The following is a 128690-nucleotide window of genomic DNA, read 5'->3' as shown; positions in this document are numbered from 1 at the left end:
TATAATTATATAAATCATATTTCAATAAACGTACTGTATGTATTCTCAATAAGGTGTACCTTTATAGAATCCAAACCATCGGCGGCAGGTTTTAGCCAGTCGATCACTGCTCCGCTGACGCGTATATTAACAAGTAAAACTCATAGTTAAAAACATAAAAACAGGATCAGATGTTTGTTTAAATGGAAAATATATTTTGCCAAGTGGCATCATCAGTTCCTTAATTCGAATGAATCTTCATTCTTTTTACTCATATTTTTAACTATTAGTTTTACTTGTTAATATGTATTCTCGTGTGATTTGCGATAATATTTATTTCGGCGTTTACCCTCGGCTTTCTGCGTTCTTTTTTTGTTAAGTGAGTGGCCCAGACTTGTTGGAGTTACACAATGTAACTGGAATGCAAAATGTCGCTTTAACAACGAATTCAAAACAGGAATGCGTTAACTTGGGAGAAATGCACTGCAAATTGCCGGGTAGTATTTTTGTTCAGTGAAAAGAAAGAGGTAATACGCAATAGGTTGTTGCGAAATCCAAAAGAAAAGTGGGTACGTATAATAGATGAAATAAAATACGGCGCGTAAATTTTACTGCAAACAAAATGGCTAAATATTTAACTGACTATTTGAAAGCGCTGTTCTGTGATTCTTTAAAAGATGTATTACGTCAACGAATGACGTCAGCTTGTTTTTTGCTTTGGGTAAACGACAAGTAAATATTCCAAAAACGTTAAAAACGTTTTTTGATTAAGTACTTTGGAACAAAAGTTTTAATTTTTTTAAGAATTTGTTTTATTATTCCAACCACATTTTGTCGTTCCTCATGCAGTGATCTCTATTCCAGAGAAATACTTTTTCCTAATCGACACACCTTTCTCGCTTTCCCACCTTTTTCATTAATTATTATCGAAGTCAAGCGAATCTGTGAAATTAGCTGCGGTTGCTTTTATAGCAGTCAACGTTGTTTGCGTGATACACACGCGTAAGCCACTTTTGACTTGGCGGTTGACACCATGTTTTAAACAACGAGCAACACTCGTCTTTTTTGCAGGACTTTTCCGCGAAGCAATTCCTGCAGAAATTTCGCGGAAAAACGCCGGCTTATAGGTTGCGCATCCGAAGATCGCAGGCCGGGAAGTTTAGATAGCGGTAAAAAGATCGCTGGTCGGAGGTTTTAGATAAGGAAAAAAAGGCACCTAACTACTATTCGCGCGTGTATACCCGTCCCCGAAAACATTAATCGTCGAAAATGGCCAAGTGCTTACGAATCGATCCATCAAGCGACTAACTTTTCCAGTCAAGCAGGATTTTTTCTTGACTCTTTTTCCAGTTAATCAATATATTTTCGTTAAGCAAGCTAACTTGGACGCTGCCTCCAAAGCGACTGCGCGCTTAAATTTTAAAGCGGAGTCATAAGCAATATAGGGTTTTTGGGAGTCCATCAATTGTTTTTCAAGCATAACGACGTATTAATGGTGAAAATAACGGCCCAAATAGACATAAAAAGCGACATGCTTTATTGTTCAAACGTTTCGGCAAATGCTCATGCCATCATCAGTGATATGAAGGCCACATCAGTTACACCCGTTTATATACACTTCAGTCGCACGAAGGAATGGTAAAAAGGTGCGAAACAAGCGTCTTGGACGCTGCCTCAAAAGCGACTGCGCGCTTAAATTTTAAAGCGGAGACATAAGTAATATAGGGTTTTTGGTAGTCTATCAATTGTTTTTCAAGCATAAAACGTATTGTTTTAATAGTATGCATTTCACAGCGTTGGTTGAAAAGGGGAGCGGTTTTAACAAGTTAATTCTAAAAGGTGTAAACCAGCGGTTCTTATACCCTGTAATAATTGTCCCCAAAGAAAGTAATACATGGGTAATTGACACAATGATGTGATATACTCTCTTTGACAAAAAATATAGTATATTTGTCTCGTTTAAAAAACGTTAATCTATCTTGGCTCTTTTTCCAGTCCAGCAGGATTCTCGATATATTTTCGCTAAGCAATCCAACTTGGACGCTCCCTCAAAAGCGCGCTTAAATGTTAAACCGCGCGCTTAAAAGTTAAAAGTTTTTTTTCATAAATTGGCGCTGAAGGGTCAGCTTGTCGTTTGACGTGGACAGTTAAACTTCCACCATGATTCATAACAAATCCAATGGCGCGCGTATATGTCTGTTTGTACGCGGATCAAAGAAAGCGTCCTCTGCTCCCGTGTTGATCGAACAAACGCCGGCATCAAAGCCCGTTCAAACAATTCCAGATAAGAGCGAGCGAGTAATACGCGTAAGCCTTCGCAAGTTGTCGCATCCACAGATAGCGAGCAGTATAGGCTTTCGTTTTATGTGTAACATGTTAACGGCCCCGGCGCCTGGCTTTTCGCCCACGCAAACTGACACGTTGATTAGCCGCGCAATCGAACTGCGTTTAATCACTGAGCGTCGTTGGGAATCTCAAAGAGAGACTCCTTCGCGTCTTTCCATGCTGGCGGGCGCTTTAAGGCAAGGTGAACCACCGAAAAGGTGTTTTTGCTGCTGTTTAAAAGTTTGCAAAAGCCACAGTTCTGCAATTCGCTGTGTTGCATTTCACATTTCTTGGAATAAATTAGTCTCAAACCAAAAAGGTAAACGAATTAATAGTGTATTTCTAAAAGGTCTAAACCAATGGTTATTATAGCTTGTAAGTAATTTCCCCAAAGATTGATATATGGGTGATTAACACAATGATTTATGAAATGTTCTCTTGGACTGCTGAAATGCATAAAATGGAAACTCGTCCAATTGTTTAAATTTGTTAAGTTTATTTTGATAGAAATTATTAGGTTATTAGGTAGGTATACAGTTCTGCAATTCGCTGTGTTGCATTTCACATTTCTCGGAATAAAATGGTTTCAAACTGAAAAGGAAAACGGTTTTAATGAAATTATTTATTTCTAAAAAAAGTAAACCAGCGATTTTTAGCTTGTAAGTAATTGCCCCTCAAAGGAGTAATATAAGGGTAATAAACACAATGATATAAGACGCTCTTTAAGACCGCTAAAAAGCAAAAAAATAGTATATTCGTCCAATTGGTTTAATTTGTAATGTTTATTTAAATTAAAATTATTACGCTGTTTAGTGTAGTTTATTCATACTCGCATTGTATGCCACAATTTAATAATTAAAAAAAAGGGTTATAAAAATCAATCAAATTCTTCTCAGGGGTCACGACACTAAAAGGGTTAGGAAGCACTGTTGTCAACCAAATACATCAAACGACAACTGGGCGTTTAAAAAACGTTGATCTATAAATAACCTATACCTGTATAAAGTTGAACTCGGTAAAATGTGCCGTAAGCAATGCAGTGCCGGTAGTTTGGCCAGACCGCACAACGGAATCGCCGGCTTGTTTACAAAACAGAGTTCTGCATTTCACGCGATGCAAACCTTCTTCCGCGGTAAAGACTTGAACGCCCCCTTCTACTCTAGCTACTGCCCGAATGTGATAAAAAAATGTCGGGGTGAATGTTGAAATTAAAAAAAGCTGCTTCTGCGGGTTTAAGTTTAGCCTGAACAGCGCTCGGAGATTATATCACCTTCTTGTTAATCGTTTGTGAAAACATGGCCCATCGTCAAACATGGCGCAACGAATCGCACGGCAAATCCATTAAAACCACCAACAAAGCAAAATGTTTACAAAATATTTGGTCCTAATTAAACTACTGATTCCTGCCGACTACTTTTTTAACTGTAAATATCTTTTTTTTTTTTTTTGTTACAAGGCAAAGCACAAGTTCCTATACAAATAGCAGTGTATTCAGTTTCGTAATATACTACATTTTTCCTCAAAACTACGCTTGGCGCTATCTGCACCTGGAAATCAAGGGGTGCCGAGGGATATTTTAAACTCTTTAGGATTATAATTTTTGCCTTATCGGTCTTGATACATTTTGTGTTTGTATGATAAAAGGCCCCCCAAAATCATTTTTTAACCTTGTTGCACAGTTATATGCTGGTTCACTCTCTTTTATTGTAACGTTACGGTTAACCATCACTCAGCACAAATACGAGCAAGGGTGCCACCAACAATTTATAATATCTGTAGGGTACCGCAAACCAAAAAAGGTCGCGAAACCCTGGTAATTAATGGATACATCGTAAGGCCTCAAGAGTAGCCTACGTGTCAATTAGAATATAGGCCTGACTACTACTGACTCGATCAGTTTGACCACCTTTTCCTTTATAGGTTAGTGGGAATATACCAAGCAACAACCTTTTACTTCCCATTGGTAAAAGTCGCAATTGGTGGCCAACAAAAATAATTAAGGAAAGTCCCTAAATTCACTACACGCAATATTTAGTAAAATTTTAATATGGAACCACTAACGAATCTTCAGGAAGAGTGGTATTGTCCTATCTTAAATATAGACGTCTGTGCATTTTTGCAACATCGCAAACTGCATGGTCATGTGTTGCAAGCCAAGCGGCAAGTGTTCGATGTTGCAATTCCGGATTAACGCCAAAAGAAGCGACCGGAGAAAAGGCATCTGCCGTCCACGCGACCGTGGCAACAAAAACAACAATAGCGGGCAAGTTCGAGCGTCGCCAACCCGCCGTTTAGACAGCTTTGTTGCATTTAGCGCAATTTAGAAGGGCCCGGGCGCGAAGTGGTTGAACGGAAAAACGGCTACACTTGCGGCTTAATCACCGGCGGCGTTGCGCCCCTGGCAGGCACGCCCCGGCCCAAAGACAATCGCCAGACTCGCGTGCCTTATTGTGTTGCAAGTGGGACGCGTGCGGCGCGGGACTCGAACCGGCGATCTGGCGACTGGCGCGTGCCCGCTCCGCCAGTTTAGATCGCGCCTATTAATTGCCAGACAATGGCCGTCGATCTGGCGTTAATGAGATTGCTGCCTTATCGAATTTCGCGCGATTCCGGGCCGTACCGCTGCTGCTGTATTGTTGTAGTACAGCGACGCCCAAAACGCGTTAATTCGCTGCGCTGCACAATGCCGCTTGGCAAACTGTTGGCTTTGCGCACGCAATTAAGAATTTCCATTCGGCGCAAAAACCTGGAACCGCCTATAAATCGCTTTAATCGGCTTAGAATATCGGAATTGTGACGGTGTGTATTCTGCGCACGTGGCGCAACGAATTCGAACAAATCTAGCAAAATGTTTACAAAATACTTGTCCTAATTAAACTACTGATTCCTGCTGAATAATGGTACACTTTATAGTAGACTATTTTTCATTTCAAGGTAAAGCTTTAACGCTTATACTAAATAGCTGTGTATTCAGTTTCGGGATATGTTCCATTTTATCATTGACAATTTAATTTTTACGAAAATCGAGTTGAACGTTAGCAATAATATTTGTCTTTTTTCCAATGATAAACAGCATTCCGAGAAGAAATTTAGTTTGCGCTTGCTGTCATTAAAGCTGATATAAAAACAACTAAACAGGGACGCTATTATCTGTTGTCACTGGTAATTCTCACGTTTGTGTTTTTAAACTGAGAGGCACAAACAGGGGTCACTGACCGAGGGTCACAGAACGTTATGTTTACCCAACTGACCGAATATTTCTCGCGGTGCGGTAAAGTCACGTTTTCACCACACGTCCATCTGCGTGTCGAAGATAGACCCCAAAAAATGCGCTGTCCGTAATGGGTCCGGAGTGCTTTCCTAACCCTTCGGCTGTCCTGTTTTCGCCGCAGATAAGCGGCGCTTATTTTCCGGGCCGAATTATGCGATAAGTCGTCCATTAAGGCCGCACGTCACGAATTGCTATTTGGCCTTGCCCAGTGCCTATATCCACTTTGTCCAGCGCCGAAAGCAAAGGGAAAACGCGCGTACTGTATATACGCTTCCAGGGGTCTTACTTGCCAATCCAAACAGACGTGCCCGCGCTAAAGTTCGGGTTGCGTTTGCGTAACCCCGTAGCCGGCCCCCGGGCCGCAAGGGGTTGCAGGGGCGTGCGATCGTGCAGGGTGTTGTTTGCGGTTCCGCCAGACCCCACACCCACGCGTTTGGGGGCCGCGGCCACCCGCCGGCAGCGCTCAGGGTGACGTTGAACCGTGAACCGGAGATTGCACAAGCGAGTAGAAGTCTAAATGCCAACCCTCGAGCCTGGCCTTTAGCACTCAACTGGTTTAAAACGATTTTCGCGTCGCCGAGGCATTCCTGGTTTGGTCTGCGTTGAAATACGACCGGGAAATGTGGGGAAAAACGGATTTAGGGCCGCGAAAATTTAGCTACCTGTCAACGTGAAGGCTTACACTGAGAAATAGCAAGACCAAAGCTTGATTTCATTTTGCCAAAGACACTTCTGTTACGTCTGACGTCGATTTGCTTGTCACTCCTAACAACTGTTGTAAAATCACGCCTCAGGTATAACATTTAATGTGTTTTTATGCTAACTTTAATAACGTAATTTGCACATTTCCAGTGCAGCAAATTAAGCTTTGTTACGAGAACAGAAAGCCTTATTTTTCGTAATCCTCTGTTTTAGTTTGAACGGGAAATTGGAGATGATCATATTTGCGAGAATAGAGCAGGCAATGTGCTGCACGTTTAGGTTGTATTGACGAAAACACCCACAAACTACTAATTTGCATCGACTGTTCCTTTCAAATTTGAATCCAGGACAGCTGGCTGACCTGATCAGTAAACAGCAATTCTCACCGGTACAGCAAAGTCGCGAAAACATAACCACGAGCTATTTCCAATCTGGCAATTTTCACACTTTCGGCTGCTATAGTCGCGGTCTTCGAGTTGCGCATATCTCATCAAAGCGATTTGGTGATTTGGCCAATCGCCGCTCAGCGAAATTGCCCTAATTTCTTTATATGTGGTTGGGCCGCTCGCATGACTCCATTAAAGCCGCACCAAAGATCGTGTGTGGAATCCATTTTTGTCACCTGTGCCAAATTAGCGTCGCGTGTACTTTGATGATCAAAATAGCCAGACGTAAGTTGAAGAAATTCGGCCGAGATCACGCACACATGTACGCGAAACGAATTTGTCCAACCTCGCAATTCTAAACCATCACTAAACGGCGGCGCGCTGTAACAGTTGAGCTGTCTCGTTAACGGGGCCTTCAAAAGGTCGAGTTATGCCAATTGGCCAATGATATTAACCATCGACCGAGAGTTGGGTTACGACGTTATGCCGCGCATATCGTGTTACAATAACCACGACAAAGCACTTAGTCGGAAAAGATGTCCAAACTTCGAAATCGGTGGCTATGCGCCGCGTCCGGCACCGCTCGGTCGCTGTCTTTTACATTGCGCATATCGCGCGGCAATCATACTCGCCGCGTCACGTAATTGCGGTTCGTGGGGGGGGGGAAGAGGGGGTGACGCGACGCCGGCAGCATGAAAGCGGTGCCGCCACAACGCGTGTAAACAGCGCCGCGGCCAGCGAGATTAAAAATGCGGCACCTGCGCGCGCAACCTAAAAAGATATGGCAGCCACAATAAGCGTCCGAATAGGCCGCGGGTGGAATTTTTTAGGTTTGTCCTATCGTCGTTTCTGTTTTAATCTTATTCGTTTCCTTTTTAATGCCAGTAAACAACATTACCTGTTAAGGTGTGTTGGACCAGATGTTAAATCTTACAAAATTAGAAAAAATAAAACTTATAACATATAACCCCTTCCCCTGGTGCAAACCTAAACCTAAATTTACCTCAATTCAACATCAAGTTAACGAAAGTTTATAAACACGGGTGAAATAAAAAACAACAAGCGTATTTCTAATCGCTTTCTAATCGCCATATTAATGGCAAAAAGTATCACTATCCGGCACCGAATAACGTCATAACTATGGTCAAATGAGCAAATTTAATCAAATTAATAAGTACAGTGGTAATGAGTTTCAGAATATGAAGCAAATTTTGCCTTTAAGTTAGCTCTCGCCTGTTTGTCTTCCATTTTTAGTGTAATGTTTTTTTAGGAATTTATTTTTTAAAGATAAAAACTCTACATTGGATCGTAATACTGGGTTGAACCGTACAAAATAGTTTATTGTCCAATCCGCACCGACACCGCGCGAGTTTCGAAAAAGTAAATGGTTATGGCATCGGATATCGGCTACGGTCCGATATTATTGGACATACCAATAGTTTATATAAGCTATTGCTGCCAGGCATAATATCAGGTTTGTAGAGCTCTTCTGGCAAATGTAATTTTTATTCCGACGTTTCGACGTCCTATACAGGTCGTCTTCATCAGGGTAAATAACACTGAATGCGACTAGTACAGTGCACGATAAACAAAGGAAAACAAATCGTGCACTGTATTAGTCGCATTCAGTGTTATTTACCCTGATGAAGACGACCTGTATAGGGCGTCGAAATGTCGGAATAAAAATTACATTTGCCAGAAGAGCTCTACAAACCTGATACCAATAGTTTGTACTTCATAAAAAAACACTTTGAGCAAAAAAATCAGTCCATGCCTAGCAAGAAATTTATCTCTACCTCTTGAAAATCGAGCACGAGGGCACACGCCAAACAGCGTTTTCCCGGTCGCTAAAAAACGGCGAAAAAGTGAGACCGTCGTCGCTCTCGCGCTTGTTTATTTGTGTCGCGTTGTTTATGTGCAGTGTGTCGATTTTCCCGGCGGCTCGAAGCGACGCGCGACGCACTGTTTGGGTTCGATTTTATTATCCCCCGTGTCGCTGGCGCGCGCGCTCACCGGCGAAAGACAAGGGCCGCGCGGAGTGACAAATGCACGGAACGGCGCTAAGTGAGAGGCAAACGCATTCCTCGCACTTCAACGTAAAATATAAATTGAAAGTGTTTTCGCGAAACAGGAGTTTGTATATTGCGCTCACTCTATACATCAGTGATTGTCAATAGGTGTTTCTGAAGTGCTTTGGGTATTGCAAGATAAAAGTTTTGTTGCCTGTTTGTTTCAATAAGCCCTAAATAGAATCATTGGTTAAAGCGAAGCATCCTTTTCAGTGAACTTCGGCATTTAGTTGTTTTTCTGTGCGCTTTGTGTGCCTTTAAAAAGCTACATATTAAAAGGCATTGGTGCGTCATCATATTTATTTTAAAATGTATAAGAATTACTTCTCTCTCTACATATTACAAAAATGTGTCTCGAAATTTTATTAAGTTTTCACTGACAAGTTGCACAAAAGTTTAGTTAACTGATATCGTATCGACCTTTACAAAAGGATCCTTTTCAGTGAACTTCGGCATTTAGTTGTTTTTCTGTGCGCTTTGTGTGCCTTTAAAAAGCTACATATTAAAAGGGATTGGTGCGTCATCATATTTATTTTAAAATGTATAAGAATTACTTCTCTCTCTACATATTACAAAAATGTGTCTCGAAATTTTATTAAGTTTTCACTGACAAGTTGCACAAAAGTTTAGTTAACTGATATCGTATCGACCTTTACAAACAAAGTGTCGAAAATTAAAGCGCTATAAACAAGTTCCGTTCATGCCAGATAATGATAAACCGATGAATGAACAAGCACAAGCTTCGATTTACAAATACGCCATTTGAACAAACTATATAAGACAAGATCGCGTAACAAACAAGAATGTAGAAACAATTGGTTTCGGAATCTGCCCTAAAAAACAGAGGCGGTCGTTTCTAACTCGAAGCTTGGTGTGTTTACACATCGCAGCTTATGGAAGGCATTTGCCTCTCTTAGCAAAGCGAAGCGTTATTTGTCGAAGCGTTATGTAGATTTCCATAACCCCGGTGTACACCCAACGTTGATGTCTAAGCGACGAAAGGAAATAACGAGGTCAAGGTTTCTCGTTTGACTTGCATCGGTCGCATTGAATACCTGCTTGTGTAAGTTGGGATTCGTTACGCGCACTTCGTCTGGCCTAGAGGGTGGCGGGCATCCCGAAACTTCCTATTTGCCCAAGCTTTTACGGCGCTGGCCTCTGAAAGGGGAATCAAAATTTGCCGAACTGCCAGCAGACTCGGGTTTGAAGCTTAGCCGGCATTGAGTCGGGTTTTATGTGCACACAAACTTATACGAGGCAACAATTCGCCGAGACACGAACAAAATCCAGTTCTTGAGATCTCGCAAAAGGCGAGAGCCTAATCGGACTGGAATATAATTCAAAGAACTTAAAGCGGCGATCCACGATTTAGGCCTTTCCAAACTAGCTTTTCGGCCAATGTGTTTGTTAAGTAGGGGGGTTTTCATCGGAAAACAATTGAATTAGGCCTTTCTAAGCCAGCTTTTTAGCCAATGTGTTCTGACTGACGGGATTTTTCAACGGAAAACAATTGCACAACTGACGGGATTTTTCAACGGAAAACAATTGCATGGCAAAATTATTTTAAAACGCACAAGTTTTTGATCTATATACAGAAGCATCAACTGTTTGGGCGATTGCACGGCCACGTGGTGAATACCACAAACATTTCCTTAAAAAAAATGGCGCGCGATCACACTTCGTTTCATCTCCGATTGCCTGTGAACCTCTGTCAACGCGGCAAGGCCCAGATCGTGGTCAATCGCCGTTTACAAATCGCCACGCATATCCTGAGGTCGCCGGAAAGGTCGTTTAGTGGAGTGCAAAAAATCTCCTGAACAGAAAAAGCGAAAACGCACGCATTGCCTGTATTTTGATATATTGGGCTTAGGGCGTATATTTAAAACTTGCATATAGGGGCATTAACACTCGACAGGCACAATAGCGAGCCATCAGCGTCACTGGCGCAAAACTAATGTGGCATAAATCAACAAGGCATGGGGCTATGCAAATGCCACGGGAGCATCATAAAACAATAATAATAAGCCGTGTCGGCAAGAATCGCGCGTCAACGACAAGAAAGCGCCTTTTTCAAAAAAACGGCTTCAAAACTATACGGTCTTGTGTGGCGAATCCCGTTGGCGCAATCATTTTTCCGTCGGTTAAACGGGCCCCGTCGGAATGGACGCAATCTCGCTGGCTTGCTTGCGAAGAGAAACGAAAAGAAAGGATCATGAAATGGTTTACGGCGATGGCATCGCATAGTGGCCAAGCGAGTCAATATTGGTCGGTGGCAAACAGCGAGCAAATCCCTCTGAAGCGGGCCTTCCTATCTGCCCCGACGGCCGAAGATGGAATGCCTCGTTTAGGGTCTCGTGAAAATCCTGGGTCACACTGGCAAAAAGGGACGGCAAACGAGCCAAGGGCCGGGAAAGGCCAAATGTGTCCCAAGCTGTAATTGCCTTTCGTGTGTCGGTACCGGTGTTTTCTGAGAAAAAAGACGGCCGGCCGATTAAAGGGGCCGCGTGGCCGGGTCGGCAGATATGTTTGCGCGCGATTTATCATCAGCGTCGCTGCTGCGTACATATACGACCCCCTCCCCCCCATCCCTCCTCTTGTTCGACTTAAAAGCGCTCGCTGAATCCCAGCGCACGTGCGCCTTTTTACTTTCGAGGGCCCCACATATCGATGCCGGATTGCGAGATGGCCAACTTGAACAAACAAGTCGGTCGCTGGCGGAAAGGTCGACTTTTTGCAGTGCTGTGACTGCTCTATACCCTCCATTAACGGGTCGCAACAAATTTATCTGCGGCAAACTGTGACCCGACTCACCGGTCAATGCTTACGGGCGTATTATAAAACGGTGGTAGCTGAAACACAAATAATATGCTGTCTAAAATATTTAAAAATCTATTGAATGGCATCGGTCTTGTCATAAATCTAAAATTTATTCCATTTTTGTCATCTTAGCTTCGACTAAACCTTGACAGTGTTACATATAGATAGAAAGTCGTGTACTAACGGTAATTTTGAATCCATAAATTCGCAAAGTTATACCGATGTAAAATCTATTGAATGGCATCGGTCCGTCATAAATCTAAAATTTATGCCATTTGTTGTTCATCTTAACTTCGACTAAACATAGACAAAGCATTTTACACATAGATACAAAGTCGTGTACTATAGGTAATTTTTAGCCCGTAAATCCGCTATACCGATATTAATCAGTTGTGTTTAAACCCGACATACAGCGTTTCTCACAAGTCTCGCAGCGGTTTGCCGTCCTGTCCTCGTAAAATCTGCCGTTTACACACTGCACACATCAGACCGTTTCGCGTTCAAACAAGCCTTAACTTAGGACTTAGGCGACAGTTGAGTTTTGGTTAAGGAAGGCACCAGTTGGCCGAATTAGTTAGAGAGGAGCTTCAGTCAAGGTTTAACTTTTTCGAAATCTTTTGTAAATGAGCTTTTCGGCCAAGCAGATAAAGATGCTTTTCTTGTATTGACAAAGTTGAAGCGAGCGGTTAGTTTCTATTTAGGCCGTCACGGAGTGATGCTTTGTGGAGATTCGGAGATTCGGCAGACAGGATTCCTAAACTAATTGAAGTTCATTTACTGCCGCGCTGTGAAGAAAAGCGTAATTTTATGTTGTCGAGTCTTGAAAGCGCCGCCTACGCACGACCTTTGCCTGTGGGGCGACGTAATAACTTTGGGTAAAGTTTACGCCGGGCAATAAACGGTAGACGGGCGCGTCACTTGGTTCCAAAAGCTGTGCCCGGCGATTCTAAACCTCAGCCGCTCACGTTCATAACGCTCGGGCACGGCAAACAGAGCGCCGTCGGCTGGCGCACACAGAAATAGCGCGTTAATTGAATGCAACAACGGAAAAGTTTCTCCCCAGGGTGGGTGATGAGGGGGGTCATAAACGAACGTCGCTCTGACGCACGTCGCCGGACAAAAGGAATCAGAGAGAGAGAGCGGGGAAAAGGAGAAAAAAAGAGAACGCGCAAAAAAGGCGAAGCAACTTCTTTACAGGTGTGGACTTTGGCAGCGGGCGCGCAACTTGCACTAATCTGCCGTCGACAGGTAGCAGACAATGGCGCGTAATAGCCGCCTCCTCGGTCAGCGAGAGGACCGGCAGGAAAAAATGCGCGCCGGTAATGGACCGGTCTTAACGCGCGTCGCCAGCAATGCAACTGTTTAGATCGGGTTTCGACCTGCACGCGTCAGGTAGCGACCGGTGCGATACCCGACGGCCCGGTCGGTAGAGTAGGGGTAAGGGGAGACCAGTCTTTCCGATTGCAGCGGTGCGATGGTGGTTATCTGACACCGCGCGCGATATAGATGTTGCGATATGAAATTGCGGGCGTTTTGCCGGCCACCGCACGCTGCTATTAGTCGCCGATCAACGCGCAAAAGGAAATAGTTCGCAATGCAGAAAGCAAGAATATATTTATTTAGTTTGACGTAGAAAATAAGCAAGCGATGAGTTAAACAAGATTGTGTAACAGAGAATTATTACTCGAATTAAAATCTATTAATAGTCACGATTGTGATGTTGAGATGTCGCACGTTTGCGCGTTTAAAGTTATCAGTGCTCTCAGCCACGCCAGGCCCTAACTCACTTCACTTTTCATTGCAGAGCAAATATTGCCAGGACTTGGTAGATTAAAAGCCCTTTTACGACACGCCGAGCGAGATACACCCTATAGTGGCACTTGAAACCTTGCGAACCAAGCCGCCAGATGATCAAGGTTGACAAGACAGGCTCTGAGGACTTCTCGTCGCCCTTTCCGCAAATGAGCATCCCGGATTCGACCGGCACCGCCCAGGTGGGCAGTGATGTGCTGGCTGACCTGGAGAACCTTTGGGACGAGAGCCCGGACTGCTTCGACTCGATTCTGAACACGTCGACGAGCGACTGCGACAGCGACACGGCCGCCGGCTTTGCGGGCGACAATCTCGGCGCGGCCACCAAACTCGCGCCGATCGGCGTCACCTTCGGCCGCTTTCAGAGCGCTGGAGGATGCAGCAAGGCGCAGGAGCGCGATCACGGCGTGTTCACCGACGCGGTTTGCTGCCCGCCGCCGCCGCCGCCGCCGCCGCAAAGCTGTGGCAACGCGTCGCCCAGCTCGCAGCACGAATATGGCGGCAGCGGCACAAACCTCTTTGCCGGCTTTTTGGACAAGGACGCCGTAGAAGAGGCGACTGCCGATTCGCTGCCCAGCTTCTACACTGGTCTGCCTTCGAACCCGGGCTCGTTGCCTTCCGAATCGCCCACACACATTGACAGCTACCCGGTGTACAATTTCGGGCGCCAGGACAGTCTGGACGGGCAGAGGAGCGCCGCCTTTGAAAGCGAGGCGCCCAGCCTTTGCGTGGACTCGGCCAAAACGAATTTGCACTGGCAGGACGGCGTCCAGTTCCAGTCCCTGCACTGCAACCAGGTCCAGCTGCCACGCGGCCTCGTAACTCCGCCAGTCAGCCCAGAGGACGACGCTCACGTACGTAAGAGTCCCTTTCACGTGCTTCAATGCAGCCAAGCAAAGTCGCCGCCTATGCAGGAGCTGAGAGACACCGACCCCTTTAAGCCCTACAACTCCCGGTGCTACGGCAACGGACTCGCCCAACCTCAACCCACTCCTGAGTTCTACAATTCGCCGCCGAGTTACGATTTCCAGATGAAACAAAACTCTCGGCAGCAGCATACCGACGTAGAGGCCTTCCCGGGTGCAGCTCCGACAATCTATTACCAGAACTTCAAGCAGGAGAACCTGCAGCAGCACCCCGCTCCGGAGCACCAGCAGGCCTGGCACCCGGGACACCAAGTGTTGTTCGATCCGCGCTGCGCCAACGTCTTCGTTCACCACAAGGTGGGTTTTTCGGGTCTGCCGCGTTTGTTTGTCGACCGGGTCGCTTGTGTCAATCTAAAGCCACATTTTTTACAGTGGGTAGCGATTTCTTTCAAGTTTATATGCACTTAAAATCGGCATTAAACTGTTAAAACATGCTTAAAATTTTCTCTCGTAAAACTACTACCGTCAGCCTAAACCTAAAGCGTTGAATCAATTATAGAAATGTGCATTTTGTCCCTTAAAGTCGTTCGGACCAACGGTGCCGGCGGTACACCTGTCATTACATTCTTACTAAAGGCCTAATGACTTCGGTAAAATCTTTCAGAAAGCTCCTGGTGTACAATTGCCTATAACTGTTTCAATTTCGCAGGTCAAAACAGGGGAGGAAATACCAGCGGGAGGAATGCTTCCCGGTTACGTCCACCAGCCCAAGATGGGGTTGGGCAAGTCGGCCGGCGGCGTCGGCGGCGCCCCGGAGAAGACGAAACGCGGTCGGCGCTACTGGACTCGCAGGAAGGCCACGCTGCACACTTGCGAGTACATGGCGTGCGGCAAGACCTACACCAAGAGCTCGCACCTCAAGGCGCACATGAGAACGCATACCGGTAAGGACAGTTTTTTTTCTCGACCCTTGTGCAAGCAATGCTCCCGTCGTAATTTTTAACGCAAAGTAAAATTGTCGGAATATCAACAGCCAAACCCAAAACACCCAATTTTCCTAATGTTCAATATAGCAGAACATCATATGGCCATCAGATTTCAACAGACTTATCCTAGTAATATAACAATGGGTGTCCTGAAATTCGCGGTGTTTTAAACCGTGTGTTTGTTGTTTGCAGGCGAAAAGCCCTACCACTGCACCTGGCAAGGCTGCGGCTGGAGATTCGCGAGGTCCGATGAGCTGACGCGGCACTACAGAAAGCACACCGGGCACCGGCCCTTCAAATGCAGCATGTGCGAACGCGCATTTAGCCGGTCAGACCACTTGGCGCTGCACATGAAGAGGCACATGTAGGCGCGCGGACAAAAAATGGCGTTCGAAAGTCGCCCCCATGCAAACCAACGACGAAGTTCATGAAACTGTGAACGGCGGTGGAGAGTTGAGAGGTCGCGCTCAACCAACCTCTCCCCAAAGCGATTGTCATCGTGACGTCATGCGCCCCGCGAGGAGCAGTGACGTCATGTTTTACCTAATGCACGACGCGAATGGTTCGACCAGGATCGCGCGAACAGTTGCTTGCTGGTTTTGGCTCGGTGAGCGTAAAAACCTAGCCAGGTTATGAGGCTGTACGAACAAAAGAGGTTGATCAAGTCACGGCAGTTTTGATATTCGCACACATTCCGCCCTACTCGTTGCATTTTCATTTCACTTTGCACTCGCAACCTGTTGTTCATCCGTTTACGGGCAGTCAGCCTTTTTTACAGTACTTGTTCGTGTTGTGTTTTTGTACGCGCGTGTCTTTTGTTCGTTTTCTTGCATTCCTTTTTTACAACGTGACAAAGACAAGTTTCAATTTGACGACATTTCATAAGACGTTATTTTTCATAGGCGACGAATGTATTGTGGGACAATGCACGATAAAAATGGTTACTTAAAAAGTCGAGAAAAAACACAAAAAATATCACACCATGATTAAACATGTTTTAGGTTTTTTTTTTTAGGTGTTTAAAATAAAGTTCATGTTGCTTTAAAATCCTGATATAAATCTGGTTTTATTAGTTTTTTTTATGTCTATGATAAAATGCCTACATAGCTAGCTATATTTTCATCTTTGTGGGAGAAACAGACGATAAAGAAAAAAAGTCGGGTTTGTGAAAAAACTCGCTCCGCAAGTAATGCACGGTAGATCAGAATAAAACAATTTTAAGTTGGATTTCAAAATTCCTACAGCTTATTTTATTTCGTGCAATGATAGACGTTTGTCGAAGTTTTTGTCGTGCATTGATCCGTCTATAAAGCCCTTCACTGCCCCAAGTGGTCGTTTCAGTTGATTTTTACTGTGTTTGTTTTTATATCGGGACGCGGCCTATATTTGAAATAAAATAAGACTTCGGTTCTCATGGAATTGTTCCCGTCATCCATTATATTGAAGGTTGATGTGCATTAAAAAAGTTGAGAAATCTAACTGACTGTATAAGATATAGGTGTATGTATTCCTCTACAATAGATATTCTGTACACATTTTACCTATTTTAGCTTTCAAAGGATTTACTATTGCACATTGTACTAAGTTGTTTTTTCTTTGTGCTCAAAGAATATAGATGTGCAGCATATAGTAGCGTCGCGATGGATGGATTTGTGTTGATTACCAAAACCAGTTTCTCGACCCAAAAAACAAGCGCAATTTCGTTATTCGAACAAAGGCGCTCTAGTTAATTTCCTTAAGCCTTACAAAACCAAACGTACTACTATAGGAAACTAATCATAGGCTTACACCATGAGGTTTGTCCCAAAGCCGTTGCCATCGTCCGAGATAAAAAAAATCTTATTACCAAAGACCTTAATTTTTTCATTTTTGTTGCTGTAGTGTTTACTTCTAGCGTTGGAGGAAACTGTCCACGCCTGCAGAAAAAGCCAATCACTGTGCCGCGTAGCCGCAAAAGAAAGAACTTCTTGGAACTTGAACCTAATAGCTTACCTGGAACGACGCAGTTTCAGCATCATTTTGAACCGACGTAGAACCGGGCGAGAATATACCTGTTTTGACGATTTGCTGCCTAAATATTAACTTGTAAATCAACGATACAAAATCTATTGGAAAAACAGAACTGAATAGGGCTACAGTGAGACAGATAAATTGCACCGTAAATTACCGAAATTAGTTTTGGCGCTATTTGCACTGTGTCATGTATTGTCTATTGTCTAGTCGCTCCCGGCTCGACTCAACTACAAAACGTGGATGTCTGTTTTGTTTGATTAGGAAGACATCGCATACGCTGCAAACGGCCAACTTTACGGAACGTGGTTTCTTGAGACATGTTTCAACAAAAAAGCTCAAAACCTGTTACGCGAACATTAGTGGCCAACACAAGGTGCGGATCTAGGATTTCTGTTTGAAAGGAGATGTTTTTAGAGATGACGTCACACGTTACACCTAAACGTGACGTCAAAAAAAATAAACATAGGAAAACCATACAGCTCGTTAACTTTGTTAAAGTTTTAGACTTGAAAGGCGTTACTTTTAATACAAAAGCTATATTGAAAAGATGTTATCGATTCGCGCGAGGCGGAAAAAACGCCTTTATATTGTTTAAGTGCAAAAAACTTACATTTTCGAGGGTGCTTTGAGACGCACGGCGCCTTTCGGCAACGATTAAATGAGACCAAAAACATCGACCGGAAAAATTTCGAGTGCTTGTATCGGAACTGCAGTATTTATTAGCATGTTATTATAGCAACAAAATGAACTTTAGCAAGACCAACCTGATATCTGACAGTTGCAGCCGTTCGTTTAACTCACAAGACATCACCAGTTTTCGGCAAGTGAAGTGCAAGTAAATCTTTGCCGATTTTGAGAGTTATTGTTCGGTTTTAAAGCAAATGGCAGTTCACTCGATTGAAAGCAAGGCAGTGCATTGGTCACGCCACTATATAGGCTATCTGCCATGTTTTAGGGCAATAATACTTTTCAACAATAAACGTGTCATGATTTTTCGCGCGCGCATGGAAGACACGCAAAGTCCCCCGCTCAGGTATGTCGTCACGCAAAATCCAACCTTTGACGTACTAATGGGGGGCGGACGCTTGTCGCTTACCGTTCACCACTGATTATTAATTGCGGTGCGAACGACGGGAACGTAATGGTTGGATAAGAAAAATACACGATTATTCAACGGCGCCGATTTGTAGTCCCGAGCAAAAAAAATGCATTTTGATTGCGTTTTGGTCGGCGTCGCGAAACACAGAAAAACTTCAAAGGTGATAGATACGAAAAGGCCAGCACACGTAAGATCCTAATTAAAACACAGGGATCTGCAGTCAGGTGATTGTACATATCGTCTCGCGTCGGCAAACTGTCGGTTAATCGAAGACGGTCAAAAGACGACGTTCTCCAAGCTTCGGCTCCAATGAGCGACTCGCCAGCGCCTCGCGCGGGCATATTTACAGCGGGGAGGCGCGCACAGGGTGTCGACAGAGAGCAAGTTTCTAAAATTAGTTCAGCTTGGCGGAAAGGGGCGAAAAGAGCACCGGGGTTAGTAGTAGAGGTTCGACCCGCCGTTGTGGCTGACAGCAATTTGTTGCTGCGGCTGCTGAGCTGAGTTCATCGACGTCTTTGCGTTTCCAACGGTTCCGGGATAGGGAATGCCCCCGCTTACTGCGGATAAGAAAAGGTAATTATGAGTTTTTGGGTACATTATCTGTAATGCATAGCCTGGTAATGAATTGCATAGCAAAAAATCGAGTAGATCGATATCATGTTGATTTAGAACAAAGGTTCTTAACGTTTTTTGTATGTTTTGGCCTTTTAATAAAGGTGAATAGCAGATTTAACCCCAATGTATAAAATGGTGCTCATTGGTTAAAAACACGAAAGTATCAAATTACATTAGTTATATTCAATGTGACGGCTGCCCTTGTTTTAACGAGTTGTTTAATGTCTGGTAAAGTAGTACAATGCACAACGAATATCAGATTCACCATGAGGTCGATTTCGTGCTTTAGATTTGATAACTAGTATGCAATGCAGAGAAGCCGCATTCGTATAGGTAAGTTGAAGAAAACGAAGCCAAAATGTTCAGAGCTAGAACACCTATCCTTGGATTTACCCTTAAGACGAAAAATGTACACCTTGGGGTAAATTCACCCCACGTTAAGAAAAGCTTAGAATTATAACAATTGCGTCCCACCTTTTTTATAAGAAATTACAATGGACTAATCAGTCGGGTATAAAAGATTTATTTTTAATCTAAAAGTGGTGGAATACTTACGGAGTGGGACGGTGTTGCAGTGTGCTTTGTTTGGACCGTTCTGGCTTCGGGCGCCCTCGTGATTCTTTACAAAATAAAGCGGCATTAGCGGATAGATTTGGCATGCGCTACGAAATACTTACGGCCAATTAAGACCTTTGAAAAGTCTCTTGCCTTCTATGTCAGGCAACTATTCGTGCTTGTTTTCACTCTTCGTTGCATATTTTTAAAACAGTAAAGTGTCGGTAAATTACCTCATACGGCATTACCAAGCGAAAAGAGCGCTCAGCTGCTTTAAGGTTTGTTCTAACCTCAATTTAGTAGGTCAAGGCAGAATAATCTTGAAACAACTAGCATGTCATTCAAAGGCAAAATACCCAACAAGGCTGCGATTGAAGAGTTAAATTTACGAATATTGGTCAAACTACTGTTTTTACATATATGCTCAATTCGAATAATGAATAACACTGTAGGGGACAGTGGTGTGCGATACTTAACATTTGATTTGGATACTGATAGCAGATACCTTGGACAAAAAGTATCGCGTTCCGATACGATACTAAATGACGTCTTTACTAAGCTCAAACCAGCAAAATAGAAGAACGTTCAGGATTATTAGGCTATAGTTTGCCATAGCGTTTAGAAGTTTAGTTACCACCAGTTGTTATCCTAATGTTTTTTGGTAAATTTACTTTTTTAGATACAAATCACTAGGTTGGGTCGCAAATCATGGCTAAAATTCCTTAGTTAATTTGTCGGCTGATACCCAATCGGCTGATACCCTCGTATTGGACAAGTAGCGATACTAGCATACTACCACTTTCCGTTATTTGTGGACATCCCTAAATTATACGTATATTATTCTGAGCGATTTAATCAATGGTCGTCAACAGTAAACACACCTGATACACTTGCTGTTGCTGTTGTTGTGGCTGTTGTTGTTGATTTTGTTGCTGCTGCTGGTTTTGGTTACCCCGGTTTTGCTGGGGCTGGGGTGGGTGATGATCGTGCTGCTGTTGTTGCTGTTGGGGTGGGTGATGGGGGGCTACCGAACTGGGGTACATGTTTTGGCCTGACGTCATCATTTCCGGGCCGCCCGGAACGCCGGCGCAGTAAGCGTCGGACGGGGAGGTGGTGTTGGCGCCTGTGAATATACGACGTATGGCGTTTCAAATCGGTATTTACTTTAATTAGTGTTTTATTCCGACACCAATATTATCAAGTAAATCTACGACCGGTCAACCCACACCAATCGATTTAATTACTAAGGCGAAAAAGCTCAAATTTTAAAATGTAAACCAAAGGTATCTGCAAGTATGTCTACATTTTTATAAACCTATCTTTCAATGTAGCAAAACTATGCATTTGGGTGCAAATTATGCTTGAAATGCTCAAACTAATTTGGTATCAGCTCTGCGACCATACCACCCTAGTATCGGACGAGATCCGATTTTGTCACTTATTATATGGTTTAGGATCCAATAATATCAAACATCCCTAGTTTTCAATACGTTGAATTAAATGTAAGCGATGATCTTCATTTTAACTCGATTTTAAATACTTCGGTATAAAGAGCACAATGGTGGGATTGTTTCAAGACTGTGGGATTGAATGCAAAATTAAAGACAAGTGTTTAACTAGCCAATGAGCCACAAATATACTCTGTTTGGTAAAAATGTGGTAATAAAAATGATGGAACGATGAAAAAAATTTTCATCAAGCGTAGGAGCGCAAAAAAACATTTAAAAACAGAAAAAAACTGTCTAGCGCGAGTTAATTCTGTTTTCTGATGCACAATTGACGAGCAAAATTGATGACCCTTCTAGTAAATTACATTCAACCAATCTTACCAGCAGGTGGCGCAGGAGGCTGTCCATTATAATGGAAAAAGGGATTCTTAAGATCTAAAGTGTTCTCTGACTTGCAACCAGTTGCTTCGACCATGGCTTCAATGTCGACGTCGTAACTTTGCCTGTTAGTAGCAAACAATAAAAATCGATAATTTTTGTGAAGGGGTGATGGTACCAACGGAAACGTATAACTTATACGGTACAAGTATTTTACATCTTGTCAATGGTAATGAATTTTATTTTAATAAAAAATTAATTGTTTTGATTTATGTTAATTGTTAAGCAAAATACACAAAAACAAATTATTGTTATAGGGAGTGGAATGGCGTTGCCAAAATAATAGGTGTTTATATGGTTTAAATTTTCGTTGTGCACCGTTGGCTATTTCATAGCGCGCACATAAACAGTTCAGCGAGTTATATATAGTAAACACATGCCATGAGGTATACATCGTATCTGGCCAACACTAAACCCCAAAGTTAGCCAAGTTGAACTTAGCACGTTGGAAAGCAATATAAAGCTCGCACATAATTGTAATAGAAAATTTAACAAACCATTTAAAAGTCGATTGACGGTTGTGTTTTACCTTTTGTTGGATCTGAGGACAACTTTTCCGAGCAGCACCTCGCCAGCTTTTACGAACAAAGGAGATCGGAGCAGACAGCGAACTTGGTACCAGTGAGTGAGGGCTTCGGTGGGGGCAGTCGACAACCACACAGTGGTTCTGCAGAGAAAAATTCAATACAAAACCCACATTTTTGACAAGTTATACGGTGTGTACAATGGCCGAAAATAGTACACCTGATGACTTCAGAAAGGCTTGCCGAAATTAGTTCGCCTAAACAGGATTTTAGTGCAAGCAAGGCCAGACTAGAAAAACAGCTAGCCTCCAGTAAGGTTTCAAATTCATGACTCCAGCTATACCGGGACTGTTGCTCTACCAACTAACTACACAGGCTCGGAGGGGAGCGATTTGAAAAGCGAACATAGCACCATTGCCGGCTTCACTGTGTTCCAACATACAACCTCAATAGAAGGGAATTAACTGCCCTTATTCAGCAACTAAAATGTTCATGTGTACAATGTGCACAAGAGCGTTTTATTCGCAAACAGCACAATAATGCTAAACGTATGTATACTTCAATATTTGATTGGCAACTTAGACACAAAAATTTGTCGAAAGCCGCGTTTGTCTAATTCTAAATCTGGACTAACCGTGGCAGCGGCATTTGTTAACGACAAACTGCATTGCATTACAAGTACAATCCTTTTATTTTATAACTATTTTGACTTGAAGCACGGTTGTGTGAAAGCTTGTCAAGATTGCAATACAATTTGCCGTTAGACAGTGCCACCTGATTTCCGAGTTTAAAAGTTATATACGAAAAAAATACAAATATTTTCCAAATCTACACAATTTATTAATTTATTCAACTTACATTGTGCCAATGAAGGCAATGTCAAACCAGAAGGCGAAACCGTGCACAGTTCCAGAAGTGTGGGCAGTGAAGTGAAGCGGGATTTCTATTCTGTGCAAGTCTTCTTCTTGGGCAGTGAGAAAGTTGACAGTGTGCTTGACGCTCTTCGCCACCAAGATGCGCATGTCAAATGTGTCCACAATTGGCTGCTTGAAATACTCTTCAACCTGGACAGTAAATTGCAAAATGAAACGCCTGTTTGGTGAGAGACATTATTGAACCCTTTCTTCAATTAAAATAGTTACCTTATGACCTATTTTGGTTCAGGCATAAATCTAATAAACAGTAAAGCTTTGGCATAACTTTAATGCAAAAGGTTTAATTACAGTGTATCAGGGGTACTCCACTAGTGCTAGTCAGATACAAAGGATTTGGTGGCCCGACTAAACTTTCAAGTATTGCAAGGGCAATGTCTTAAAAACACAGTCCATTGCTGTTCTGCTAGTTAGGTTCTTAGATAATTTTTCTTTATCTTGGTTAAACAATGGATTATAATCACTTTTCATTATTTAGACATGTGATATGCATTCCAACACTACAAAGACCAAAATGCAGACCGCTGTCTGCCAGTTGAGTAGTCCTATAGATGCTTTGCAAATATCAAAAAAGTGTACTTAGTAGCTTGTGGTCATGGCTGAACTTACAGCATCGTCTCGTAGCGGACTGAGGTCAACTCCATGAAAAGATTGTTGATACCAAAAGTTTGCTTTGGTAAACTGCTCCATGTAAAGCAACTCGTCAGAGAAGGGGGCAACATGGAGATCACCAAGTGTGGGAAACATCAAACCTGAGCAAAATTCAAACAAGTTGGCAAAAACTATACAAAACAGTCAAGTGTTGTTACTAAATTGATTATTGATGTTAAATCAGAATAAAAGCTTTAAAAGAAAAAATTAAACATATTATCAGGAGCATAATGGTTGGAGTTTGTTTTAAGCCATAGTAAGAATATCAAAACCTATACAGAAAGAGGGAACATTTTGAAGGTTCTGAATATCTCTTTATTCATTTTCAACACAGTGAGAGTAGCTACTTCTGTATGGGCTCTAAAGTTTAAACTCTGTCAAACATAATTTAGGCACTTATTTTTCCACATTCCAACACCTCAAGGCCCGTTTACACTACAGCTGCACTGAGCTGCACTGGGCGTGAAATTGTTTTCACTTCAGCTGCAGTGAGCTGCGCTGGGCGTAAAAATCGCTCCAAACGTAATGTGTTTCTATAGCTGCACTGGGCTTGAGTTCAGCAAAGCGTGAAAATCGCTCCAAAGCGTATTTTTAAGCTAGCTGCAGCTGCTGCACGGGGCTTGAGTTTAGCAAAGCTTGAAACTCTCGTCACAATAGAATTTAAATGCAAATTACGCTTTGCTCAGCTCAGTGCAGCTGTAGTGTAAACGGGCCTTAAAAAGAAAAATAAGATATATTTTAATCATTAAGAAAAGCACTTAGTGTGAAAGTTGAATTTGGTTTGTACGAAAAGTCGAAAGTCAAACAAAGGTTTTATGCAAATTTAACTTTGCAAACAGGAAAAAAATCTGCATCAATCAACTTGCCATTCTGCTGTTTAAGAAACTTCTTTGAATGCAGGAAGGTCTCCAGCATCCGTTCATTGAACAGCATGTAGCCCATGGGCTCGGAAACAATGACATCAACCTTCTCTGGCAAGGTGATCTCCTCAATTTTGCCCGGAATAACAATGATACGACCTGTGCATGAAAACATACTGTGAACAATCAACAAAGAGATGAAACGACCAGGGTTGCATATTACTCAAGTAAAAATTGAAGCTGACAAAATATGCTGAGCTGGAACCTAGGCATGTGAAGGCTTTTAAAAACACATAATAAGAAATATTTAAATCTGACTTTTTATGTTCATAGATTACACCTATGCAATACAAGCAACGCCTATGTACAACTTTCATCTGACCAAGATCTAAAGTCATATCGGCCATTAATATCCACATGTATACCAATGAAACAAGAGTGTTTTTATGCACGGTCACCGAAGTCAGTTTGGGTTGCAGTAAATGCTCAAAAGTATGACTTTAAGGCCTAGATCACGATTGTACAGATGTAAAAGCTATGGTTAATCTAACGATGTTTCATGAGTAGCATTGGTATGATTGGTTTCTTACTCGTTTTGCAGCTGAGTTAACATAAGTCATTATTATAACAGAGGACATGTGAAGATACAAAGAGCTTTTTTAGCTGTCTCTTGGCTGACAAAAACTCCCCTAAAATGTACTTATATAGATCAGCAAACCCCCTTAGAGACACCCAGTCTACTCATATTTTGGATTTATTGAAATATGCCACTCTCGTTATGCTAAGTCTGCGTATGACAACCGTTTTGTTGGGTTGACATCGGCACTGGTATGAAAAAAGTATTTGAATAACTCAGTAAAGACTCTAAAAATCCTGCTAATTGGATTGATTTTAATAGTGTACAATGTACATCCACAAAATGTAAGAACAAATCAGTATTTATGTCAGTTGTATTATGGTCTTACCAGCATACTGGCTGCAGGATACCAATTTCTTTGTGTGGTCAGCCATCGTACTTGCCTCAACAGCATATACTTTCCTTGCCCCAGCTTGCATTGCAAAAAAAGATAAAATTCCTGAACCAGCGCCAACATCCAGAACAACCTGATAAAAGGAAAATATTTTTAAAATTAATATAATAAATAAGTTCAAAATTTTAAAGTTTCTTTAAATTTGAAAAAGATGTATTAACCGACTATTTATATATAAATCATTATTCAACTGTACTTATAAATGAGAACCTTGTCACGAAAGTTTATGTAGTTCTGAAGCATTGCTTTTTGGTAGGTTCCAGTACGGATGTAATCCTAAAAACATGAATAAAAAAACAGTTGTTAAAAAAGCTTGTTTGTAACACAAAGTTTTACAGATATTGTGTTACCAAGATGTGATAAACCTAACAATAGTTTTGTATACTAACCTGCATCATATTTTGCTGTTGAGACAAATATCCATAAAACTGCGAAATAAAACAAATTATTAGATGCATCAATACAATCAGGATAGCCATGTTTTTTATAAAATAAAATTAAAGACATTAAAAGACTCTTCAAAGAATATTTAGAGGTTTTCAAAGACCTAAAATTTAATAACTTAATGTTTTTGGTTAATTTTATTCAAAAATAAAACAGTACAAATAGAAACGGTAACAAGCACAGTAACAATGGCATGTTCTAAACACATGAAAATAATTTATAATCTTTTTTAAGACTTTTGCAAAATTATAGGGTTTTTCAAATACATACTTTTAATAAGTAAATCAATTCAAATGTTATCAAAGACATTTAAAGATTCAAAGATTTTATGTCAACCCTAATTGCATACAAGGTTTGCACATATCAACTAGTTAAGTAAAAACTAACTTAGTCAATAAACAAAGCAAACCTGAAAATATTGAACAGCAGAGGACTCCTCAGTTCTGCTATCAAACACTGACTTTACTTTAACGCGAAAATCAACTGAAGACTGGAATCTCTTCAGCTCTGATTTAAAAGAATTGACACAGTGGTAAAACATCATTTAAAAATTTGACAAATAGAAATGCTATATTTATTTCAATCAAAAGTAAGTTGCAGCATTAATTCAAAAATGAAACCTAATTACATCAAAAAGCACAAGTTGAAACACTATCTTTTAAGTTTCAACCAAAATTAGTTACAGCATTTCTTATAAATTCAAATTTATGAATAGATGTTTTCAGATTCACATTTGTAATCAAGATAAATCTTTAATTAAGTGTTGAATATTAATTTGTTACTTAGTGTAAGACAAACAAGTATAAATTTAAAATAATGCCAAATTCATGTAAATAAGACCAAACTAAAAACACTAACTGAAACAAAGACTGGATTGAGCATGTATATTTTGGGGTTGCACAGGCATTTTTGTGAGACTTGCTTATGCCTAATTGTTAAAAAATATTTACTAGAAATGCTGTATTTTTAGTATTTGGTCATTTGACTGCATCAAAATTTTGTATTTTAAAGTGAAAACAAATTGCATGTTAAAACAGTTCATTACCTTCAGTTGATGAAAACGTTAACAAAATACTGTTTCCAGCATGAACATTTATGAGGTAGACATTTGTGCTTGCTCGACAACATTCACTTTCTGAGTTGAGGGTGCACTTAAGGAAGACAGCTAAAATGAAAAAAATAAGAATGTAAAAATATAAGTTGAAATTTTTGTGGCCACAATAAAATAGGCTGTCTTTTTCCAGATTGAAAAGAGCGCAGATATGCACTCAAACATGGTCAAAGTTGTGTGTTTCATGTAAAATCACAATGTATTATAGACACAATTAAATTTTTGTGCACATTTTATGTAAAATCAACCATAAATAATGCCTACGGTTTCCTATGAAGAACTTTATTTACTGTCAAGTAAGTTTAAGATATAACGTTATTACAGCAGTGTAACTTTAGAAATACAGTATCAGAGCCATGCAAATTTTTGAAACAACTTTATTACAGTTGCACACACACTTTTACGCTGCATAAACATCTATACTGAAAAACAGCAAAATCTAAAACATTTTATCAAAAAATTCTTTGTTATAAGTTAACCAATACCATCTGAAAGGCCAAATAATTCTCAACTTAAATTGACAAAACTAAGATACATTTGGTATGGCCACTTTCCAGTTCACAAATTACAACCAAAATTTTGGCGCTGGTCTAGAATCCTACCACAGTTCTAAAATCAACGCACAAAATTTGAGTTAGGTTGCGGGTTAGCGTTTGGGTGTGGGTGGGTCAAGTATTATTATATTCTTGATTTAATAATAATACTTGACCCACCTTAACCCAAACGCTAACCCGCACCCTAACCCAAATGGTGTTTCGTTGTGGTAGGATTCTAGACCAGCGCCAAAATTTTTTTCCTAAAATGTTACAAAAACATTTCTTACATTTTTCTTTATAAATTATGACGTTAGCTTCATCTGCAACACGTTTGACCTCGATGGTGTACAAATCAGTGGCATCATTTTCATTCTTCTTGTAAAGATGTGACAATTTAACTTGCTCAAACGTTATTACGCTACTCGCCATTGCGTGGTTTTAAAGATAAACGGACCAGAAGCGGTGGAATCCACTATTTTAAGGTATTATGTCACTAGTAAATCAAGTAAATTTACAAACAACATGCAAAGACCTGAAAAAATGGCAAAACACTATTAATCCAAGTTTATCTAAATGAACACGAAAAAGTTTCAAAAACCTTTCAGATTTGGCACAAAGCATGTTTCGCGCAAACAATACTCAGCGTGTGTGGAGATATTTCAGTGTTTCTAATTTAAAATTTATCAAAAAATGAAATATTTTTACTATTAAACGATGTATATTACCTTAAAGTTACAATAAAATTGAAACCATAAAATTACTTGTTTTAGCGCTGGAATAATAAATTCAGCCCTTTACTCCTGTAAACTAAACTACACTATTTACAAACTATTTCACGAAAATTTTAGGCAAAATTGTGGTAAGCAGAATATAGTTTTTACCCAAAAACAAAATACTGTTTTCTCACATAAGTTTTTGACAAGGGCAATGATACGTGGTCAATTTCGTAGAAACTCCACACGTTAAATCGTGCGATTTTATTTTTACGTTATTTTTATTTCACAACTTAATTAAGCAGACTTGTCACAAACATTTTTGGTAAATTGAATTTCGATTTTTTTTACATGATTTTTCCACATGACTGATTTTAGCAGCACACGCGCCATCTTTCACATTTTATTCTTCAGATAAGAAAAGCGCCCAAATTATAAATTTTACGCCACAGTTTGGGAATGTATATGTAAAACGTTGCTAACCGATAATCAACTGGCCTAAGTCTCATATTTTGAAAATAAACAAGTAAGTACATCGATTAGTTTTTTGTTTTTTTTATTGTGAAAAAGCCCCTCAAACATTCAATTTTCAAATTCTAGAAAAGTCCACAAACATTAAGATCCTCCATAGGAATTCATCATGGTTAAGCTCACTCCAGAATTAATTGAGCAAGCCATCCAGTACATTAATCCTGTACGAGAAAGGGAACTTCTTTTAAGAGGTTAGTATTATAAAATAAATATGGTATTCTATTAACTATGTAAAATAAAAACATTTAAAAAAGTACTTTATTTCTTTCAGGTTACAAAATTCCTGTGATTGAAAATATGGGAGCAACTCTCGACCAATTTGACACAATCGACTTTTCTGACAATGATATCAGAAAGCTTGATGGATTTCCACTGTTACCCAGAATAAAGTCCTTGCATTTTAATAATAACAGAATTTGGTAAATTTTACCTAGTTATTTCTTTTCTTTTTGCTCATTATATGTATTTATGCTGCTTGACCTGATTATATACCCTAGTTTTTTTTTATATAAACTTGTTTTGTTTTTAAATCCAGCTAATATTTGTTTAGAAATTTTTTAACTTGTTCAAGCCTGGAAATATAGCGGCGTTCGTCTAGAATCCTACCACAACGAACATTATTTGGGTTAGGGTGCCGGTTAGCGTTTGGGTGTGGATGAGTCAAATAATAGTATTAAATAATAATACTTGACCCACCCTCACCCAAACACTAACCGACACCCTAACCCACATATTGAGCATTGCTTAAGAATTATTTCAACAATGTGGTAGGATTCTAGACCAGCGCCAATATAGCTTATATATACATATTCTAATTTGGTCTGTTATATAAAGAAACATGGGTGCACTTTCCAAAGTGACACCTTTGTATCATTGTCGAATTATATTTAGACAGCCAATAAGGTGGTTGCATATAAGCCTGACTGCATTCTATAATTTGTGGCCGCCAAAGATTTACGCCAAAATGTCTTTCTGTTAAAATCCTATGCCAAAATAGGATAATATATACGCCAAACACGACAATTAGTTTTGGTAAATTCACTAGTTATTCCACGCCAAAATGTTTATTCCTAATAAATAATGTCACTGGCGTGGTTTTTAGCTAGCATTCCACACCAAAGATCTTGGGCGGGAAGGCAGTGGAATGCAATCAGGCATATATATAAGAAGAGTAAAAAATACCTTTTTTTGGAAAAATTCAATTTGATATGTTTATTTTACCGAAAAATGCTTTAAACTACCAAAATTATAACACCATTTTCTTAACCTTCACAACAACTAGCAATGACAAAGCAAAAATACAGTTAACAAAGAAAAATAAGGTATTTCACATTTTTCTGGGTTGCTTTTTTCTCAAAATTTTCTCACACTGGGACTTTCTCTAATCTCGCTTTTTTAGGTGTGAATTTCATTTAAAAACGATAAAGTTGTGAATTTCATTTAAAATCAATAAATCTGCAATGATATAAATATTAAGTTTATTGATTTGCAGTCGGATAGCTGAAGATTGTCACCTGTCGATTCCAAACCTCCAGGAGCTTTACCTTACCAACTGCGAAATTCGCGAGTTAGCCGACTTGGATCACTTAGCAAGCTTTAATAAACTGGAATATCTTAGTCTGATGCGAAACCCTGTGGTGCACAGACAGCACTATCGCCTGTATGTCGTGCACAAACTGCCAAAAATCAGGGTTCTCGACTTTCGAAGAGTTAAGCTAAAGGTACGTGTTTGTAAATAGTGACTTGAAATAAGTTTAAACATAAATAAAAAAATAAGAATTGACCTAGATTTTCTAAAATAATACTTTTTTTCTCTTGTTGATTATGGCCCAAAACTTAAATGAACTAATATTCACTTATATAAACATTCTCCCTATGTTATGATTTTTTCATTTTACTTGCCAGTTACACCCCTGTGTTTTATTTCTAGAGCAACTTTCTATGTAAACAGACCACTAGTTTTTTGTTTGCTATTTAGCCATTTTCTTATAAAATTTGTTCACTTATTCATTAATATTTGTTTTACTAATATAAAATGACAAATTGCCACTACAAACTACCAGAAACACCTAAATATGCTTTTTTTTTTGCATATATACAGAAATGTCGCATAAATACAGAAAATATTTACAAAGGAAATATGTTTTCTTAAAAAATTAAAATATTTTTGTATTTTTTTTTAAATTAAATTTTTTACCTTTAAACTTTTTTCTTCTGTACTTTGTTACTTTTAAACAAAAACCTGCTTTGCTATTGGGGTAGCTTTGCCGAAGTCATGTTTTGTGACTTTAAAAAGTAAAATTAGTTTAAATCTGAGTTTCATTAAATAAGGGGAAATTTGGCAGCTCGGTTTTCTATGCAATCGAAATGATAATAGGAAAAGATTCGGCTCATAGCCACTTAATGGCACCTGAACACTTTTAATTGCGCTTTTTGTGGACTACCCTAGGAGAAACAAGAGGCTAAGAAGCTTTTTGGTTCCAAGCAGGGAAAGCAACTCATGAATGATATTGGCAAAAAACAGAAAACGTAAGCAAGTCCAAATTTTATTTTTCCTACTTGAATAAGAAGTGGGTAAGTTCGTTGTTTTAAATGAGTTGTGTTTCTTTGTGTGTTGAATTGTCAAGAACAGACGCTACACTTATTTGTGAATTGTGATATGCATGATATGACCTTTACTTGAATATAAAACGTTAAAGAAAATTATTATTTTTTTTTTTTTTCAAATAATTTATGTGAATTTTATCTTGCATTCAGTGTTTGTACTATTTTTTGTGAAACACTATTTACTTCAATTATAGCTTTGAACCTGGAGCGCCTATCAAGAGCAACGGAGTTAGTCAAAATGCTGGACCATCCAAAGCTGATCGAGATGCTATTAAGGTGCAGAAAAAGTTAATATTTTAGAATAATATTCCATATGGTTATTACCACAGTTTAAAGTATTGCATGTTCAGGGTATTTTAGTTATACTGTTTTTAAAAGTTGACTTTAACCACATCACCCCATAGGACGCGATTCTGAAAGCCACCTCTCTGGAAGAAGTAGAGAAACTGAAACAGATGCTTCAGGCCGGACAAATACCGAACAAAGTGCCACCAGCAACAGGTAGGATGCTGATTTATTTTCATGAAATTATGTAAATAGCACATTAAAACTAGAAATAGACAGATAAATTCTGGTTTACCGATAATATCAGCCAATATTTCGCCAATATATCAGTATCGGTAAATTTGAGCCGATAATTTAGCCGATATTTTGTTATAAAGATATGACATAGCTTTCCTTAAAAAACAGACATCCTATTTTTTCAACAAAAAAATCTTTTAGCATCATGCAATGTTAATATACAAAATAAGGAATATCTAAATATAGGAAAAAAAGGGGGGTATCGGTCTGAAAAAGTGATATTGGTCGATCTCTAATTAAAACCGTAATTCTTTCACAATAATTAATCAACGTTGTTTGTACCCTATGGGACAATTAAATTTGTAAAACTTATAGTTTGTTCTTAGTGTGATGTGTTATGTGAGAGTCATTCAAGTAACGTCTTAAATACTTTCTATATACACATTTTAAAAATTCATCCTGGTTAATTCCCCTGGTTTGTTTAGTTTAGTGCTGTCGGTGAAGTGAGAAGCGATTGCTTTAACACGAGGGAAGAAGGTTTGTAACTTGGCTTGACTTTGGTAATTATCAAAGATGTTTAACTAGTACAGGATGGTCCAAACCTAGCCCTCCGGGGTAGAACCGGAGGTTGTGAGTTCGAACCTCACCGCAAGCTAGTTGTTTTTCTAGCCTGGCCTCGGCTTGCACTACAATCCTGATCTGCCTGAATGATTTCCGTAAGCCCGAAGGCATCTTGTGTAACATGAGTTTAAAACTCCTTTTTTAGCCTTCATGTATGTGGCCCGCGAATGACACGCCAACAATACTACGGCTACGAATGCCGGTAATCTTGGACCATCCTGAACTAATAGGTCGTCTGTTTAATTACCTTTCTAACTGAAAAATAATTCGTTTCCAGTCAAAAACGGGCAGCAGACTCAAGTGGTGGAAATGGACGAGGACTGATTGGTTTTGCTGAATGTTTGGATCTTCGGAAACGTGAAGAATCCTTTTGTACGCTCCTAGTTTAATGATTGGGCGGCAGCCCTCTTCATCATGTCTACTGTAAAGTGTCGCTGCAGAGATCCGCTTAAGTTCGAAGACATTCTTCTTTGCTGCTGCCAATTTTGTTACTTTTACATGATATTTTGTTCACAATAAAAATCATCGTATTGGCGATATTGTTGCATTTCCGCAAACAGACGTTGTGCGTCAAGCAGGGTAATTTTTGTTTTGTTATTCATTTTTTAATTTAGTTATCACACTTTACGTGTATTTTTATAATTTAACTTGTTTTGATTTTGGTGCTAAATTTCAGCTAAACACCAATAAAAAATATATAGATTGATATGAAACATACACAGCGCTTCAATATGAGTTGCTTGTACTAACAGAATGTGGCAAGCATTGGTGTATGATTGTTTCTCGACTCGCTCCTCTCTGAGCCTGAAGCTCAGTTGGTAGAGCGCCGAACCCGGTATGACCACGTCGTGAGTTCGAACCTCACTGCAGGCTAGTTATTTTTCAAGCCTGCCTTGCTTGTACATTGTTGATTGACAGATTCGTTGAGTCTGTAATGGATTTCGGTGTAATAGAGATATATTACATTTGTTTATGCCCATGTTATTTTTAATCCTTTGCGGCATGCGCTCGGATTTTATTCGTTTAGTTTATATATGCTCATACTATTGCAACAAACCATGCATGGTACATTTTGGGGATTGTTAAGTTCAATTTGTTTCGAGTTGGTATTTATAACTTTTAGTTAGATCAGCAACAACAAGCCAATATTGCAATACAGTATGCGGGAAATTGTTTAAAAAGTTAAACCGAATCCTTTATTGACATAATCTTCATTGTGGCCGTTGCTTAGCTGTGAAAGACCCAAGTGTTATATCCGCAAGTTCTCGTTGAGGAGTATCTGGCTTTTAAGTTGGAGTTAAAGCAAAACGCGTGCCACCAGACACCTCTGTATTCCAACGCACAGTATATTTTGTCCCAAATCGTTGTCCCGATCGTAGGCTGAGAATGCCCTGTGGTTATGAAAACCCAGTCAATCACCTGGAAACACATCACAGTTCAACAAAAGAACAAGCCCAACATAGGTAGCGAGGCAAGCTTCGGTAAAATATTGTGCACGTCTGTTGTGTCGCACACCACACAAGCCAGGGCTGCGGAGTCGGCTAAAAAAAAACAAGATTCCAACCCCTTCAAATTTGCACAGTCCCGGGTCCGGCTCCATTTCATCTTGAAAACACCTGTTGACACTAGTGGCTCTTGCGCAAATATGCAGCTAAATTTGAGCCTCATCGCAGCTCGAAAAAACACGGGTATTTAATTGTTTATAATGGGTAAAATATTAAATAAAAGGATAAGTAACGCACGAAAAACAATTGTATTTTCATGGTTAACCTTGACTAAAACCTAAAAGTTTATTTTAGGCAGGGCTGAGTCGGTTAAAAACAACCCGTCCGACTCCGGCCAAATGTAAGATTTTGTCGAGTCCAGCTCCGACTCTACAGCCTGTGTTTTACCCATTTACGCAACTAAATAAAGGTGGATTTTCTGCAATCCACTCATATTGGTGTCATAATTGATCCACCCGCATTACATGGTTTAAAAATATTTCACATTTGCTATTACACTTTTACAAATTACATTTTAACAGTTAAAAAATTTGATACTGCGCATGCGCACGTCGGACTCGGGACTCGGGTAGTTTTACGCGGTCTTACTCGAGTCCGATTCCGGAAAAACAAACCGACTCTGTCGAGTCCCGACCCCGCAGCCCTGATTTTAGGGAGGCCATTTCATGACGGTGATGCAACAATGAGTCAAGAAAAAATCTTAGCCGCATCAACTTTTAAAGTACAGTACAATAATTGTTTGGCTGTCACGCGGCTCGCAACAATACGAGAAAACAAATAGCACGCGACACGCTAAATATGGCCAAAATGCCCATAATTGGGCCGCGGTCCATAGTTTACCGACCACTGGCTTAGGCCTTTCTGAATTAAAATATAACTTGCGTCTAACTCTAAGAAATAGATGCTGCCCGGATGCTATAATGACTCCGCTAGACTGGTCGTTAGCTTAGGCGTCTACAAATCTTCGTGACTGTGCCAACTTTACTTTTACTGTTGAAACCGCAAACTATACTTCTGAGCAAGGATGGATAATCAGTTTAAACCAATCCCAGTTCGACTCCGGCCAAGAAAATGAACCGTAGTCCGACTCCTGCAAAATGTCCGTGTTCGTCGAATTCCGATTCCGGTTTTAACTCTATATAGCCTGCTGTATTTAACCCATTAAGTAACTAAAACAGGGTAGATATAGATAGCAATCCACCTATAGAGATTTCATATTATTTATCACCCCAAATACGTTGTACATTCTACCACATGCTAATTCCATAAGCTCAAAACGTACTACGGTACTGCGCATGCGCACGTCGTTGCGTAACTCGGGGTAGTTTTACACAGTCTTACGCGAATTCCGAGTCCCGAGTCAGACTCCAGCAAAACAAAACAACTCCTTTGAATACCGATTCCCGACTCCGGAACTGGTACTACAAGGGGGTTGAAAATCTTGGACCACCACTGCCTACTAAAAAACACATCATTTTATGAAGCATTCTCTCTAATTTGTCGATGCTCACTATAAGTTACCACACAACTGGAGAAATATTTACCGAATCATGCCTGGCGATGTAAAAGCCCCGAAGAAGCGACTCGGGTGCTTGGAACGCCGTTCGACACGAAACTCTTTTTGTGAACGCAGTGAGAATAAATCAGACTGATCAGACACGGGCTACCTTCGACACGGTTCATGTAGAGGAGATTTAAAAGAAGAGTAGGGTATCTGTAAATGGTCGCTTCTCATACTTTCCCAACATAACCCCAGCAAGCCAGGTAAATTATAGTTTTATTGTTAGGCTCATTATCGAAAGGGTGTATAACCTATAAATTATATTTGCGTCTCATCTTTGCTCATCACATATGGAAAAAGGATTGGGAATCACAGAATTATATCGCGTAATACCGGTATTACAAAACTACGAATTTTATTTTTCTATTTTACTAAAATAATAATAGCTTCCACTTAAAAGAATCACAAGGACATTTAAGTTCTAAAGTAAAAAATCTGCCTCACCCCAGGACCGTAGACTATAAAAAAATAAACTATAGGCTTCACCGAGACACTCGGGTCTCCGAAGTTGAGCTGAATACGAAGGTTATTTTTTACTATACATCAAAGCAGTGTTTTCTTAATTTTGTCTATTAAAGTCTTATTCCGATTAATTTACTTATTTCGATAAGTTTTTTACTATCGCTTGCGGCGCACCTAGCAACCTCTCATGGCGCACCAGTGCGCCGCGGCGCACCGGTTGAGAAACGCTGCATCAAAGAATTAAAAAGACAACTTGTTGAACAAAATATTCTTGCCTGATAGACAAACCAAAAACAACACTAGTCGATAGTTGAAATAAGTCAACTGAACGAAATGATTTTATAATCGTTAATTTACATTCGATTTAACTGCACAAATACAGCAAATCATCAAATTAAAACAAATCTATTACTATTTTGTAAGAGCGTAGGGATTCAATCCGTGTTGCGTCTCAATTGCCATCGAGAAAATTTCGCAATACTTAACAAATACCTCAAATACTTCCCTAAGCGAAATGGAATCCAGTTAGTTCAAGTATTTTCACTCCGATTCAAAACCGACGTATCAAAGACAGCAACACATTACCGAAAATTTATAGCAGTGTATCAATACGCGTGAACTTAAGTATGGGTTTTGTTCATTCACAAAGTTAATCGGTGAATCATGTACATTAGGAAGTGGCGTTGTTCGTCTGAATACTGAACAAACAATTCGTTTACTACAGCTTATTGCCAGAAAATAAATGCACGTCCTGCTTATTGTTAATGACCAGACTCCTTTTATTGGTATTTTTTTCAAGACTAGTTAGAATTTGGCGTATTGTGTCAGTTGAACTCTAGAACATTTTGAACAATTATGGCAAACTGTATACGCTACTGAAATGCGCTATTCTTAATAATGAAGGTACAGGAAAAAACTAAAACCCTATACAGACAACAACCAATCTTAGATAATTAACTGGGGTATTTAAAACAAAAACCTTAAAATTGATATAATACAGCATGCTATATTGTTAAATAAAGGGCGCTGGTCTACAATCCTACCACTTTTTGTCCAGGGATTGATGATGCTTAAATTATTTTCGTTAGGTGCAATTTTGGGTTCGGTTTGGTCCAGTATTATTATTGTACTTATTCTCCCATATTTATTTTTTCCTTGCCGTTTCAATTTTGACAAAATGTTTTTGTCACTGTAAAACAATGGCAGGATTCTAGACCAGTGTTGTTTTCTCCAATGAAATGGTCAGTTGTTAATCACTGAAATGCAACTATATAAGTAAAGGGAAGAGCCACTGCCTAATTACTTTATAGTCGCATTTCTTCCATTGTGTAGTTTCAAATTTTAAAAAATCTAAAAGTTGATTATTTTTTTATCGAAAACATACTACATAATTTTGTTTTATTAACGGTTATAATGACAATAACCATGAGTTTAAAAACAAAGATTTCACCGTTTGTTTGTAGATGCTCTAACTGTAGTCTGAATTAGAACTTTTGCTTACCCTTTAAAAACTTGAATAATAAATGATAAGCATGAGTCGAATTGGAAAATTTTTCAAGCGCACAAAAGGCAGCAAGGCAGATAGCCACGGTACAACCTCAGCCAACGAGGAAATTGAATTTCAACCAGGCCGCAGCCAGGACCAGGATTCCCATTGGTCCGGAACGGGCAGCAGTGGTTCGAATCCAAGCAGAGATTTTGACGAATTTGAGGGACAGCTACGGAGAAATAGTGGCTCGAAGACTGGTGGCCTATCAGGAACAATGCTCAATCAGTCCAACCACTCATCGGACTTTAACAATGAACAAAAGAAGCCACGCCCTGGGCACCAGGAGAATGGAGACATGCGGCAGCGAAAAGACTCTCTTTCGAATCAACTGAAAACTTTGATGAACCCATCGGATGGATTAGTGCAACAATCTAGCAAAAACCTCCCTCCACGAAGCAGAAAGCTGTCATCTATTGATTCCGAATTAGACTCTGGTTATGCCAATGATCACCTTGTTCCGCAAGCGACCATCACTCGGACATCGCCGAAAGCTCCAAAAAAGCTAATTAAACCGGGAGAGACCAACGTTGTTCAACCTGCCTTTCTAAACACCACTGGGGCTAGCAACCTGGTTTGTAAAATGTTTCAACTATGTAATGTTTTCCTATAAATTAACAAACAACGAAGAAAAATTCTTTAGACAAAGTTATTTTAGTGTTATTTAACAATATGGCTTCAATCAGAGACAACAATTTCTGAAAGATGAGTTACGCCTAGTTTATTGTGAATCATCAAAATAGCTTGTTCTTAAGATCCCAAAATATGGTTTAATAAAAGCTTGTATATATACAGGGAAATTGTCTGCAGTTTTCATTATCTTTTGAAGTATAATAAAAAAAGCAAATTGTGTTTGTTTACATTGATAAACATTGCAATAATGGCAAAAATACCTGCCCTAAGGTTTAAAATGTAAAGATGTGAAATTTAATCTGGTTTTGTTGAGAGAAACACATCGTTTATGTTAATTTTTGGAGTTTATTTGTAGATACAATCACACAATACCCTTTCTTTAAACGTGATTTTTTTTGTAATAGAGTCATTTAGTCCATGGTTAACATTTCTTAAATTCAAACAATAGTCATTTATATTTTAGATGCGAGTTACTGACGAATATACTGACCCCTTTGATGCATTAAATGCGCAAAGACAAGATCAAGTTGACGGCTACATTGAGCCTTACAAAGCTCAACAAATGTACAATGGTAGGTTTACATTTGTATTCCATGGTGATTATAAACTTTTAAGTCTATTATCTTCAAAATCACTCAGAAACCCACATTAGTCTTTTGTTGAATAATGGACAACTGGGTATCTAATATTATTGTGAAAGGGGATTATTTTTTAGCTTGAACATTTTATGAGTGCAAGGTGATGTTAGCCTGATATATATATATATAAATTATATGTATATTCATAAGTGCGCTGTATTCAGTCACACAAGTGTCTAAAAAGAGAAGACTTTTCACAAAAAATTGGTACAGCGAGTTCTGATTCAATTGTTATCAGATTTGTTTGGTATCTGTGTCCAGGGGGGGGGGGGGGTTGATCCCTAGCTATTTAAGTTATACCATTTCTTCGAAGTAGTTTGATATGTCGCGCTAATCAAAAAACGATCTACGTTTAGTATTGCAGGTGGCGACAGACGTGCTTGTAAGTTAGCCTAGTCCCGTACATGGATATACCAAAATCAATCACACATATTTCACGGTCTTGTTTTAGCCTGAAGTTAACGATTGCACTCTAAGCGGTTTCGCATTTGGCGCCTGGCAGGATTGTCGACAACGCACATGTTCGCTTTGCGTCTAAATGTTCGCTTTTGCTGGACGTTAATTGGCTGTTTCGGATGATTTTTTTCTTGTTTAGGACGTCATTACCATCGCTATTTTATGACGTCATATTTGTCACTATTTTATGACGTCATTAACGTCAGACAAAAAACAACGGGGAATTCCCTAATTTGAAAATTCGTAACCCCCCCTTTTTGAATTTCTGGATACGCCCCTGTCTGTGTCATAAATGTATGTTTTAGTTCTCACCATGAAAATAATAGAATTCTATTGTTCTGGATAGGAATACCAGTGCACAGCTATCCAGGACAAACTTTTTGTTGTGCAAAATGTATATTGATGTGCATTGTGCAGTACTAATCCAGCAATGTTAGTCATCAAGGTACAGAATTTTATGTAGATCCGTGGTTCCCTACCCTGGAGGTTACGACTGGCAAAAGGTTGTTCGCGAAATTTTTGTTTTGTTATTTTATAATTGTAATATGGTTTTTGTGTAATACACAAAAATTGGAGGGTCGAAAACTGAAAAGGTGGTCGCTACAACAAAAAGGTTAGGAACCACTAATGTAGTTGTTAAAAAAAAATTATTATTTCGCCAGCAAAGGCATCACCAGTGTATCTAAAAAACAACAAAAACAATATTAACTTTAATAGCATTCTTGAATTACTGCTGTAACTTATCAGTAGTTGAGTTTGATATTTGTTAGCAAAGATCAAGACGATTTCAAACATATTGCATTCAGTGCCACATTTATTATGTAGTTTGACTATATGCGCTGTGCAGCTTACATGCCTCATACACAGCAGAAGTATTTCTCAATGCACTCCTTTTTTAACAGAATAGGCAAAGAATAACATAGGTACAAAATATCTAAACAGTGAAATAGAACACCTCAATGACATGACAGCACAAAACCTTTTTTGTTTGACTTTCATGGGGTTGTACAAAACCATATATGTAAAGTAAAGTGATATAAGTTTCAAGTGATTTTTAGGCGTAATTTTATTCAATACCGCAACTTTCCTATATTTAACTAAGTTGTGTAGGCATTTACTGTAATAAAGCACTACTGCCTGACTTGGTTTAAAATTTAACAGCCCATGCACATTTAAGTACAGAATAAAAGGAACCTTTTTATAAGCATTGAACACCTTGTGTGAAGGCACTCAGAAAGAGTTTTGCTCTAAACTTAACACTACCTAAGTATCAGCCCAAAACTGCTTCAACAATATTACTAATACTGACAAAGCATGCTGTTGACATAATTTAATCTGAATTTAGACCGCAACCGAAATTATCCACTCCAATCATGTCAGTTTGTTTTTTTAGTGTTAATGAATGTTTAAAAGACAAGTTCTGAGTCAACTGTAGGACTGATTTTGGCTAAGGAATTATTAAAAGGAGTTACAAAAAATATACTTCTGTTAAGCCTCATAAGCATGGTAGATGTTTTTATTTAAGCATATGGTACTATTGCAAACTTATGAGTAATTTGAAAAATTATAATACAAATTTAGGAATTTTATATATTTGCATATCAATTTGTGTTTCTACCTCAATAAAATGCCGTAGTTATTTAAACTACGATTTTGCCCAGCTAGTTTGAACTATTACATTACTGACTAGCTAGCCCATTTTTTCAAAATATGACAGACCAAACCGAATACACATAACCTAGAAGTTTTGAACAGTGAGATCTGTGGACCCTAGGAGTGTGTAAAGAGTTTCCTTCAGTCTCTAAATATAACAATTTTATTTGTCCTCAAAACTAAGCAAAATAAACAAGTTGCCAAAGTTTGTTACATTATTTTGTTTTATTTTATTATTTTTATTTTAACAGACTTTTGACTACGTTAATATTCTTTACTTTTAAAATTTATTCATATAATATGTACAATGCAAATCACTAAAAAAACTGGAAAAATAAAAGTAATAACTCCTGGAAAAGTATGTAAATAGTTTGGAAACCACCGGTGTAGCTTTATACCCAAGTCCTCTAACTTAAAAGGGGTTCTCTAATTTTGTAGCTATGTAAAACGAAAATAGGGCACAGACGCAAACATCCATCCAAAAGACCTCAACTAGAGCAAGTCTAACGAAGCCATATTTTGTTGATACTTTTCAAAGAAAAGTAACTACCGACGACCGATGTTTAATTGAAAATAATCAACTGAAACAAATTCCAATATTTTCCTGGAAAACAGTCTCGTTATTGAAAACAAACTCATATAGTAGTTATTTGACTGTCTGTGAACCCCGGCCAGTGAGTTGTTTTTCATGTTAATAAAATGTAGTTTGTGGTTAAATATGTATAAAAAATTAAATTCTTTGAAAAAAATACTCACTTTTTATGTTCTACTGCAGTGTTTTCCAACGCATGAGTGCCAACCCAAAGTTGGGTCACCTGATATTTTTTCTGGGTCACCTATTAAGATACAAAATTATAGACAAAATAGAAAACAAATTATTATATTGTACAAATTATATATCCTATATCGATACCTGATATTTAAGAGAAAAAAATATCGCTATTCTATTTGACTCCAAGTAAGTCATTTGTATTGTCAAATAAGCAAATGATAAAAATTAGGATGTTGTTGCGGATTAGACTTTAAAGATGTTCAAAGATGTTTTATGGCAAAATTTGCTTTAGCATCAAGAAGCTTAGTTACCTCGTTTGTTAACCTACTATTTTTTGATAAATTTATCTTTCAAAGTAGAAATCGCTGTGATTGTCACAAATCATGGCTGAAATGCCAAATGCCTATATTAACTTAGTATCAGACAAGTGTCGATACCACCACTTAGAATTGGGTTCCAACCGGATATTATCGGACATCACTAATAGTGATTCTTCTATAACTCAGTTTAACTGTGTTCAGTAGTGTGTGGGTACAAACACCCCATCCGTCAGATATCAGTGCAGTTCTAAGCAAAAAGGTCTACGACAATCAGTGCATTCAAAGGATCAAAAAGTCTGACTTTTAGACTTTGAGGTCTTGGACAATGCACTAATTTGCATTAACAAATGTGCATAAGAAGATTAAGTTCAACAATACTTGACCCAACCAAACCCAAACGCTAACCAGCGCCCTAACCCACATAATGTGCGATAATTTAATAATTATAACGCTTCAGGCCCCAATACCTCAATTTTTGACGTAAAAATCTTAAATACAATGGACGAGAAACCATCCGAGTTTGGGCTTTTTTCCCCAGCATTTAAAGAATTATTGAAATAACGCACATTATTTGGGTTAGGATTCGGGTTAGCGTTAGGGTTTAGTTGGGTCAAGTGTTATTAATCCTATCTCATATTTTTTGTTATCTTTTCTGAACTTTTAATGAATATTTTTAAAAGGTCCAAATCAGTGCATTGCCAGGACCTCAAGTTCTAAAAGTCTAGACTTTTCTGCCATTGGATGCCCTGATTGTCGTAGACCTTTTTGCTTAGAAATGCACTAATTTCTAACGGATCGGGTGGTACAAAACATATATTAACATTGGAGTTAGTTTACAAAACATTTTACTATACATGGATTGTACTATACCAAAAGCAGGATGTATCGAAGGTGGGCATGGGGTCATGGCCCACCAAAGTATACTTTAGGCCTGCTTTAACTAAGTAATTGCAAACTTTTTTTGTTTGTATGACTATAATTAAATGTTTACTTGAATTGCCATAAACCTTCAATGAATAGACCTGCCCTAACACTCTTTAATTACCACCTCTTCAACTTAAAAGGTAAACAAGATCAACACCTTATATGTTTTTTGTCATTGGCGCAAATTTCTACAATTTTTTTGTGAAACCATGCTCAAAGTTAATGGCTTACTACTGGTAGTTGGCAAAAAAATCTTGGTAAATCATCAATACACCATGTGTGTTCTAAATAAAACATCTGGCGATTTAATCCTATCAATCACAAAAATCTTTGTCAACATCCTGTCTGCTTGAATAAATTCATTTGCACATTTCCATGCCTCTTCTGGTGAAGAGCAGATCTGACATTTTTGATTGACGGTTTTAAAGTGTGTAGAGATGCTGTCACAAATCATCTCATTAAACATGAAACCTTACAAAAATTTACACCCTGTTAGGGTTTTCAAAGTTTGGGTCGCCTTGAAAAAATGTTGTGAAACATTGTTTTACTGTATACAAGTTTTATTAAGATAAAAAACGTTGTGTTTGTGTTAAAAGTACCAATAGTACAATATTCATAAACTAATTTATTTAAATATATTTTGTTGAACCTGTTATTAATAAAACATTTTTCTTTAATGTAGTTCTTGACATAATGCATTTATTTAGCTAATGATCAATTTTCCAGGGCATACATGAATACTTACAGAAAAAATATTTTCTAATTGCCCTGTAATACTGGTTTGTTGCATACTCGTATCTTTTGCAATGTGGTTTACTGTAACTTCACAATAAATGAGATTGAAACAGCATATATCAACTGTACACAAGGTTGAAACAACATCTTGATATGTTTAACTCTAAATAAATGAATCCATAAGAATTTGAAATATATTTCGCCCCTCTTGAGCATTAGAAATTAAACACTGGTTGGGAACCACTGGCTTAGTTTATAATTGATATATTTGATCTGGACAAGAACTAGCAAACAACTAAAAAAGTAAATAATAAGAGAAGTCATTAAATGCTTTATGGGCATCATTTCATTTTTGAGATCAATGGGAATTCAATTATATATTTTGAGTTATGTGTGGAATGATATGAACTATCAAGTTGATTATTGTAATTGTCAGTGTCGTTGGCAATATGTACACAAAGTTAAATTGTTGGTAAAATAATCACATAATCAAATAATTCTTGGTTGTTTTAGTTTCTCCTATATATTGGGACAAGTACTTTTGTGACAGGTCAACTATGTGTATAAACTATAAAGTGACAAGAGCAAAAATGTATGTAGCATAACGCCAACAGCAGAACATCTTTTAGCACCCTCATATTACTTTGTAGGGTCAACAAACATGTCACACTGGAATTTATTAAAACAAGATGGCACGCTTAAGTAAAGCTTGATATAGGGTGCTCCGGGTTATAAAATTCTTAATCTAAAAAACACAGTTGATTGGATATATTATATCGTGAAGTGAGGTTGACAATATACGAAACAAATGTAAAAATTGTTTTGCAGATATGTTGCAAGGAAACACAGGCTTGGGAGAAATGAAATCTTCAGTTTCGGATTCCTCAAATTTGCATAGAAGAAAAGAGTATGATGAACCATGGGACAAATCTGGACAGCATGGTAACATTTTGATCATGTTTAATGATTAATTTCATGTTTAATAGTCGTTTTTTGGGAGGCGTTTAAGCTTAAATATTTTTCTTGCTAAGTTTTGAAAAAGTGTATGTGTAATTTTTTTATGTGAGCCAAGATGGTTGCATCTCCTAAATGTTCAATTTTGTTAAGCAATAATTTAAAGCTTAAACCATTGTTAGGGTAATTTGAGTTATTTAACTTGGGATAATGTCTGGGGCCTCTATTATTATTTGCAAAATGTTTTTCATAGTTGGTTTCCTAACAAAAATGTTTTTACATTTTTTTTAGTAAATAATTCACATGTAGCTCAAGTCCCAGTTTGATCCATTCTATTAAACTAATACCATAAAGGCTAAAGCAACAAGTTAAAAAAACTATGAAAAACATGTAAGACCAAACGTTTATTTATGAAAAAGATGCAAATTAAAACATTTTTTGCCATGCCATTACAATATTTTTATAAATGCACAATAATAAGTTACTTGCATAAAACTGCTTGATATTTTTGTTTGTCTTTTTAACATGCTTCTTAACATAATAATGGTGTATGTTTTTTTTATATCGGTGGCGCAGTTGACTTGTTCTTATAAATTCCATTATTTGGTTAAAATAGGATAAAATTATTAAAAAAAAAACACACCAGGATCCTTACTTACCTTTGGGATTGACAGTGTTTTTTACAGCAATGGTCATACTGATTTTTGTTGGACTTGGCTACAAAAGCGACTGCCCCTGCTTTATAGACCGTAACATTAAACGTTTACATTACTTAAAGGCGACAAGTCCGACTACGAAGAGCCTTGGGACAACAGCACAGCCACCCTGCCTTACGCCGCCAAGCAGAGCTCCTACGCCGGTCAACCACACACTCACGCCGGCTTGGTGCTTGAGTACCCGAACATGATCGCTGGACAGGAATCTGGCGACTCGTCTGCTTCTTCGTCTTCGGCCAGCTTGGCTCGTCAGCGGATGGTCCGCGTGGCCGACAGCCCTCGCCACTCGCCCAAGACTTCGCCGCGTAACTCGCCCATGATGGACAGGCGCCTAATCCGTCCGCGCGACTCGTCAACCAACTCGCTCTACTCGGCGCCCGGCGGCGGCAAGTACCGTCCTGTCGACCAGCGCCTGATCAAGGCTGAGCCTTCGCTGGAAGAGCTGCGCCGCCATTCACCAAGCGGAACTGGTTCGCGTGCCAGCAGCGCCACCAACAGCCCGATGAGCAGCAGCCAAGGCTCGCCGCTTAGTACTCTGACGCGCGCAGAAGCCGACCACCACCTGTGCGGCGTTGACGACGTGCGCCGCGCCTCGTCGCCCGTCAACGCGTCGCGCTATATACTGAACAAAACCAAGAGCAGGTCACTGGACATCCGCAACCGCGCTTTCGTACCACACGGCATGCGCGGCACCAAAGCCTCTATACCGAAGAGCGCGTCGGACGATCAGCTGATGCAAGCGCTGCACAGCAAAGTACAACAGTACAGGCCTGGTGCCAATCCTTTGCGCGGAGTAACGGAGTACGAAGAGCCTTGGGACGGCTCGGCAGAGGCGAGCGGCCGACCTTCCATGGTGCACATCTCGCATTCGCGCTCGCGCTCATACGAGCTGAACACGTCCTACAGCTACTCGGCGCTGCAGCCCAAGCACGTCAAGTCCTACTCGTTCGACAAGCCCGAAGCCATGCGCTCCGGCGCCGCTGCAAACGCTGCTGGGAAGGCGGTGAACTACGAGCGACCCTGGGACAATCACGACATCGTTCCCCAGGGACACCGTGAGTTTGATTGATTTTTTATTACACATTTTTGCCAAGCAGGTGATCCCGACATTGCTGCGTAGAGCTTAACGCAGGTCCATGATAGTAGAATCATAGCCTGTGCGAAACATAATATATTCAACTCTCGCGACAAGTGGAATGGGCGTATTTTTAACAACAAAACGCAGGCACCTGATAGTACAATCATAGCCTTCTAGATTTTGTGTGCGAAACATTATGTATTAGACTATCGCGACAACTAGAATGGGACGATTTTTTTTAACAATTTTACCCTGGACGATTTTTTTTAACAATTTTTAGTTGAAATATTTTTAATGACAAAACTGTACTGAACTTGCGAAATGCTTGTAGTGGCTAAGCATCAACATCATAAATAAGTTTTTTACGCGTGTACGTTACCGTTGCAGTAGAGTCATGGCAGAGGTTTCAACATCACCAGCTCGAACTGCATCCGTCGGAGGCAATCAACGACCGAGATTGTGACCCACTACTTCCGCTAGAAAAGCAAAGGTTTGTAGAAATATAAAAATATTTTGTTTTAGCAGTATGCCCGGTGCATAAACTCTCAATTCATTCGATTTTAAATTTAATTGGTCATAAAAAAAAATATTGGTGTTAAAATAATCTATTTTATTAAAAGGACCAGATTAAAGATAATTGTGTGAGTTATTTTATTGTGTGGTTTGACTTTCGCATTATAGAACTGCATTAAGTCTTTTGGGGGGCTAATTATAATAACGCAATGGAAAGAAATACAAATTATATAAGCCAGTGATCGCCAAATTTTTTTTGCCGCTGCCCAAAATACCCTTTCCAGAGCTATTAAAGGCCCACTACGTAATACCACTACGACAACAGGGGAGAATCCAGGATTTTTGTTAGGGTTTGGGGCATGGAAATTTTTAGAATGACGTCACAACGTTACGCCACGTACACTAACTTAAAATTTAGTACAATAAATGTACGCTAAAAATAGCTCGCGGCCCACTAGAAATGGCTCTGCGGCACACAGTTTGCCGAACACTGATATAAACGAATACGATTTTATTGTAGTTGTTCGTACAAGGACTCTGTCAGTACGTTAGAAGATTTAGAAATAAATCAAATAATGTAAGAACGTTTTATTTTACAGCTGGTACCATGGGCCAATTACGAGAGATGAAGCGATACGAAGATTGGAGAATCAAATTGAGGGGAGTTACCTCGTGAGAAACAGCGAAAGCATTCCAAACAACTTCAGTCTTTCACTTCGGTAGGTCGTGTTTTTGTTAGTGTCAAGATTACAGAAATTAATAATTTAAAGAAAGAAATTTGTTAATTTAAAGAAGCTGGTTTTCATATTTTTAATGCAAAACCGTTCCGAACGACAAAGCTTACTCGCGACTTATTTTTAAACGAACAACAAAGCAAGTAAAAACAAACCAGAAAAGGGCAACTAACTGCTTTTAAAGTGACTGTGTTACCTGATAATAATAATTTAATTGCTGAATGGCACGAAAACAGAATAAAAAATCGAACCCGTTTTTTTTGTTGAACGTAAACCAAACTCTTCTTACATGCTGTTGCTACCAGGCATAGCATGCTAAAACTAAGTACACAAGGTGTGTCATTCCCTGATGAAGGCTTTCTGAATAGTTAGCCGAAGCGTTGGACAAACAAATATATACCAGAATAACTTATTTTTAGCAACCTCTTGTTGTTCCAGCACCCGATCCGAGACCATCCACATGGTTGTAAGTCGGACCCGCGACGGCTTTTGGATCCTGGGGGAGTTCAGCGCCCCGTTCCACAGCGTACCGGAGATGATCGCCCACTACGCCACTCACCGGCTGAAAATCAACGATTCCCACCACATTTCCTTGAGCCATCCAGTGCCCGAAGAGTACCTGTAGTCCCGCGTTTCGCTCGCTCGCCTAATTATTGTTTGTTTTGTTCGCCCATAGCCTTTTACTCTATTTTATTCGGTTCGTTATTATTTATTCATGTTTTTTTTTCTTTCTCGATTTTTTTCGTTCGTTGTTGTTGTTTCGAGAAACGCTCAGTAGCAAACGTGGGTCAGTGCGCGTGCGATCTGTATAGTACATTTTTCTTTCCTATTTTTTATCATATACCAGTCGGAAATTATTCTGTAAACATTGTGTTTTTTGCGTTTTTGTCCACATCAATGCCGAGATAAATTCGTTTTCGTCAGGTTTCGGCAATGCCCTTGCTCGAGATTTTTAACGCGGTTCGTCTATTTTTCGATGCATATCGCGTTTTTCTCACGACCCGGCTTTACTTCTGGCTTGGCAACGACGCAATGAGATTCCGTTGCTTTACGCAGTCGATTCGCCTTCATTTTTCACTGCAGCCGTGTTACTTAACCGTTCCATTCAAGTTTTTTTTGCGTGCACGTTTTTTACTTTTTGTACAACGTAAAGCGGTACTTTTCTATGTCAAATGCTTTCAATGGAAACTGAAAAACGGGTTGTTCTTATAGAGATCTGTTTTAATGTAAGACACCCTTATCGTTTTCGGGGTAGCAAACTATTACAATAGAAAAATCAAGTGCTCACCAAGTTATCATTTTCACTGCGCTGCGTCTAGATACTGATAGGCGAAAATCATGTGTTTTCATATTTTTACTTTAGAAACTGCACAGAAATTATAATGTATTTTCGAAACCAATATCGATGCATATTTTTATACTCCAAACCCGACCGCACTCATAACTGATTTTATTTCGCCGCGCTTGCGCGCAAACTGTTCTTTTAATTGGTTTAGATAAAACCTTAGCAGTCACTCTCTCTTTATTATTTTGCTCATCACTTTAACCGACAAAATGCATGGTGCGTTACCCGATTTTATGTAGCCGTCAAGTAGATTGCCATCACTGTATGATTACGATACGTTACGCGTTCGCTATATTTCGTTGTGTACAAAGTACATACTTATTAGGTTTAGCTGTAAGTTCATTTCTTTTGCTGTCAGCGCACATTGGATATAACATGGTGCTGTGATCGGACAGTACAAGGTGCTTGTAATGCGCTAGTCGTTGTGTGTTTCCATTTACTAGAAGTAAAAATATCTCGGTAGAGCGCGAAAAAGGTCCCGAAGATTGAAGAAAGTTATTGAACTGATGTTGTGGCATCATCAGGTCACTTACATAAATTACTGAATGAAAAAAGTATTCCCAAACTGTGGCCGCGAGGACTTCTAGGGTTCGGTGCCACATATGTTGAATGTATTACTAATAATTTATACAATACAATGACTATATTACACTCGTACAAAGCGCGAAAAATGCTGGAACGAAGTGTTCTGAGAGAGTTTTAAGCCTACGTAGCAAGCCTTATTTGATCGCAGTAATGAAAATACTTTCGGTGACGAGCTATATTGTAGCGTTTATAGTCTTAGTTGGCAAAAATTGTAATGTAAATTCGGCTTTAAACCATAGATATGATGCTCGTATAGCAGACGCAAAATAAAAAAAACGTCAGTAAAAAAATTAGCTTTGTGGGAGCCATGGCCTAGTAGTGAACGTCTCCTTTTTTTTCAAGGACATCTTTAAAACGAAACCTTATAGAATACTTATTTACCCATTTTATATTACACAAAATACCAAGGCTGCTTCAAAGAAAGAAGTCGGAAGTTTATACGTTAAAAAATTTATTATGAATACAAAAAAAAACAATTGCGAATAGAAAGTTGGCAGCAATAAGAAAAACGTTTTACGAATTGATTTAAAGGCGACAGAAGAAAAACGCCGAAATGTAAGTGACAAGATTAACTACTCGGTAAGGATGTCCGAAACGTTACGTTGGATCGTCAACTATGGGTGAAACACAGAAATTATTTAGGTTTTTAGATCTGTACAAACCTAGTATCGGGCGTAGCGACATTACCAACTGTTGTCGGTTAAGTTTCCGGACATTCCTAACACTCAGTAGTACAAACAAATATTGGAAATTTTCCTATCAATATTTTTCAACAACTCGTACTTCTCGTTAAACTAGAAATAACTTCGCAAAGCAATCCGGATTTCGGGCGAAACGCAAGCTTAGCCAAACGCTTTTCCAAAAGAAGTATATTTTTCTAGGATTCCTTGTTGGTCGCCGCTTCCAATTCATCATCACCATCTTCGTCCTGTTTCGGCCGCTTGGTGGGGCTACCCACATCCATCGGGGTGATTTCGTCACTGCTCAGTTTCCGCTTGGGTGACCTGGCGGCCACGACGTCATCCTGCGCATGCGCGAACACCGGATCGCTAGGGGGCGCCACTTTAATTTCCGGTAGAGGCTGAACGACGTCCGTTGTGTTCTGCAAAGTAGAAAAACATACGGAAAAGTTAACACGATTATATAAATAAAATTTTCTCCGCCAGGGATCATATCAATAGACAGAAATCGCTCTTCTGGTGTAAAGGAAGTTATAAACCGACGTTTAGACAGCAGATACCAGCTAACCTTAAAAGAGTTGATAACTATTATATCTGCTACTAAAACGTCGATTTATAACTTCGTTTACAACATAAGGAGAATAACTTCTATTACCACGATTGTGTTTGGAAGCTAAGCGACTGCCTGGCAAATCGAATGAAAACTGCACAGTCTCGGACTACCTACTTGGTCTAGTTTAGTTTCTTCATCAGTTGTAGATGCCCGGGAAGCATTGTGCTTTTCAACAAGAGTGCCGACGCCTGCAACATATATATCCAGAATGGTAAACGTAGCAAAACAAAGAAAGGCTCGATGAAGCCAATTTTGACTAACGACACTAATAAGCCTTTTTGACATTATATGTAAGGTTTTACGTTTAGGTTAAACATAGCCCAAAAAGGCGTCTTTTTACTTGGTAGAGGGTCAATCTTCTCCTCAGGCAGGCTTTCGGGTGTTACGATAACTTCAGGTATTTTTACAGTTTCACCGCTTTCGGCTGTTTCAGTTGGCGCGGAGGACTGTAGTTCACAAGCCGACGTCGCCGATTCGCTTGTAGCTGTCGCTTGATCAGTAACCACTTCCTCACTGCCTTTTTCTGGTGATGCATCGGTTTCCATTCTGTCTTCGGCGGGAAGCGCGTCATCTTTCTTGGCACTTTCGTCCACGACCGAAACGCTCTCGTCTTCCGCTGTTTTGGAATCGCCAGCTTGGCTTTCTGCGCTCGCTTCGGCGTCGGCTTCTGGCTTGCTTATGCTGCTGATTTCGGGAAGCGTCGGCGCAGATGTGGTGATGGGCGAAGGAGGCAAGTTCGACCAGGGCCTTAACATAACTAAATGTTAAGCACTGTAAGTCGAACAGCTGAACAGACACCTTGGTGACACAATCACCAAAAGGATTGGATTGCCATTTCTTTGGGGCAGGCCAGCGAAACTTAAAATGGTTATTTAAAGGGAAACAATATTTTTTTGTGGAACACATATTAACGTTTACTATTGTTCATTATACTATATACCAGGGGTCTGGATCCTTTTTACATATATACTACCAATATCTTATTGTTGATATCATGCAATACATAAACAAGTCCGAACGTCATTAAAATTTTGACTGCTTGATTTGCATACCTTTCTGTTGTAGTAAAAGCTGGCCTCATGTTAAATCCTCCATTTACTTGTTCAGTGTTATCATTTGATCTTCTAAAAATACATAAGAAAAACACTTTTCAATGTAGGAATAAAACATCCCGAATTAAGTTCCTAAAAACGCACAAAATTGTAAAACAATCTAAAATACCTTTAATAAAAACACTCCATTTCTGCTAAAAGTTACATCGTTAGTTCTGGTAACAAGTTTATTCAAATAGGTAACATACCTTGATGCATATGACCATGGACTGACAACCATGAGATTCTTCTCCATTGCTCTAATGAACTTCTCACACTTTGTGTAATTTTTCTTTGGGTTTGTCACCAGTTCACAAAGACGTTGAAAAGTGAATGGGGGACTGATAATAAAAATATTATATGGTAGTAGAATATATATATATGTGGTAAATATATATTTCAAATGTGATTTGTATAAGCATTTTTTTAATGAGGTTTAAATGCAAATTTAAGACTCCTGTCAAATTTGCTTTCAATACAACCTAAATATATATATATATTGATTTTTTTAAAGCAGTAAGATACCTTTCAAACTCGGCGGCAAGTTGACAAACTCTTTCCCTCATGTCTTCAAACTTATCATTTTCACAGTTTGGATTTACTTTTCCTTCTTTGTATGGGTTTGTGTTAAAGAAGTCGTCCAGGACCAGTTTCATCTTGTGGATGAATACATTTTGAACTTTTTCCCATGGTCCTCTGCAGAAATTTCAAAACATCTATAAATATGCCAATCTGGAAAGTAAGCCAGATCTTGACGAGATCTCGCGGGTACAGGCCAAAAAAATCCAGGTAAACGGGTGCAACAAAGGTCAAAAGTGTGAACCTTGGTGCACTTGGAAATTTCTGGGTACACTTTATGATTTTCCTATGCACTCTGTATTGCATTTACTGCACTGTAAAGGTATGCTGCAAAAGCGTTTTACATATTTGGGGTGCAGTTCAGATTTTTTTCAGGGGGTTCACTTTTAAAAGATTGAAAAAACTGCACTTGTCATACTTTCCACAGTTTTAAATTATGGACCTCAGATGGCACAGTATGTAAATCTTAAGTTCTCATCTGCAATATTGAGGTGCTTGAATATGAGACATTTCCATCGATTGAAGTATTTTTTATAAAGTTGCAATGGTAAAAATATGTATTCAAAGTTACAACATAAAAATACTCACAAAATATCTCCCGTTTTGGCCACATGCTTTAAAAAGTTTTCCAGGTCCTCTGATAACGGATCAGTGGTGTTACATTCAAAAGCTTTTAAAACAAAACATGTATTCTCTGTTTATAATGTATATTTATATGTTAATAAGTATCTAGTAAGGATTAAAAGTGCAGAATAGATCAAGAACAACCATTTTATTAACCATTATCTTACCCCAAATTGATATATATTCATATATATATTAAACTGAATACATGTTTTAGCAAATATTATACAGTAAATACAATTATCAGTAAAATACCTTCAACAGCATGAACCAAACTGTCAGTTGCATTCATATTAGTATCCTCAATGTCAATGTTGGGTAAATCTGGCTTTGATTTCATTTTACATACACTTATTTAAAAAAAAGTTCCTTAAAAAAAGTTAAGACAACGTAATTAAGCACTCATTGGTGCTGGTCTAGAATCCTACCATATTTATGAAATCAATGCACAAAATTTGAGTTAGGGTGCGAGTTAGCGTTTGGGTGTGGGTGGGTCAAGTATTATTATATTCTTTGTTTTATATTAATACTTGACCCACCCTAACCCAAACCCGCCCCCTAACCCAAATAATGTTTGTTGTGGTAAGATCTAGACCAGCGCCCACTCATTTTCTGTTGTCGGTTACCAGCTTTAGTGAGCAATTAACTCCCAGCAAGCACAGTAACTAAAACATTTTATTTAAAAATAATTGTAAAAACATTATTTTAAACCGAGCACTTCTACAAAACTCTGCGTCTTCATTAAAAACGCAAATATGTATTCTTTATACCATGATTTGTTTTTCTAACGTAGAGTTAACGACCATTACGATGTATGCTGTTTTCCCAACACTTTTTAATGACTTTAGGGATGTAGGCTGGAGAACATAACAAACGTGATTTGCGTAACTTTACAACAATTTTTCTTGAAATAATTACTAGTCGACAACAAGGATTTTTGAATCCATTTTGTGTCTAATGTTTAACTTTGTTTATGTTTAAATTTAATTCTATTACTTTTAACTTAGTAATTATGCATTAAAATTTTTATAGACATATTTCACATATAACTGATGTAAAAAATGTACTGTATGACAGAAATGTGTATTTTTTAGTAAACAAAATGGCGACGGTAAACAAAGTTAACAGTAGTAAAGCCGGTTTTCTTACGGGTTATTTATTTATTCGTCCGACGGCGAAACTTCTTGTCTATTAAAACTTTCGAACCTAAACCTGCAGATTATTCTATGATGTTACTGTTTAAAAAAATTATGTAGTTCAATTAAAAACTAAACACAAGTCTATTTCTTTTCATATATAAAATTTCGGCGATGGTCTGTAATCCTACCATAGCGTTCAAACAATTTGCAACGTGCAATATTTGTGTCAGTCGGTAAGTGTTGGACGAGTGAGGACGGGTCAAATATTGTTATTCAATAATATTACTTAACCTGTCCAAACGCTAACTCAAATAATGCTTGTTGTGTTAGGATTTTAGACCAGCGCCAAAATTTCTATAAAAATGGCAATCTTACAATTAGATCATTAACATGCATTTAATCTGCTATTCCAATTCGCAGAGCACAAAGCATACTTTTTAATTTAATAATTATCTGATTATTTTGCAGGAACAGTATAAGTTAATGCCTGTATAATGTATGTAGTTGTACAGTATGTACTTTTTCTGTAAACGCTACAGTATTGTGTAATGATAGAAAAGTTGCCAAAAAATAAAGCAGTAAAACTCTTACCGTACTTTTAATTGCTCCTAAAAACAACATGCCTTACTCCAAAGCAAAACTTGCAGGTTCATTTTTCATTGGTGCTGTTGTTGGTAAGTTGAATTACCAAAATATGTTACCACGCAGTATACATTTATAAAAATTACCAAATATATTCAAGTGTGTTGGCATTGCTTTGTTTACAAAAATACTTTAATTTAAATTGGTCTAACTATATAAAATCTATGTGTTATCAGATTGTAAAGGTTTGAATAAATCTACCACACCCCACACAGATGCGGCCACTATTGGCATTTTATAAAAAAAATCCATGTGAAATGCATTTAGCTATAGAAAGTTTGTCAAATGTGCAAGACTTTAGTTGTGCATATGGTTTTTGTGTAAATTTGACCAAAATTACTGTATTAAATCAGCACCAAATTGAGCAGTTGCATTCTTACAGCCTAGTCTGCACTACTTTAATGACACTGTTGCCGAAATCTCATATGGGGTTGTGCAACCAAAGTTTTATGCACATTGGAGGTTAGAAATTTTTTCCTACAAAAAAATCAGGTTTGCACTCATTGTCCTTAAAATTCTCAGTTGTGCACCTGCCACTGAATGCTGACTGGCGTACGGTGGTGCAAGTTTAAGCTGCATATACTTCCCTTATACACCAATATTCAAAGCTCCCAATCGGGATGTGCTATAAACCCAGGTTAACATATGAGTTCAAGTGATAATCTAATTAACTTTTTTATAATTAAAACTACATCACAAGCGCAACACTGGATTTTGAGAAATTTGCTTTATCAAACTTATAAACAACCAGTTTTGTCCAAACGTAAGAACTTAAAAAAATACTTTTTATCACTGATTTGTTTTTCCAAAGTTTTAAAATTGTTTTTTTGAATATGTTGCTTTAATTTAAGGTGTCCCTGCTGCTTATCTGTTGTACACAAAATTGTTTGGAAATAACAATACAGATGAGGCCGATGAAGGAATAGGAGATGTTGACTCTATAGTTTCTGAAGGAGAGGTGAGTAAATTCTTCATTCTAATTATGTTGGTCGAAGGAATATTAGTTAAATTCATGTCTCAACTCTGTTTAATGATGTTGAGGTATGATTTTACACCTGTAATTACAATGTTGCATCTTGACACGTCTTTGAAAAATTTCTGTAAGCTTTGCTGTTTTTTTTTCAAACTTGCATGTTTTACTGCTTTCGAAGGTTTTGGCGCATGAACGTCTGTTATCAGCATCTTCTGAAACTGCCAGCGAAAAGAAAAGCACAGTTTCAATACCAACTAAATGGAAAAACTCAGATCACGAATATATAGATGCATTGGAATCTGTTGAAGATGAAGAGGTCACACAACAAGCAGATGAATCTAGTGTAGTAGAAGAACTTTGGCCAGATGAGCAAAATTTGTCTTGCGAAAAGGACAGCTTCTCAAATGAAGGTGACAATAAAATGTCAAAACCCCGAAAAGTGTTAGTCTTGGGACTGGACGGAAGTGGAAAATCGAGTTTGTTAAGTTTACTGGCAAAACGACCAGCAACAAAAAAATACGGTCCTACCCAGGGATTTAATGCAGTTCAAATTGAAAGGGATGAAGTGGCACTTAGCATTATGGAAGGTAAACTTGAAAGAAACTGTTCTTAATTAGCATATTTTATAGTGTTGCTAGAAAACATATCTAATTTTTGGTTGTTAAGACTTTTTTGCTAGGGATGTTCAAAGTAGAATCCCAAGGTATTCTAGAATAATAGGTTTCGAATCTAGAATAACAAATCCAGAATAGCGAATCGTAGTATATTTTTATTAAATTATCTAACCATGGTTTTGTTTGGGGAAGGGATTAACCTTAATCTACCCCACAGGGCCTACAATCACAGCAATAAATCGCCCAAACAATTTGCTAACATGTGTACATTACAATAAAAAAATCTCCCATATGTTTAACATTCTTAACAACTGTCATTTGAAGCAGTTTTGTAAACTGTCCAGGTTGTTGCCAAAACTTATATTTTTGCCTGTTTTAGTGCTTCTTTTTTGACTAATATGATCTGTTATGCAGTCAAATAATGTATTGCAAAGAATACAAAGTTACTATTGACATCACGAATTCTTGACAATTACGCTCTGCATAACTGCATAACCTCGCTGAATATTGGCCTAAAGTTGACCTTAAGTATCCCTATAGCGCATTTTGTAGATGGGCAGCACGTTTTACAACGTTATATTACTTTTGCAACTTAACGCATTTAGGCAATTGCGAACTCCACACCAGACATTACACGTTAGTCGCTCGCACAATAACGCTTGATTGACACTTAATTATTAGACGAACGTTATCGCGAGATGCGGTAATTGGTCGCCAGAAAAAACGCTGACACTGCACTACCAGGTTACATTTAAAGCAAGCACTATAAATTGGTCGCCGCAGCGACAGGCCAACTTACCACACGCGTTTGTACAATTAGGCGCAACAATTAGCGGTAAAACATTAAATTATATCGGTTTCAATTACCCGAAATAAACGGCAGAATTGGATTCGAATCCCATCTGGATTGGAATCCAAGGCTTCGATATTTTACTTTGAACATTCCCACTTTTTGCTCATTTCAGATGGTTTGGTTTAATAATGTGATCAATATATATATATATTATATATATATATTATACAGTGTGGTTAGTCTCTATCCAGGTGCATGTTTCTTATCCTGTTAATGCATTAACATATCATTACACAAGCCAATTTTGAGTACTAATAATATTTATTAACATACACATATGTTTTCCTTGGTAACTCTTTATATTGATTGTGAAATCTGCAAGTTTTAAATCTTATGTTTTTTTTATCCACTCTAAAAAATAACAAAACAATTTGTGAAAAACATAAAATTGAAGTTGAAAATTCATAAGCATTAAAGGCAAAATTAGTCCTGGTAATTCTGTTTAAGTGCAAAATATGATATTAAATGAATATATTCATCAACCATCACTGTTATGTTTTGTTGTTTTTTTATTTGACATTTGTTCATTTAAAAGATATATATAAAGTTATTCCATTTTTGGGTGTAGTTGGAGGAAACTTGTCAACAAGAAAGTACTGGAAAAACTTCACCAGTGATACAAGTCTTCTTATTTATGTGATCGATGGTGCAGATCATGCTAAAATCGAAGAAGCCAAAGAGGAACTGAAACAACTCTTAATTGCTGCCGCTATTAAGGATATTCCATGTCTTCTGATTTCCAATAAACAGGTTTATTTTTTTGTGAAATAGTTTAACTTTAACGGCAAAGTATACTTTCAACACATTATTAAAATTTACAAGTTTTGTGCTTTTCCTAAAAGATTCCGTTTTAATGCCTTTCTAGGATTTGCCAGAATGTCGAAAGTCTAGCGAAGTGTTCAACAAGAAAGATATAAAAGACATTGGTAAAACTGGAAACTGTAATATCACCCTACTTGATACATCTTTTTTGTCTAACAATCATAACAATTCGACATTGGGTGAAACAGTTCTCACCGTAATCACAAGTCTTCTTCAGGGATAATTAAAAGTATCATAAAAGCATTTATCTTAAATGCTTTTCAACAGACAACTACTACAATAAATGTTGAAAGCTTGATGAATTTATTTATAAAAAAACTGTCAAACTGTTTTCATTAACTGTAATTTTGCATAATATTGTATATGTTAAATTTAACTTTAAATGGACTGTATTTAAGTTCGAATCACACTGCATGTAATTACCTGCTTGTCTAATTTTTTACAGATGCAATTTTTACTTTTATGTTTGCCGCAGTTGACATAGATTTTTTAGTTTATTTTTTAAGTCAAAGGTTCCTTGTATACCAGGTGTTTTGTTGTGGATTTTTGACATGTTTATTTTACTATTATTGTTGTTCATTGCGTTGTTAAAGATTCCAAGAGCTTATTACTGATAATTTCACCCTATTACCACTAACAAATATTATATGGCCATATTATTAACTGTGCCATGCTGTGCTTGTGCTATATTCATAGTTGTATAAATTTAACCAAACATCGGTAACTTGCTGTTGTTCATTTTAACCCAATTGCACATTGCTGTCTTTACTAAATATAAAACAGTTTTAGCGCAATCGCAGGACGCAATACCATAACCAAGAGTTTTAACATGTTCCATCTAACATTGTTTGATCAAACACTGTTTATCGCACAGCAGTTTAATGTGTCTGTTTTTAAGCATTTTTTTCGTGTAATTCAATATTGAAAACACTGGCAATTATTGTTTAAAAAAATACAGCTCACGACGCTCTGATTGCTTTTTTATTAAGTAGACCTCAAGATGCTTTAGTTTAGAATCAACCCAACATTTTTAGTTGGCAATTATTTTTTGAGGATAATTTTCCTACTGAGCAATATTGTTCTTTTCAAGCAAGGAAATACATGTTGTAATTTTATTTCAATTTCAGGAGTCCATTAGCAGCCACGTTACATATTCACGTTAACATTGAAGAGGCAATTTAATCCAACACGATTTAAATGTTGATAAGAACACGATATTTCAGACATTTTTTCGGAAATTTTAACAACAGCGCTAATGGGCGTTCTAGTAGCGAATCATGACTTCTCCGATTCGAATTTAGTTGCGGCAAATACTTCCAGTTTTTAAAGTGTCACAACAGATTTCCATTAGTGTTTCGGGCAAATCATGACCGGAATTTTGGAGTGGTGAAGAACGTAGTCGCTCACAGAACCGAGGATGGTCCGTCGAATAGCACCCAACCCACGTGATCCCATCACGATTGAGTCGCAATTTTCCACCTCGGCGGTGTGCACAATATTTTCCCCAGGCTCTCCGTCATACATGGTGAACACCAACTTGTATTTCACCTGCAATAACAATATACAGTTCTTTGGTTAATTTCTGTCACAGGTAAACGTGTCGCTCATAAATTAAATATTGTAAAACAGTGAAAACTGTTTACATGGCTTTGATTCGCAGACCCTGCTACTTAAGTTTTTGTTGATCTGATTTTACTTGAAATTTAACGTAACTGGTTTTCAAACAGTATTAAATTAAATAAGCCAATTCTTGTAGGCCTATTTAATTTTGCGAAGTGTGTACAGAACAGATTCATGGGGGAATAACAGTTTAACACGGTTAAAAGCATGGTTAAAAGTAGCACCGACTGAATTATTGTAAAACGCTGTTGGACTGAATAAAATTCCGGCTAAATAGCAGTGTTGTAAACAAGTCGTTTTGAAATGACAATATTTTGCTATAATTCGTTTGGTTGGACAACGTGAAGTAATTAATACTAATTATCAATATTGCATATAGGCCTAGGGCCTAGGCTATTACCAATGATTTACTCCGTAATATAACATAAAATTAAATTTCAAATTTAAAATATTATTGACTGAGACCTTTAAAATGTTGCAGAATTTAGAGAGTTTCAAACTATACAGCTTAATTGTCACACAATATTTAATAAACATAGGCTTTCGATTTAGGCCTTACATATATTTTTGAATTTAGGTGTTGCATAAGCCTTTAACAATTAAAGCTTGATACAAAAAAGTCTTGCGGTCGCAAATATTGCTACTGGCTACATTTCGTGGGATGATTGTAAAACTCGTGGGTTAATTACGATTAAATATTTATGAGTTAAGGTTCGGCTATTTCAGTTCCGTCATGGTGATAATGGAATTTATAAAGGCAACAGTACGGTCTGATTATCGTGTACAATTCTGTAGGCCATAATTGCTGAATAGTGCCCAAGAACATATTTGCCATTTGCCAGTGTTTTTACGATTTGCCTAAATTTAACACGTAAACATAATAAAGACGTTTTAATTCTTTGTAAGTTAAACACGATTATTCAGGAAATTTAATAAATCATCCACATATAATAAACCCTTAAATTACAAGCTCTAGTGAAATGGAGTTATAATTATAACTCACTTCTCTAACAACGTAAAAAGTTAGCAATATTCGCCCACACTGCAAAAGGCCGAGAAATTGCAATGTGTATAGCATGAGCCCATGCATATGTGAAAAATCCTGCCGTTATCATTGGGTGCGTAATTTTGATTCTAAAGTCCAAGACCTGTACTAAGCCTACCCAAATGTGGTACGTGAACCGTACCGGAATGCTTGAACTCGACCGCAGGGAGTCAATATCCCAATCAAAGGCAATCAAAACTGGAATTTCTTTGTTGGGCCTTTCTTAGAAAACTAAACTTACAAATATGAATTCACGTCCCTCTACAAATTTTGTTGTGCTAATTTACAGCAATAAAAAACAGGCGCCCTTATTGTATTTGTAAAAGGCATTCAGGCTATCATTTGAAACGAAATAAAAAAGAGGCTATTAATGATTTCTAACGGAAGCTAATGTGGTACCCATGTGTAACTAAATTAGAATTGTATTATCAAAGATCAATGTTGGTTTGTTTGTAAGCAAACCCTTTTTGTTCTAGTAAACCTTTTTCTCGTCGCAAATGACGGCGAACTTGTTCTTTACTTTGTCCATCTTCTTGTTGTTTTCTGTCATCACGCGTTGGATTTCGTCGGCTGGAAAAGAAGCTCCTTCCGCTGTTAAACAAGAAAAAACGTAAGACGAAATGCCACATTATCATTCTGTTTTGTTAAACAAGGTATGCTGGTTATTGATCAGGAAAAAAATAACCGTTCAACTGCATTCCACAAAAATGTATGCGTCAGTAAGTCCAGCGATACATGCCTACTTAAGCCTAAATCGATAGTTGAAACGCAAGGCTGGTCCGATAAACTTGTATACGACCTAATTGTTTACTCAGATAACAATCGATGCTTTTGGTGCTTTAAGTTGGTCCATTAAACTGTCACAATTTAGAGCAAATTTACCAAATAAACTTGTATTGTTGTTTCAGTTTAATTAAGTGTGTCCGAAACCTACAGCTGAAAACAGTTCAGGATGAAAATTGTAAAATCAATGTCGAATGTTGCAGAACTTTCAACATACATTTGATTCTGACATGCTGAAAAGAATCGAACCCATGAAAAGCAATTCTCAAAAGTTACAAAAAAATATATTTTATTGTGCTCATTGTTTTTCCTGCGTAGGCTAACCTATAGTCGCTCGCGCATGTCAAAAATGTGTTAAGCCGGTTTTAGGAAACGGGAGTCACAGCCCTATCGCAATTTACCAACATCAAACTGGAAAACATCGGTATTCAGCTGGACTTTGACTCGACTTCTTTTTAACCAAAGCGAATCGTTTTGTGCAACGTATAACTTGATATCAATCACGTAACGTTGGGTATAGATAGATAGACCAGTCATACTTAAACTAGTTTTCGCGCATATCCCTCAGGTCAGTAAACAAATTTTAAGGGGTCTGGTCCACAACTTCTAGACTTATATGCTGTAAAACGTTTTTAGCCTGAGCACATCCGTCTCAATAATTTGAACATTAGAGTAATATTGTAACAGTATTTTTATAGTCCGAAATGGTTTAAAAAAGTGTAATAAGCATGCACTGTATTCGGTTACGGTACGATAAAAAAGCAAGTCAAAAATTGTATGTCGTAAAATAGTAGAAGATTTTAAATCAACTGTGTATTTTGACTTCCCGCACTTTATTAACGAGATGTCATTGAATAAGTTCCCTTTTTGGCGTGCGCAGTTCCATATATTATTACCTTTGTCACTTCCTGAGGCCTGGTTAAGTGAAGCACTTATAATACAAACAACCAGACTTATTTCGTAAACGAGCCATTCTATGAGCAACGTGCGTTTTTGTGGTGTAAACAATTAACAACGTTCTTCATTAAAAGGAAATTTGTTCCATTCCAAAAGTACGTAATGATTTATAGTTGTGACCGCAGTGGACATATAGCTATAGCAATTTTCTGTTTCGCCGTGCAATATAATATTATTGTATTATCCCGTAAATCGTTTTAACATTAAAGGCTGTATATACATATTGGTAGTTCGCTGGCTGCACTGTACCATTGTTTCCCCTGTATCAGCAAAAAGATGGATTTTTAATGTATTTAGATTCGATTTCAGTTGAACATGGCGCACAAGTTCAACCGAGCAGGAGAGGTTTCTGGAGTTACTTGTTTTATTACGTCACTATTTGAACAAACTTTATGATGCCATCTTTGACCACCCTTCTCCCGAAATAAAAAAATAGTGTTCTGACATTTAACATGTATCTAGTACACGGGTTCATAACACTTAAACAGAAATCCTAAAAGATGGATAAAATAATGAGTTTAATTAAAATGTATTTAGGCTTCATTTCAGTTACACATTCGTTGAACCGAAAACAGCAGGTTTCTTAGGTCTATACATTTTATGTCGCCATCTCTAACAAGCCCAGGCGAACCCCAAAAAATATTTAGTAAGTACACGATAAAAAAAGTTTAGGAACCTCTGATGTATAGAAATATATTAACCAGCGCAAATGGCACATTCTTGCTTACCAAACAGCTTTACAGTTGGGAGGGTAGGAGGTGCACCAGAGTGGGCGATAATAACTTCATTTCCTTCTTGATGTATATTTGTGAAATACCCTAAAAACAAAGCGGTACTTTGACATTTTCAAGTGCATAAAAGTGAAACAGTTAGGATAATAACAAACCATTGGCGTACGACAGTACTACATGACGCGGAATGTAGGCTTAAGAGTCAGTCATGCGGTTACCCGTTGATAAGAAAGACACTACACAAACATTGTAAACAGCAAATGTATATATACGGAATGATTCGCCTTTCGTAAGCAGCACGATACATAGTAATTTTGCGTTTAAAACCACACATGGTAAATTGCGTTTAACACATTTAAATGAATAAAAATAGCTTATCGAACAAGCGCATTCAGTATACATAACACATTCAGCACAGCTTTTGATAACCGGAAAAGATTGCGCACGGCGATTTTGGCCAACTGGTAATGGCGCAAACAAATTTGCCCATAGCTGGGTAACTTACATTCGAAGGCTTGCTCCGCGATTTTGCTTCCATCGACTGCAACTAATACTTTCATGTTTCTAGGCAATAGTACACTTCACCAGTACAAAATCACCAAACGCTGCAGAAATGAGCCTGATCAGTGATGAGTAACGTTGTGCGCGACCCAAGACCGATAGCTAAAAGCATGGATAGATTCACGAAGCTCCTTTTTCTCGCGCGCTTAGCTGAACAAAGTTGTAAATGATTACCAAAAGGCCTCCAAACGGTTGGCTATTCAAGTATGGGAAACCCGTTCTTTTGGTAAATGTGGCAAAGAAAGATTTTCCTTTTATTGACTTTTAACAAACATGGTAGCTTATAGTTGTAGCGTATTGATTGATTTGCAGTTTTTGCACGACAAAATCCATTTTAAAAAGGGCCATTTTCTATAGCATTTGCGACATCAAATAATTTAATTATAATTAACCTGGCTGAAGTAAACAACGACTTGTGCCTTAGGGGCTATTAAGTGTTTATATTTAGTAATTGGCGTGGTTAACTCTATCACTAGAAATTTTCTATACGGTACGGTACCCACAATATACTAGTTCAACATGTAGGTAGATTATCTAATTCTAAACCCTGAAAAGGTTTTAAAATGCCATACGGCTGATCACAATAATGATAATGATAGGTAAAAGTCAAATTTTAAGACGGTATATACATATGCCGTTAATAAAAAAAGGATTTTAAATTAATAAACTTGATTCTCATAAAAAGGTATCTGCAATTTAGCCCAGTCATGGTCTTTGCCGGTTAATAGCCAGAGGGCAAGTTGTCCTTGGTTTGTAAGGCACGGTTGGTAAATCTGTCAATAGCATCGTATTTCTTACAGGGGTTTAATAACTGTTATTAGCCAAGTTACAAACAATAAACATAGCACTAGTGTGCTGTCACACAGGTTTTACCAACATTCGTGTTAGACCTTTATTTCAGAAACTCAAAATATAGATCGAACTAAAAAGTTTACGTTGCTGCGGCTCATGCTATATAGAGGTGTATATTTATAATTCAAACGAGATTTGGAAATAAAGCTGACCAAAGCGTAACATCAGCGCCGCAAAAAATAAAAATAAAACACAGATCGGAAATATAAGATTACAATATTACTACTACCTAACAGGCGCGGATCTAGGAATTTTGAAGGGGGAGGGATATGACAATTTTTTCAGAGGTGATGTCACAGAGTTGCCCCATAATGTGACGTCACAAGGATACGTCAAAATGCGACGTCGCAGAGTTATAGCTAAACGTGACGTTATAAAAAGTAATCTCATGAACACCACACAGTTCAGTTATTAGGTTAAAGCTTTCGATTGCATGGCTACGTGGCAACCTTGGGTCCGCCCCTGATACCTAATACTTAAAAGTCGAATAAAGTTCAAATTCCTAACTCCCTAAACCCGTTGCCAATAACCCCTAAAAGGCCTGAATATTATTTAAACAAACCCTTGCCCAACCACAACAACCACCCATATGTTCATCACTATTTCCCTAAAAAATTCCACCCTTATTTTATAACCCCACCCGTTACCCAAATCTAACCCTAAACAAGACCAAACAGCCGCTTTAAAGTTCAATTAAGTTATCCGTTGAATTGTATATTGGAATTAGTGAGGTAATGCATGTTTTTTTCGCTTTAGGAATCTTACCAACATCACTCATGCCATGAGTAACGAACTTTTCTAGGCATCGAGGAAAATAACCTACTGTAAACCACGTTGTGTAATTGATTTTGAAACACTGATCAGGCCAAATTAAAATGTAAAGCAATGACTTATGCGGATAGGTGTGCACCCCTTTTTGCCATTCATTTGATAAACAAACACATTTTTACTTTGCCGCCCTCAAAGTTACAAGTTTGGAATTTGGTGTTACATCGTCCATTCATATCAGCCGAAATTTGTTGTTTACCAGTTTAGGTTAACAATTAACAATAACCAAACGTAACAATGGTTTTACAATTAGCTTTGTTCTGGATTGCTAAGCTTGATGTTTATTTGTTAAAAATACGGTTGTGGACTGTGGTGTAAGCTGTGCTAGTGTGCTGTGCTAAAAAGCTAATTGACGGAATTTGTGTTGAATGAAGCTCAAACAAAATAAACTTGGAAAAATTAGTACAGGCAAACTAGCTAAAAGTTGGATAGGCCTTCGTCGCACTAGTCATGGGTGAGTATATTTAACTTTGTGAATTCGTTGCTGTTTGTTGTCCATCTGCTTAATTAATTGTTTCAAAAACTTGTTTAGCTTAAAGCCTTGTCAGCGTGCTCTGATCATACTACGCTGAAAGCATTTCCTTGTTTATTTTTGACAACTGTTCCATTTTGATACTAGTTAGGCCTACTGGGCTACTGGTCATGTCTGAGCAACACTGAACGTCTTTAGGATGGACGTTTAAATATCCATTTGGTTAGTTCTGTGTGTTTAAAACAACGACGCTTTGCCTCATAAGTTAGGCGATTTATTGTTTACTTCGCAAAAATGATGAAAATCGTTTTATGCAATTTATTGGTATTGTAAAGGTTGGCATTTTTAAAATGGCTGTTTCTCTTTTTGATATGCCAGAGATGTCAACTAAAGGCCCGTTTACACTACAGCTGCACTGAGCTGAGCAAAGCGTAATTTGCATTTAAATTCTATTGTGGCGAGCGTTTCAAGCTTTGCTAAACTCAAGCCCCGTGCAGCAGCTGCAGCTAGCTTAAAAATACGCTTTGGAGCGATTTTCACGCTTTGCTAAACTCAAGCCCAGTGCCGCTATACAAACACATTACGTTTGGAGCGATTTTTACGCCCAGCGCAGCTCACTGCAGCTGAAGTGAAAACAATTTCACGCCCAGTGCAGCTCAGTGCAGCTGTAGTGTAAACGGGCCTTTAGTCTTATAAGACTTTTGTATATTATACAGTACACACAAAAACGCAACCGATTTTTTTTTAATGTTTTTACAATAAGGAATATTTGTGTAAAATTCGTTGGTCTTAAAGTGCATCTAATGCAACAAATAACTATATTAAAGATAAAATAAACGTTTTGATATTATTTGTGGCTTTTTGTGTATGCCCTTGTGTGTTTTTCGTATAAAATGGAACCTTTTATATTTCAGAAACCGCTGACGGCTTTGATAATTGAAGAACGCAAAGCCATAAACCATTTTCAACTGGTGGTGCATTGTGCTTGCATTTAATTTTGGATGTTAAAAACGTGAAAGAGCGCGTGTGGAATCGGCAAACATAAAGTTGCTTTTTTAGCACTTGCGCTCACACGGTGTGCCAAGGGAGAACCTTCAGGTTACCGTTTATCACAGAGACATAGACTATGACAAAATGCACGTTGGATGGAAACAGGAAAGTGTCGCAAGACTTATTTGCTGCTTGGCAAATCGACAGTTCTTAACATAATTTCCAACATAAAAGTGGCAAAGGGCAATCTTCAGGATTCAAAGAACCTGTCAAGTGAAGTGGATTCTCGAATGACATGGTAAAATTTCTAATGCAATGTAGTAACGTATAGAATATTGAACATTTCTATCTGCAACCCAAAACAAATATTTTTGTTTTGTTCGATTTTTAACTTCTGAATCATGTTTATTTCTAAACAACTAGTTTTCATTTTGAACGGGCTCATGATGCTTTAATTCCCTAATGTGACCGTGGTTCTGAATGTTATCCACCAAACGAACTACACTAATGTTTCCCTGAAGTTATGGCGGACCATTAAATTAAATATAATGCATTATTTTTTCCCAAATTAGTATTAAAAAAAAATTATGGAGGTACGCATACATATTTTTCGGGACTGTTACGTCGCCCGGTACTAAATGGCGTGGCTTGGGGCCGCTTAGGCGAGTAGCATCTCATTAAAAAACACAAACGAGTGAAATACGTGCCGTACGCATTTTCCTTACACATATTCAGCATAATTTTGTTCGAATCACGTTAGTATTCTTACACGGAGATTGTAATTACTTTACTTAGCTAAAGTAGGCCACAGTTTCTAAGCATAAATTTACAAATAAAGCATTACACATGTTTTTACCGGCAATGTCAAGCTAAGCAGTTTAACGTTGTCGTTCGTTTTTTACCCTAAACATTTAGCCTATGTAAAGTAGTTTTGAACTTTTACGTTAACCAAAGGCAAAAAAACTTTTTGTTCCAAACACTGTCCTAGAAACGAGACGCTTATAAAACAGTAAACGGAATAATGACAATACATAAGCAAGGCAATTGTAACGTTTTGGGGCAACCTTCCCGAAACCCGTACAAAAAATTGGTGGGTAAACAGGAGGCGAGAAAAGTAATAAGGGAACTAAACGATTTACGACAACAATCTACTGTATAGTGCCTGGGACTGTACTGTGTGTATTTCTTCACTATTGCTTCGATTCAAATTACTTCTAAAGCAAAACTAACCTTTTTTATCCCGTTATTAAATCACTTTGTTGTTTATTAAATAGGTATATCTAAAAATAAAAAAGTGGAGAAACCCGCTCAATGCAAGAATTGAACGTACTATTAACTTAACAAACGTCAATACGTTATGTTATTCTAAAATCAGTGTATTAGCAACGAAAGAGTAAGCAAGGGCAAAACGAAAAAATTGCAAAGGAAACAAATTCAATAGTGTTTGATATAAAGTAAGATCAGGCGGAGACATTGCAACTAAAACGAGAGCAAAACTTATGTGTGATTGTTTTCAATATTGAGCAATTACTCGTCTGTGCCGCAGCCGTTCCACCCTCTTTTCCTCGTAAATCCGTTTACAGGCCAAGCCAATGTCGTCGCTTTTCCTTTGTGACCATCCCCATAATCATTGGTATAGTTATTTAGCTGCTCCATGTGGTGATGAATGAGCTCGAGTCTATACGTAGACAAGATTGATTCCCGCCTAAACAATATTTAAAATCATTAATATAAACGTATAAATTTCCGCCATGTTTCTTTATCGTAGAACATTGCGCCTAGCGGCTCTCTTTACTGTTAGAAAGTGTGTGCGGTCCTTCTACTGCGAAATTTCCAATTTCGCCACTATTTCTTTTACAACTTAAATTGTTTTAAGAAACCTTTTTAGGTTAGGAAACAGTTTCCTCAAAATGATAATGTTCAATAAAACTGGAAATGTCCTATAGTTTTAGAAAAGCTTTTTCCTTTACTTTTTAACATAATCACTGTTTCTATTAATTATAGACGACAGTTGCTAATACGTTTGTGGGCCATTTCATGTAATGGAAAGTGTTTTGGTAATGAGTGAAGTGGTATTAAGTTGGTTGTAGTAGTATACCTTGTGCTGCTTCGCCGTGGCTACACACATGGGGTATCTGGTTCTTCTAATGATGTTCAGTCAGGTTCTCCGAAAGGGTGTGTCTTGCACTTTTATTGCCGTCATCATAACAGTTTTTTAAAATGGTTAAAATCCTGTTAGTTGAAGGATTTGGTAATGAGTGGATGGGTGGGTGGGTTATAGTAGAATACATCGGGGCTATTTTGACGTGGCTTCATATAGCGTGGCCTTCTCGACGATTTGAGCGACGGTCGCCTCTTCGAAGAGGCTGGTTGGCATTTTCTGCCCTCGGTAATGTCATAGGCCGATGAAAGTTCAATGTCAACTGAGTAAAAAATCACTTCTTAGCGGAAGGGTTTTGTAATTTGTTGAGGGATAGGTGGGTTATACTAGTACCCGTTCCAATTGACCGACGGCCGCATCTTCGAAGAGGCTGGTTGGCATTTTTCTTGCCTTGGCTAATACAGCCCCAACGATGAAGGCGGCCAATTTGTCACATGCCGATGAAAGTTCCACGTCAATGAGTACTAAGGGTTTTGTAATGTGTGGAGGGTGAGGTGGGTTATACTAGTACCCTTTCCAATTGAGCTACGGCCGCATCTTCGAAGAGGCTGGATGGCATATTTGTTGCCTCGGTTATTACAACCCCAACAATGAAGGCGGCCAATTTGTCACAGGCCGATGAAAGTTCCTCGTCAATGAGTAAAAATCTCTTTGTTAGCGGAAGGGTTTTGTAATTTGTGGAGCCAAGTTTTCTGGCGTTAGTTACCGCTTCCTCTTCTGTCCCGGAGTCTCCCCCTGGCGGTATGACACAACATACCTACAAATAATGGTTTGTTGGGATAGACCGCAGACTAGGAATAATTTTTTTAGGGACAGTCATCCAAGGAGAAGACGTCAAAGAGTTTTTTCTCTTTAAAAAAATATTTATATTTTTTTAAATATACATGAAGATATCATTTTTGGCCTTCATGGAACCCTAAAACTAGTCCACGTACCCCAGTTTAAGAACCCATGGTGTAGATGTAAAGGGTGTAGTCCTGGTTTAAGGGATGTATGGATAGATAAGCGTATATATTAATAGGTAAATATAAGCTTCGAGATTCCTAATAGTTACTTACACCTTCCAGCTTTGTTTGGAAAACTTCTTCTGGTGTTTCTGTCCTCGACGAGACTTTGTGCTAGAAGGAAAGGTTGGTGGGTTATAGTAGGAAACCTTGGCTAGACATAGCGCAGCCTTATCGACGATATGATCTGTGGCTGCCCTTGCAAGAGGCTGCTTGCCTTTCCTTGCCTCGTTTAATACAGCCTCAACGATAAAGGCGGCCAATTCGTCGAAGGCCGACGAACCCGTAGATACCTAAAAACATTATTTTGGTCCTGGCTCTTTGCGGTGAATTCATAGTTAAGCGTTTGTATTAATAGGTAAATATAAGGTTGTAGATTACTAAAAGTTTCTTACCGCCTCCTCTTCTGTTTAAGAGCCTTTTGGCGTTTCTGTCCCTGGCGAGACTGTTTCCTAAAAGGTATAACGCAACATAGGCAGGAACGAATGGACATTTTTAGCATCTATTTCTGTAATGAGTTCAGTTATACCGTTAGAACAATCTGTTTTGTATTTATATCAGAGGTGAAATTGGATTGTTGGTTTAGCCAGTATACGCCACAGTGACATTTCACTATCCTTTTTCGAATTGTGCCGTTTTTCGGTCTTATCAAAAATATTTTTTAACAAATTCATTTCAACAAACCTTTACCTTTTTGAGTTTGGAAATAGTTTCTGAAAGGGATAATATACAATAAAACTCTACTCCCTTCTAATAAACGTTTCTTCGTTACTTTTAACAATACTTCATTGCGGTCTTTATATTAGTCTTTAACAGCACTTACAACGGCTATATCTCACGATTATACAGACATTCCTATATAGACGAATATCGCTCATGAATTTGCGGCCGATTTTATATTAACGGAAGTTTTGCGTAATGCGTGAAATTGTTTTATAGTATAATATACCTTGTGTTGCTCTAATCGGCGGGACGAGCGGCCTCTTGAGCCTTTCACTTGTAATATCCACCTCTTAATGTTATCAATAACCCCGAACTAAGCCCCAAATAAGCCTGATTGTCAAATTCAAATAACACATAATTAGCGAAGTGTGCGGTAGGGTGGTTGGCTAAGCAGTTGGAATACTCTATGCAGCATTGTCGAGATGATACTTTAAAATACTTGTTGCGGTTTTTACCATTTAAGATCTTTTGCGTGGCCAGCATCAGCCGAAGCAGCACACCATCTTTGAAATAAAAGAAACAGTTCTTCGGATTAGACCTTTTGTAAAAAAAATAATTTATAGAAATACACGATACCTAACAGCATTGTTAACAAATCTTATAAAAAACAATATTGCTTATGAATTTTTGGCCGAATTTATGTTAGTGGAAGTGTTCGGCAATAATTAACATAGTAAACAACTCGAGTTTCCTAATCAGCTGGAATACACTTTACAGCATTGTTTGAGATGATACTTTAAAGTACTTGTTGCGGTTTTTACCATTTAAGATCTTTTGCGTGGCCAGCATCAGCCGAAGCAGCACACCATCTTTGAAATAAAAGAAACAGTTCTTCGGATTGGACCTTTTGTAAAAAAAATAATTTATAGAAATACACGATACCTAACAGCATTGTTAACAAATCTTATAAAAAACAATATTGCTTATGAATTTTTGGCCGAATTTATGTTAGTGGAAGTGTTCGGCAATAATTAACATAGTAAACAACTCGAGTTTCCTAATCAGCTGGAATACACTTTACAGCATTGTTTGAGATGATACTTTAAAGTACTTGTTGCAGTTTTTACCATTTAAGATAGGTTGCGTGGCCAGCAGCAGCCGAAGCAGCACACCATCTTTCGAAAAAAGGAAAGGGTTCTTCGGATTGGACCTTTTTGTAAAAAAAAATAATTAACAGAATGACGACACAACAATTTGTAAACAACTCGAGTTTCAGGCAAATCATTTTCAAACTAAACGTTGCTCATGAACTTCCGGCCGAATTTATGTTAGCGGCAATGAGTGGATGGTTAACTGAGTTTAAGTATATAGTAAACCTTTTGTAGTATAGTATACCTTGTGGTGCTTCGCTGTGACTTAAACTGTAGCCGAATCCACGGGCGCCTATAGTTGAGCTGGTTGGACATCCAACCGGGTTGTTTGTTCTCTCTTTAGTTTTCTAGGCAGCTGGAATACACTTTACAGCATTTGTTGAGATGATACTTTAAAGTACTTGTTGTAGTTTTTACTACTAGTACTTGTTGTAGTTAATTTTTATTTAAGATCTTTTGCGTGGCATGCAGTAGCCGAAGCAGCACACAATCTTTCGAATAAAAGAAAATGTTCGTCTTACACAGGGGTGGGCAATTATTTTTAGCCGCGGGCCGCATGAGAAACCTAAAATATTGTGGCGGACCGGGTAAAATATAGGATCTAAAATACATACAATATGACGTCATACTTTGACGGTGTAAAACAAATAATCAACCAATTATTTATTACGTTTAAAGTTGTGCGAAAATGTGCAATTTAAGTCGGATTTAAAGAAGGTCACGAAACGTCGCGCGAAAAATTTGCGACTATGTTTGTTTGAAAATGCAAACTTTAATTTAGATGGTACGTGAAGCATTGAGCACCGACTAAAAATGTATATTGCTTGATATATTAGTATGTTGCCCAGGTCTGGTCTTACAAGTCCTTTCTATAAAAAAAAATAATAGAAATACACGATACATACCTATTGTGAACAAGTTACTTTAAAACAACCCGAGTTTCAGGCAAATAATTTTCAACCAAATATTGCTCATGAATTTGCGTTCGATTTTATGTTAGCGGTAAGTGTTTGGCAATCAGTGGATGGTAAAGTGGATTATACAGTTTTTAGTAAACCGTTTGTAGTATTCTGGACATTAAAACCGGGTCGTTTCGTTCTCTTTCAATTTCTTAACCAGCTGGAATACACTTTACAGCATTGTCGTGATGATACTTTAAAATACTTGTTGCAGTTTTTACCATTTAAGAAGTTTTGCGGGGCATAGAGCAGCCGAGGTCGTACACCAGTTTTCCAACAAAAGAAAATTTTCGTCTTATAGCAGCTCATTTATTCAAAAATTCAATAGAGTACACGATAGTCTAACAGTATTGTAAACAAATCATTTAAAACAAAAAATATTGCTCATGAATTTGCGCTCGAATTTATGTTAGGGGATGCGTTTGGCAATCAGTAGATGGTAAAGTGGGTTATAGTATAGTTTATAGTAAACCATTTGTAGTATAGTATACCTTTTGCTTCTTCGCTGTGGCTTGAACGGCGGCCGTATCGATGACGGGAATGGTAGCCGCATTTACTGTATGGACATCAAAACCGGGTCGTTGTTCTCTTTCAATGTCTTAACCAGCTGAAATACACTTTACAGCATTGTCGAGATGATACTTTAAAATACTTGTTGCAATTTTTAACATTTAAGATATTTTGCGTGGCCAGCATCAGCCGAAGCAGCACACCATCTTTCGAATAAAATAAACGGTTCTTCAGGTTGGACCTTTTTGCAAAAAAGAATAAAAAATAGAAATACACTATTTCTAACAATTTGTAAATAACTCGAGTTTCAGGCAAATAATTTTCAAACGAAATATTGCTCATGAACTTGCGGCCGAATTTATGTTAGCGGATGGTCAAGTGGGTAAACGGGGCCGCATCCACGGGCGCGTCGTTGAGCTATAGTTGGACTACCAAGCCGAGATGTTTGTTGTTATTTTAGTTTCCTAATCAGCTGGAATATACTGTGCAGAGTACAGTTTTTACCATTAAAGAAGTTTTACGTGGCATACAGCAGCCGAAGCAGCACACCAGTTTTCCAATAAAGGAAGAAGTTCGTCTTACAGGTCCTTTCTGTAAAAAATAATAGTTAATAGAAACACACGATGCCTACATGGTAAACAAATTATTTTAAGACAACCCGAGTTTCAGGCAAATCATTTTCAAACGAAATTTTGCTCATGAACTTGCGGCCGAATTTATGTTAGCGGTAAATCTTTTGTAGTATAGTATACCTTGTGGTGCTTCGCTGCGACTTAAACTGTAGCCGCATCCACGGGTGCCTTGTTCAGCTGGTTGGATAAAACCGTTTTTTTTTTATTCTTTTTTGGTTTCCTATAGGCAGCTGGAATACACTATAGCATTGGTCGGTTGATACTTTAAAGTACTTGTTGCAGTTTTTACCATTTATGAAGTTTTGTGTGGCTTGCAACAGCCGAAGCAGCCCACCAGTTTTCCAAAAAAGAAAATGTTCTTCTTACAGGTCCTTTCTTAAATAAAATAATTATAGAAATGCACGATACCTAACAGTATTGTGAACAAATAAGTGTAAAACAACTCGAGTTTCAGGCAAATAATTTTTAAACGAAATATTGCTCATGAACTTGCGGCCAAATTTATGTTAGCGGCAGGGTTCGGCAATTAGTGGATGGTCAAGTTGTTTATAGTATAGTAAACCTTGTGCTGTTTAACTGTGGCTTGAACGGTAGCCGAATCCGCGGGCGCCTCTTTGAGCTGGTTGGACTACTAAGGCGGGATGTTTGTTCTTTTTTTAGTTTTCTAATCAGCTGAAATACACTTTACAGCATTGGTCAGTTGATACTTCAAAGTACTTTGTTGCAGTTTTACCATTTAAGATGTTTTGCGTGGCATTCATCAGCCGAAGCAGCACACCACCTTTCGAATATAAGAAAATGTTCGTCTTACAGGTCCTTTTTTTGTAAAAATAAAATAAATATTGGAAATACACGATACCTATACGTATTGTAAACAAATTATTTTAAAACAACCTGAGTTTCTGGCAAATCATTTTCAAACGAAATATTTCTCATGAATTTGCGGTCGAACTTTTTGAGCTGGATAGGACAACCAAACCGTTTGTTTGTTCTTTTTCAGTTTCCGAAGCAACTCGATGACAGGTTTCGCATAAAACGCAAACGCTGCTTTAGTCTGTTCATCAACACTATTACATTAGAATGCATCTCTGTCTCTGACTTCTTTAGATAACAGGTTAGAAAGTGATGTCTTGGCGGCGTTGGCTTTGCAATTCCGCCACGACCTGCGAAACGTAATAAGCATTGCTTGCTAGCAAAAACAATTTTTTTTGGAATATTAATTCATAATTAATGTCCGATGAAATCAGTCTTCCTAATATTTACATTTTTTTGGTCTTGGCTGTTTTTGCAATAAATGATATACAGTCAGTATAAATAAGCTTTCCTATTAATGACATGATGTATTGTACACTATACAGAATATGTGGAAATGATATTTTGAAGTACTGATTGCAGTATTCACCATTAAAGTTTTTTTGCGTGGCGAAAAAGATTTTCAAAACCGCCAAACTATACAAGGCTTAACCTAAAATTAAGTTTAGTAATATATTTCCTTAGGCATCATCATCTTTTAGCTAACTATGCTCAGTTGCTGTTCCAAAACTGCAGTAGATTTTTTTAAAATCGGATGGTTCAATAGCCGAGGGCTTAAATAAACCTCTTCTGTTATCTAACCCACGTTGGCATTCCCAACCTACATTTTAAGTCAGCTTTAACCAATTTTTTCGCGGATTGGAGTTTTTATGGGGGAAGTAGGATAGATGACACAATGGTCTGCGGCTGTTACCTATGATGCCACTAATAACACCCCCTCTTGTAGTGCTTTGAGCTAGGGACCTTTTAGACATATTGTAAACACTACAAAACTTGTTTTCTCCTGTTGTATGGTGTCGCCTTTGTGGTTTGGGATATGCAAGCGTACTATTTGTAACGGGAAACATTTTCTAGTTACAGCCTTTGTTGATTGACGCTTTTAACGGTTTGTTTTACAAAAATTCGTATTAAAGCTATTAAATACTGAAAGATTCTATACGACCCTTGTTTCAATATTTTTATCAATTTTTTTACTATTTTATTACTTTAATGCCAATGTATTTATTGCCTTACGTACTACTTTTTTGACCTGTCAACTTATTTCAATTGATATTTTGTTCCATTTGTTTTTGACATTTTTCGTTTGTTCCTCCTGGTATTTTGCTGTTCGACAAACTTCCCAATCTGACCGGGTTTTTCGTTTGCCAAACTTTCTAAAAACATAGGGACAAAGCTTTTTCGGTTTTTGTCTACTGTGTAATTATAAAAGTGGAACTGAGGGTAAATGTGTAACAGGCAAAACATCTACAAATTAAAGCCATGGTAAACTCTATCAAAATATTGGTTGATCACACCTATAATATACCTAAAAAACGCTTATATTTTTGAGGGAAACTATTTTTACCGTACCAGTTTTTTTTTATATTCATTGTTTTCAATGTGTATCCTAATCAAAATGCTCTGTTTTGCGCACAATTAAGTTCATTTACTTTCTCTGTTTTTTAATTCTTTCTTCCTGGTCGTTTTCCACTAAAAGTTTGATCGTAAGGGTGTCCTTAATTTAACGTTTCTTTGTTTCAATGCAAATTTATAAGTTCCATGTATGAATTTATAAAAAAATATGTTATTGTAAATGCGAAATTCACGAGCTTTAGGTTTGGTACTTTTGAAAAATAGAAATAGGGAACGATTGAAGTCTTTGTTTGATAACCGTTCAAATATAAGCCGAGCCAATCACAATTAACGTTTTTGTGCAGGTCAAAACAAAAAACACTTGATTCAAACAAGAGTCGTGGAATTTGTACTAACGTTGGACCTGTAACAGTGTACGCTAAAAAGTATTCACCGCAGCGAAAATCAAAATATTTTTTTAACGATTTTAAAATCAGGGTCGACTAAAACGTGATGGTTTTAAATTTTTTTTTTAGTTTAACGAATAGACGACCAATTAGTGCTGCGTTATGTTATATTTCTACTGGTGGCTTAAAGAAGTCGCGATACACAAAATCTTCATAAGAATTTATTTTGAACCCGTGGCAATTTGAAATCGAAACTAGATTTCAATCATGCAGGCAAAAAAAGCGTGCAGGCAAAAATAAAGTAAATATTAAAAAACTGTAATTTTTTTAAGTAATTTGCGAATTTATTTAAAACTAAGAATTTTAACGACATTTTTATCCAGTGGGTAATTAAATGAAAAACAAAGACTTGCGGCACTCAGTATATGACAGAAATCAGCTGGCGTCCTTGGTGACTTTGTCGCTCGAAGAATCAGCCAGAAAACCAAAGGAATTGGTTCCCCCAAAAATTGTATTTAAAAATAATCTAATTTTTTTCTCACACGTCTCTCGATCACTATTTTTCTTGATAATGCCTTGTTTATCGCTACACACGGCGCGCTTTATGCGTTCGTTAGGCGAACACGGCATTTAACTTTAGAGACGAGACTATATAAAGCGACAAATTTGGGCCAAAATGCTTGTCACCAGAAGGCTATTAATATTTTGCCAGTCTGTCTGCACTATCTAAAGCGCAGTTATGTACAAAACCAAAAACATACTCAAGTCGATACACATATGCACAGTGTTTTTTTTAAGGTGTTTTGGGGGACCGAAACGGTTCCCCAAATTTCTCCAGCGGTTTCCCAAATTTCGCACGACTTGCAACTTTTTGGTATTTAAATGAAACACTTTCGGTCTCTTAAAACTACTTAGCGGTCACCCAAACCAAACCTTAAAAAAACCCAGCATATGCAGAATTAGACCTAAAACACATATAACCGAGGAAGAGGGTGTGGTACGTTTGGATGCCGTTGTTTTGTACCGCCATTTGGGTAATGAGTTGGGTTCAGGTTGGTGTTACTAATTGAGTTAATGGTTAAGTTATGGGTAGCGTTTGAGGGTACAGATTATATAGGTCTTATTCTGACGGGTTTAGGTAGGTGCGGGGCACTAATTTTATTGACAATAGAGCTCAGTGAAGTGCCTTTACGATCATTCCGTGTTAAAGTTGCCCAGTCGGTGTTACAATATTATAACATATGATTTGACAGGCGGCAATGTTGCCTATGTTTACACTATATAGACAGTTTTTTTACAAACCTCGAAAAAACAGTTTAACAGTTGCCGTAAATATAATAATACTTGACCCGACCTTACCCAAACACTACCCGACATCCCAAAGGCCTAACCCAAATAGTATGCGTTGCTTTAATAATTGTTTCAAAGCTGTAGAAGGATTTTAAACCAGCGCCAAAATTTGAGATATTTTATGTACTTACGGCCAAAATAAGCGTTTTTCCTGGGCCGGTAGCAAGTGCATGGCTTAACTTGCAACTTTTTTCAAACTATAACGTTACAGCAAGTTAGTAAAGTAAACTCACCTTGAACGGGGCGTCCTTAGTATTTTTAGAAATCAAATTTCTTCTTTGTTGCAACCAATAGCAGACAAGTCACAAGTGTACAGCGAAATGCAGTGCTTTTACTTTTACAATTAAATAAATGAAGTCTGAAATGGCGGGAACATCAGCAGTGAGCAAGTATAAGTGCCGTCATAAAGGGTTTTTTTTCGCAAAACAATGGGATGGTTTCCACCACTAGAGGCGTTGCGTAAGTCAGATGAACAGTTGCGAGCGCCTATCTTTTACAATGGTAATCCGTGGTTTTCAATTACGTGTTTTCGCGCTTTGTTTTTGTAGAATCTATTATGAAGCTAATTATTCGTTTAAAGTTAACTTTAATTAATACCTATAATCAGTTTTTATTCGCAATTTCGTCAAATGCTGGTAGCGAGAAGTTGTTAAACATGTACTGTTACAACTTTAATTTTGTACTTAAAATAGGGTTTCGGTTAAAACCAGGAAGCATTTGCGTCAACTTTAAATTATAAATAAAATGTAATTAGAATATTTAAGGCCAGCTAGTTGCGAACAAAGCTGAAATAAGCATTTTTATGAGGGAATATTGTAGTTTTTTGTGGTACTGCTGTTTTTTAACCTTTGCATTTTGCAAGTTCATTCACACTTTTTAACAGTCATTTTTAATTCGAAAATATATCTTCTGTATAGTATTCTAAAGGATATTGTATTGCTTGTGAATTAACTTAAATTTTTCACCAGATATTTCTTTTGTACTCAACATTAATTTAACACCTTTTCGTACAAGATACCTCACATCTTAGGAAAATATTCGAGTGATCCACATCCTTTTAAAACAACTAACTATTTGTACTGTTTTGAAATGGGTGTAATTTTGTAAATGTTATCTTATTATAACCTTTCTTACAAGTGACCTCGTGTGGTTTTACCAAAATTGAATAAATATAGCCTGGAGCCCTAGAGCAGACACTATCAAGCAAGCTTGTGCATTTGGCTGAAAAATCAGGCACTTGCTGAATTCCGAAGAATATTTTAGCTACAGAACTGAAATCTTACATCTTGACAAAGAAACCGTATATTTGTCGAACAACGCCAGGACAATGAAAGAAGTTTGTCAGTTTCCAATGTTACAAACAAGTCACAACTACAATGAATCTTTTCATTCTTCAAATAGTAGTCAAATCACTAGAATAATATTGTACTGATTTTAATATGAAATTTAGTAGAATGTTTTTTACTTGTGGTTTTTTGTGTACTTCAGGTTTGTAAAGCATCAATTTAATTCGCAGCGTTTAAAACAACTGTATAATTTTGTTTCACTTAGTATCATACAAAAAATAAATGCATATTATGAAGTTTAATAAAACAAGCAAAACTGTTGACTTTTTGTTAGGTGTGAACTGTAGTATATGACATCAAGAACATGATTAAAAGAGTTTTTTAATGCAGGCTTGTTTGAATCTTCCCTTGTAGAAATTATATTTCCAGATTTGTCTGTTTTGATTCCAAACCTATAAAAACGGTATAAATAATTTTTATAAGATAATGATTATTTGCTACAAATAAAACAGTATAGCAACTAAACAAGTGTATTTTTTGAATTATAGATTATTATTTATTTCAACTAAATCAAACACCGTTAAAGAATCCCATAACTTAAAAAAACTGCATATAACAAACTAATATAATCAGGGAGAACTAGAGGTAGAAAATAAACTTTTACCTGTTAGATCACTTGGAAAGCAGCATCTGCTTAAATTGTATTCCAGTACCAGTTTCTTTAGTTCCATAAATTGTTAACCCAGGAAGAGAATGCATAGCAGGTTTAATATTACCAAACAAGTATTTTCTAGAAGTTTACACAAAATTCTCACTAACTTCAGAAAATTATAAACAACATTATTAGTAAAAATTGACCAATATATCTAACTTCATTATGGTAAACCCTTTCACTTGGTAAATGCATGCTAGTTTAATGCACTTTGTGGACCAATAACTAGAAGCTTACCCCAAAACATACCACAGCCACCTTGCCAAACAAATTTCTCGTGAAAGATTTTCTGAGTGTGATAACAAGCTAAAATCGTAAACTAACTTAAATAACAATTCAGTCTTTGATTCGGGGAGTGAGAAAGGCGTAAATTACAACAATTTATTGCCAGGATAGTTTGATGACTGGAAAAAGCAATGTTCACATACTTCTTTGCGATAAAAATTGAAAAAAAATGGTCTGATAGTGACTACAGGGATAAACTTACCAGTTAAACCGGTCAAAATGTCGCAAACGGCCCTAATAACTGAATTATCGACCAAATAGTGCCAGTCTCAGACCTATCGCCATTGTAAAAAAATGCGACTTCATCTGAGTCGGTCCGCGCGACCCCTAGTGGTGGAAACCATCCCATTGAAACATTATACGCTGACTTTTACAGATAAATAGACCTAGCGTTTATATTTTGGCTTTTTAGCCGGTAAATTAAAATCTGCTGAAAAAATAAAACAAATTAGGTCGATTTGAATTTTCAATTTCATATAATCTGCTTACAATACATTGTGTATACCGCAAAGATTGAAAGAAGAAACGTATCTATTTTTTTTCTTAATGTCAGTCACAAATCAGTGAACATGACACTCTTTACGGATGAGTAAGTCAATCGAATGTGGTTTGCATTAACCCAGTGATTCCCAAACTTTTTTTCTCGCGTACCATTTTCAGCTTTTGCACAGTGTTCGTGTACCACCTAAGAACAGGTTAGAAATACATTGATTTAAATAGCTTATTGTTGTTTGAAGTACTGCATTAGTGTTTTGGCGTCTTCAACCACATGATTCCCAACACAAATCAGTATATTTTTCGGGTTTAAGTAAAACTCAAAAAAATACTTACAACAACTATAAAAATGTCAAAGAAAACAAGACGATGGTTATTTTATAAAAAAATGTGATGTAAACGGTTGAAATGCAACGTAAAAATAATTGCAGAAAATTAACAAAGACTTTTTTTTTGAAATAGGAAATGGATTAATTGCAAATTAGAAGCAGAAAAAGACAACAAATATTGTTCAAGCCGTTTGTCCAAATCAGAGAGGCCTGGGTGGTAATTTGTAAACGATTTACTTCTCATATGTTAAACCAGCTAACAATTGGCGTTTTATTATTTTGAACAAGATAAGTGTTACGTCATAAACGTGCGAAACCTCAAATTAAAGGTAACTAAAACGCAACATTGCAAATTACACAATCTGAAAGTTTTAAAAGTTGGGAGTTTTCGCAAATTTATACGTATGCTGAAGTTAGTCGCGTACCACCTGAAAGACTCTCGCGTACCACCAGTGGTACGCGTACCACAGTTTGGGAACCACTGCATTAACCCATACAGTGCAGCCTAAATAATACAGTTTTATTAATAATAAGAAACGGGCATAAACACATATTGGTTGGTGCCAACGAAACTATTTCATTGTTAACTTTAGTATTTTTTCATTGTTAACTTTAGAATAACCACAAGACAAGTGTGTTGATTGATGCTACAGTACAGCACAGAAGTTCTGACGGCGCACTTTTACTATTGTACATGAAAAGTTATGCAAGAAAAAAAAAAATAATACCGCATACCATAACGCATTTTATTTGGGTTAGGGTTAGCGTTTGGGTGGGTCAAGTAATATTATGTTTATTATTAATAATAACTTGACTCACCCTCAACCAAACGCTAACCCGCACCCTAACCCAAACAATATGTGTTGTGGTATGCGGCATTTTAAGAAAAAAAATTTTTTTGATTAATTTTTACGTACAATAGTGAAAGAGCGCCGTTCTGACGTACCCGTATATAAGCACAGCACAGTCTGCGTTATCGGGTGGAGGTGCCCTTGATATTTTTTCTAAAGCAATTTATGTGCACACCCCCATTTTGGGCTGCTGCTGCACACCCGAGATATCTGTGTGAAGTGCCATGAAATGCAGACTGCGGTCGTATCTGAAAATCATAATCATTTGACAATGAGTTTGATTGCAAATGTAAACAAATAACAATTTATTTGACTACCGCACTGGAGTTTGAATACAAGTACAATCATTGTGGAACACTCTCAGCAAATTTAAACAATGCACTAACCTGCGATCCGGGCAAATAGCCACCTTCTAACAGCTTTTAACGCCATTGGGAACTTTTAGGTAATGCAGCCAGCAGATGTGACACCAAATGACTAGATTGTTATAGCCAAAACAGCTTAACTAATGAAACTCAAGTATTTAAAATTATTAACATTCTAAGTTGTGCTTTGCCTTTTCATATTGAAGTGACTTTTTGTTGACATATTTATTTTTTATGACATAGCTCACATATTTGAATAAAATTTTGATATTGGATTGTCTTAAAACCTAATTTTAGGTACATACTTATGCTACTAACCACCTGATTTCATCTCAATCAAAAAAAGTGTTTGTAGGTTGGCCCAAATATATTAAATTAAGTACTGCATAGTGCCAACATAATGTGAAAGAGTAGCATAGTTTGGTAAAAAATGAGTGTTCTAGCTTTTATGGCAAAAACTTTGATTATCAGTGAGTTGAAAATGTTACATTGAAATAATGTCATAACAATGTATCAATTTTCAACTTTTCTGTCATTGCCAACAGTCCTTTTTGCTTGACAGTTGACAAGTGGGAATGGTTTTCTCTAATAGTTAAATATTGTTAAAGTGTACCTTTTTTATTACTTGATTTGGTTGAGTCTTGGATGCATATAGAAGCCAATCAGAGATTTGAGGTTGGTTAAAGTGGTGGGATTCAGAACAGCCTTTCAAAATTTTGTAAGATCAGCGAATCAGTTTAGCATTGCTGGTTGCTGTCAATAGATTTTCTTATCTGATACACCAATTTTTGAGATCCAAGTAGCTCATGTGTTGTTTACAATGGCCAAGTTTGCCCGTATCAGTTATACATTGTGTTAATTTTTATAATTGGAGTAATTTTGTTTTTGTGTTTGTCTAAAAATTGAATTGTTGCATCATATCTACAAAGTCATGAGACGACTGCTGCTTTTCAGTGTGGCTGGTAGCAGTGATTGAATTCAGCCGGTTCAAACCATTCACTGGAACCTCAGGTTGCATCCTGTTCTTGCAAAGTTATTTGTTGTAGAAATATGACTCTTCGTAAGAGAACCGGCTGAAAAATAAGACTTAATTGTAATAGAACCTGCTGACAAAAAATTTGAATCACTGATTGGTTATTACTCTCTTTTATACATTTTTATCTAACTGTGATTACTTTCTTACAGAATTACGGGTATTTTAGGCACTGAACACTTTTACTATTTATAAAATGCAGTGAACACTATTGTACATTCTGGCTGTTGTGTTTTATAGTGTAAAGTGTATTGTCCTAATATTAGAATGAGTTTTGATGTTAATCCGCCTCAGCACATCTCTAATGAAATAAACTGGAACATTATTAACACTAAACTTAAAACTCTTAAATATCGGGACAGGAGAAAGCTTATTAAAAAAACAAAACGCAAAGTCAAGCGGAAAAGAATATCTCAGCAATCAAATGCTGATTTAAAAGAAAGTAATGTGAAAAAAAAAAACATTATTGAAATTACAGATTCAGACTCCGATGAAAATGCTGAAATAAAAGCATTGATTCCTTTTGATTGCTTTTCAGTTGGTTCTTGCTTGCAAGAACTAAAACTAAGTTGTATAGATGAAGAATTGGCTTCAGACAAAAACAAACAGACTTGCAATAGTAAATTAAATGGTGACGAAATATATGTTCGTTTGGAACCGAACAGTATTTCTAACGAAAGTAGTACTGCTTTGATTCAAAATGGACAAAACGAAAACAGTAATGAAGCAATTGATACCTCTGCCCAAACAATCGAAACTCAACAAAGTGATGCAAAAAGTAAAGAAATTGATTCCTTCTTGAAGTTGATTGATGAAGAAGTAAAAGAGTGGCATAATCCCTACATTCAGGATGTTGAACCAGAGATGCAAACAAAGGACACATTGCCAGCTTTTGTCCCCCCTGCAACAGTCTCCCCATTACTGAACTCAGTAACAAGAGAGGAAGTGGGAACATCCAAAACACCAACAATACCAGAAGACAAAAGAGAACGTTGTTTTTTTTATGATTCCATGGGTTGTTGTCGATTTGGCGTGTATTGTCAGAGGCGCCACAAGATTGCTAAGCGCAGCAATGTAATATTAATTACTGGTATGTTTAAGACGTTTGCGTTTGAGATGGCAAGAAGAGCCAACCGTGTCGGTGGAAAACATGGTGATGTGCATGACTTAGGGTTGGAGTTTAGCAATGAAGATCTCTATGAAATGTTCAAGGAATTTTCTAAAGATGTGCTGGAGGAATTAAAAAAATTTGGGAGAATTATACAATTTAAGGTTTGCTGCAACCAGGTTCAGCATCTGCAAGGCAACGTATATGTTGAATATGAAAGAAAGCGAATGGCTTATGCTGCGCTTGAAAAACTAAGTGGTCGTTTTTACGATGGCAAGAGACTCGATTGCAAACTAGTACGAATACCAAGCTGGAAATCTGCTATTTGTGGCATGTTCTACAGAAAGAATCACTGTTCACATGGTGATAAATGCAATTTTCTTCATGTTTTTAAAGATCGATCTGGAAAGTTTTTTCAGGCAGACAGGGATTATTACAGATGATACCTGTTAAATATTCATCATTCATTGTTCTTAATGTGCAATTTTTTTGCTTTATGTACTTTTTCCAGGCAATTTCTGGCGATTTATTTGTATAAATGCATATTACAGTTTTTTTTTCGAAAAAAGGTTTAAATTGTTTTGCAGATCAGTTGTTCAAATTTAGTTCTATTGATGACTTGTAAAAAAGTTGTCAAATATAATAAAATTACTATAGTTTGGACGATAGAATGAAGTAAAATATTCTTTCAGTTTCAAAAAGCTTTTATTCACATTATTGCCACTGTGACTTTTATTAAACAGTAGCCAAGCTGTGACTAATAAACCCCTTGCGTGTTTCTGACATGTCCACCTAAAACAGCTACTAAATTATTTTGAAACTATTCTTTATTCAGAGATGGATACACAAAAATTAAGTAAAGTGTGTCTATCCAATTCCTGCCCAAACTTCCATCTAATTCTTTTAATATTGGTTTTGCAAAAATCAATTTGGTGCCTAGCGGAAATATATCAGTTGGTCGTACCAAGGAAATGGCAGGGACTAAAAATGTCCTAGAAAGGGGGACCGACAATGAAATCTTTGTTTAAAAATATTCAAGGAGAGTGTGGGTGGCCTGATGAAAGCAGGGTAGTGGCTTGAACTTTTTTTATCGGCACGGTACCGCATACCAGAAAAAAATATTTTACCTAGTTGCACATGCGTAAAAATTTGACTGGCAACAAAAGGCTTCCTCGAGTTACATGCTTGATTACGTCATGCTATGATCTAAATTTGTGAGTTTATTTGCCACAAAAATGCTGTAGTCCTCTAGTGGTTGTTTAAAGTAAAAAACATAGTAACCCTATCACTATGTACTCTTAATCATTTCAACCTTCACCAAAATGCAAACCCTACCTATTAGCCGCCCCTAACATCAAACAGTCCGGTGCCTGCGCCGCCCCAATGGCGTCATTTTAACTAGGGCGCGCAAGCGATACTAAAACGGCTGAAGACATAGAGGTGGCCCTTAATTGAGTCATACCATCCCCTACAGTTTATGGTGTTATTTTTGTCCGAATAGAGCATATTTCCAGTAATGTAGTACTTATTCAGACAGGTTTAGGCGTTATTTAAGTGAGACGATTTTAGATCTTCTTACGTTGTGGATATTACTGCCCGTTTAATTTTAGTATGCCGTTGGTGCTAATACTGTGGTATTATAGATTATTCTGCTTTTGATATTGTTGTTTTGAAGATCTTGTGTGTTCCAATTACAACTGCATACCAATGGAACCCTATTGTGTTGGATCTTTTTGTTAAGAACCCCCTAAATAAGAATAAATTTGAGTTGCCAGTAACAACGGGGTTACCCCCAATTAAAAATTCTATCATAAAAATTGTTTAAAAATACGGATCTTTAGTGTTGTTGTTGTCCTAAATCTCGGTGAAACAAAATAATTATTTTAAACTGTTGTACAGTTATGAGATTTAAATATTTTTTTAATTGTGAAACTGCATAATACAAAGAGGTATCTTTATAACTACTGAAAAATATATGTTATAAAACTACACCGTAAAGGATAATTTGTAACCATAAGTTGTCTAAGTGGCAAACAATCAGCTTTTAGCAGCTCAAAGCAAAATAGTTTGTTTTATAATATTAGTATTATAATTGCAAAATGGAGGAAGACACATTGGATGTTAAGAAATTTCCAACTTTTCCACGAAGATACGAAGACACCAAACCGGCATTGAATCAAGCTTTAACCCACAGAAGTATTTTAGGTAAGGTTGGCCCACCGCAATAAACTGTACCAGAAAGCTGAAGCATTTATTTGGATTACCATTGCAGAATATCGTACTGATAAGACTACCAAGCTGTCAGCTGTTGGAATATGCGGGGTTTATAAAAAACGAAGCTATTAAGTTTGACGCATTGAGGTCAAGATGAACCGAGTATGTGAACGTTAAGTAAACACATTACAGGCTGCTTTGTAGGGGCTTTGACCAACGCAAATCCACAATAAAATATACATCTATTACTACATGTACAAACTTTATTAATTATGACGCTACTTACATTGCGGACAATCAAATTTAATAAAACCACTCAACATAACCATTATCACAAAATACTAAAAGTAACCAATCATGTGATGGAATGCTATAAAGTTTGCATTTCTATTTTGCAGATATTGGTCAAAGAGTCTTTCAAAGATCCCAAGAGAATCACAGTAGCACTCAAGAAGAAGCTCTTTTAAAATGTGAGCATGAGGTTTGGAGAAAGGCCGAGGTATATCAGCAAGAGTGCGTTGCAAAGGCCTTGAACGAAGCGCGATTAAACGAAGAAAAACGTGTCAAGCGGCTGCAAGATCATCACGAAAAGAATCTCAAAAAGCAGTTGGCGCGCCTCGAAGGTATTTTAGGGGTCGTCTTATTATTTGTTCTTATTATCCGAAACTAAGTTTTATAATCAACTTTATGACGTGACCCAAAAAAACCCGCGTTAAGTAACACGAAAATGTTATTTTCATTCCGTTAACACGCCTCTGCTAAACGATTCTTTTGCCAGCCGATGTGCACAAAAGCCGTTGGCATTAAGCAAAACGAGACTTAACGAAACGAGACTTAACTTAACTGAACTGAACGCAACTGGACGAGGCTCAACTCAATCAACTAAAATAATGTAACGGACAGAAGTTATTATGCTGGACTGTTAGTACTGGGAATCGACTTTAAGCTATTCCTGTAAGTTTATTGCCGTTCTGATGTTATTCAATAAACTCAGACATGTTTAATACCTTGCTGTGGCTAAGCTGTTGGAACACGCAACCTTCAAACAACCTTTAACAAATGGAGTCGGACCCAAATCATGGCAGAAACCTGCATTAGCTCCAAATTAATCCAGTTTTAGCCCTGCAGTATGCTAACTATTTCGCATTTTTCCCTTGATTAACCCAAAACAACCATACACTCTATTTTGTATAGCTCCTAGCTAAAAAATTTTTTTTGCAAGAAGTCATGTTGTCTCAAGAGTATAAGAAGTGTAGATGAGCAGTCTTTAATATTTAAAAAAGTCGTCGAAAAGAAATTATTTTTTTTGCATTTGGATTTCTACTCTGTAAAGTGTAAAATATACCGCGAAATCAGCGTGGTAAGTACCAATGCAACTGATTATGTTGGTGCAAGAGAGAACCGAATGCAGACAATGTTTTTAACGTCACTGAAATTGCATTTCGCAGAAGTCGTGTACCAGAAAGGCATGGAAAAGGTTTATGAAGAGAGGCAGGCGGGCGAGAAGAAGCTTAACGAGCTGGTGGTGAAACTACACGCAAACTTCGCCACCGAAAAGTCGGCCGCCATCTTGGTCGCGAGGACTGAGGAAAAAGAAATCGCCCTTCGCGACGCAGAAGCAAAGGAAAGGTGCTTTCAGCTACTAGCAGTTATTGTCTTTTGGCCTAACTCAGTGTTTTTAGCCGGGGTGCCACGGCACCCTGGGATGCCATTTCTAATGCTCAAGGGTGCCGAGAAATATTTGACAATATTCAATAATTTTCGCTTAACTCTTACAAAAGAGAGTTGTATAGAGTTGACGTGTGTTGTTCGTTCATTGTAACAATTTAGTGAACTACCTGCGGAAAATCTTGTAGCGGTGCCGCCATCTATTTATTATTTCTGAAGGGTGCCACAAGCCATAAAAGATTGAGAACCACTGGCCTAGCTTATTACCCCATAAAAAAGTGTGTCCAACGGACACTGTCTATCCACTACCAAGCGCAATTCAAAATCACTTCCTGATTCTTCTAAAGCAAAGTGTGTCTGTTTTGGTCCAGGGAACACCAGGCCGCTATGGAGTCGCAACACGATGCCGATAGCGTCCGCCAGCAGGAATCCCTTAAAGAACTTACCCGGCAACTCACCGTCGAAAAAGAAGAAACCGTGGAGGAAGCCAGAAAAGAAGAACGAGCGATAGCGTCGCAGCAAATTCAGGAGGTGTGTAGCAAATATTTTTAGGAGGATTATTGGTTTGGTCATCGTTTTCGTTCTTTAGATCAGGGTATTGGCGACACTCAAACTATCCGAAATTTAACATAAAGCTAAACGTGACATGCTGCTTTCTAGAAGTTGTTTAGAAAAAACAGCAATTAGTAGGTATGATATTAAACGTAATATCCACACGGTTGATGTTTTCAATTGTTTCTTTAGGCCCACGATAATCATAATTCTCAACAGCTTCTCTTTTTCAACTGTTTTTGTTTTTTTTCCACTCCAACTATTTTCTTGAAATGACATATATGCTATATTAGACCTGGCCAAACTAACGCACGCTAAATTTGAGATACGAAGCAATTTATTCCGGCCCCTGGTTTACTTTCTTAAGAAAAACAAGTCGTTTGTTTTTTTATAAATGGTAAAACATTTTATTGAATAATTCCACCTGCAAGGCGTCCTTACTTATCTCTACAACAACAAGCTTTGCGAAACTATAGGATATTTATAACTTTTTCATTTTTGTATTACGTGTACTTCCCCGTTTTAAAACAGGCTGGCCAGAAATGTTCGGTTTTTTTATGTGGCCCACTTCAAAATTAATTGCTTGAACACTGGGCTATATTATGATCAATATAAGGACGTTTTCCCTAGGTTTCCGACGACTTTCGGGGCCAGATCGCAAAACTGGAGCAGAACATTTCCGAGCTGAAGGAACAGCAAAGCAAGACAGAAGCCGCGCTGAACGCCATGGAGGATCTCAAGAATTCGTACGTCACCAAACTGAAGCAGACGCGTGAATCCTTCACCGCCTTTATCGAGAAGTCGCGGCCGGATTTCTTCGCCGGACAATCGGACTTCTTGCTTCCGGACAACGTTATACACCCTCTCGACGACTATTAGCTTTTAACACAGCTGCGCTTTTTCTTAGTGTAAACTGTATTTGTTTTTTATAGGTCAGGTAAATTTTGGTGACCATTTCCTCTTTTAGCCTAATTTTCGTTTACAACATGACACTTGGAGCAAACCGCATTGGAAATGTGTGTTACCTTCGTTCAAGCCATAAGCAACACTTCATGACGAAAAATGTATTTATGCCAGTGATACGCAATGGCGTTTTTTTATTTATGCTTTGCTCCTTCGTCACTGTATCGACTTGGATCAACAAATACACACACAATGGCACTTCGATGATATCACCATATTTCCCCTCAGCGCAAAAGAACAGATTAGTTAGGTTAAAATATCACCTTTCCGGAAATGTTATGTGTTCTTTTTGTGGCCTGGCCACCTTGCGACTTTCCTTAATGGCCGTTTTTGGGCATTGCATCTCGTTGTGACTTATAGGGATCATGGCGACGCCGCTGTCGCTCTGAGCTACCACCACACCAAGTTCATTTTCAGCAGTTGAAAGTAGGTACCAGGATGCATCGCCCAGGGACAACTGCAAAAAACGATAATGTAACATAGTTGAATAAAACATTTCACATGACTGAACATAGAAAGGAGTCCAGCGAGCTGTGAAAAGATCTCCAGTCAACATTCTGTAAGGCTCTTATGTCAAATTAAAAGTGAAATTTACAATGTGTAAAATGCCATTAATCTTTGTGTTTTAAAGATATGTGAATTTGTTTTGTCGTTTTTCTTATAGCAAACATTGAAATGTCGAACAAAGCATTTAAATGTAATTCTGATGTCTGATACTTGACATTTTGTTCAGATACAGAAATTTGATATTTTGGAAAACAACCACCACAATTCAATACCAAATATGTCATTAATATGCTTGCACAGTTCTTAACTTACTTGTTTTGTTAAATTTACCTCTCGAAGTGGAATATTTGCATTTGGTCGCAAATTATTAAAGACATTTTTATATAATAATTGAAATTATATAGGCACAGATGCAACCCTTGTATAGGACACGTACCGAGATACTACTGCTTGGCATTAGGCATCCGATATTATTGCAATATGCATTCCTAAATGCAATATATAGATACTTGCAAACTAAAAGAAGACTGTGGGTTATACCACTTTGGCCAACACTATGTCGCCAGGATGAAAAGATTTAAAGATTTCAACTTTGTCCCTCTCTGTTGCCCGCACATCTTCTTTTCTGATCATGCCACGGAATGGATGGGAAAGTGGGGAGTTGTTAACAGCTGTTATTTGGCATTTGGCAAACCGTGATGATATCTGCGTTATCTGAAAAGTATATGTGCATATTGTTCCTAATTTTGTTTTCTTAAGTACTGTCAATACATAAAACACATGAGCATCTCTTTAAAATAGCTATTATAAAATAAAACAGCAAAACTTAATGAAATATTAAATCATTTTTTTACGTTTCAAAAATACAAAACAAGGCATTGATAATAATAAATTGCACAGCCAAAAAGGTCAAGTAGATCGACATCATCTTTGATTAAGAAGTTTAACAGGAGCTTGTATCATCTTCAGTTACCAAAACGTCTTAATCACGATGATGTCGATCAACTCAACCTTTTTTGGCTTTGCAATTTTTTATCCGGCTACATTGCAGATCCATGCATAGCTTACCCCAAAACAAGGCATATTGATATTACCATTACAGCAATAGCTCACCTTACATGTTACTACGTTGTCAACTTCAGGAACGCTCTGTGAGTCTTTTTTGGATTTCACTAAAAGCATTGGAAGGCCATTTGGTACCTCTTCCTTTGACACAATACCAGTTAATGAAGCAAAGAGGTAGCCTTGCCGAATATATGTTCCACTTCCTTTCTGACAAACTTCAACGCTTGCTAATCGTTCACCTGAAAAATTCAACAAGATTCTTTGGATTTTTCATACCTCAAACAGTTTACCGGTAGGCGTCAAAAAGGGGTAAATTTTTGATTTTTGAAGTGTAATGAAATGCAGGCTGGGCCTTCAATAGACCAACTGTTTTAGTCTGTATCATTTAAGGATTTTTTTACAAGCAAGGTTAGTCTCGAAAAATGATCTGATTGTGCATTTAAACCTTAAGACTTTGACCATACCTGGACCATCAGTCTTCTACCTGAGCTATACATGCTCAAAGAATAGCAAGTCGAGAAACAAGTAAAGTTCAGAAAGTGCACATGTTTCTACACCAAGTATAGGCTTTAAAGATGCTATTCAACCAGCTAACAAAGTAGTTTAAATTATTAATAGGTTTATGCCAAACAAACCAGGTAATTTAAATCAAAAACAGCTCCTCTGGTAATTGTAATTGTTAACAAACCAGGCAATTACCCAACATGCACTTTTTGAGGATAATTTTCAAAAGTAACTTATGGTTTAGGAAAAAAGCTTAAAAAAACACTTATCTGATAAACCCGTCTGGAAAGTACAGCACATTTTCTAGGTTTTCAGGTCTAGTCTGTTAAAAAATAACGTGGGTGCACTTGTAAACTTTTCCATAGTGGCTGATAACCCTAAATCAAAGCGGTTGGGGTGCTGGTCTGAAATTCTACTACATTTTTTACACTGGTAAAAATTGAGATTACAAGAAAAAAAAAAATATGGGAGAATAAATATAATAATAATACTTGACCCACCCAAACGTTAACTCGCACCATAAACCCTTGGACGAAAATGGTAGAATTCTAGACCAGCGCCGAAACGTGTTCTAATCGCCAAAATATTTACAATGTGTTGTTAATAGGCGTGCATTTTTATTTTTCACAATTGTTAATGCAGCCTTCAAATAACTTACCGGGAATACAGACATTTCCAACAACATGTTCCATTTTAATAGTACAAATCAAAACAACGTGCGCTTGCGGCAAACTTCTTTCAAAATTAAAATATTTCACCTACGAAAATAAGGAATAAAAAAAATTATGGAATATTGCGGACAACGGATGACTTTCACGGAACGAAATTTTTGTTTGGCTAATTTAAATTTTATCCTTTACTAGAGTACGGGATTTTCTGTTTTTTTAAAGTGTTGATAAAATATATTCTAGCGTTGTCTAAAAAAATCAAGAAATGTAACGTTTTTCGTACAGTAGCGCTACTGGTAAAAAAACGTAGAAAATACATTTCATATATGGTAAAAACGTAGAACTAGTGACTCGATATAAAACTAAAAAGTTCAGTGAATTATTGGCCCAATTCGTCGCTTAATCTTGCTGTTTGTGCTGTCTTTTGCTCATCCAATTGCACGCAGTAGTGACGTAAATATTTCATTAACGTAATGAAATTAAAACGCACATCAGACACTTTTCATCAATTTGACAAAATTGACCAAACACAGTATATTATATCCGTGTAATGCATGTAAAATTTGACTGAGTGAATGTAGCTGGACTTTTTGGTTTACTATAATCGGTACGATACGACTTCCCCAAAATTTTTCAAGTTTCTATAGTTCCCTGCGTGACCGAAGGCGCAACCGACTCTGCGAGAGACGCCAATATAGGAAGGGTGTATCACTGTGCCAGGTTGGGCGTACGTATTACTGTCTTGAGAATTTTTTTTTTAGATAGCTTGGCCATAATTTGGTCAACATAAATAGGATTTATCAAAAAAGAATATAGGTGCAATGCTCATGCAATTATTTTGATTTAAGCTAAATCACCGACTCTAAATTATTGCATAGCTTTATGAGAGCATTTTGTAAGTTCACATAGCCAAAATGAGGTCTTCTTTAAGATTTATCACCGAAAATCATTTGTTGATGTATTACTGTATATCATTTCCATTACATTATTTAGTAGACCAAACGCAAATTACAGCAAGTCCCAATAAATCCCCTTTTCTACTTTCTTCTACGATTTCGGAGAAAAATTTGAATGGATAGTATAATGTTACCTAACGCTTAGAAACTTAAATTTATCTTTGAATTGTCTTTTATCTAAAAAGTGAAATATTTTAACACAAAGAATAAGATAACTTTTTTAAGAGTTTTCATACATTTTTAAGGAATAACATAGTAATAAAGTACAACGAATTCGTCAAAATTTTATATATCACATTGATTCAAAAGGCTAAAACGTTAAAAACAAGAAGACAACGTATGAGGCGCCTTTCAACAAAAATCGCAAAACTAAAACCCACTTCTTGCTGGAGCAACAAACTACAGTAATATATGTTAACTCCTATTAAGTATTTAGCACTGCAAGCACAACGGGTGCAGGTATGTCACGCAGAGCATGAAGTTTGCTTGCCGTGCAACAGCCACCCAAACCACACGAGAGGAGCCCGTATAACCGAGGCTTGTGCTAGCTGGAACTGTTTTGTTGCTGGTTTTTCTCTATTTTCCAAAACTTTTTTGAAACTATAGAATATTTTTTTCGGCTTCCGTGCCACGCTTGAGCAAACAGACATGTGTTCTTCGAAACCGATGTTCTATTTTAGGATTGATATCTGATATATAAATACGACCATTCGCTCATGTGGCATTCAATGATAAGCGGATCGACATGCATGTAGTAAATCGTTAGACAAACATGGGTATCTGTGGATAAAAGTTATCGTTATTCCACAACATTTCAAAAGAGTATTTGGTGAAACAAAATTAAATAGTATAATTTATATTGTAATAAACCGTTTTATATCTTTTGGGTATAACGCCGAAGTTTAAACCTTTACGAAATTAACTCTAAGAAGGATTTGTTTTAAAACATAAGCGTCGTCTTTGTCGTGTTAAAAGTTGCAACGTTTGTCGAAGGTATTTTTGGTCACAGATAAAATTTTGGTCTAAGTTGATGATTTGTTAAAGTATACAACCTTTCGTTTGCCCACAGTGGTGGCGAAACATTTTACCGATTACGTATAATGTTTAGCTGTGTGTAACGCAAAAATACCTTTTTGATACAAGAAACAAAATAAGCAAGAAAATTAGACAGTGTTTATTGAAAATCACAAAACTAACTCACTTGTTGTACGTCTCTACATTAAAGAATATATAATTAAACTCATACATAATCCAATAGTTTAAGACCTTTCATTTGTTAATGATGTTCTGTACTTAGGGTCAATTAACTTATGGTCAAAATGATTAACCCCATTATGTGTCCTAAGGATTAACCCCATTATGTGTCCTAAGCACATTCAAGGTCAAGGTATATTCTGTATTTTGTTTTCTAAACAATTGTAAATATTATAAACTCTGGCATTATTTTTTTCGCCGGGGAAAAAATATCTTGTGGTGTCCCATTTTCTATGATGCGCATATGCTTACATTTCTTAATTGGTAATCCGGCCCTTGGTGTCACTAAAACTTAATGTGCAGCTTCTTGTTTCAGTAGGCCTACACTAATATCTAGCTTGAATAAACAGAAAGATACTAAAAAGATTACTCGCTTAGTATTTAGCGAAGATGGACTCAATTAAAAGCATTTCTGAAGGGATTTCGAAAGCAGTTACGAAAGGCAAATATTTCTTTTGTCGTTTATATTATTTTTTTCTAATTTTGAACATTTGCTACTGTGAACTCATAGCCTAAAACTTATATTTAATTAAACTTTTAAGCAATATATATAACGCTTTTGTTTTTTCTATAAATAGGTGCATTTTCGAAAAGCGCAATTTCAGATCTGGAGAATGGCAAGTTGGAAAATCCCATAAAAGGTAATTTAGAAAAGATTATAGTTTCAACTGACGAATGCAAATATAAATCAATCACTTTCAATCATTTATCTTATTTCGCGAAAGATCTGAACTCCAATTTTCAAACAAGTAGAGCTATACTGTTAGGGCCAGAGGCCGATCTAGAATTTGTGTAAAGGGCAATGATTTTTGATCTGTAAGGGACAGGGAATGGCGAAAGACATTAAAATTTTCAAAATGATGTCACAAAGTTCCTTTAAAATGCGACCTCGCAAAGTTAGGTCAAAGTGACGTCATAAAGTGACCAAGTAATCTGAAAAACCTCCGGTTTTAATTCCGCGTCTAAAATCGAGCCTAAATATATTCAGGGAGACGATGGCAAAGTCAATTTACGTTTAATTAATTTTTAATTGGAAAAACATTAATTTAGGAGACGGGCGGTATTTTTCAAGCTGATTTTAACAAAACATCATGATGAACAAATGGTTTTGCAGGTTTGGTAAAGTTACACACAAAACAAAAATGCTTTAAAGACGGTTTATGCCAAACTCGTTTAACTGTAATAACTCGGCTGAAATTGCTTTTTGGAAAGCGAAGTGTTTGTTGGCACAGAAAAGTGAAGAAAACTACTTTCATAGTTTAATAAAAAATACTTTTACGGTTTGCCTATTTTAACTAACAAAATTGAGAGTTTGAAAATGCGCATATTTTTATTATTTAAAGTACGGAAAACACGGCACCCAATTGGCCTTTTTCTTAAAAGAAGCAAATAGGAGTAAACTCGCTCCGAGAAGCGCGAATTTTTAGATTAACTATATGTTCAAATGTTAGAATAGGTTTGGGGGAGAGTCCTGACAACATATATATTTATTTTAAATATTCGTCACATTATAGTAAAACAATTTTTCTTTAATGAACGTCAATGTTTGTTCAAAAAATATTTCGTTTTATTTTGCTTTGCGTTGTTTTACTGAATGGCTTTCAGTTAAACTTAAAACTATAAAACGCTAAATTTCGAGACCTATTGTTAAATAATAATAAGGGCCAAAATAATAACCTTTTATGGAGTATACAAAATTGCTTTTAACAAAGGAATATATACAGTTGCACTATATAGGGTAAAAATGGATAACTCAAATTTATCCAAGGGGTCAACAAGAAATAATTTAGACGCGGAAGCACCGCATCAATGAATTACAAAAAATACCTTTAAGAACATTTCCTAATGGTTTCTATAGGGGGCGAGTTCTTAGTATTAAATGATGCGGTGTTAACAGACATGGCCCCTAACATAGAACTTCGCGTGCATTTGTAGTATACGGAGAACTGAATTACCGAAGTCATAAATAGGGCAAAAGTTTAGCCCGATAGCAACGCATCAATGAAAACCAATTGATATATTTGAGATTGCTTTCAGTCCTGGTAGCTCCGATATAGGGTCCGAGCCCGCAGCGCAGTATAAATGAGGTAAACAGACATGACCCCTATTATAGGAATTTGCGTGTATATGTTGGTCACGGTATGATTAGGCTTCGCAAAAAATGAGCTCGACCAGCTGTTTTGTGCGCCCGACCGACAACAGGAAATTGCGGCGGCGCGATTGGCGTTATTGCGATAAACCTGATGTTTCCGATTTCTGCGCCGTCTGTAATTGAAATTCGCCGAAACCGACCCTGGCTAGAACCCGGAACGACATTTATGTCACAGCAGTTGGCGTATTGAAGTGTTTAAATATTTGCGTAATATTTGCTCAACAAAACGTTAACAATCCATTAGCAACACTAACGATTTCATAAGGTTATATATATGGTGTTTTTAAACCTTTTTACGACTCAATTTCGATAATTTGTTCACCTCCTGAATGCAGCAGATTTTATCGCCCTTATTTTAGTATTGCGTTATGTTGCATGCTTAAAGCTTCTGGAAGAGTCAATAATATTGGTTTGGGACTAAAATAATGCTCGTTTTAAATATTCACAAAATAAGGTTATATTTGTTTGATACTTCATTATCTCAACATTTTCGATGCTTGTAGAAAGATGAATGTATATAAAAAGTATTAGGCGTACCATTCCGACAAAACCTTTGAAAACTAGTTCTAGTATGAAACGGATTTTTAATTTTAATTATAAAAGTTTGTATTATTTAACTTATATCAAATATGTAAAATATCATAACTGCCATACCCATCTAAAAAAATAGACCTACGCAAGATTATAGGAAAATTACTTTAATAAAATGAATATCCATAACAGTTTTAATAATTATAATTCAGTCGGCCTCCGCTTACTTGAATCCTAATCATTTGAACAAAAAAAGGTTTTTGATCGCTCGAGGGCGAGATTCGGGCTCCTGCAAACCCTGGGAATATTTTAACCACAACTGTTTGTTGAGATTTCACAGAACATTTAACATTTAGAGAGGCGTATAGTTGCGCTTCCTGAATAGTTTTGCATTGAAGGCTTCAACTTTTTTTCCGTTCGGGCCTGAGTTTGAGAAAGATGCTTTAAAAGAATACAATCGACTAAATAACAAAAATTCTGTAATTAATATATGGGTTTCATTTTTTACTTCTAGTGCGTCTAAACGTATACTAGAGTTTTTAATGCCGTAAAATTGTCTAATTTTATTCTATAATATGTTTTATCCGTTAGGCTTATTCAATATTTCGAAAGAGTCGACTTTAAAAGATTAAGGCAACAACATTTGACCAAAACACCGTTAATTTTAAAAAATTCTAATTCTAGACAAAATGATACAGGTCGTTTAACAAAATAAAAATATTAAATGTTGCTTTGCAGATTCACCTTTGCAACTCACTGGTGTGGACAACTTAGCAGCAGATCTGACAGATGTGACAGACACGGGTATATCGTTTATGCCTTAAACCAGTGCTTCCCAACCTTTTTCAGTTCACGGCCCACTTTTAATGCAAGTTTTATCATGCGACCCACGATAAGACTCAAATAAAAAAAAAAAAAAAGACTAAACAAATAAAATTACGTAACACCTGCGTCTTTACTACTGGTGTACGTTCTGAAATAGTTAATGCGAACCAACACATCTAATTGTTACGTGTTTGTTACATTGTTGCATAAATGTTAACGTAATCATAATGCAATAATCTCCCGTTCTAATAGAAAACTGTAACACCTAGAAATGCTTCGCGACGCACTGGTTGGGAATTGCACTGCCTTAAACTATAGATTAAACAATTGTGAATTTCAAAATATTATAGGCCTACTCTTGGTTAGTATGATTCCGAAAGTAGACAAGACCATCAGCTACAGGTTACTAATCACACAACCTCTTTGTACATTTTCATTAATATTAAAGTTAGAGTAACAACCGAAATATGCAATCTATATACAGTATATGCGACATATGCAACCTAGAAAAAAAACCTTAAAAAATTTACCATTTCGCCAATAATATAAACTCTTACGATATTAAGAAGTAAAAACAAATATTCGTTTAATTTGGTGGCCAACTGTTTTTCATTAAATTTGTTTTTTTCATTAAATTTAACTGCGTTTGCCAATAAACGGTATATTATTAATAGTTCCCTCTGGAATGAACCGCTTCAAAAAACTTTCGGAGAAGCTTCCAAGCAAAGAAAAGGGTGAGCATTTTTAATTACCATTTGCGTACTTCGAATAATATAGGCTATCATTCTATTTTGAAATGACACCTTTTTAGAAACACACAGACAAATGTAAGACAAACATAAAGTACAGTTCGATCTATGAGCCTTTCAGACTGTTATGCTATGGTTTACATGTTTTCCAGCAATGAAAGGCCTCCAAGCGGTCACAAATCTGGTCAAAGAACATCAAGGAGGCAATCCAGGTTTAGGAATTTTCTATTTTGACACAGAAAATAGATCACTATATCTAATATGTAAATATTAATATATATATATTTATTACAGATCTGGCAGGTGTGTTTAGCAGTTTTCCAATGGACATTAAAAACAAAACCTCTGGTAGGGTGAAATAACTCGTCTTTTATATAGTAGTAACAAATTTCATTCGTCCCGCAAAACGTTTCCATTTTTGTCTTAAAACAGACGACACGGAACAGATTGAAAACGAAGATGGTAACGAAAATGCTAGAGGCGAGTCTAAATTTGGTAAGTAAATTATAAACTTAACGCGATCTTACAAATTCCACACACTCGGATAGCCTAAACCTGTAATAAAATAAATAATGGCAAACATTTTAATATTGAAAGACCACAAAAAGCAATACGTATACTATGGCCTACATCAAATAAAAGGTTATATGTGATCAGCCTTTTTTTATTCTGTTCCTATAGCGCCCTCTGGAATGGATCGTTTAAAAAAGTTTTCCGAGAAACTTCCGGACAAAAAAAAAGGTAACATTTCTTAACTTGTATTTGGCTAAAAAAAAAACTATATTGACGAAAAAAAAACATTTTACCCGAAGAAATGAAGAAATTTAGCAAAAATCTTTTGGTTGATAATTATAAATTGTCCGGTATTTTGATTTTATACCGTCACTTTTTTATCTGATTTACAGGAATTATCAGTGACGTCACGTTATGACGTAACTGAATTTCTACGTACGTTAAATCTGTATGTTTCATTGTATCCCAAATAAATATCTTAGACCCCACCTTGTGGCATATAATAAAAGGAAATAAAATTAAATCCATTTATTTTCCTTGTGTTTTTGGTGTGAAAATTTTTTTGTTTAATTTGGAAAACATTATGCTTCTTCATATGTTATAATATTTTTATGTTTTAGCGTTAAAAGGTTTCCAAGCATCTGTCAACCTCGTCAAAGAACTTCAAGGCGACAACCCAGGTTCGGAGATTTTATCTTGGCCGTTGGCACGAAAGTTAGAGTCGCAACTTAACCAGGTACATTCTTATACGTTGTGTTTATTGCAGATGTGGCAGGTGCCTTTAGCAACTTTGTAGCAGAAGTTAAAGGCAAAACAACTGGTAGGTTTAAACAACTTGTTTACACTTATTTCTTGTAAACATTTAATAATTCTTGTTATAATAGGAGACACTGAGAAAATTGAAACTGATGATGTTAGCGGACAATCCGAGGACGACGTTAAATTTAGTAAGTCAATGTAAAGTGTTCCTTCATAATCTAAGGTTAAGGAGGTCAAAATTGCAATCTTTGTTGGGGGTGGGGACATGGCCTCGGTCCTATTTGAAGCTGCCTTTGTGTTTGACATATATTTTTGATGCTTTGCGGTATATACTTCCAAATGGCACAATTTAATGCTGAATTCTGTTATTACTCTTAACCTTAGGCTGAATAAAAAATAAAATCAACGCAATTTAACACAAAACATCACTTTAAACGCTAAAATATACCTTGTTTTGGCATTTCTAAAATAGCTTTGAATAAATAGATTTTTTCGTATTAATATTGTATTATATCTTGAAAGAGTAGCGTCTTAGTTCTGTTGACATTCGTATTTTCCCTATATTGCTGAGAAAATTGGAGTGACGTGTGTTTTTTCTAATTCAGCTGGACGGAAGTTTTTCGACGTCGTAACTAAGCTCCTAAAAAAACGAACAAAATACGCCGAAGAACAAATAGACGAAGGTGTTCGCGATAGTTTTACAGCTAAACAGCGTTTATTGTTTAATGTTTGGTGTGTGTGATATTATAGTGACACTTGGAACAGCTATTAAGGCATTTTACTGATTTAAACGTCCTCCAAGATATAATTTTGAATCAATAATTTGCGTGCACAAATACCACATTTCAATACTTTGGAATGGTGTGAAAAAAAATATTATGTTTTTATAACAGTCGTTCTAGTGTAGTTCATTTCAGATTTCATTTCCTCAAAACCACACTAATTGTACGTTAAAAGGAAGTTAGTCTCTCACGAGCGCAGTTCGCAATGGCCGCACTCAAGAAAGAAAAATCATTTCTTTTTTTTGACTACATCAACAAAAACTAAAATGTTATTTTCAGACGAAGACTCAAGTAAGAAATCGTTCTGCACAAAGGCGAGAATATTCGCCACTCTGGTCAGCCTTATATCTTATGCTGCCATTGGAGTTCTCTTCTACTTCGTAAGTAAACAAAATAGGTTATATCTAAATCCTTTGTATACCAGAATTATCATTACATTTAGCGTGTTACAAATAACTTTATTGTTATATTGGTTAAATAATGATACCCTTTCATAATATAAACCAATCACAGGAAACTCCTAAGAATAAATTTGTTAATTTACAGAATATACGAGGAAAGCTTGATCTTTTACGAAGTAAGTGCCATTCTACGTCTACACTAATTTCACTAATGGATATATACTCACACTCAAAAAACTACTTGAAAAAACTAGGCTAACGCCTGTTCCACAACTAAATCAGTATTACTACTGTCCTCATAGGCGATTTGACGTCCTGCAAGGACGTAAGGTACTTTCCGAGTATTGAAAAGCTGCGCAGCGGCATCTACAAAATAAAGGACTCGGACGGCGGGTCATACCAGACCTATTGCGACATGACCACGGACGGAGGCGGCTGGACCCTGGTCGCATCGGTCCACGACAACAACCCGACTGCTACTGGACGCTGTACGACTGGCGATAGATGGTCCAGCGATCAGGGCAACAATTATTCGCGAGGTGGCGCTGCCTGGTCAAATTTTATCACATTCGGAAGGGCCGAATCGGCGACGAGCGAAGATTACAAGAATCCAGGTAAATTAACAAAATCCTGCCAAATTTTGTTTGGTGAATGTTTTAGTTACGTGTTAATACCTTTTGGTTATTTTTGTTTTTGATTATGTTGGACAAACTAATTTTTAAATGAAAGTTCGAACTTTTTCTCTCTGTTTACCATCTTGTGCAGAGATTACTCTTGTCGGCAATAAATAAACGTGCTTCCTGCCAAATTCGGAATCCATCAAAGGATTTTTAATTGTGGTGGGAATTCCAATTTTCGCACATAGATTCTTTAAGGAGTCTTTCGCATGAAATCGTCACATAAAACTATGAAATACAATTACAAATACACCGTTATACTGAGACCCATCATTTTCACACGAATACTGACATTTCATTAAATGTATGAACCAAACTTGTGTTTATTATATTCTAGGTATCTTTTGTTACCCATGCACAAAAATCTGCCATCCCTATCCTATAGTAGGTGGCTTTTTTCTGTGGCTGGGCACCACCTGTTTCCAAATAAAATTACTTAAATTTACATGCTTATTGAAACGTATGCGTAATTGGTAAAGTCCGGAAGAAAAGTTGAAAGTAAGGATTACCGATACTTTTATTCCGATACCAATACCCGATATTTTTGACGTAAAGTATCGCTATCCGGTCCGATACCAAACTACGTCATCACTATGCTCAAATAAGCGAAATTGATATAATTAAAACGTCCAAAGACAATTCTTTCCATGTTGTAAGACCAAATTTGTTTTACCAAGAGTTTGGCAGTCACGGAAATTGTTTTTTTTAATGATGTTATTTTATATATTTCTCCAAATCATTGTATTGCTTCACGCAAATAAACATTTTTTGGGTGTGTTGCTAACATAAAATATTTCCCGCTTTAACTCCTTCAAACACCTCAGCCGCAAAAATGTTCAAACGCATTAACAACACTAGTCTATGTTTTCTTCAGGGTTTTTCGATATCCAAGCAAGTGACGTCATGATCTGGCAAGTTCCGAATGACGTCAATCTTAAGGACTGGCCCGAAAGCGCCCACTTGCGGTATTACACTCGCGACGGGTTCCTGAAACTCTATGGCGGCAATCTATTCCGACTTTTTCGTGATCGTTACAACCTGACCGGGAGTTATGCGTTTCCGGAGGACAACGGACCAAGTGCTGAAGTCCGACTGGTTCACGGCAGCTCTTCATTGCTGATTTCGCAGTTGGGAAAGAGTTTGCAGGGCGCCGTGGAGCCAGGCTTTATCCAGGTGCGTTTGTATAGCTCATGTTTAAACGATGAATTTTTGACTTTGGGGTAAAGAACTTTTTTATAAGGGAGTTGAGTATGGCGCATCAAACTTATAACTCCGTTTTACATGAAGGAAGAATGCTATTTAAAAACGTCTTTAGAAAAGACAACTTTGTATGACTGTCATCATTGCTGTGAAACCACTTCGGCTATCGAAACTAAAACTAATAATAGGTTGACTCAGTTCCAAAAACTTCAACTGTTAACACAGTTTTAAAATATAAGCATTCAAAAGCAAACAAACCATAAAGAACATATTATGTAGATAAATTAAGAAAACAGGTGTTATTGATACATGACTTTTCTTAAAATCTTATTACAAAATATTTTTTTTTAAATAGTAGTCCAAAAGAACAAAATCTTGCACACGGCAACTAATACACCCAAATTTTTATTCAAATCCCACTAATCCAAATTTTAGTTTCGAGTTGTGGACGTCAACGGGAACAAGTTCGCGTTTTGTCCCGGTGTTCGAGTGAACAACCTCAGTTATCCACAATACGCTTGCATTGGATCGACCGGCTTCAACTCGGATGCAAACTACTGCGGCGATTTTGCTTCCCTCTGGTGGGAAGATCCGAGGGATATTTTCGGGGTGAAGACACAGTTTTGGAAAGCCGAGAAATCGTTGTACGAATCAACTTTTCTGATATTCTACCGCTAACAGTAATAAATGTTGTTTTTATAACAGCAGAATGCTCTAGCAAAGCTAGCAATTCAGGTCAGACACAAGTAAAATATTTTAAAAGATGTCTATATATTTCGCCAACAAAGTCATCATCAGTATATATCTAAATAAACCTTGAAACTTTAGCATGAATGGAAACTTTGCTATGGTATTCTGCTGTTACTGATCAGGAATTAAGGTCGACATTAATCTTGCAAGGTCAAGGTGATTTCTATTATCACATATTCAATGCAAAATTGTTTTTTTTTTAATTTAACTTTGGAAATGCATTTTTTCCACGAAAACATTTTAAGTGGATATTTGAAAATATTGGAATTGTACATATTTTGTTTTAGTAAAATCATTGTTATATAACATATATTTCTTGTGCCTACGAAACATTATTAAACGTCTTTATTCTTTATTTATCTCATTTAAATAATATGAGATATGTATTTCTATTGGCTATATACGCACTTTTCTCAAATTTTGGAGAAATCTTGCTCAGAACCAATTTCACTAAATCTAACCATGTGAACTACGAAAGTCGGCAATCCAACCAAATACAACCGCGACCCAAAACTGGGTCTAGGTTGAGAAACACTGCGCTAAAGACTGTTAAAAAAGGTTGACGGCACACAGTTGGCCACAAACTGTTTTATTAAATAAATTGGGACACAGAATAAAAAGTTTGGAAACCCTGTCTTTTATAATCTGCGACCAAGCTAAAAAACACATGTTTTCTGTGAAAAGTGGCTGGTGCATTGTGGTGTTTAATAGAATGATTTTCGTTTTAAGTAAACGTTTTTGTAAATATGTATTAGGTGTGTTGTGGTGTTGCCAAATTTTGTCATTGTTGAATATTGAGTTGTAGTCTGACAAAAGGTGTAAAAGTATTCTCTCACAATTTAATTAAAAAAGCCAAAAAAAAGTTGTCATACCACATTTATTCATGAAACTCTTTAATAGGCTACATCAGGAAGTTGAACATGATTTTTTATTTTTTTTCATCTTGTTTACTGGTCTTTGAGACTCACTAGACGCTGCTGCCCCGCAGGCTCACACGCTCGACAAGCCAGTCTGACTGGGATCCTTTATAATCTAAATCTTGCCGCGCAGCTACCAACACCAACAATTGTGTGTGCACTCAGTCCTCTCTAAAAAAATCCGGAAAAATCACACGCTTTTTCAACAACACAAAAGTAAAATATTGGAATGAACCCTAAGGATCAAACCTCTACCAGTGTACCATGCATGCTTATTGCTTAGACAGAATTTCCTGGTGACAAACGGTGAACTAAGTACAGCATTACATAACGATATTTTCGGCGGTCAAAACCCATAAGATTTGTTTAAAAACTAAACTTGAAAATGGTAGATCCATAAACCTGTAAAACCTATATACAATACCTCAGATCGTTCTGAGGACCGATGAGAAATTCAAGTAGGCCTATACGTCAATAAGCCATACCAACATACCTAAAAAACAAAATCTGTTTTAGCAGCGTGGGTAGATACAACTTAAAAGAGTGGTTGTGACAGACTGCTTAAAACCGATGTTAAAAATTGTGAAAAGTCATACTGGCTAAAATTACAATAATTAGCCTACTTAGGTTCTATTTATTGGCAGTTTATCGACTGCAAAACCGGTATTAAAAGGTTAAGAACTAGTATTGTTTACAGTCGACGTACCGTAGACTATGTTGTTTTAACTACATTCTATCTATGTTCTTACATTTCACTAAGCCACTGTGCGAAAGTGCTAGCAAGAATGTTGTAACAAATTTATATTTTCCAGAAGGTTCCGCAAACCACCGCGAAACCACTTCGGTTTAACTAAACATAAAACATAAAAGCGACGCCACTACGGCAACCACAGTGGTTCTTGAAAGCGGAAGTAAGGGCAAGCAAAACACGAAAAAAATGCTTCGACCGATTCAAAGCTTTGGCGAACTGTTTTAATTACAACAGACTAAATATTCGCTATCTATAGTAACCCACACAACCTAAATAATTTTTTGTTTATTTTCTAATATGTAAAACAGATTGTGTTACCTATACAACATAACAGAGGTTAAACAAATACTTTTTTAAACCAAACACTATACTAATCAGTGTTGTAAAATGTAAACAAGTCGTTTTGCAGTAAAGTCATTTATAAAATAACTTAAGTAAGTCAAGTATTTTCAAAATATAATAAGTCAAGTCCCAGTTAAGTCATTGTTAGAGCAAGTCAGCTTCAAGTCATGTCAATAACATAAAATAAAAACGTTAAACTATAAAAACTGGTAAACTTTTGGATTATTAGCAATAGTCGACAAAAAAAACGTAAAGGCGCAAAAATTATGATATATAACCCGAATTTATATAAAATCAGTAAATGAAAACACCCGATTTTAATTGACTCAATGATTTAAGTCCAAGTCAAGATATTTATCCAAAAGACTTAAATGAAGTCTAATAATTTTACGGAAACGACTTGAGTAAAGTCAAGCCATCTAAAAATACCAACTTAAGTGCACATATGTCAATTCATTTACTTACTCATTGCAACACTGTCATTAACGCCACATACAGGATATTTAAGCCGAAAAAATAATCACGTGCCACCAGTTTCCTCTTTAGTGTTTACATTTATTTGGAGAGCGGAATTCATTTGCATTGTCGCAGAGAATTGTAGTTAAGCTTATTTGGCCAGATTTCTTCTGTTGATGGTATATATGAAGCTGTACACGCGAAGATGGCTTTTGCTTGCGGCATTGGCTACAATGGATCTTGTGGTGGCGTATATCAACGGAATTTCAACACAAGTCAACAACATTTATGTGGATTATTTCAAAGTTTCGTACGTTGCAGTGGACTGGGTTTCGATAGGAAATCGACTGAGTGGCGTTGCAATTACATTACTTGTCGCTTGGCTGGTGTACGTTGGTCTGATCAAAGTGCGCCTTCTAATCTTAACCTGTACCTGTCTTCTCATCACGTCATTCGCTTTGATGCTAGCTGCATTTACCCGGCGGTATTTATTTGTTCTATTAGTTTTTGGACAGTTAGTACAGGGTGTTAGAAACGCTCTCAGTTACTCACTAATACCGGCGTTTGCAGTTTATTGGTTTGCGAGCGAAGAACTCGGAACTGCATACGCCGTGATATTTTTTGGCAGATCGAGTGGTGTAATATCAGGATGCATCGTTCCGAGTCAAATCATGATGCAACCAAATGCAGGAAATCAAACCGCACAAGCAAAAGACCAATGGATAAATTTTGATAAAAACATCGCCTATATTCTTTACGGCACACCGCTAATTCTACTTTTCGCTATTCTACTGCTCATGATATTTTACTTAACTGATCGACCCCCAACACCACCGACCTTAGTTCAGCTCCGACAAAGTGTTGAAGCAACTCACGATCGTTGGGTCGAATCTGGCAATTATTGGGGCGAGCTAAAAGCCTTACTTTCTAATTGGCACTTTTTGCTTGTTACAATCATCGGAGGTCTAGCAGACCACGGCAACCCGGCCCAGTACCTCATGATGTCTCAAATATTTCGGAAGATGTTCACCAAGAACGGCAGCGATGCAAATCCTGACGTAATGGGAAGTTGGGGATTGTTATGCTTGGCTGTTGGGGGCTTACTCGGTGCTGCGTTTGGTGGCTGGCTGGTAGACAGATGCCAGCAATCTGTGATTCAAATGAGAGTAGGAGCTTTGCTTTTGGTGGTATTTACTCTAGGCGTCTTGCTTGGTTATTACTTGGACAGCATTGCTTGCATTTATGTTTGTAACTTTATGATTGGTTTTTCTGTTCGAATTGTTCAGATTCCGGTTTTTGATGCTGTTACCCAAGTTACTTATCCAATGAAAGAGGCGTTCGTCGCAAGTATATTTTCCGGTATTATGTCGCTCGAGTCTTTGGTTACGTCGGAGCTTGGAAGGCTTTTTTTCGAAACGACTTCGGTAATGGGAATTTTCCTTTTCCAAACCGCTTGTTTTCTGCTGATGTTGGTTTTGTCTTGTATTTTCCGGCTAAGCAACAAGCGGTTGGATGCTGAAGAGAAATTTACACAAGAGAAAAATATTTCATATGAGCGCCAAGCGCTTCTTGGCAAATTTTCTCCAAAAAAATGACAAATGTTGCAATAAATTTTTAAATGTATTCATCTTTGTTTTCAGGCAGGTGCTGTAATTGAAGTTGGACCATAAAAGATACACTTTTTTTAGATTTGTCATACTCAGCGTATAATAAAACCAGAGACCTATAACAGACCCGAGTAGTAAATGTTGGTACCTATTCTCTGCAAGTAAATTGTGACAAGTTAATTGCAATGAAATGTAACGAATTGCAGCGAAATGTTACCAAATGTTAAAAATTCGTTTGCTGTGCCACGCGAAGGGGTCATAAAAACATATTATGTGTCAAATTGTAAAAAAGTTGTGACGAAATGTAGTGAATGTAAAAAAATCACTTGCTGTGCGAGGCAACATGCGCAATGCCACTTCATTCATTCAGTTGCTGAACGCTAAGCCTGTTGGAATAAGCTCTAAATTCATCGGAATAAGGTCTAAATGGCCAAAATAACGCCTGAAATCCTAGGAAGAGGGTATGGGACGATCGGGGCCTACAGTTTGGCATGGGTCGTTTTGATGTAAACATTGGGACGCCCTATAGTTTGATTGGTGCTTATAGAATGACGCTGTTTTGGCACCGGATTGTTTGCCCCTTGTTTGGGGTTAGTGGGGTAATAGTAGGGGATATAAATTAGAGTTAAAATATTTAGTGGAGTTAGTAATGTACTTGGGGGTGGGGTTTGGGGTTAGATAAAATGTTGTATATGCCTTTTTCTGACCATTTATGTCTTATTCCGACGGATTTAGGACCTATTCCGATATAGACGGTTTTACGACTTTTATGTATTAAGGTTGGTTTTAATGTTGACGCTTTTGGTTAGAAGCGAGACTATTTACCAATAACCTGACAACGCGTTATGTGTAAACTTGACGACGCTAGCGTTTTGCGCCAGACGCTAACGCCAGAAGCAAAACGCCTCTTGTGTGAACCAACCTTTAGACCTATTTCGATTTTAAGTAGTTTTCTTTTAAGTATTTTTCCCACGTTAACGTTGTTTTTTTTCGATCTTATGGCTGGAGACCATCTTTTTCATTCTTTAAGTTTTTTTTTAACTATTAAAAGATTTGAATCTTAGTATTGCATAAATAAAAATACAGGCGACAACAGAGTTCGGGAAAATTTCTTAGCAAAGGGTACTCTAAATACCGAATATTAAAGGCCCAATTTTTGCACAATAAGTTCGAATACCCCTCTCCCTGGAAGGTAGCCTCGGGGTGTCGATAAATCGGCCAACGGCCTCAATGTTTTAACTCTTTTGTTTTGAGTTTTGATTAGCATTACAACATTTCATAAATTACATGTATTTATGCGATTGGCATTAATACATTTAATTAGACATTGTTTGTGAAAACTTTATGTGTTTAATAATTTTTTTTAACGGTTAAAAAATTAATTTTGTAGCACTTTAAAGCGTGGTATATAAGTTGTGGTATTGGCTCATTAAAAAGAATGAGTTCAAAATAACTTAGGCACCTAAAACAGGGGCGAATCCAAACTATTTTTTTGCCTATTTCAACTATAGGTAAATTCAAAAACGAATCTACCTATGTTGCTACAACGAAACTACTTTTGTTGCTAGAATTTCTTAACCCATTCGGACGATATGAATAGGCTAAGCCGTCTTGTGATTTGCGCGAATCTATTACATTGATATAACCTTTGTATCGCAAGTAACCCTATCCAATATAAAACTGTAACCAAATAAACGAAATATGTGGTGTTCATAATGGTTACATTTTGACGTAAAGTCAAAAAATGGTTGATTTGATACTGTAAAAAAAGCAAGATGATTTCGCCTATAGTCGAAAATTTAGGCGAGTGTTATTTAAGTGTTTTACTAGTTGGGTGTCAACACAGTTTATTGCGATGAGGCGCTAAACAATTTTGAAAAATTGCGATGAGAAAATGATGTACACTCACAAAGGATAAAAATATATAACAACAGAAACAGTGGAAAGATAAGGAATGAAGATATAGGTGAAAGTCGCAGTGAATTAAAAGTCAGAAGGAATAAAATTCAAAGTGATTAAAGGTGCCGTAAACTAATCCTAAAAACTGAACATAGGTAAGTTTAATAAGCGTATGTAAAGATGTACACTACAGCACACTTAATGTGTATATTGTGTAGAGCCAGCCATGCACAACAAACGGCATGTGAGTGGTCCACAATATAATATCATATTTTTTAGTTTACTATACTTCTATTTTAAACAATTGCGGACTTGCTAGCAGCTTGTGCATTCACAAATAACTGCTCTGCGATTAGCGAAAACAACAATGCGCAATTTTTAGTCATGAACGGCTCCAGGTGTAGTTTAATAATGCGTAAGAAAGGTTGCCAGGTGTTCCGCGGACGAATGGAAAAAAATGTTTAAAACTGAAAAAACAATATTTTTTTATCATGCTTTTTATTCTCTTTGGGCTTATCTCATTGAATACATGGGGACTCCAGCCATAAGACCAAGATAAGAACAGCACCAACATCAGCAAACAACACAATTTAGAATGAGGCCAAATTAGGACAAATACCTAATGGATGGTATCAGGCCTAGTACCGTCTAAATCGGAATAAGTCCTAAATCCGGTACATCACTACACACCCCTAACAATTTCAACACTAACCCAGTTTCTAACCCCACCCATTACCCACCAATAACCCCAAACACTATGAAAAATTCGGTTCCAAAACAGCGGCGCCCTGACGGCACCGGTCAGACTAGGGCGTCCAAACACCAAAACGGCCGATGCCAGACCGATGGACCCCGATCATCCCATATCCTCTACCCACAAGTTCGGGCGTTATTTTGGCCATTTAGGCCTTCTTCTGATGAATTTAGGCCATATTCCGATGAATTTAGGTCTTATTCTAATAAATGTAGTTTTTATTCCAATGAATTTAGGCTTTATTCCGATACATTTAGAACTAATTCCGATAAATTTAGGCCCTATTCCGATGAATTTAGGCCTTATTTCGACAGATTTAGGTCTTATTCGGACGATTTTGATCTTATGCTGTACTGGATATTATTGCGTATTAGGCTGTTTTATGTTGTTGGTCTTAATACTATGGTTTTATAGATTTTTCTGCTTTAGGTATTGTTGATTTTTAGGTCTTATTGTGGGTTCCCATACATAGCACTTTAAAATACCAAGTTGTTTTTTAAATAAAATTTTCTTAACCTACCATAATTAAAACAAGAGCAGTTGTTTTTGTTCGTCGTAGCATACCCTATTGCCATAGGCAACTCTATTCCATATACACATTAATAAAAAGGTTATTCCAGTTGTACAGGTCTGTTATAGACGCTTGGCTTTAATATTTATACGTATCAAAACGAATTAAGCGTTTTAAAAAAATAAATAATTGCAACAGTTGTATATTTTTTGGAGAAATTTTGCCAAGAAGCGCTTGGCTCGCAAGACTCTTTCATTGGATAAGTAACCTGGGTAACTGCATTGAAAACTGGAATCTGAACGATTCGAACAGAAAATCTAACCATAAAGTTACACAAATGAATGCAAGCAATGCTGTCCAAGTAATAACCAAGCAAGACGCCTAGAGTAAATACCATTGTTCTCTGGATTTGTTCAATTAGATTTAGTTTTATAACAATTTAGGATAGTTTAACCTCGAACGACTTTTGTTTCGAGCAATGGTGTTGCTAAAGCAATAAACAAAATTAAAATAGAAAAACTTTAAAATCTGTTTTACTTAACATAACTAGTTTTACCTTGATTACGATTTCTTCTGAACAACAAAACAGCCAAACATCTATAAGAGGCACATATCCTATGTCTCAGTAATTGAGGAAACACATTGCTTAACAGAATGGGTCAAATCTTTTAATAAATTTACGGAGCAAATTACTGTTATGTTTATAGTTTTCTAGACTTGCCTAAAAGTGCTTGGCGTTCCAATGAAACATCTCTATTGCGCATTTCTCTTTAGCATCCAACCGCTTGTTACAACAAGATAAAACTATCATCAATAACAAAAGCGATTTCAAAAAGGAAAATTTCCGTAATGGATGACATTTTCGAAAAAAATACTTCCAAGTTCTGATATCGCAAATCTTTCAAGGGACATAATTGCGAAACATCGTGACAAAAATGCTTCTTTCATAGGATAGGCAAACAAGATGGAAACATCCACCACAAGTACCTCAACGATTTTACATAAAATACAATCATAATGTTGGATACATAAAAACAAGCAAAACGGTCCAGATAATAACCAAGCATCCCGTCTACAGACATAGCCAAAGATCCGACTCTAATATGAAGAGCAGTTGGCTGGAATCTGTCAACCAGCCACCCACCAAACACAGCTCCATATAAGCTTCCGACAGGCAAAATCACTTCCCAACTTCGCTGTCGCTTTTTGTGGCATTCGAAAATATTTGTGACAGCATGAGGTGTTAAAAAATATTTGTGACAGCATGAGGTGCGGGTTGCTTTGATCCACTAAACCGCCAACGCTAGCAACCAGAAAAACGCTTACTTGAAAGTAATGTTTTTAGCTCGCCACAATAATTGACTGATTTAACGAAAGTTTAAGTTTCTTCTTCCCTTTTTAGATGCAAAACCAAGATTAATGAGGTCGAGAATCACACAATGAAGTATGGTGTTATGAGCAGGAAAATAGCGCAAAGTAAAACGAGCGGTTCGCTGTAGGCGACGTTTCTATCGAGGACCAGCCATCGGCCATCTGCTCGCGTGGTGTAATTTCCTGCATACGGCTACTGAATTACTTGACTCGGAATGATGCATCCTGATATTTCACCAGTTGATCTGCAAAACAATATTACGGCGTACCGCTATTTGGTGTCCTTTGATGGCAAACCAATGGTCTGCAAACGCCGGAATCAAGGGGGAATTCAGGAAGTTCCTCACACCATGTCAGACTTTTCCCAAACTAGTAAAATAAATAAAATAAGATTAGGAAAACTCAATGAGCATCACAGCGAAGGAAGTTATGAGCAGAAAAGTACAGGTTATGCCTATAGCCGTAACTAAGACAACCGACATACACGTTGACTGCAACACATACACGTTGACTGCAACATGCGATACCGGTACTTTGAAATAATTTACATATAGATGTTGTTAGCTTGGTTTTAAAGTGCGTTTACTTACCTCACGACAAGATCAATTACAGCCAACGCTGCAAGGAAATACCTTCGACGCTTGTTTAACTTCATGACACCTAAAAAGCATTCAGCCAATTTATCACAACTCATCTCAGAGACGGAAGTTCAGTTATTTCCTGAACTTTCAGTTATTTTTGACACTTTATGTGCTTAATTAGGGTCAATTTATTTCAATTGCTTCGCACATTCCAATAATCAACATGGAAGAGACTCAGTAGCTTGTAATGTTCCCTACCGATATTATGAAGATTGTCTAAATGTGTATTCTAGCTCTAACACTTTAGCGATTTGGATTGTTCAATGACTATAGGCATTTATCGTCGTCAAGTCGTTGTGATAAAACAACACTTCAAGTACCGTACTGCTACCTTAGGTTGTCATTTGTACAAGTCAAGACCTAGTTTTAGTCATTTCGATTTGTACAGTATTCGAATTGTTTTGTTATCTGTTCAGGTCACTGAACTAAACTTTCTAAAAAAGCATTGCAAAACAAATTGTAGACGATGCTGCGGAGTATATCGATTGTTTTTAATATAAAATACAATTTAAAAATATTGCGGTTTACATAAGGACGTCAAATAAAAAACATTAACGACAGCCTCTCAAATGAAAATATAATTCATGCAATGTAGTTGGTCATGTTAAAAATTTCTCAATATTTAGAATTAGAATTAAAATTATTTACGCTACATCACAGAATTCAATATTTTCTTTGAATTGTGAAAAGTCGTCAACGTATAAAACGATTAAATTTGAATCCTTCATTTCGACCTTTTACTAAGTCTGACCCCAACAGCAACTCTGTATATCTTTATTTTGAACTGAATATATATATTTTGCCGAATATAATCGTTGCCTCATTGCATAAAACCTTTATGATTTAGTGTGCCCAAGGTTTTGACGCCTTGTGTATTTGTTTAAGTTTTATTTAGTCATTCTAAAAATATTTTGGCCACTCAAAGTCTAGGGCTTGCCTCGGCTAATCCCACGATGGATTTTAAATGACATTTATAAATTGAACGTAAAAACACTGTTTGTAAATTTATGTTTAAATTGTATTCCCGAACACCAATCAAGAATATATTAAACAGGTATTGAGCGTAGGTATAATGTTTCAGCCTTTCGCTTTTGATTAAAGGTGAACAATTTTTAGCATTTGTTGTAGGCTACCGTTTGGTCGAAAGTTGAGTTTGTTTTTGACTAACAGAATATTTTAGCAATTAAACGTAACACTGTTTGAAAAGTTTGATTGCAGACGGCCAAAATTACTAGTTTTACGTATCTATAAATATTCACACAGACGTTTGGACAGTATATTCCGAAAAACACGCAAAACAAAGTACCGGTTACACCACTGCACTCCTAGCATGGTCTCGCAACATACCGGTTGCAGAGCACTGATTATGAAAATCTAAAAATACCAAATGTAATTCAGATACTATAAATTAAACAGCTATAACCCACCTATTTAAATCACCTATATTTATTCAATATGCCTTCGTTGTTTGTTCTGGATATGGCAACATTTTGTAAACAATAAAGGTTGGCGCCAAGAAAAAAGGTTGATGGAGCCTTTATGCTACACATTATATAAGGATGTTATGTCTTTGCTAGTGTTTATTAGTCAATCGCCGTGTTGTTTATATTCTTACTAGCGCCCTGGAAGAAAAACAAACAAAAAAACTGTAGAGCATAATAGATCAAAAGAAAGTTTGCACAAAGCGAGAAATCTGCAAGTCAATTCTACAAGATTGCAATTTGTTGATTCTATGAAGCTTTACAAACGTAGATGGCTTTTTCTTGTAGCTCTTGCTACAATGGACTTTATGATAACGTATGTCAACACGCTTTCAACGCAAGTCAGCAACATCTATGTGGATTATTTTAAAGTGTCGTATGTTGCAGTGGACTGGGTTTCGATAGGAAATCGACTGAGCAGTGTTGCAGTTACCTTGCTTGTCGCGTGGTTGGTGTACGTTGGTCTTGTCAAAATACGGGCCCTAATTATAGCCTGTACATCTCTGCTTATCACTTCATATACTTTCATGCTCGCAGCGTTTTCTCGTAGAACCTTGTTCCCTCTACTAGTCTTGGGGCAGTTTATACAGGGTGTTAGAAACTCTCTTTCATTCTCGTTAATACCGGCGTTTGCAGTTTATTGGTTTGCGAGCAAGGAACTCGGAACAGCATACGCCCTGATATTTTTTGGCAGATCGATTGGTGTAATATCAGGATGCATCGTGCCTAGTCAAGTCATGGAGCAGCCGTATGCAGGAAATCACAGCAGGCGAGCAGATGGCCAATGGCTGGTCGTCGATAGAAAATACGCCTATATTATTTACGGCACACCGCTTGTTCTACTTTTCGCTATTCTCCTTCTCATGATATTTTACTTAACTGATCGACCGCCGACCCCACCGACCTTGGTTCAGCTCCGACAAAATGAAGACGAAATTGACAAAGGTTCGATTGAATCTGTCAGTTACTGGGGCGAGCTAAAGGCCCTATTTTCAAATTGGCGCTTTTTGCTTGTTACAACCATTGGAGGTCTAGCAGACCACAGCAACCCGGCTCAGTACCTTATGATGTCGCAAATATTTCGTAAGATGTTTGCCAAAAGCGGCAGCGACGCAAATCCTGACGTCATAGGCAGTTGGGGAGTGGTAGTTTTAGCTGTTGGGGGCTTACCCGGAGCTGCGTTTAGTGGCTGGTTAGTAAACAAATTCCACCGACCTGTGCTTCAAATAAGAGTAGGAGCCTTGGCTTTGATCTTGTTTACTTTAATCGTCTTGCTTGGTTATTACTTGGACAGCATTGCTTGTATTTATGCTTGCAACTTTATAATTGGATTTTCGGTTCGAATAATTCAGATTCCGGTCTTGGAAGCAGTTACCCAGGTTACTTATCCAATGAAAGAGGCCTTCGTCGCGAGTTTATTTTCAGGTATTAATTTTCTTGAATCTCTCGTGACTTCAGAGCTGGGAAGGCTGTTTTTCGAAACGACCTCGGTGACGGGAATTTTTCTTTTCCAAACCACCTGCTTTCTACTCATGCTTGTTTTGTCTTGTTTTCTTCGGCCAAACAACAAGCGATTGGATGCTGAGGAAAAATTAAAAAAAATTGAGGATATTTCGACTGAGCGGCAAGCGCTTTTGAACAAGTCTATCCAGGGAAATCATCAAAGCCTAAAATAGTTATATCTTTAACGAATTTATTTTATATTATAATGGTATTAAATCTAATTACCTATATGCATAGCTATATACTTTCTTCCTAACGTTTCCATAAAGTTATACGTACCGTAATATGTGTCCTGGCTAATATTTTAATGATTACGTACAATTAGTAGCTTTACACGTTTTCGGCAACCTTTGATTTCGCATTTTTGGAGTTTTGAACTCCAAAACGGAGTGTAATTGAACACTCTGGCATATATAATTATAAGTTGGCTACTTGTATGAATAGTCATTCTTTGTGTGTTTTTCTAATAAAAATGATTCTTGCTCGGTGTATAATTTAATGTAAAATAAGAGATTCAAAATTTCTAGGGTGCTTAGGAAAGCAAACCAAAATAAGATTTAAATGAGTTGTGGTTACTATTTACAAGTTACAACTCTCTAAAGTTTATTTGCTCACAACAGAGTTTTTCGTAACACTTTGTAAATATTTGCTTTTTAGTAATACTTCATATGATTTCTGTTGTTTCTCCCATGCATTAGATTTGGGCGTTAAATGGTTTATAAAAGCGCTTAAGGCAATCACTTTTATATTTTAAGATAATAAAACGGTTCCTATATGTTTCGTTTTTAAAATCTTGTTATTTGTAAGATTTTTTAAGACTGTTAAGTTTCACGGTGAAAGAAAGTTCAATATTTGTTTATAACCGGACGGGTCATATCTTGGCAATATTAAATATGCGTATTTTGATAATTTATTGTGGAAATAAATGAAACGTAGAAGTATAGATAGATGGTGATGGAATCAAAATAAGGCATCAAAGTAATTTATTGAAACAAACATAAAACAACCAACTTTTTATGTTTAATTTTTTTTAGCAATCTTCCTTTTTGTATCCAGGTATATGTTTATAAGTTATATAATTTTTTTGCCCATTAGGCGATATTAATCACGAAACCGAGATAAAAAATATAAAACGTTTTTACCTATAATGGCCTTCTTGCAATCACAACAGTTTTAGTGAATTGTCAAGTCATTGAACGAAATCCATAGAAAAAACACCACGTTTAAAAACGTAACAATAAATTACGTTAACCAACGTTTAATATCTTCAATTTATAAACGGTATTATTTCGCGTTTTGTAAGAACCCTGAAGATATCATTTACTCGACCTGCAAGCTCGGCATTTCTTAAATCCCAGAATCAGAAAATGCTTAAAAATAGTGAAAGCGAGACAAATTTATTTCTCTAGGTGAAGATTGTTATTAACAAAAAAACGTCATGATGATACATAACGTTATTGGCGGGTCATTTGTATTTCCGGTCGAGTGATATGTTTGACTGAAATATGCCCTAGATTACAACGTCAGAAAATTGATTCATTGATGACGAAAAAGTTCTTATAGCGACTTTAAAACCTCAATCATAATGATTTTGTTTTGATTTTGAGAAACGTCGATAAATGGTATAAAATTTCAAGGACCTTTAGAATATTTATACCTTTAGTAAGTTTATTTTTTTATTTTCAAGTAACAGATCGTTGTCACAAAGTTTGTAGCTTTCAGGGTTTTTTTGAAACTTTTAAATAAATCGCTGTCGCCTTTAACAGGTTTAGATATTTTTATTTATTTCGAGTGATGTCTGAATAATACTACTGTTGGGCAGGATTTTCTTAGCTGTGTTATTTCAAATGAAAAGGATTTTTACATAGACGAAAAAAATTTAAATAAAAAATACTACATGGGGTATAATTAATACGATAGGCGATTTGATAACCATGTAGAAAACTTTATTAAAAAAGAAGTAAGTTATATGTGCAGGTTGGTAGATTTCAAAAAGGTATTCGTGTGAAGTAAATTGCGTCATTATCCGTGAACATAGCCGCTTTCCTATATTTAATAATAATCTGTTAATCGCTTTTCATTTAAACACAGTAAATTAAATTAAATATGTTCAAATAAGAGTATATAGTTTGACAATCAAATTTTCTCAAAAACACTGCTGTTTTCTCGTTGATGTTAAATTTAAGACATATATTAAAATAAGGTATACATTTAAACTAAAAACATATTTTAGTAAAACTACAAACAAATGAATGCCGACACTACAGATGTCACGCAAAATACAAATGCTGCAAAGAAAGCAGGTAAAAATTATATAAACAGTAAATCACATTTTGGTACATTTAATTCGCCTATTATATTTCCCTCGTGTCAAGTTGGCTATACCGGTACGCTGAGATAGGATTTGTTAGGAGACTGAAACATAAATCATTTTTTGATTGCCAATTTTTCCTTTTTCACGTTTTGTTTTGTTTTGTTTTACATAAAGTGGGACGCTTCAAACAATTTCCGGAAAAACTTCCAAGCAAAGAGTCGGGTAAAGTTGGCATCCTATGTTTTTGTTGTGTGGTTTTAATTCTCAGGCCACAATTATTAAGGACACAGGTTAAAACGATTATGTTTACTTGTAACATAATTGATCTTAAAATGGCGTGAGAGCGGACATACTGTGCTTATTCAAATTTGCAAGAATTGTCAACTAAAATCCAGTCTGGAACATAGTTTGTTAAGCGCTCTAGTAAAATGCATTTCAAATTGTTTTATTTACATTGCAGCCTTTAAGGTTGTTCAAGTGGTTAAAGCTTCAACAACTTTGGTGAAGGAACTGAAGAGTGGTGACCCAGGTTGGAAAAATAAAATATTAAATAATATTCATTTTAAGTAGCAATTTCTGTTTAAGAAAAACGTAATTTCGCATAATTCATTTTAAATCGTGCACTGTCAATTAAGGTAATTTATTGAGGCTCTTGGCTGAAGCTAACTCCCTTGAAAAATAAATAGCCTAATCTGAAAGCAATTACTACCGGAAACTACTAAAATTATAAAAGTAAGCGCCTGTAGCGACTCCTTGTTTACGGAAAATGTACTTGTACGAACAGAATAGATCGATTATATAAAAGCTATAATACAGACTCCATCCTTATATGGGCTATTCGGGCCTAATGTTTGCTGCTTAAAATCTTTTTTTGCTGCTTGATGTCCGATTTGTGTTTTAAATGTTACGAATAGCTAACCTTAATGAATATTGTTTTTTAGATTTATCAGGCGCATTCAGCAAGTTTGCTAAAGAAGTTAAAACAAAAAAAGAAGGTAAAAAATAAAACTATATAAACTAATCTCAAGGTATGAACTGAAACAGATATTTTAAATAATTACAATACATTTTCATTTTGATTTTTGAGAGTTAAGCGGTATTGGTCCTGCGTGATATATTGCAAGGCTAGAAACTCGTATATACCCGAAAAAAATCGTTCTTCGTGGAAAGATTTTAATTTGTGATTTAATTCTACAGTATAACTATAAACACCGGCTTATGCTGTACAGACATTTTAAATACGCATTATAGCAGTTTTTATTGTATTGGTGTAGATTCCAAAGGCATGGATGATGCTGGTACCACCGGTGTTACGGAAGAAAAAGATGCTGCAACTAAACCAGGTAAGACATTTGCTCAATTCATCATTACTCGTTATGTCACGTTAACTAAATTACGTTTGTCCTAATCATCGATAAATTTTGGTGTAGGAATTGTATGCTTTACCAGCATTTCCTTGGTAGCCTAATAAATTAAAATGAGAATAAAATTAATTTTATTTTGCAGTTTCACCAAAGGTTCGACGCTTAAAGCAATTTTCGGAAAAACTTCCAAGCAAAGAGTCGGGTAAATGAAAATTCCAATGCGGTGTAAATTTTAGAATATTTGGCGGAAACACATGATCGTATTCATAGCTTGTTGGCATTATACTTCATAGCTTGTTGGCATTATACTGTAATATAATTCTTAAGATTATGTCATGGTGTGACATTAAATAAAACAACAATAACTAAGCATATTTGACCAAAACTACAGTCTAATTTTCATAGTGTACAAAATCGTACTTTTTACTGTTCGAATTGGTCTAAAAATAAACCAAATAATCAAAACAGAAGCATTCCGCATGTGCCTCAAAACATTTTGTTGGCGGTTAAAAAACTAGAAAATGTTAAGTGTGCTGCAATTGCCCTGATTTAAATCCGATATGCTTTGACCGATCGAGCCTACAGTGGTAAAAATAAATGTTTGTGCTAAGCGAAAAACTGAATCGATTTTTACTTGAAGGAATTTTTCTAGAGGTATGCCTTATATATATTTCTACGAATTAGAGAGGCCTGTGCAGTGCTCCGGCTAATTCATGCGTAGTAGCCATGACGAATAGTCTCAGTGAAAAACTTTAGAATACGACAAAAAATCTGTACTTACAAACACAATATGTTAGAACAAGCACTGTTTCGCACAACAAATTACAAAAAAACAATTCATTAGCAAGCAAACGTTTTTATGCGTAGGCCTAAACTTTAATTATTTACATTTCAGCCTTTAAAGTTGTTAAAGTGGTGAAAGCTTCCACAACTTTGGTGAAGGAATTGCAAAGCGGCGACCCAGGTTAGAGAACATAAGTTTTATAACATTTTGTCTAGAATCTAGATAACCATATGTATTATAAGCAGTCGACCCTATGCAAAAATATAGTGCCTAAACAGAAAATCGACAAACAAGTGGATCGTTTCGGATTGTAGGCTATTATGATTAGAATATACGGTCTCTTAAGTATAACGAATGGTCGATATAGTCAAAAAAGTTTTAGTAAACCAAATAAAATAAATAAGGCCTGCTATAAACTAAACATATATATATATATATATATATTGGAGTTCATTTTATCTAATTTTATTTTTATTCTAGATATTTCAGGTGCATTTAGCAAGTTTGCAAAGGACGTGAAAACCAAAAAGGAAGGTGGTATTATTTGAACTAATTCTGTTTTTTGCTTGAAAATAAACAGAAAAAAAATGAACTATTAGCGAACATTTTTGTTCAGGTGACGAAGAGAAGAACAAGCAAGCGAAACCAGAAATTGAGTTTTGTGAGTCTTATGTGCTTTTTATTTAATATTTACTCACAGTGTTTGCTGTTTGTACAGCGTAAAGCAGATGTTAGTGACAGATTTGCAAAATATAATGATGTCTATTTAATGCGTTTTGGCAGAGCTATATTGCATTTGTAAAGAACCATGTGGCACTTTTTACAAAACTTTGGACTAACAGACTATTTTTTACTTGTTTTCAGTCTTTAATAGTGTGAACTGTTCCTTTACTTTATACTACTGTACAAAACACTACTTCTTTAATTCTTTGGAAATGATGTGTTGAAAAATAACAGTGGTTGTATACCTGTATGTTGTAGTTACATTTTTTACATCTTCGAAAATATTTTACAGCCCAATCGTCACGAAGAAATAGCGCCGAGGTTGAAGAAGGTGAAAAAGGTATGAAAAACCTGAAAACTAAACTTTGCAACAAGTTGTTATAGCCCTTGCATAACATTGATTTAAAAAATTATTTCTAAGGTTGTTAACTTACTTACATTTTTTGTAAAACCAGTAACTTACTAATTAAAAACAAATTTCCCAGAAAACATCACAAAGTTCTAAAAAATGAAAAGCGAATTTAAGTAAATTAAAAAAAATTGATAACAAATAAACATAAACAGTCCAAACATAAATAAAAAATGGCCTGCAAAAGTAGCCTACTAAGCTTGTATCAATTTGTCCTAAATTTTTGACTGATGCATTTTTGTCAAAGAATCTAACAAAAAGGGTTGTTCAGTTTCAAGAATAATCGCCATTTTGGCCAGTCTTATATCCTACGGAACTATTGGAGTACTGTACTACTTTGTAAGTTTTTATCGGCTAGTAGTACCAAAAGTGTAACTATATAATTTCCGTATAAATTTGTATAATTTTATAAAAGGTAACGTTGCATTTGACGTATAAAGATAAATCTGGTAGAATATGAAAATTAGTACATCGCTTATGGTAAATCTACTTTCAACGTTTTTCAAATGTAATTAATGTATAAGCATTTTCTTATAGCATATCACTTGGAAACCCCTGATTTTTTTTAATTCACAGAATATACGAGGAAAGCTTGATCTTTTACGAAGTAAGTGCCATTCTACGTCTACACTAATTTCACTAATGGATATATACTCACACTCAAAAAACTACTTAAAAAAACTAGGCTAACGCCTGTTCCACAACTAAATCAGTATTACTGTGCTCCTCATAGGTGATTTGACGTCTTGTAAGGACGTAAGGTACTTTCCGAGTATTGAAGAGCTGCGCAGCGGCATCTACAGCTTAAAGGACCCGGACGGCGCGTCATACCAGACCTATTGCGACATGACCACGGACGGAGGCGGCTGGACTCTGGTCGCATCGGTCCACGACAACAACCCGACTTCTACTGGACGCTGTACGACTGGCGATAGATGGTCCAGCGATCAGGGCAACAATTATCCGCGAGGTGGCGCCGCCTGGTCGAATACGATTACGTTGGGAAAGGTTGCGTCTGCGACGAATGACGACTACAAAAATTCCGGTAAAGTCATAAGCGATAACTGGATCCCTGCAGTGTAACGATTTAAATTAAAAATAACGATTTGAAACTTTTGAAATATTAGCAATACATTTAAAATGTTTTTAACGCCCTGTAGTGCAGTAAATAATTTATTCGGATTAAACTTCTTTTTTAAGACAGGCGTGCCCAACCATTTATTCATCACGTCATTCAGCTGAAGGCTATGTCGACTACAATTGCTATAAAAATGCCTACCGCGTTTAAAAATTCATTTTATGGTGTTTTTGTCGTAAATTAAATTAAATAAGTAACTTAAAATCAAATACACCTATATAAGCGTACTTGCTTGCTTGCTTTAGAACAAAGTTTAAAAATTGAAAGTCGTCAGCCGTTTAAAAGGGCTTGATTGAGGCATGCTGACTGGAAAGCCTTGAACAGCAAAGCAGATTTTTGTAAAATAATAACAATTAAATATACCGGTACAGGTAAATTTCAGCCAACAACTATTTTCTTAATTATTCAAGCTGACTTGCAAACGTGTTGGTTAATAACAACGGTGTTTGCGTTGCTTGCGTTCCATTCTTTTTTTCCTTTTTCTTTTTTCCTTTGTTTATCGTGCACTGTACTAGTCGCATTCAGTGTTATTTACCTTGATGTTCATGGTCGCATTCAGTGTTATTTACCCTGATGAAGACGACCTGTATAGGACGTCGAAACGTTGGAATAAAAAAAAATACATTTGCCAGCTCTACAAACTTGGTGTTGGTTGATAGGTTTAAACCTACTAAATGCTTTACCCTTTTATTTTATTTTAGGGTATTCAGGTATCACAGCCGAAAACGTGATGATCTGGCAAGTTCCGAACGACGTCGACGTTAGCATGTGGCAGAACAGCGCCCACCTGCGGTACTACACTCGCGACGGTTTTCTGAAACTCTACGGCGGAAATCTATTCCGACTTTTTCGCGACCATTACAAATTGACCGGGAGTTACACGTTTCCAGGGGACAACGGACCAAGTCCGGAAGTCCACATGGATCACGGTAACTCTTCATTGTTTGTTTGGCAGTTGGGAAAAAACGTGCAGGACAAAGTGGAACCATGTTATATCCAGGTATAAGTAAACCGCTGTGATCAATTCTCACACAGATACTTAGTTTTACTACATTTTTTAGTTTTGAAAGTAAAGTGTTGTTTCTTTTCTACAGCGACATTATTCTAAATGTAGTTTTGTTGACCTATCTGTCTATACGCCACAAAAGCAACAAATATATTTTAAATTATAAAAAATGCAAGAATATATGGATGTGTTTTCAGTCTATTCAAGTAGTTAAATACTACCCAGATATGGCAGTAAAAGTAGTTTTTTTTTCATATTTCACAAACGTAAGCCTGGTTAGTTTACTCATCTTAAAAAGTGTATGTTCAAATTTTAATATATTATAATAATTAACTTTGCCAAACTTTTATGACGTATGTGACGAATCTAAAAAACTACTCTTAATAAATTATTCGAATTTCTAGTACAGCAGCCGATAAGATTTTTACAGCAGGTTTGAAAGTTTTTGGTACTGAATGTAATGATTTTTTACCGGGCTTTATTGCAGTTTCGAGTGGTGGACATCAGCGGAAACTTGTTCGCGTTGTGTCCCGGTGTTAAAGTGAACAAACTCAGTCATCCTCAACACGCTTGCATTGGATCGACCGGCATCAACTCGAATGCCAACTACTGCGGTGATTTTGCCTCGCTCTGTTGGAACGATTCACAGAATGCTACGGACGTTTGGTGCGCCAAGAAAGCTCTCTACGAATCGACCTTTCTTATTTTTTACCGTTAACTTGAAGTCGCCTAATTGTGAAAAAGAGGCCTTTCAGTAAAAAATGTTTACCTTTACGCCTTTGAGTTCAATAGATTTTGCTGGGGAGTTTTAATAGGCTCTGCAGTGTAGTCAAGTAATTTAAAGATACGGATCCTTTAATAGTTCAACACTGCTTTGAACAAAATTTTGCAAAACTACGTCTGCAAATTGTAAACCAGCTAATAGTGAGTTCAACATTGTTTAAAAAGTGCTTAAAGCTACATTTAAAACAAAAATGTTGTAAAATTTTCAGTGCACTCACGGACAGTCGGACACTTATATTGGTGCATATGGTTTGAGAAAGTTTAAGGCTGTTATCATCTTAGGGTATTTGTGAAAGTTACGAGGATAATGGAACAGTACAATATTAAAAGTGTGTTTTATTGTTTGAAGACTTGTAATTAACAAAGTCCTGTTTTTATTTATTCGTAAGTTCAAATATACACAACAGAGATTAGCCTACTATGAGTATATGTTAATCAATGCGACATTATATGTACTCAAATCTGTTGTTTTCCATTGTCTTTATAAGTTCTTTACGTGTTTATATGGCATTTTATGTTTAACTAAACATTAGTGGTTTTCAAGCATTTTTTGTAAAATATGACTCTAAAAATGTTAAATTAAATCCATGCATACTTTTTTTCAGAACCATTAATAATTACCTAACTATTAACACAAACACGGCAGGCCAATACCGCAATACTACAATATAATTTATTTATACTAGTTGATGTACTATGATATCTTGCAATTCTGGCTTCATGCTATATTTGTTTTTAATTTTAGGTAATTTTGGGTTATTTCTCAATAATAATAATTTTAGGTTATTTTTCAATTCACCATTAAATACCGCGGCACACGGGTAACATACACTGAGTAGGTGTGTCACGGCATACAGTTGAAAAACCCATAACACATTATTACTGTTTTATTTATTGCGATAAGCGGCAATTTTAAGTTGCTCTCTTGGTATATTGTGCTTTATTCAAGCCTTTCTAAGGTTGTCATAAAACGGGCTAAAATCGCCCACTTTTAAAATACCAACTACACTTCAAGCAACAACTTAAATGATTTGTACATGAAATATTTAATAAAAGGTGTGCCATTTAATCCTTGAAAAATTATTTTGTAATTTTTAGGAGTTTGTTCGGAACACATTTTCATACAAGCAATATATATTGGGATAACAAATCACAATATGAAGTTATGCATATAAAGTTGTCAAAAACATAAGCGCGATAGGTTGTGCTCTATTCCATATATACATCGTTAAAGCTGTTTTTTAATTGCAAAAATGTTTTAAGGCTACCCGTCTTCACTGTGTCGTTGCATTTACCACCAAAATCCACCCATGCCAGCATCATTTCCACCGTTTCCGCCACCATTTCCACCCATTCCTCCGCCATTTCCACCCATGCCACCACCATTTCCACCCATTCCACCACCATTTCCACCCATGCCACCACCATTTCCACCCATTCCACCACCATTTCCACCCATGCCACCACCATTTCCACCCATGCCACCACCATGACGTCCGCAGCCACACCCACCGTTTCCGCCACCATTTCCACCGTTTCCGCCACCGTATCCACCCATACCGCCACCATTTCCACCCATACCGCCACCATGTCCACCCATTCCTCCACCATTTCCACCCATTCCGCCTCCGTGTCCACCCATTCCGCCGCCGTTTCCCCCCATTCCGCCTCCATGTCCACCACCGTTGCCAGCACCATTTCCACCGTTTCCGCCACCATTTCCACCCATTCCTCCGCCATTTCCACCCATGCCACCACCATTTCCACCCATTCCACCACCATTTCCACCCATGCCACCACCATTTCCGCCCATTCCACCACCATTTCCACCCATGCCACCACCATGTTGTCCGCAGCCACACCCACCGTTTCCTCCACCATTTCCACCGTTTCCGCCACCGTATCCACCCATACCGCCACCATTTCCACCCATGCCACCGTTTCCACCCATTCCACCGCCGTGTCCACCCTGTCCGCAACCGTGTCCACCCATGCCACCGTTTCCACCCATTCCACCACCATTTCCACCCATTCCGCCTCCATTTCCACCCATTCCGCCACCGTTTCCACCCATTCCACCACCGTTTCCACCCATTCCGCCACCGTTTCCACCCATGCCACCACCGTTTCCACCCATTCCGCCACCGTGCCCACCCATTCCACATCCGCAACCACCCATTCCACCATTATTTCCACCCATTCCACCATTGTTTCCGCCCATTCCGCCATCATTTCCACCGTATCCTCCACCATTTCCACCAATGCCGTCTCCATGTCCACCCATTCCACATCCGCATCCACCGTTAATTTTGGAATACATCCTCACCACCTTGAAGTACTCTTGCATAGCTTCCCGATAAGCTGCCATCTGACACGCGTACGTCTGCATGCCACCTGTGCACGTACGAAAAAAGGGGATTTGTAATTAGACAATTTTTTGGTTGATTTTAAATAAAATTTTGATTTGAAATAAAGAATGGTGTTATATTTGGTATAAAAACTCTAAGAATATTTTAGCAAATCTAGTACCTGGCTCATCAGTAGGTGCTGGACCAGTTGGACTGGGGCTAGGTCCTGTTGGTGATGGACCTGGTTGAGTTGGTGTTGGGCTTGTGTAGTTTGGCTGTGGACCGGTATGAGTAGTTGGGTGTGTAGGGTACGTCATGTGTACTGATGTTGTCGTATCGCCGCTCATATGATGTGTTGCTGTTGTCCTATCGCCCGACATTGCAACGTAATCGGTTGTTGTCATTCTTTCCATCATTCCAGTTGGGACAGGCCTGCTTGGCGTCGGTGATTGTTGTCCGCCGTGTTCGGCATCTATTGTAAAATAAACAAAGAGTTAAAATTTAGGCAAAGTGGCAAAAACGTTTCATTTTGCCAGTGTTGGTATTGTAATATTCTATAAACTGTTGCTACAAGGCATCTTTATAATCAAAGTGTCCCCACTGGTATTTTTTGTTCTCCAACGTTTCGACAACATACACACAATTTGCCTTATTCAGGGCGAATGACACCGAACGCTATTGCATACAATGCATGCCGAAATCAATGAAGGAAATGAAAAACGCCCGCAACAATATAAAAAGGTAACATCTTATTAACAGTCCATCAAGTCTGAGTTTAGAAAAAAAACTTTTGCATCAAACCAACAAAATAAGCTCTTTATTTCATTCTTCAAATAATTTTGTTTTTCATGTTTATGGAAATAATATTGCAATTAATTACCGCAAGGTTTGTTTGGCGGTTTGAAGTAATACGCAAAACTGTAAATTTAAGACTTAACGCATTTTAGCTAAAAGGAATAGTGTAGTATGTAACGTAGAATGAACAAATTAATTTTCGATATAGTTAACTTTCAAACAAAAAACAAATTCGCGGACAATACAATTATACGCTTTACTTACAACGTTTAAGTTACTTACCGCTCATTTGGAAAGTTACTGAGAGTACCAAAGCGACGCTTATCATCCAAAGATGCCGCGATGTCGTCATTTTTCCACACAATTATAAACAAT

The 128690-nt window shown here is 37.1% G+C and overlaps 11 protein-coding genes across 12 annotated transcripts; 7 read left to right on the top strand and 4 right to left on the bottom strand.

Moving 5' to 3' along the window:
* The first annotated feature begins 13374 nt into the window (after positions 1-13374).
* Positions 13375-15581, top strand: LOC146164710 (uncharacterized). The gene is made up of 3 exons (XM_083380797.1): positions 13375-14584; positions 14937-15171; positions 15406-15581. Exons 1-3 carry the CDS (start codon positions 13457-13459, stop codon positions 15579-15581), a joined length of 1539 nt encoding a protein of 512 aa, XP_083236923.1. The 5' UTR covers positions 13375-13456.
* A 2246-nt stretch (positions 15582-17827) lies between these two features.
* LOC146164709 (histone-arginine methyltransferase CARM1-like) lies at positions 17828-27998 on the bottom strand. 2 transcript variants are annotated; one of them, XM_083381111.1, is made up of 14 exons: positions 27749-27998; positions 26869-26988; positions 26233-26330; positions 25769-25807; positions 25590-25655; positions 25314-25452; positions 24355-24507; positions 23447-23589; positions 22764-22969; positions 21911-22048; positions 21325-21446; positions 20423-20618; positions 19496-19548; positions 17828-18882 (listed from the first exon to the last, which is right to left on the bottom strand). In XM_083381111.1, the coding sequence occupies exons 1-14, from the start codon at positions 27897-27899 to the stop codon at positions 18761-18763; spliced, it is 1746 nt and encodes a 581-aa protein (XP_083237237.1). In that variant the 5' UTR covers positions 27900-27998; the 3' UTR covers positions 17828-18760. The 2 variants fall into 2 exon arrangements, with proteins under 2 accessions (XP_083237237.1, XP_083237236.1); XM_083381110.1 differs by having other exon boundaries at positions 19496-19559; positions 20377-20618; positions 27758-27998.
* A 572-nt stretch (positions 27999-28570) lies between these two features.
* Positions 28571-33001, top strand: LOC146164708 (U2 small nuclear ribonucleoprotein A'-like). Its single transcript, XM_083381561.1, has 8 exons — positions 28571-28709; positions 28784-28905; positions 28986-29133; positions 30207-30435; positions 31164-31243; positions 31516-31597; positions 31726-31822; positions 32742-33001. The coding sequence occupies exons 2-8, from the start codon at positions 28824-28826 to the stop codon at positions 32786-32788; spliced, it is 765 nt and encodes a 254-aa protein (XP_083237687.1). The 5' UTR covers positions 28571-28709; positions 28784-28823; the 3' UTR covers positions 32789-33001.
* A 4476-nt stretch (positions 33002-37477) lies between these two features.
* LOC146164707 (uncharacterized) lies at positions 37478-49367 on the top strand. Its single transcript, XM_083381915.1, has 7 exons — positions 37478-38112; positions 38635-38743; positions 44498-44611; positions 45402-46394; positions 46805-46907; positions 47530-47649; positions 48103-49367. The coding sequence occupies exons 1-7, from the start codon at positions 37516-37518 to the stop codon at positions 48287-48289; spliced, it is 2223 nt and encodes a 740-aa protein (XP_083238041.1). The 5' UTR covers positions 37478-37515; the 3' UTR covers positions 48290-49367.
* Positions 49368-50077: 710 nt separating this feature from the next.
* LOC146164706 (serine/threonine-protein phosphatase 4 regulatory subunit 2-like) lies at positions 50078-53570 on the bottom strand. The gene is made up of 8 exons (XM_083382592.1): positions 53437-53570; positions 53146-53227; positions 52504-52674; positions 52188-52319; positions 51940-52011; positions 51228-51634; positions 51002-51075; positions 50078-50696 (listed from the first exon to the last, which is right to left on the bottom strand). The coding sequence occupies exons 1-8, from the start codon at positions 53519-53521 to the stop codon at positions 50472-50474; spliced, it is 1248 nt and encodes a 415-aa protein (XP_083238718.1). The 5' UTR covers positions 53522-53570; the 3' UTR covers positions 50078-50471.
* A 1131-nt stretch (positions 53571-54701) lies between these two features.
* LOC146164705 (uncharacterized) lies at positions 54702-59197 on the top strand. The gene is made up of 5 exons (XM_083381408.1): positions 54702-54994; positions 55814-55920; positions 56114-56522; positions 57971-58152; positions 58268-59197. The coding sequence occupies exons 1-5, from the start codon at positions 54940-54942 to the stop codon at positions 58445-58447; spliced, it is 933 nt and encodes a 310-aa protein (XP_083237534.1). The 5' UTR covers positions 54702-54939; the 3' UTR covers positions 58448-59197.
* An 11-nt stretch (positions 59198-59208) lies between these two features.
* On the bottom strand, positions 59209-64041 carry LOC146164704 (uncharacterized). Its single transcript, XM_083381409.1, has 4 exons — positions 63866-64041; positions 63358-63447; positions 61371-61480; positions 59209-59772 (listed from the first exon to the last, which is right to left on the bottom strand). The coding sequence occupies exons 1-4, from the start codon at positions 63918-63920 to the stop codon at positions 59572-59574; spliced, it is 456 nt and encodes a 151-aa protein (XP_083237535.1). The 5' UTR covers positions 63921-64041; the 3' UTR covers positions 59209-59571.
* A 19738-nt stretch (positions 64042-83779) lies between these two features.
* On the top strand, positions 83780-85243 carry LOC146164703 (uncharacterized). Its single transcript, XM_083382380.1, has one exon. The coding sequence runs from the start codon at positions 83888-83890 to the stop codon at positions 85169-85171; it is 1284 nt and encodes a 427-aa protein (XP_083238506.1). The 5' UTR covers positions 83780-83887; the 3' UTR covers positions 85172-85243.
* A 1522-nt stretch (positions 85244-86765) lies between these two features.
* LOC146164702 (uncharacterized protein C6orf163 homolog) lies at positions 86766-91331 on the top strand. Its single transcript, XM_083381413.1, has 5 exons — positions 86766-86933; positions 87341-87565; positions 88391-88571; positions 88982-89141; positions 89793-91331. Exons 1-5 carry the CDS (start codon positions 86828-86830, stop codon positions 90039-90041), a joined length of 921 nt encoding a protein of 306 aa, XP_083237539.1. The 5' UTR covers positions 86766-86827; the 3' UTR covers positions 90042-91331.
* On the bottom strand, positions 90140-92932 carry LOC146164701 (exosome complex component CSL4-like). The gene is made up of 4 exons (XM_083381414.1): positions 92860-92932; positions 91746-91936; positions 91173-91346; positions 90140-90582 (listed from the first exon to the last, which is right to left on the bottom strand). The coding sequence occupies exons 1-4, from the start codon at positions 92891-92893 to the stop codon at positions 90385-90387; spliced, it is 597 nt and encodes a 198-aa protein (XP_083237540.1). The 5' UTR covers positions 92894-92932; the 3' UTR covers positions 90140-90384.
* A 30054-nt stretch (positions 92933-122986) lies between these two features.
* On the top strand, positions 122987-125107 carry LOC146164700 (intelectin-1-like). Its single transcript, XM_083380796.1, has 3 exons — positions 122987-123290; positions 124085-124383; positions 124877-125107. Exons 1-3 carry the CDS (start codon positions 123092-123094, stop codon positions 125105-125107), a joined length of 729 nt encoding a protein of 242 aa, XP_083236922.1. The 5' UTR covers positions 122987-123091.
* Positions 125108-128690: the final 3583 nt, after the last annotated feature.

This window comes from Ascidiella aspersa, chromosome 2, assembly GCF_963924565.1.
Source record: "Ascidiella aspersa chromosome 2, kaAscAspe10.2, whole genome shotgun sequence".
Lineage (NCBI taxonomy): Eukaryota > Metazoa > Chordata > Ascidiacea > Phlebobranchia > Ascidiidae > Ascidiella > Ascidiella aspersa.
The sequence above is the reverse complement of the archived record's forward strand: the minus strand, read 5'-3'. Positions and strand labels throughout refer to the sequence as shown.

Excerpts from the sequence above, each read along its gene's own strand:
- LOC146164710 (XM_083380797.1), top strand. The coding sequence starts at position 13,457 with ATGATCAAGGTTGACAAGACAGGCTCTGAGGACTTCTCGTCGCCCTTT. Across the intron at positions 14,585-14,936 it reads ACGTCTTCGTTCACCACAAG|GTCAAAACAGGGGAGGAAAT; the intron begins GTGGGTTTTTCG and ends TCAATTTCGCAG. Across the intron at positions 15,172-15,405 it reads GCACATGAGAACGCATACCG|GCGAAAAGCCCTACCACTGC; the intron begins GTAAGGACAGTT and ends TGTTGTTTGCAG.
- LOC146164709 (XM_083381110.1), bottom strand. The coding sequence starts at position 27,899 with ATGGCGAGTAGCGTAATAACGTTTGAGCAAGTTAAATTGTCACATCTT. Across the intron at positions 22,049-22,763 it reads ATTGCCTTCATTGGCACAAT|AACCACTGTGTGGTTGTCGA; the intron begins GTAAGTTGAATA and ends TTTTCTCTGCAG. Across the intron at positions 20,619-21,324 it reads GCCTCCTGCGCCACCTGCTG|GCGCCAACACCACCTCCCCG; the intron begins GTAAGATTGGTT and ends GTATATTCACAG.
- LOC146164708 (XM_083381561.1), top strand. The coding sequence starts at position 28,824 with ATGGTTAAGCTCACTCCAGAATTAATTGAGCAAGCCATCCAGTACATT. Across the intron at positions 30,436-31,163 it reads TTCGAAGAGTTAAGCTAAAG|GAGAAACAAGAGGCTAAGAA; the intron begins GTACGTGTTTGT and ends GGACTACCCTAG. Across the intron at positions 31,244-31,515 it reads ATTGGCAAAAAACAGAAAAC|CTTTGAACCTGGAGCGCCTA; the intron begins GTAAGCAAGTCC and ends CTTCAATTATAG.
- LOC146164707 (XM_083381915.1), top strand. The coding sequence starts at position 37,516 with ATGATAAGCATGAGTCGAATTGGAAAATTTTTCAAGCGCACAAAAGGC. Across the intron at positions 38,744-44,497 it reads AGCTCAACAAATGTACAATG|ATATGTTGCAAGGAAACACA; the intron begins GTAGGTTTACAT and ends ATTGTTTTGCAG. Across the intron at positions 44,612-45,401 it reads GGACAAATCTGGACAGCATG|GCGACAAGTCCGACTACGAA; the intron begins GTAACATTTTGA and ends CATTACTTAAAG.
- LOC146164706 (XM_083382592.1), bottom strand. The coding sequence starts at position 53,521 with ATGAAATCAAAGCCAGATTTACCCAACATTGACATTGAGGATACTAAT. Across the intron at positions 53,228-53,436 it reads TTTGGTTCATGCTGTTGAAG|CTTTTGAATGTAACACCACT; the intron begins GTATTTTACTGA and ends TTGTTTTAAAAG. Across the intron at positions 52,675-53,145 it reads GCCAAAACGGGAGATATTTT|AGGACCATGGGAAAAAGTTC; the intron begins GTGAGTATTTTT and ends AAATTTCTGCAG.
- LOC146164705 (XM_083381408.1), top strand. The coding sequence starts at position 54,940 with ATGCCTTACTCCAAAGCAAAACTTGCAGGTTCATTTTTCATTGGTGCT. Across the intron at positions 55,921-56,113 it reads CTATAGTTTCTGAAGGAGAG|GTTTTGGCGCATGAACGTCT; the intron begins GTGAGTAAATTC and ends CTGCTTTCGAAG. Across the intron at positions 58,153-58,267 it reads TTCTGATTTCCAATAAACAG|GATTTGCCAGAATGTCGAAA; the intron begins GTTTATTTTTTT and ends ATGCCTTTCTAG.
- LOC146164704 (XM_083381409.1), bottom strand. The coding sequence starts at position 63,920 with ATGAAAGTATTAGTTGCAGTCGATGGAAGCAAAATCGCGGAGCAAGCC. Across the intron at positions 61,481-63,357 it reads CCCAACTGTAAAGCTGTTTG|CGGAAGGAGCTTCTTTTCCA; the intron begins GTAAGCAAGAAT and ends CTTGTTTAACAG. Across the intron at positions 59,773-61,370 it reads TCATTTGCGACGAGAAAAAG|GTGAAATACAAGTTGGTGTT; the intron begins GTTTACTAGAAC and ends TTGTTATTGCAG.
- LOC146164703 (XM_083382380.1), top strand. The coding sequence starts at position 83,888 with ATGAGTTTTGATGTTAATCCGCCTCAGCACATCTCTAATGAAATAAAC.
- LOC146164702 (XM_083381413.1), top strand. The coding sequence starts at position 86,828 with ATGGAGGAAGACACATTGGATGTTAAGAAATTTCCAACTTTTCCACGA. Across the intron at positions 87,566-88,390 it reads GCAGTTGGCGCGCCTCGAAG|AAGTCGTGTACCAGAAAGGC; the intron begins GTATTTTAGGGG and ends TGCATTTCGCAG. Across the intron at positions 88,572-88,981 it reads GACGCAGAAGCAAAGGAAAG|GGAACACCAGGCCGCTATGG; the intron begins GTGCTTTCAGCT and ends GTTTTGGTCCAG.
- LOC146164701 (XM_083381414.1), bottom strand. The coding sequence starts at position 92,893 with ATGGAACATGTTGTTGGAAATGTCTGTATTCCCG. Across the intron at positions 91,937-92,859 it reads TGGAAATGTCTGTATTCCCG|GTGAACGATTAGCAAGCGTT; the intron begins GTAAGTTATTTG and ends TGAATTTTTCAG. Across the intron at positions 90,583-91,172 it reads ACATAGTGTTGGCCAAAGTG|TTGTCCCTGGGCGATGCATC; the intron begins GTATAACCCACA and ends CGTTTTTTGCAG.
- LOC146164700 (XM_083380796.1), top strand. The coding sequence starts at position 123,092 with ATGACCACGGACGGAGGCGGCTGGACTCTGGTCGCATCGGTCCACGAC. Across the intron at positions 123,291-124,084 it reads TGACGACTACAAAAATTCCG|GGTATTCAGGTATCACAGCC; the intron begins GTAAAGTCATAA and ends ATTTTATTTTAG. Across the intron at positions 124,384-124,876 it reads TGGAACCATGTTATATCCAG|TTTCGAGTGGTGGACATCAG; the intron begins GTATAAGTAAAC and ends GCTTTATTGCAG.